We start from the raw sequence: 127,119 nt of genomic DNA, 5'->3' as shown, positions 1-127,119 counted from the left end.
GTACTTGCTCATAAATGTGTTTATTGTATTATTTATTGTGGTGTGTGGGTGGTGTGGTTTAAGCGGCCACGCCTGTTTTGGGTCCAGGTCATTGGGCCAGGGATCAGGGTGGCTGTACGCCTGTTGCTCATCAGAGCAATCAAAAAACAACAGGTAAACCCCCCCCCCCCCCCCACACACACACACACACACCCACAGGGAGAGCCTCTGTCATGACATGTTTCCATCTGCTCCCGGCTTGTTCCACCTTGCCATTCCCTACAATAAACTGGTGTGTTTACAACATCTATGCCTGGGTCTCTGTGTCGGAGGGCCCTGCAGACGTCATTCAGGTGGCTTGTGGCGGGCGGAACTGCCACGCTTATGTATCAAGTATTCAAAGTAAAAGTACTTGTCATATACAGTCCCTGATACCACAGAGCCTGTAAGTGCAGAACTTACAGGCTCTGTTATTTTCTGCAGATATACAACTACAAATATATACAAACAAATATAAATCCTGATTGAAAGGGGGGGGAAAAACTAAAGTAAAACACCACTGTTTTACTGTGTTAGAAATGTAGTTGAGTAAAAAAGTGTCGATTTTTGTTTTTAAATGTAGTGGAGTAAACAGTGAAAGTCTCAGAAGTTGAATATACTGAGGTTAGCACAGATACTTGAAAAATACACTTAAAAGTACAGTAAAGAGCTATTTTTACTTTGTTAGAAATATTTTGTTACTCCACTCCTGGCTCTATACCGGGGACCAATAGTACAACTACGTGTCCTTCCATGTGTTGAATATTCACGAATGCCAAAACTGTTTTGGTTGGACACTTTATAACGGCATCAACAACTCTGCATATTAAATAGAGGTTCAGTATTGCTGAATGGATGCAGGGAAAACACAAACCCTTTGTTTATCTTGACAATCTGGATTTCTAGGAAGAAGAAAAAGTCAGACTGAAACATGACCTCAAACAGAGAGGGGGGGACAGAGAGAGAGAGACGGTAGGTTGATCCATGTTTGGGATGAGAAAAACAAACAGACAAATTAGCCTTGTCTAAATAATGTGGCATAGAGTGGCAAGTGTGCGTGTGTGTGCGTGCATGTGCTTCAGACAGCTAAGCAGACAGACACGCAGTCAACAAGAACCAGACAGACAGGTCTTCATTTACAGGAAGTGTTTCCTCTTAGAGCAGGGTGTGTAACACAGGGAGTGCCTCACACACACACACACACCTACACACACACACACACACACACACACACACACACACACACACACACACACACGTACGTACCTACCAACCTACCTACGTACGTACGTACGTACGTATATACATACATACACAGACACACATACATACAGTACATACATACATACATACACACATACATACAGACAGACAGACAGACAGACAGACAGACAGACAGACATAGCTACGTAGGTACATACATACATACATACATACATACATACATACTGTACATACATACATACATACGTGGGAACGAGACTGAGAACAGTGATGAGATTAGATGTATACAGTGCATATAGTATTTATAGTATACATAGTATACAGTATATAGTATATATAGTATATATACTATATATAGTGTATGTATAGGGTGCATGCACGATGAGATGCTTGACGCTGAGACGCCACTACACATTGTAGGCAGCGCACAGACTGGTCATAGAGATGGTCGTAAGTCCGAACAGTCGTTAAAGGGGCAGGCCGTTAAGTGCGCGCTCGTCTTTTTACTTCACAGACATCAGTTATGCAGAGTGATGTTCCTGCATCTTCTAAACACTGAACACTTCCTCTGTGTGATTTGTCCATAATGTTGCTTGAAAAGATGACGATGGCTCAAAATGTCAATTGCAGCTGAGTTGGTTGGTTTAGAAGGGGTGAGGAATTAGCTGTGGCTGTGCATTTATCTTCAGTTGTTTTCCCATCACACTTGTACATTTAACTTAACGACATTTTACTAGTTTCTATTTTTCTGAGGAAAAGGACAGAAAGCATTGGTCTAATTTTGCCCTCTAGTGTTGGGTTTGAACACATGGCACTTTGTATCTTCTGTTGTGATGTGATGTATAATAACGTTATTATTATTATTATTATTATTATTATTATTATTATTATTTTATTCCACCCATTATGATCCATTACATCTATCCATCCATTAATTCATTATTTGGAACACATTTTTTAAATATATCAAAAATCAGACAGAGGAGAAGGATTCAACTGATAAAATGTTAGTTTTCAACAGGGTCTTCAGCAAAAAACACACTATCAGTGAATGTGTGTATTATCATGAGCTTTATATGATCAGAGGGGCCTCTTGGAATATTATGTGATCAAATCTGAAATCCCTTTTTTTTTGAGCGAGAGCAGTGAATTTTTTTTTTTTTTTTTGCTTTGTTTTGTTCACAACTGTGAAACACTCCAAGTGGGTGGAGGATTTTACAACAGATGTTCACGCCCGACCAGCAAACTGGAATCACTGGTGTTTGTGTGGTGCGTGCGTGCGTGTTGTCTGCAGCCCTCTGCTCCTGTAAACAGAGGCATGTTTCACTGCTCGGATGGCTTCCAAAAACCCCAAACCAAAAGCCCATCTCTCAAAGTTTCTATTCTTCCCACATTGATAGTTTCTCAAAGGGTTTCAGGCTATGTCGCTCCGCATGCAATGCTCTAAAGCACACAGAGAACGGAAAACTTTCACGCACACACACACACACACACACACACACACACACACACACACACACACACACACACACACACACACACACACACACACACACACACACATACGCACACACACGCATGGACACACACACAGACATACACACGCAAACATACACATATACACACACACACACAAACACACACACACACAAACAAACAGATGACCACAGACATACAAACATACTGTGTCCACGCAAGGCAAATGTCCTCCAACTGTTTCAGCTGACCAGCTGATCTCACCAATCAATTCTGGAGAAATACGCCATTAGACCGCTGTACTTACCAAGAAAGCCTCCTCCACACTTTTCACACCCAATAATGACAAAAGCGCAAAGAACGACATCAAATGAAATCGTCAAACGGGTTCTTCGACTCGTGAAATGAGGCAGGTTTCTTTGTAATTCAGCCACAGGTTGCCAAGACATCCATCCGTTTGTTTCAACTGTCTGATGTAGCGATGGTGTGTATCTGATCGCAGTCAACTGATTATTAGGGGAACTACAGTATTTACAAGGTATTTCGCAAACTGAAATAGCTTATGACTCATATTCAGATACTCAGACAAAGCGCCAGATAACATACACCGAGGAGTGCATAACATGCTTTGAGCCAGAGATCACAATCGTGGGTACAATCAGGACTTTTCTTGGTGAATACATGCGCTGCACTGGCACTCCAATAATAAAAAATAGTAATTAATGCACTTGCACTGCAGAAATGTGTGGCCTCAACTCAATTTCAAGAGTAATAATGTATGTAATGCATGATGCATATATGTACAATAATACACCAAACCACTTACCTATAGATAGCCAATAATGCAAAATGCAAAACTTGAAAGTAACATTAGTCACCCAAAACCCCTAGGTTGATGAATGTATTTAATTGATTGTTGTGGTAGTGTTTTGTGGGGATGGTTTTGTTTTTTTTTTGGTTGTTTTTTTTGCGCTTGCCTTATTATAATCCCCCGCCCCCCGCGACCGAGCGTCCAGTGGTGAATGTGCCCCGGTCAGCAGGATGCCATCTTTGACCGGAGCACTTAAGCCCACCTCGCCCACCTTTTGTGCTGTGTTGCACACAACAAAACCAGGGCCTCTGGTGCGGAAAAAGACCCAGAACCAGCACAGGGCCGCGGCAGGGAGACGGTGCAACGTGCCGCCGACGTGTTTGCAGCTTGTCGATCCGACTCGGTTTTGTCGTCGGCTTCGGTGAGCGATGGCCCACGAGAAGCAGCCTCCCCATGCTGTGATCGCCGCCGCCCAGGAGGTCGGTTCGTCCACGCGCCATCACTCCGTAATCGGCCAAGGTCAAATCATTCAACTGATTTTTTTGTTTTTCTTTCTTTTCCTCCAGGAAGCTCACGATAAAACGAGGGAAAGAGTGGAGCGGGAGGAGAACATCATCCTCACCGCCTGGCACAGCATGGTGAGCAGCAACAACCAATGCATTGGTTGGAACTTGTCCCACATCAGTCGAGGTACTGCCGCGTGTCCTGAATATTTGTCTCGGAAGGCTGCGAGTTGGTGCACTGTTCTGCAGACAGACAAGCACCATGGGAGAAATAATACAAAACATGAACATTCTATAAAACGAAAATATACAAAAATTAAAAATGAAATGAAATGTAAAAAAAAACCCCAAAAAACCCCAAAGAAGACATGGAGGAAGATAGGGAATTTTTTGCGTTTGAGCAAGCGTGACGGCCACATATTTGGGGAAATTACGCTTATCACGAGAGATAAGATAAGATAAGACTTTAAAATAATGCAGGTGTTACGGGAGCAGAGTTGGACAGAACAGTGGAAGTCAAAAAAGAGTGAACAAAATGAAATAAAATAAATGTACACACATACAAACAGAAGTTAGAGTCTGAGTACGGTAACTTGTGAGTCCTATATGGGCAGACGGTGGGTACAAATAGTAAAGTACAAATTTACAAATTTCTTGCGATAATATGCAAATAGAAGTCGAGCACTATGGCATAGTATCCAGAATCTGAATGACATGACAAGTGGCTGTATGATGTCAGCAGTGTTTTCGGTATTACTCTAGGGGTCGGGGAGGCAGTTGCACAAGTTGTGTTTGGTGTTGTGACTGACATGTTGTGGTTTCCGGCAGTCGGGATCTTTGCAGAGATCCAGTTTGTGTGGGGGCCCCGCGGCACCGGGGTCCACCCAGGCCCAGTCCTTCCTGGCCAGGCAGAGGCAGTCCACGCAGGCCAGGAGGTCCTGCAGGCTGCAGCCCCTCCAGCCGGCCCCCACCTGAAGGAGACGTGGACGGATGCATTCGGCAGAACTGCTACTACTAGTTTTTAGGGTTTTTTTCGACATCTCTTTTGGTTGAGAAGCACCCTCTGTGTTTTAGGGATTTTCTCATACTGCTCCCTGCTGGTCAAAGCTGGTATTAATGTGATAACGACGTGATATGTGACATGTCTTTTTGTTTTCTGTTCCTGGTTGTTTCCATTAGGATTAGGGACATCTTGAATAACAGATGGGTAAAAAAAATGAATAATAAATAAAATATGATGAACTGCTTTTTAATAGACCTTATACAGCTTGTGAAGACTTTGCAGACTTTTATCAGGCCAGTTATTGTCCCAGTCTCTGTACAAAGTCCAATATAGAGAAATCGTTAATGCCTACAGGTCTAATGTCTCTACGTCATTTCTTCTAAATTGTATTTCTCCCTCATAATATCTAAAATAAAATTGTGATAACAGAAAGGCGGGCTGGGCATAAATAGGTACGTTTTTAACCAATTTTCATATCAAAATTAAGATACTACTGGACAATGTATGCAAATTATATTGAATATTTTTTATTACATCTTTCTTAAATTGGCAATTATTTTCTGTACAATAGTGACCATGTTATAACTAGTGAGAGCCGTGGTTTTGGTTGTGACATGTTATTTTTGACCTTTAAGTAGCCCATGCTAGTCTATGGAGTTTACCAAAGCTTTTAATTGATCCTTATAGACCTGAAAAATACTGCTACTCTACTACTACTCTACTACTACTCTACTACTATCTTGTAGTAGAGATGGCAACCTGTCCACACAAAGTTGCACCTAAATTGTCTATATCCTATTTCATAGTTTTGGTGTAAATAGCTCTCCACATAATGTAATAAAACCGTAGTTATGGTAAGCATTTTACACTGCAAGATGATTTTTTTTTATCTGTAGAATGAATCATACATACAACATATTTTTGAATTCCATTCCAACGTATTCTTCTTCAGATGTCTACGAAAGAAACTTGATCATAGATATGAAAAATGTCTATTCCCGGGACAGGGGGACAGGACAGGGTTCTTGTTCAGGTCCTGCTTTAGTGATACAGCCAAATGTATGAATCTTAATCAGCGACAGGTGATATACTCAATCCATTCAATCCAAATGACTTACGAGGCCGAATATTATTCTACCTTTAACAATAGCAAATTCCATTACTACGAAAGTAGTGACTTTGATATGAACTTGGTTTAAGATCTAGGCCGTTTGTACTGCGCCTCCATTTACCACTGAAACTCTGCGCTCCAACAATCCACACATTTGAGTATGCTCTATGAGATCAAAATGTGTATAAAAGAGCTTAAAAAGTAAAAAACAAAAAGTGACAGTTCATGGTGGAATCCCATGATAGTTTTCATTTAGGACCCGGTGAACTCGCAGCCCATGCTCACGCTGCGAACGCGCTGCGGGACGCTGAACGACGGCACCGTGAGGAAGGACATCCCGGCTCCTCCGGTGTGAGGTTCGAGCAGGGCGGGTGTAGCCCGGCTCTGGCTGATAACGGGCTGCGAGCTGAACAGCTCATGGGCGGGGAAGGTGACGGTGGCGCCGGGCAGGAGGGCGGAGGGCTGGAGGGTAATGAAGGGCGTCACAAAGAGCTCTCTGGAAGGCTGGAGGGGCGCAGGAAGCTGCAACGGGGGCAACTGGATCTCTCCGCCGGGCCCCTCCAGTTTCCCGCCTTCCTCCACGTTGCCTCCTCCTCCTCCGCCTCTGCCTCCCCCACCGTTGCCCCCTGATCTTCGATCGCCCTTCGCCGCCCTCTCCTCCGCCGGCACGGGGCCTTCGCCTCCCCTCTCCGGCTCGGCTGTAAACCGGATGTCCAGCAGCGGGGTGCGGGCGCTCAGCTCTCCCCTGAAGCTGCACACGGTGCTCTGGGTGTCCTGGCCCAGCCCCGAGGGCAGGGACCCGCCTTTGCCGATCTTCCCGGCGTCGTCGTCGTTATCGTCGTCGTCCTCGCTGCTGGTGGGGTCGAGGCTGGGGAAGGGACGCAGCCTCTGGAGCTGAGCCGACGTGCGGCGGAGGGCGCCCCCCATGAGGCGGGGCGGCGAGGGGGCGGCGCCGAGGAGACGGTTGAAAAGAGCCATGTTGGGGTGGCGGCTGCCGGACTCCTCCAGATTCTCGGCGATGTCCTCCAGGGGCTGGAAATGCATCTCCTCCTTTGGGATCCTGAACAAAAAACGATTCAAATTCAAATGAAAACAAAAGACATTTGCTGTAGGTTCACAAAATCGGTAAAAGGAAAACGTTCACAAATTGATAGCGTGTGAGTGGACTTCACACTGGTTCATATGATGTTGCCACTTAATCCTTAGTTCACACATCAGAAAAAGGTATAGATGTACTATTGTATATTTTTCATATTTTTTAAGTATTTTACTATTTTCACTATATATTTTTACGTTTATTGGGTATTTCCATTCCTTCTATCTATCTATCTATCTATCTGTCTATCTATCTGTCTGTCTGTCTGTCTATCTATCTATCTGTCTGTCTGTCTGTCTATCTATCTATCTATCTGTCTGTCCGTCTGTCTGTCCATCGTTCTGTCTGTCCATCTACTTGCCTGCCTGCGAGTCCATCCATCCATCCATCCATCCATCTATCTTGCTCTCACAGCCTGCTCCAGTATACAGCAGGTTTTCAGTCGAGTGAAGCCTCCAGACTCACGCCATGTCGAAGGTGGATCCCTGGAAGGAGGGCTTGCGTAGAACGGACAGCGTGGCAGCGGTGTACGGGGGTCTGGGGTTGGAGTCGTTCCAGTAGCGGTCTCTCTCCATCACAGGCAGGTGGCCATACATTTCATCGACCGCCATCATGGACACCTAGCGTGGGAAACGTGACGGATAAAAACGGAGAGAGAGAGAGAGAGAGAGAGAGAGAGAGAGAGAGAGAGAGACAGAGACAGAGGGAGAGAGAGAGAGGGAGAGATTGACAGCTAAGTTTGGATGACTGAGGTTCGGGATCAATGGCGTTCCAGTGTGCTCTTCTGAGATTAACGTCAGAGACATTCCATTCTAACTCCAAACAAGAGGCATGTTGTCGACTAAATACAGGAGATTAGATGACCTCAAACAAAGATTGGAGGTCAGTTCTTATGGTGCATCTCACGCCTGCCGTGACATACTAATATATTTTTTGTATCTTTGGCCTCTGGGATGATATATGGACTAAGACGGTCGATGGCCATATTAAGCAGAAGCCATTGAGGAAAGCTAATCGAGATGACGTTTCTTTCTGCACGTTAGGGCTAACCGTGGTTTCTATCACGGACCTGAAAGTTCCTGTCTATCAGCCAGTTGGTCTCGAAGTCATCGTCATCTTCTCCAAAGGGGTTGATCAGTTGCTCCGCAACCTTCAGGACAAAACAGAACAAAGTGCTATTCACTGAAAATGACATCTGACAACGATTTTAAAAACAACAACAACAACAACAACAACAACAATCAGTTGTCTATCTGACCTTAAGCCACCCAGCATAAAAGAAGAACTGCAGCAGGGTGAAAATGGGAACATAGAGGTCCAGGTCATGACCCGGGTAGCCCTGGGCGGGGTCCAGGAACTGCCGACCGATGAGACACACCAGGAAGAAGCTATACACCGCGAGCGTCACCACCTGCGAGACGGAAACGGAGGAAAAGGGGAGGGGGCGTCGTCGGTGCAGACAGATGGATCAGTCCCCGCGAGGGTTTGAGAGAAGGACATTGGAGATTCCCAGGATTTACCTGGGTGTACACCAGCGGCACGCTGATCATGTCGTAGTGGAACAGCATGCTGCAGTTTCCTCTGAAGACATTCAGCTCCTGGTGGGAGATGGACGGAGAGAGACAGATTGCAAATGAGACATTTTCTGAGGTCATTGAATTAGTGCTGTGTGTGTGTGTGTGTGTGTGTGTGTGTGTGTGTGTGTGTGTGTGTGTGTGTGTGTGTGTGTGTGTGTGTGTGTGTGTGTGTGTGTGTGTGTGTGTGTGTGTGTGTGTGTGTGTGTGCACATATAAAACGCCGCACCTCCAACAGCAGTTTGAGCGTGCAGTCATCCTTGATCCGGCCCTCGCAGCGGGCCACGGCAGCCAGGTTGGTGAACCACACGCAGGGGATCCAGTATTTGTTGTACGGAGAGTGAAGACCCTCAAACTTCTTGCGCTCCTCTCGCGTCATGAACCCTGCCAAAATGGTTTGAGCGGGTCAAAAGCTCGGTCCACTTTGAAGACTTTAAGGAGGTCAAATGTTTCATCTCCCCCGTCATCACCACGCAAAAAAAGGGAGCTCTACTTTTTATTTATTATTATTATTATTATTATTATTATTATTATTATTATTCCTTATGGATTTAGAGTTCTGTGGGCAAAGAAACTTTTTGGAACATAGTTTTTTTTGTTTTTATTTCATTTCTTTCTTTCTTATCTTGTGTGTCCTTTAGTCTCGTATCAACGCGTCTTATCAACCGTTCATATCTAATAGAGATGAGTGGAACAAACAGACACAGAACCGATATAACTGACAAAAACAATAAAGCAGATATTTGTAGCTTCCCACGGGTCCGCTCCGCTATCCGCTATGCTTCTCTCGTCTTTTCTCAAGTTATCTTGTCGTTCATTGACCAACGCAGAGGGGACACAAGATTTCTACATGTCGGTGATAAAAAGTCATCGACCAACGTCATGACGTGCCTGTCCCTGTCATGTCCCTCGTCAGCGGGTTAGAAGATGTTCACTGAAGGGCACAGAACACACTGAAAGTGAAGCGGTGATTCAGAGGTGACTCAAAAACCGGGGGGAATCGCCGTTATAAATTTGGGAACCCCTAGTCTCGGGGGGGGGGGGAAACCCCACCTTACACCAACCTGCTTCCACCACGTGATCCATGGTGGGGAAACGCTTGAAGACGGCGGTGCTGACGGAGCGGAGGATGAGCAGGGCGGAGAGGCTGGTGTAGCGCATCATGGTGCGTCTCAGCAGCCGGCCCCTCTCGTCGCCCCCCTGCAGACCCCCGGACAGGGTGCACATCAGCCGGTCTGGGAGCGGGATGCAGGTATACTGGCTCCACCAGCGATTCACCACCAGAGTCACGTAGAAACCTGGCCCAGGGGGCAGATTTTCGGATGAATCATAGAGGGTGGCAAACTGCGTTTTTTTCTTTTTATCTTAGGTCATGGAAAGTTGACATTTGTCTTCATTTCCTTTGGCTTCCAGATGGCTGGTCTGATTTTTTTTAAGTATCCTGTGACTACGTATGACGATTCCTACCTGGTGCTTCAAACAAGCTAACAGTTTTTTTGGACAAAAATGCTTTGAAAATCACAAAAGAAAATTGATTATCATTGGATCAGCAGGTCAATTAGATGAAGCACTGTTATTATTATTATTATTATTATTATTATTATGATACATTCATTTGATAAGCAATAGGCCAAGAACCCCATTTTGTAAGACCACAGAATTAACAGTAAAACAAGTATCAACACAATCATTATTGTACATTCTCAAATGGTGCTAACATCTTGTAATTGGGAAAATGGTGACGTTTAAGGGGTATTTATCATTTTGCTTGGGGACCCCATTGAACCTCTTGAAGGTCCCCTGGGGGTTCCCGGCCCCTACGTTGAGAACCACTGCTATAGGTTAAAATCAATAAAAAACAAAAAACTTACCGAGTACAAAAGACATGGGAATGAGACTGGCATAGTGGTTGCAATAAATTGCAAGCTTTTCGAAATATCTCCTCTGATCATCATCGAGGAAAACTCTATTACAAAACAAAAGAGATGTTGAAGACATTGTTTTGCTTTTTTTTTTTTTTTTATATTTTGCTTGTGAGTATCAGGGGTCAAAGGATAGTTACAGAGACAGGACACAGACTTACCTGTAGGTGATGCTGATGGCAGTGTACATGGCAAAGAAGGCCAAGAACTCCTTGTATAACACTTTGTAAATGCTCCCCTTCCAAGCCCATAGCAGTTTGGAAAAGCCGCAAAAACGGGCATTGGCGACTCTGTCCGTGTAGGTAACGGTCATTGGTGGCAGGAAAGCTGGTCAACACTCGGAACCACTTCCTCAATTGCTCCAGATGTGCTCATGGACTGGAAACAGGTCATATTTTATGCAAAATTGAAAGTTTTTTTTATTTTTTTTTTTTACTGTTATAGTTACTGTACTGGACAAGGCATTTCCACAACAGCAACGAAAATAATAATAGTAATGTTAATAATAATAATAACAACAATGATAATAATAATAATAATAATGATAATAAAAAGAATAAAGTAATGATCATAATAATAGTTATAATAATAATAGTGATGACAATAATAACAGTAATAATAATAATAATAATAATAATAATAATAAAAGTAGTGATAATAATAATAGTAATAATAATGTAACTAATGATAATAAAAGTAGTGATAATAACAGCAATGATGACAATAACAATCATAATAATCGTAATGTAATAATATACAAAACAACAATAATAATTATAAACAATGATATCGGTTAATTTAGCATGTTAAATGTATTTTCCTTACCGTATCCTATTGAACTTGATCGTTGTGATGATCAGAGGGGCTCCGTGGGTGATTGGCCCCACTGGGGTGAAACTCATCCTCCACTAACGCAGCAGCTCCCGTCCTCGAAGTCCACGCTCGTGTCGTTAACGCATCGTCCACCGCCTCGGACCGGACGGAGGCTCGGGGTTACGTGGAGCGAGGCAGTGGCGGTCGGTGGCGGTCGGTAGCGGTCAGTGGTGGTCAGTGCGCCCCGGGGTAAATCCCCAAAGGGCGGGGGGGGAGGAGCTCGTTAGCGCGGCCCCCCCGCCGCGCGCTGCGCACCCTGATGGACCGGAAGTGACAGCGCGAGGGAACAAGGAGCCGGAGTGGAGGGGGCAGCACCGCGTTATGAAACAAGGTCAAAACAATTACAAATTAAAAAAACTTTTCCTTTCACAACAACAGCAACATTGTACTGATGGTTGTTTTTCCAAAAAAAAAAAACTAAAACAAACAAAAAAAAAAAAGTGAATTTCCAATCAGTGGTGGAATAAATACTCCCGTAAAAAGTACAAATAACCCGGCACCAAATGACGCCTGTGAAAGTTAAAGGACCACATTGCTATTTCTACTCAAGTCACTTTACTTAAAATGTGTTGATTGACGGAGGCCTATATTTAATCCATGATCAGATTGAAACAAATGAGCGTTGAGACCGGGCCACTTTGAAATGCTTTGACTAAACCAGTTTCAGATTCTAAACCATTTTCAAAACAAAAACCAGCAGGTTTATTCACTTTGCTGGGGGCTCCCTGGAACCTCTTGAAGGACCCCTGGGGGTTCACGGACCCCGCATTGAGAACCACTGAATTAGAGCCTACTCCCTCAATGCAAGATGTAGGCGCTTGATTGAAAATTGCTTTCATGTGCAATAAGTAGTAGTACTGGTAGTAGCAGTGGTGGTGATAGTGGCAGTAGTATCTTGTTAGTTTTGTTTCCCCAGTGCATCAATATCTCTTTTTAGATTTTACTTTAACTTGACTTTTTGCCTGCCTGATTACAGTGAGATAGTCACGTTTGATAATGTGTTTTCTATTTTACTTTGGAAAACAGCGTTGGTCCATTGCAAAACAGCCTGTGTGCAGAGTCCTAAGTTTGTCTTTTGGGGAGAATCGGTTATTTTTGAAACCCAATTGCTAGATGAAATGAACATATGACAACATGACATAAAGCTTGCTAACAAAGCAGGGGTTTTATTTTTTATCACTTGCAAAAAGGAAATTAAGATAATCGGTATAAAATGGATTTAAAACAAAACCAACGATTTGATTGCAAAATCGAAGAAACAGCTCTTTAGTAACGTTCCATCTATTATTTGATTAAGAAACAAAACTCACTTCAATCACAATGTGGTTTAGCAAATCCGGGAAATATTTAGATTCAGGAAAATGGCGAGCAAGTTTAAATCTAATGTTGACACAATGTACGACATCCATGTCTTTCCATGCCTTATCGAGCATTTTAAATAAGTTGTTCAATAATAAATCAAGAAAAGATAGTTTACGATACATTAAATAAGATAGACCTTCTTGTACCTTTCTTATATTTTCTTTACTTAATTCAAGCTATACCCAAAGGTAGATATAAATGATGACCAGAATTTTAATTACGTCGATTAACTCTAGGTATTTCTCAAAATAATTGCCGCCACATCGTCGTCTAGCAATTACTGTCAAGCTTTAGTTTTTCTCCCTGTGAGTACATTCTACGGCTTGGATCCTAAATCTTGCTGGAAATGTGAAATAGTAAATGTCATACCATCATACGGTGAAATCATGCATAGCGTTAAAGGTTGAGGCAAAACGATGAGACTACAATTGAAATCATCACGCTGCCTCGTTGTCGTTCCTGGAATTTGAGACGTTTAACGGGGGCACTTTACACCTCCACTGTGAGGTTTCATTCAGCTGGTCTCATGCGTGTGGACAGGTGGACATGGTCGGCAGATGAGGCCTCTTACCGGGACCTGCACCGTGACGCCAGACCCCTTGGAAAACAAAGGTGGTCTCAAGACAGCTCCCGAGCAAATAGAACCCCGGTTGAAATATTCAAATAAAAGGGGCACGAGACGCGCAAGAGGGTGAGGCGACCGGGGGGGATAAATAAATAAAATAAAATAAAAAACAGCCCCGACTCCTCGGCCCTCGCCGCGCTCGCGGGGGAAAAATAAGAATTAGTAACCTTTTCTTTATTGAGAACAAGCAGAGAAAAAACAAAAAGGCGTGACCGCCCACACGTGTCTTGCATCGTCGTCGCCGCGACGCGGGCGGAGGTCCGGTTTAAAGAACTAGAGAGTCACCAGACAGGACAAGCATGGACAATAGAAAGGGGTTTATCCTGGAACACACAGCACCACCTCCAGAACTACTTTTGCCATCACTACGCACATCAAAGGCTTTACATCAAATAGGGGGGGTTGGGGGTGGGACGGCATGGAGTTAAATGCCGTAAATGGGGGTGGTGGGGTGGGGGGGGTAGCACAATCCCCGGGTGACGGGTGACAGGGGTGACCGGAGAGACACATCAGCTATGTGACTTAAAAAGAGAGGACAATCCTGCGTCGCCTTGTCCCTCTGACTACAGCATAAATATGTTGCATATTTGTGCGCGCGCGTGTGTGTGTGTGTATGTGTGTTTCGAATGGACTTTGACCATTTTTCCTATGTTTAAACGCTTCTCCCGAGCGTGTGTTTTTTCCCCCTGTCTCGTCTCGTCTGGGCGGGTGATATCGTGATATTGAGGGCGTTACTGCCGGAGGGTGAGAGGTTGGGTGGGGGCGGGGGGCTGAACTGACTGTAGTAGAATGTTAAGGAGGGCTCGTTGTCCGAGGGGAGGGGGGGGACAATCACTTGTTGGGCGGTTTGTACGGTTCCAGAAGTTGCTGAGAGAACGTGTTGACCTTGTCGGCGCCTCGTACTTCGTGCGGAAGCAGCGGCAGCTTGACTATGTGGAAATCTTCATACAGGTCTTCCATCTGGAGGGAAAGAGGGGAGGAGAGCGTGAGTGGAGATCAGGGACGCAGCGCTTTCGGGGTATGTGACGGAACCTTTCGGTTACGCCCCCCCCCCCCCCCCCCCGCGCCGGACGGCTCAACACTGCCCGGTATTTCGGTTATCGCTGTAGAACACCACCGGACGCGTCGGCGCGCCGCGCATTAAGTGCCGCTTCCTATTAAATCCGCCGTTGCAGCTCCACCGGGCTCATCAGCCACAGAGCCCCGCGGCGGTTTTCTCTATTTCTGCGCGAGAGCCTTTACCATAGAAACACGAGATGAAACTACGCAGAAATGTTTTTGTTAAGAGTGCAATCAATCAAGGTGTCCAGTGGGAAAACAAACCCCCGGCGATGGCCGTGTCCCTCACGGACTTTTCAGACACTCGCTTCCACACCGTTCACTAACGATCCAGTCCTTTCGAGCGGCTCTTTCGTAGGAATGATTGTAACAGGGTCTCGCTGGGCGGTGAGCCATTTCTTTATTTGACAAGTTTTACAGTTTTATGACGCGTTGTTTGTTTCAGATGCCGTCTCCTGCCGCCGTATTATATATATATATATATATATATATATATATATATATATATATATATATATATATATATATATATAATTACCCACTATCCTGGACACCTTCCCACCAATCAGACAAACTTATGCCAGTTCAACCAACCAACAACCAACTTATGGACTTGAACCCCCGTCTCCCCCATCCTCCACAGTCATACACACAGAGCGTTAGACTAGTTATTTGTGGCAGACTATTATTATTATTAAAAAAACAAAAAAAAACAAAACAAAAAAACTTTTTTTGCACCTTTTAACTTTCACATTAAAAAATAAACCTTTTCTTAAATGTAAAGATTACGGTTAACGTGGTCTCAAAACCGTGAAACATACTGATCCGTGAGCCCACTGTACCGTTGCTTCCCTAGTGGAGATACACAAGGGGTGGGAATCACCACGTAACTCTCCAGGTTTCCAGGACACATGCATTGCAGGTTACTGAATAGTGCTACATCTTTATATTTGAGTCGATTACACTACCTAGTCCCAGATTTCCATTCAAAACACGGTGCTCCAGACTATTTTAAAACGGCAATAACCAAAGTGGGCCTTAATGTTTGATATGAATTTTGATATGAATTTTGGCTTAGGCGACATGCAATTTGGTGGAAAAATTCACAGATGGATAATTCACAACAATATGAATCGATACATTAATCCAGCACAAGCGGCCTAACGCATACCTGGTCTAAGTACTTGGACTGAATTTTGTGGCGGGCCTCGCACATCTTGCACGGCCTCTCGACGTCAGGGAAAACAAGTTGATTGACAATGATGTTGTGCGTGTCGATTCGGCACTTGGCCAGCTCCTGGATCAGGCGTTCTGTCTCATACAGTGACAGGAACTCAGCGATACATACACAGATGAAGGTGGTTTGCTCCTGACCAGAAGAAAGAGCGGAGGGGGAAAGAAGCACATTGTAAAACAAGCATGAATGTGCTGCCGTAGGCCAGCCATTTGCGTTAATGGCCGGGCACTAAAGAAATAAAGATTGGCGGTCACGTCACGGCTAAAATATGGATGGTGATATTATAAACAAACATTGGAATAACACCAGCAACACACCGGTTTGCATCAATTTGCAATCGTGAGGTTGTGATCCGGTGGAGATATTGAAAAATGGCCACAACTTACAGGGTCCTTGAACTGCTCACTGACTGAGCGGATGACCGGCAGGGTCTCCTCCAGCTTTGATGCCAACTGGTCTGCATTCATGTCGCCAAGACCCAGCATATTACACATCTACGCAGATACGGAAAGCGAGAGGATACAAGAGAGTCAGGTGCATCAGTTTGGGCCGCAAGATCTAAATAATTCATCAGCGTCAGCAAATAGACCGGATGTTTTTTTTTTGTTTTTATTTAAATACAGAAAATGGCTCAGGGCCATCTCTCCTCACCTGGGAGATGAACGGGCTTATCTGGTTCTTGATCTGCATGAGGCGGCCCAGACCCCGCTCTACGATGGTGGGGAAGTTCAGCAGGCGTAGGGTGTGTCCAGTTGGAGCCGTGTCAAACACCACCACCGAAAAGTTCATTCCTTTCACTAACCTGATGCAAAGAGACGAATAACACACAAAGGATAAAGGGACTACACGCACGTCACAACATTTTTAAGACAGTTGAAGACATGGATACCGGATGAATAAATCAAATTTCTGGCAAAAAAGGGTCCATTGAAATGAGTATTTGGCAAATGAGAAGCATCACATTACAAAAGCATCACATTCGCCCATCGCTACTACAAAAAGGGGCATTATTATTTGGACTAATCCAACAGACAGACTTAGAATTTTAAATACAAAACCATGTATAAGGATATTGCTTTATGGTTTAATCTTGTTATCCATGACAGCACACTGCCAGTATCGAATAAAGTTCTGCCTCATTCAAGTTGAAGTCAACAAAATCATTTCATGTCACTACTAACTGTGCCTCGTATGGAAAATTTTATATATGATAAATCAACTACTTTTCACTGTTGTTGTTTTTTTTTTTAATGTGTTTTATGTTGTATTGTATCCCTTACATCGTGATGGTGTCTTGATTTGCACTCCCTTGTCCAGGGACGACAGATGCAAAGTGGTTTGAAGCCAACTCTGGCGCAGTAAATAAACCATCCACCATGGAGTCAGGGCACCAACTGACCTCATGACCTCGGCATAACTCATCGCCTCGTCGATGCCCGGGAAGGCGCTCATGGCCTCCTGCATCATCTTCTTGCCCATGCTCAGCATATTGTCCTCCTCGAAGAACTCATCAGGTAGCTCCGCCACACCCAGGCTGGGGTCAATCTCCTGAAGCAGACAAGCAGACACACACAGCTTTGTATCAGGAGACCCCGGGGCCACATCGACAGTTAAATAACAAATTTGCCCTTACTCCCTAGATATGGCTGCGACGGCATCACAAGATTGAAGGTCGATTTGGTACATGTGACTCAAGTAATTTCGCACTCAGCTAACAGACGTTTTTTGTTAACAGCAACCTTGATGAGAATTCAAGTGTAGAAGCAGCGAGGATTAATAGGATTAAAGCAGCGAGGGTTTATTTAAACTGCGAGTGTCTATATGATCATGCGTGGAAGGTGTCCACATACGCGCCGTTTGACTCACCATCGCAAAGAGGTTATCGTAGCCCTTGACTTTGGTGGGAACTTTGGAAAACTTCTGGTCAAAGGCGTCAGAGATGTTGTGGGCCGGGTCCGTGGAGATGATGAGCACACTTTCCCTGACTGCCGCCAGCTGGACGGCCAAACTACAGCTTTAAAAGATTTGAATGATGAGAAGTTATAAGGAAAATCCCAGTCATCCACTTCTATATTCTAAAATGCATCACAGAGAAAATAAATCTGAGGTTGGCTGGTATGTTAGTGTAGATAGCAACAGGTGAGAGTAATAAAGTAATAAGAGTGAAAAATCGAATTAGCAATGAAGCAAACAATTGGAACTAACTATTCAACAATGAGCCTTTGTGCAAGTTTACATACATATAACCTTGAATCTGTGCATACAGTGTGTACCAGGGTAGGAAACGAGATGGTAATAACCATAAAATACATCGTTAGAAAAGATGAGTGTTTAAACATTTAGACCTCGATTCTCGATGGTTCTAGTTGTCGTACGAAACGAATAAGTATTTCCCCCGTGACACGAGCAAGTTCGTCGGAACTCGAGAAACAGGAATAATGAGGTTAAAAAAAACCCCCGATATTGGCTGACACCACTGGAACGCTGTCCCCATTGTAAGCAGAGGCAACATAATGAGCACAGTCATGTAGTATAGGCTAGCTGGCCAATATTAGCATCAATCCGCGCGCAATACAAGTGCCTAGTTAGCTGACTGATCAAGAGCCGGACACGTCTGAAAACAATCCCATTTTCACACGCGTTACCCGGGAACGACCGCGTACATTAACAGCCGGATCCACGTCAACATGACGGCTAATGAGCTAGCGGCGAAGCATGTGACAAAAGGAAGTATTTCCCTTCAACGTACCTACATGTCGTTTTACCAACACCACCCTTTCCCCCTACAAATATCCATTTCAACGATTTCTGCTCGATAATGTTCTTCAATGTCGGGTCTAATGGCTCTATGTCGGGCGCGTCTTCAAACTCATCTTCCAGCGAAGCCGCCATCTTGTCTGTGTACAGGTCGGATGGACCGTACCAAGTCTGCTGCGAAGAATGACGACGGCGGTGATGATAATCATAATAAAAAACAATAATAACAATAATAATAACAATAACAATAATAATAATAATAATGATGATGGTGATAATAATACTAATGATGATGGTGATAATAATACTAATGATAACAACAATATAACAATTTTTCAATAAACAAACACTTATAACACTACTAATAACAATGATAATAATAATAATAATAATAATGATGATGGTGATAATAATACTAATGATAACAACAATATAAAAAAATTTCAATAAACAAACACTTATAACACTACTATTAACAATGATAATGATAATAATAATAATAATAATAATAATAATAAACAACCCGACCATTCCTGTTGAAATTGTACAAACGTGTTTGCCCGTGTGTGTACGTGCATATACGTTTACTGTATAAAGCTCCAAAGCGCAGCTATATAGGATAGAGTTGTGACATCACAAGGCGTTACATGACGATGGGACGTCAGTAATATGTTTACATGTGTTTCCATGACGACAGCGAGTTGGTGACATTTCTATAATAATAATAATAATAATAATAATAATAATAATAAGACCGTATGTTTGAGAAATATTTAAGGAAAACAGCAACGTCAAAGTGTAGTGGAAGACGCATATGGCAAGTGTGCCGCAGGAAATACCATAGGCTAGTACAAAGATGAATTATCAATTATTAATTACAAGATTAATACGTAAAACAATCGAAAATCCAATAATTAAAATGCTTTTCAAATGGACCATTTAAGAAATCAGCTTGTGCAAATAACGACATGGACTATTAAACGGATCAGTTCATAATTCATTCTAATATTTTCTAATCGATAAACGACTCCATTTACAAATCAATTTCTAAAACACTCTCCGGACAGATCTAAAGCAATTGAAAAACAGGGGCTAAAATTGGGCGCGCCTGTCATTTAAATTCAGCCAAAGGAAGTTCCAAGCGATGAAAGCGAGGAGTCATGCGTAGATATAGAGCTTTATTTCAGACAGGTCCACAGATACTGGACAATCACTGATGAAATATTTATTGTGATCAGCATTTACTTTACATTTACTACATTTACACGACAAAACACTTCCATGCCGTCCCCATTACTCCATCCTTTTGTTTTTTGTTTCTTTTTGAAGCACCTCGATAACACTTCCCAACCCGTCACAGCTCCAACTTGACGAGTGACGTCTCACGTGTGAGAAGGACGTCAAACAACAGCACTGAAACGGGGTCCCCCTCGCGGCCCGCGCAGGAATTGCAGGCTGCCGGCAGACACCAGGGGTGCTGCAGGTAGGCCCGGGTCCACCGGTCCGAGGTCTTTACAGTCGGTCAACCTCTGGCTCTGGAGAGGCCTTGCCCTTAAAGGTTTGGGTGCCACGGGTCTACCCGTTGTACGGCCAAACGCAGAGAAATCATAATTACATTTTAAAACAGGTTCCAGCTGTTGAATATGACTTGTGCCCTCATTTGGTATGGGATGGGTATATCGGCACCTGTCACCGCCGGACCTGAGGGCAGGCGGTTTCACAGACATTACAAATTGGTGGGAACTCGTCCCGAATTTGTGTGAGGTGCCATGAAAGGGGCAAGTTCGTTATGATTGGAGAGGTCAAACCGTCCCGCCACTCGGTGAAATTATATTAAACATAACCATCGTTGTTTTCAGGTCCTCGTTCAAAATAAGGACTTCACATACAATTCCCACAAAAGCCCAGGGAAGAGGCAATTCCCACCACAACCGTTAAACCTGTCTTAACACAAATGAAGAAAAATAAATAAAAAATGCATGCCTTATTATTGTAATCCACAGCATGCTAAGAACAAGATTAGGTACAACTGAAGATTTTGCCCTTAATCACCAAACAGTAAACATATTATATTGGGGTAAGGTTTGAATAACACAGCGCAGCGATGAGCACTATGGCCTCACTTCCCAGACGGAGATCTAATGTTTTTCCGGAAGCTTTCCGTTGCCAAAATACATTACAGGACATTTATTTTTATGAAAAATCAAAAACGACGAAAGGAAAAAATATCATTGCCGTAGCCCAATGTTGTCAGCACTAAAGATTCAAGAACACTATGAAAATGTACTTTCACTTACTCTCACTAAACAGCTTTTATTAGTACCAAAAATACTTTCTTTAGCCATTTATTAAAGGCAATGAAAAATTACCCCTGTCATTGAGTAATACAAATACATGTTTTCAATACGTTTTTGTAAATACTTTAAACGTAATAGCTTTCATAAATACATTTGTTCATAACAAACTGCGAAAAGTACCTTGAAAATACTCCATTTAAGGATTTTGGATCTCTCTCTCTCTCTCTCTCTCTCTCTCTCTCTCTCTCTCTCTCTCTCTCTCTCTCTCTCTCTCTGATACACCTAATTCAATCTTGAGAACTCAAAGGCACCCGGGGCCAAGGCTGCGGGACGTCTAGTGTACGCTGTGCTGTAAATCAACTCTTCCTTTGAGGAGTTTGTGCTCAAAGTGAAAACAGCTGCTCGTGTGAGCTTTTCTGCTGCCTGCTGGATTGCGGCGGCGGTCTGGACGAGGAGGAGGGGGGTGTGCTGCGCGTCGCCTGGCCGCTCCCGTCCTTCCCTCTCTCCTCCAAAAACCGATCAAAATCTGTACGAGAGAGCGAGCTCGATTAGACGTGTGCGTTGAGGAGTCGGGTAGATTGACACGGCTAGTGGCAATTTTTCCCCCACCGAAATGAGTCAATACAAAGATATTCACCTTCACTAGACACTCCTTCGCAAACAGCAGTCTCATCTTGCTGCAATTTAAACCACAACAATTTATATGGGAAATATTTATATGGTTAAAACACAAAGTGTTCATCATACTTCATGAAGTGTATATTTCAAGTAAACAAGTCTTTTTACCATATCCGAAGATAACCATTTATCCATGTCATCTAGCCTGGAATTCTTTGTTGATGTAGTCTAAGAGAAATATTGTCAAAGATATAAATATTGTTTACTATATTTCTACGTATAGACTGTCATTCATGTTGCCGTAGAGCTCACCGGTCCTGTGACCTGCAACCTGGTGTCCAGAGCTCCGGCCAAGCCTTCTACCGCGCCCGGATCCTCATATCTAACACTGAAGAAGAAAGAAAATTTTATATATATATATACACATAAACGATTGGAAATCCTGACGAAATTCATATTTCATTTCGGCCATCGGTCGACCCCGCCCACCTTTTCCTCTGCTCGGCCAAGGAACAGCCTCTCGTTTGGGCGAACATGTCGAACTCTTCCTCGGCCGCACCTGATCGGGTTCGGTCGGTGAGAAGAAGTCGTTTGGTTGGTTTTATGTCACGCTTGTACACAAGCACGCATAGGGGTGATGCAGATGTCAAAGCAGAAGTCACTCACTGTGGTTTGCCACCTGCCTATTATTAGCCGCGGCGCCGCAGGCCGGTTGGCCGGACGCGTTGAGGGCTGACGGCTGGCTCTGACTCTGAGGCACGGGGCTGAGGTCGATCAGGGCGGGGCCGCTGAGGCCGTTCTGCTGGGGAGCGATGGAGAACCACGATCAACTATATTTACTATACATAAACATATACAGTACACTATCGTATACACACTGTTTGAACTGGATTAGTATTGGATTAACTCAATGTTGACATGTAAATTCGAAGCATTGAATACAAACTTTTAACGATATTAAAACAGGATTTAAAAGGTCTGCAAGAGTGATAACAAAGTAGGAAAAAACAGGTATCAAAATATCCAGTTTGCCAAAAGTAGATGGTCTATCTATAATTAAAAAGAACCATTTCCGAATACAAGACTTAAGATAAATACTAATCTGGATCGGCGTTGGGTCGGTACAAAATGAAACTCCTTCTCACCTGCTCAGTTGTGCTCTGTGCTTTATTAAGTCTCTCAAACCTTAAACACAAATATGACAATGTGAAAGAATCCACCAACACAATTAGAATGACAATCGAATCTGTGTAAATTATATATATATTAAAAAAAAAGGTGAAATTTAATTATAAATTTGAATTTTTAAATTGAAATCAATATTTATTTTACTGATTGCCGACAGACCGAACGTGGTCTTTATTCTAAATGGCTATAAGCGAAATGTCCATACAAATTAAAGCAAGAAAAGGGAAACGGCCTCAAAGGACGTTTAACGTGACGTGAGCCCACCTCTCGTAGCGGATGAAGGCGTTGTTGAGTTCGTCGTTCAGCACCAGCAGCTCTTCGATCAGAGCCTCGTCCGCCAGCCGCGGGATGAGCTCCACCACGCGGCGCTGCATGTCCCCGCACACCGAGTACAGCTGCTGCTCGGCCGGAGGAGAGGGAGAGACGGGGGCGGGGGGGGAATCACTGTCTGACGCACGCGAGTTCCGGGAACCGAACGGGGAAGGGCTGAGGGCGTGCGCGTCCTCCAACGCAGCCCGGCGTCACGCACCTGCAGCAGCTCCGAGTCATCCTGCCGGCTGTGCCCGGGGGTCAGCTCGTTCAGCATCTCCGACATCACCGTGAGGTTTCCTTTCACCAGAGACAGCTCGTTCCGCAGCTTCAGCTCCTGGGAGCGGGACACCAACCGCAAGCGGCGGTTCACAGCAAATAAGGAACATGCTGCGACGTGATACCCGTCGACATCAGCATTACGGTACGACGCAACGGGCCGATCCAAGTCTCACCCCACCGAGGGCAATGGGACAGCGCGCAATTTAGGCGAATACGCCCCACAGTACAAAGCCTTGCCAAACTAACAATTTAGAGAATCGCAGAGAGCTATCTTTCATTTGTACCATTTTCCATTATTTTTGACGGTTTAAAAGAGCCAGAAATGACTATCGACAATTATTTTGGCGAGTAACGGCATTCCCTCTGGCGCTGTATCCTGACGCCACCATCAATTTCACGTCATCACGCTCGCAGAAAATGTTCTCTCGACACACTGTATTCATCATACAGAAATTACATTTTCATATGATTCAAGATTCAAGAAGTTTATTCATCACATACATAAACATACTTTCATACATATATGCAGTGAAATGTCTTTGCAACGCACCCGGCGATTATGCACAATAGTTACTAAACCGAACATAATAGCTAACCTAATTCCTACCTAGTAACTAACTGAAGCTAACTGATTCCTAAAACGTAATGCAGTTAGTGAAAAGAATAATATAAAATAAATAAATAAATAAATAAAATTAAAATAAGACTCAATAAGGTAATACAAAGTGGGGGTACAAAATAGAAGGGAATATAGTTATGTATATGGGATAGGCTATTTGTATATACAGATATGTGCAGTAAAGTGCATGTGAATAATGTGAGTATGTAGATATGAATATGTTATGAATATGTTTATCTTGCAAAGTATGAGATATCGGGGTGAGACAGAGCGCAGCACAGGACGGACAAAGAGGACCGGCATTTTACTGCCACCGTCCAGAAAATAAAGAATAATAAAGAGAAGACCCCGACAGCCACATTCTAGAGCCCGATTTAAGAACCAAGCCACAGGTTGCCGTATTCAGAAGCATTCATTCATATCAACACACAACGCGCGCGCAGCGGATGTGGGGGAAACAAATGTGCGCCTTGTATGTATTATACCTGCTCGGGAGAGATTGAGACGGGTCCCTCACTCGGCTCCGCAGGGGACGGCGTATTCTGGGATGGCGCGGGGGAGCGCCGCTGCGACTGGCGCGGGGCGGCGGCGACCGGGGGCGTTTCAGGAGCATCGCCTTCCGGAATGCTCTGGAAGACCGAGACGGATATGTCAGCCGTGAAAAAAACAAAAACAAACGTGTTGACGGCCCTCCAACAAGACAAAGTGTCGTCCGCAGAATTTAAACCCCCCCCCCAACCCATAGTCGCTGACCCTGTTTGGAGTGTGGATGGGGGACAGAGCGTCCAGGTCCGTCATCGGGAACTCCAGACCTCGTCTCCTCAGGTCCTCGTACACGCACACCACGCCCGAGAGGGAAGGAGAGCTACGGAAAGCATCGGCCCAAGACTGAGCGTGGGGGGTATGGGAGTTAGAAGAATATGTAAATAAATTGGGAAACAATCAGTTCCTCCCAAAATCAGCATTTGATAACACCGCGCATCGACATAAACATAGCTTTTAAGGAGAAATGAAGGGGAGACCGTGCAAAGTGATGTTGACGTACACACCAGTAAACAAGGGCTGATTGTATGCATGTTATTTGGGCACAGAAGTTTGAGTTCATATAAGACCGTACACACAAAACTGAATCAGAACTGGATCCAGGGCTGGAGTTAAAAGGGGCCCAAAACGCACCAGCACTAAGAGGAGCGTGCGGCCGGTTCCCTTTGTCAATGTGTGACGCAGGCTCTCAGCAACGCACCTGAATGAGGCTGAGCACCGTGTCGTGGAGGGATGTCGGGGGGTTGTACTTGGGCAGGATGGATCGCACCAGAACCCCTTCCACAAACTCTTGGGAGGCCACCAGAACGTGGAACCGGTGGCCGCAGTTCTTCACGCAGGCCTCGAGAACCTGCAGAGAAACCAAGGAGTGGGAAGCTGCAACGCCGCGGTGGCGTCGTGGAGCCAGGTCACGTAGATCCAAACGTTTAAAAGCCTCGGTCGCCGGGGGCCGAATCATCATTGAATGAGCAAATACACGTGGGATTACATTTGGATGTGTGTGAACCGTAACTGTGCGATCAGGTGTGTAGAAGGAGTCACTCACTGTGAGAGTCAGCATGATTTCTCGGAAGTTCCTGTTTCCCACAATCCTCCGCTTTATTGCCTTCACTGCATCTCTGGGCCTGGGAAAGGGCAAGCATTCCATTATCCACTTTATTGTCTTTTTATTTTAATTTTTTTTTAATTATTATTTATAATCTTAACGCTACAAAAAACAGATGGATTGTCGAAAAATTAGAAAGCACTAACAGAGACGCTAGTCTTGGACGGAAGAGAAAAAACATCCGGAGCTTTTTCTGGATCGATCTGAGAAAGAAGCTTCCTGAACACGAAAACCCACAACCCACAAACCGAGAACACAGAGGCAGCAACCGAGCAATGGCAGCGCGCGCGCGAATAATTCATCTAGTCTCAGTCACTGATAATCAATTCACAATGCAGTAAAAGAATGATGCATAGAAATCTGAACGTTTTGACGTAACAGGTAATAAGTGTAGCTTTTCTAACCTGTTGTTATACACAAAGTGGCTGGGTAGTCAAGAGTCTCAGAAGCAATGCGAGACCAACCCAGTCTAATGCTGCAGTCATAAAAACAGGCCAAAGACATTGAGCCAAAGACATCCCTACCCGTCTTCCGTCTCATTGATGATGTCACATATCTCCATGTTGAGCCCCCAGTCCTCTGACTGCAGGACTCCACTGGTGGCTCGCTCTGTTGCAGGAAAAGCAAAGACCACAGTAAGGCTCTGAGAACTTGTGTCAGGGACCGAGGCGGTGTACATGTCCCAGGTCGGTCGATTCAGCATCCAAACCATAAACAGGACCTTGAAAAAAGGTGTTCAGCAATACTCAGATCTCGCCACGGATGTTTGATGGGGTTATGGTAAGGAGACTAAACTGGGCAATTCAAGGCCATCTGTTTCCTTCTTATTTAAGTCGCTCCAGCATAGTTCTGACCGTTTCCTTAGTTCATTTTTTCAGCTGAAAGACTGTATTGTGCACAATTCATCCTCCCATGGTGCATGGTACCGATACACATCTTACCATCAACCTTGAGCACATTGCCAGCCCGCCCCCAAAGCATCCCCATGACATGACGCTGCTACCACCACCACCACCACCACACGTCCCATTGCCGATGCTGAGGTTGTCTGGCTCATGTGCTTAGTGTTCAAGCCGAAAATGCCCATTGTGTTGTTTAGGAAATTCTTGCCACACTTCCATAAAGGCCCCTTTTGTGCAACGCCTTGGAGATTGTTGAGCACGATGTCAAATCGCAGCAGCAGTCGGCTTGACAAGTCTCTAGCAAGTGCCATTCTCATTTGGTGACTTAAGTGTAGCCAGTGTGGCTGCATGATGCACTGTACTGTTTATTCAGTGTAAATGAGCTGGAAATAAAAATAAAAAAAAATACGAAAAAATAAAAACTCCTGCTTTTTATATGAAATCCGGAAAGAAAAAAAAAAATGTAACGTGAAAACGGTTTGGGGGGCACTTTCAAGGCACTGGACATAGGCAGTTCAAACCAGCAAAGCATATCTCATCCTTATAACACCCATTATTATTTGTGTATGGACCTACACAGCTGGAGGTTCACTGCATTGAGTGATGTGACAATCTGGGCTTACGCGTCGATATACCTACATAACTAATGAAATATACTGTTAAATATGGTTAAGGGAGTTTGTTTTTTTCCCCCTCCGACCAAGCAAGGATTTCATAGTTTGAGTCGGTCCGTGAAAGTCTCCCAATTCCTTTCCCCTCCCTCGCCCTCTCACCCCTGCCTTTCGAAATCCCTGTTTTTCATGTGACAGTCAGCTGCTTCTGTTCATGTTTGGCTCAGAGGTATTCATGGCACTGGTGTGTGAGAGTATAGCGCCTTATTTCAACGGTCAGATTCAGAATTAAAAAAAAATAAATTAAAAAACAAAAACAAAAAAGGTTTGAACTGTATTTATGTCCAAACACCTTCACCCGAGAATACACAGCTCACTTTTTTTTTCTTCCTTTTTTCTCATGTTGAGTGGTTCACACTGAAACAATCAAAGGAGTGTGGTAGAAGATTAGACTGATGGTGGAGGTGCCCGGTTGGGTGGGAGGGGTGGGCGAGTTTCTTAAGATTGTTGCCTCCATTTCCTCTATTTGATCCAAGTTTCGAGGTTATTATTTGTCACTTTGCAGCCACACAAGTAGAGTGAAAAACTGTGCAAAACAAAGGAGGAAGGAAAAAACACAAACATATATCGGCAATTATATAATAATAATAATAATAATAATAATAATAATAATAATAATAATAAGTACGTATACGGTTCGCTCATTCCAGAGCAAGTGATTTTTGGAGCTTCCCTTGATGTGTCACGGGTTCAAACACGTCGAATTTGATCTCATTCGTATTGATTCCAAAGAAGAAGAAGAACAACAACAAGAATAACAACAACAACAAGAACAACAACAACAAGAACAACAACAACAACAACAACAAGAACAACAACAACAAGTTTTTATTTGGTCGCAGCGGGCTGGGAAGTTCGTTCGTGATCGTATCACCGGTGTGTTTATTCTACCGGATCAAACTACATTTGAAACTGGATATACTCGCGGTGTCCGGACTCACCGATTCGCTGACCGACGGGCGTCGAAAATGGGCTTCCCATGAGGAACTCCATCTTCTCCCCGAGCGAGAACATCTTCGGGGGCTATGGAAACGCGAAGCCGCCACCGCCGCAGGTTTCGACGAGGTGCCCGAGTTGTGAGATTTCCCACTCTGCCGCGGCACCGTGAACCGCTCGCCGCGGTCACGTGAAAGTGGGAGAAGCAGGAAGTAAGGGAGGGAAGCAGCGAGGGTGGAGTTTATTCGCAGTTCAGTGAATAATTCAACAACTGCTCTTTTTTTTTTTTAAGAAAACGCAAACATATGATTAAATTCGGTGTATTTTCATGTAGAAATGTCAATGGAATGTCAACTTTTGTAGTGCGTAACTCCATATAACATGTGCAAATAGATGCGTATTCACACTCGCACCAGAAGTAACCGATGGGAATGACACGTTTCGCCGCGCTTAACTTGAAAATAAATCTCGTTTTTTTTTTTTTTTACCTGCGTGTAAAAGCCGTTAGAAAACGATTTCAAGTTTATCGCCTCTTCTTTTTTTTTTTTTTTAATCTTTTAAATCTATAAAGCCGTATGGAAGAAATATCAGTCGTGTGTTGATGTTTCTGCCTGCGTTCGGCTGGGGGAAGTCGTGCGTAGATGTGAATCGCGGCCACTAGATGGCAGCACCGTACTCACGAACTGAAAATCTGTTGCTTTACCTATTTTAAAGCTATTTTTCATTATATATATATATATGTGTTATTTTAATGATATAAAAATGAATGTCTCTTTTGGAGATGCACAGCTACTGACAGATGAAGCAATGTCTGTAAATCTGGAGGTAGCGCCGCAGCCCAAACCCTCTCGCATTCGGCCACACTGTAATCGATGGCCAATCGGTGCGGTTAACGGCATTTGATGGTTCTCGATCGTTAGATGAATGAATTATGTGGATGCAAATCTAACCGCGATACCGATAGACTATCGGACCGTTAAGAAAAGAAAAAAAAAAAAAAAAAAAAAAAAGATCGGATAACCCTTCGACCAAACAGTTGCAAGAATAAAAAAAAAAAAAAAAAAATGAAAAGTAGAAATAAAACTGCATCGTGTGCGCGTCTGTGAACCCGAGTTAAAAGGCAGCAGCGTTTGAACAGCTGCTCTGCCCAAGTAAAGTATAGAGGCAGAAAAAGAAAAGAAAGAGAGAGAATACTATTTAACTGCATCTACATGTGCTGTGGTGTGGTCCACGGCGGCAAATCGGCCGAACGAGCGCCTTGGAGATTTTGAAAGTGTGCCGTGGAAGTGGTGAAACTTTGGGAATCCAAGTCTGACGAGATGCTGTTGGATCACACGGGCACACCCCACTGCGACATGTCCCCAGAGCTATATGCAATCACTTTCTATGACGTCTTTTCTTTTTTTTATTTTTATTTTTTTTTAAGACAAATTATAACTCAAATCGGCTCAACCGATATACGGTATTTCAGTAGTGGGGTTAGGTTTTGTTTTTTTTCTGACGTCGGTAATTCAGACTCTGATTTGACTAAGAATAAACAGAAGGAATACAATCATAATAAAATAGTGTGTGTGTGGTGAAAGGAAGGCCCCGTGAATTCAAATGGAAGTAACATTTAATTTAACGGCCGATTTAAGGGCTGATATTTGAATGGGGGGCGGGCGGGGGGGGGGTACTTTTTGAAGGACCCCGCAGCCCGAGGATGTGGACCGAAACGCACGCGCACGCACCCGCACACGCGTTTCCCTTCCCCGGTTGATGACGACGCTGCCGTTTCTTTCTTTCTTTCTTTTTTTTTTTTCCAGGCAGTTTGGATTAATTACTTCATGCGTGTGCGTGCGTGTGCGTATGCGACTCCACTGGTTGTAAGTTGATCCCTCCTACTCCTGCTCTTGCGTTGTGCAGATGAGGGGTGAGGAGGAGGAGGAAGAGGAGGAGGAGGAGGAGGAGGAGGAGGGTGCGATCCAGCCCAAGCAGGAAGGCAGGCGGGCAGGCAGGCGAGCAGGCAGGCGAGCAGGCGAGCAGGCGGAGGGAGGGAAGGGAAAGGGATCCAGGCTGTGCATGCGAACAGCTCCATCGGCAGGCTCCACTACCGACACCCACCTACCCAGCCACCCACCCGCCCGCCCAGCCATGGAGGAGGAGAGGAACCCGCAGCTCCGCCGTTAGAACCTTACTATGCTCCAGAGCCGAGATCGGGCAGCCCTCCCGCCGTTGGCTCCGTTCGATCCACCGTCTTTTCCGCGCGGGGACATGTCTGTGCGCTTCTGAGCATGGAGATAGAAAACATCGTGGCCAACACGGTTCTGCTCAAGGCGAGAGAAGGTAAGAGCAGCCCGGGTAGAGAGAGGGTCGGGGGGTAGAGAGAGGGTCGGGGGGGGGGGATTAGGCGAAATCGAATAAAACCTGATCGTCTTTCGCGCACCGTGAGGACGCAGTGTGTGTGTGTGCGTGCGTGAGTGTGTGTGTTTTCTCTCTTCCCACAGCCGCTTGTTGACTGGTCACACGTCCAGCGGCTCCACTGACACAAGGCCCCGGATCTCTGGTGAAGCGTTTAGCGGTCCGGCTTATATCACCGGGCGCTTATTATCTTCGTAACGAAGGGGGCGCGTTGTCGTTGTGGGGGTGTTTACAATGCGACGGCGGGGGAAGGAAAACAACACCAGAAAAAAATAATTTTCCTTAATAATCCACCCAAATGCCGCACAGTGATGCTGAGCTGCGGCACCATAATACTGTCTTACCTGGTTACAGCATAATGAGACGTGTGTGCGTGCGTCTGTGCGCGCCCGTGCGTGCGTGTGTGTGTGTGTGTGTTCCTGCCGTTCAGCGGGAACCCACCGTGTCACATTATTTGACGCAGAAATATTAATTCCACTGCATTGGCATCTGGTCAACGGAGGGGAGGCAAGCCCGTGTGAACGGACATTCTGGGTGTTATTCTCGCGTATGGCGGCGTCGGGGCGGTTGGTGAGACGTGAGAGGCCCCCGGAGCCCGGAGCGGGAGGGCGTCCTCTACCTGGAGACGGGCGGGGGGGGCAATGTCCTCACAGGCGGGGGGGGGGTTGATCGTCCGCAAATGTCTCCCTATGCCCCTCGTCGAGTGACGCGTCAAGCCCACATAAGAAGGCGACGCAGGCTGAACAGGGAGCGGGCGCGGGGCTCCGCCGGCAGGGCCCGGGGCGGGGGGCATGGAGGTAGAAGCCCCGATGCATTACCTGACTCGGATTTCGGCTAATCTTGAAACATTTGCACGCATCCAGCCCACCGACATTTCGCCTTACACGCTGTCCGGTAGTTTCCACTGTAATTTTCAGCGAAGCGTTTCAATGATCCGCATGGCAGAAACCCTGCTCAACTGGGGGAGGAGGAAGAAGAGGGGGGGCCCTCCATGGAAGCAGAGGCCCTTCCTCGCTCCCGGTTCCCTTGATTTGAACGGGACAGAGCCGGGGTCAGTCCAGGGTTATAAAGGCCTTCTATTCTCTGGGAATTCTTCGCTTGACACCTTCGCACCAGAGCCATCTGCTATGGATTTTACTTGTATTTTTTATTATTTAGTCTGTTGTATTTGTAAAACAGAAGGAGCAGTATCTCAATATCCTGTCCCTTCCATAATAACCAGTCCCCAAAGGCCCCTTCGACAAAACTACAAAGGCTATTTACTTAAGATTGTATCTGTCAACAAAGGATATATGTCTCTGCTGAATGTAAATATATTATAAAGCTTCAAACGTTGTCAGCTAAAATTCATGCAATTGTTAACCAAACACCGGTGGTGGGAACATTTCGGTCCCATAAGATGGTTAGTTAATGACCAAATATATATATATATATATATATATTTAACTCCACATAGATGAAAGGGACTGGTTTTATCGTAACATGCCTTTCTATTAGCGCTGGTTGAAATTGGGAAAATATTATATATTTTATTACAAACACCTCGATATCGATAATTTGATGATCTTTTTTAGGGGGCGGATCCCAGGGGGGGGGTTTCGCTGCTTCCGTTAAAGGTAAACCGTTGTTGAGCTGGCGGTGTCAGAGGACGAGGGCCGAGCTCCGCTTCTCACCGCTTCAGATATTCCGGTGAACGACGTCTCCGTGTCGCTCGTGCTTTGCCCGGTCGCCTTCAGGAAACAGCAAAAGCATCCAGGGGCTTTTGCAAAAGCCGGGGGTGATGCGCTGTGGCATGGGTGGAGGAGCCTGACCTCCACCCAGGTACACCCCGTGTTCAAAACATCCGCTGTTCCAAAGCGTCTTAAAACCTGACAGAGGAAACCCCGGCGTCCTCTGGGACACTTTTATGTATGCGACCACGTGCTCTGAGCTACACGGTAGGTTGCCTGGCAAAAAAAATAAAAAAATAAAATAAAATAAAAAGAAGTATGACATTTAAATCTGGAACAATTTCTCTCGTCTTTCTGCCCCGCGCGTGCCCCCGATCTTGTTTTTGTTATTTGCATTTTTTTTTTTTTTTTTTTCTCCACGTGCCGCTTTCGAGAAAAAGGCTCCCCGGCCGCCGACGCGGCGCAGTTTGATCCGAGGTTGATGAGGTTAGGCCGCATTGATTAACGCTAGCGTATGGGGGGGGGGTGAGGGTAAACGTTGCGTCGGGGTGTGCCCCGGCCGGCGACATCCGAAGGGGTGAGCGAAAAAGGGGAAGTGGGTTTTTGTTTTTCTACAAATGACGCACTCAGCCCTTCCCCAGCCCTGGCTGCTTGGCGTGTTTTTACACCTTAATCTGATGGTCGTGTATTAAATAGAAAATAAAAAAAAAAAAGGTTGACTTGGTTTTACATCCGGTTGCATAAGGCGCTCCGTCGTCGATTGCCAGAACCAAGTAAAATGGTTATTTCCAGTGATATGGAGATTGCTCTCAGCACCTCACGTATCGTCTGTATATACTGCAGGTCTCGCTATTGTAAATCCAGGATGAGTTACGATAAATAAAACATTCCGCTACGCTTAAAGTGCCACGCGTGTTTATTGTGGTTGGAGCAGCGGGAATCACAGGGAGATGGTTGGACCCTCTTGCGTTTCCGCCGCCACTTTTTTTTTTTTTTTCCCCCCTTCGATATTCTTGCCGCGTCGATGAAACTCAGGCTGATCCGAAATTTCGACTTTCCGGCTGATGTATAGGGTGGCGCTTAAGTCCCGCTGCCGTCCGTCGCTTCAGCGTCAACACGGGAGGCTTTTACTCAGGGGCTTCGTCGCACAGGGGGGCGGATCCGTGTCCCGCGTCGTCGCCATCGCCGCCGCCCCCCGTTCAACGGCCCTCAAAATTGGAGGCTCCACGGCCTTCTCCGACCACTTGTGAGAGTAGCTTTATTAGTCCTGCGGTCAAAGCTCAATCTGACTCTTGTTGTCGTCACTCTGGGGTGTTTCCTTGAGCGCAGGCTCGTAAAAATCCGCCGCTCCGCGCCCGCGCCTTGAAGTGGTTTGCCGCTTTACAGCCGTTGCGGCCGCGGGCGGGCGGCAGCCCGGGGGAGGAGACGCAGCGTTTTTTTTTTACGTACACGCTGCGGGTGTGAGCGGCGGCGAAAGTGGCAGCTGGGATGTCGGCGGCTTAACCCCTCGGCGTGGCGATCCGGCGTAAAGCTGTGTGTGAATGTTAGAGAAACCTGGATGTGGAAGCTGTTACAACTGCCTGGTTTAAAATTTGAAAACCGCTTAATTTTTTGAACAAGTGTGTTCGTACATTACCTACACCCATTTGCTTTTTTAGTTGCATACTCTGACTCATTGTTTTGATGTCCGTGTCGTGTTAAGAACTTATTGGAAATTAATGTCACTGCTGAATTGAATATAATATACCAAAATGGCGATGTAATATAATGCTTACATAACGAAAAGCACGTTATACAGGCATTACATTATATTGACACGGAGGCCAGCGTAACTTTTGTAAACATTCAACGCGGAATTGTCCTCACTTATTGCAAAGACGGTCATTTAGCCAGGTTGTTAACTAGTTTGAACAGCTGTGACAGGGGAGAACGTCCCCGGAGGTTTGCCTGGTCCTCCCCCGCATGCATTGCGACGTCGGGTGCTTTACAACACCGTCCTACCGGTCCACCCATCCTAAATCGCCTGTATGTTTTGTTTTCCAGGATCTAGTACGCACCGCGTGCGTTTAGGACTTTGTGATAGAAGAAGCAAAGGCGACGTGTTCCCCTCCCTTTCTTGAATTGATATGGAAATGTAGGTGTACGGGTCTCGGAAAGTCAAGATCCCATTCTGTTTTGCCTCGGACAACGGCGTTTGAACGGCCGTTTGGGTGTTTCCGAGCCTTGGAGGGTCGTAAAACTCTACCAAATATACAGCGTCATCAGTGCATACGATTAAAATAAGCATTGAAACACTTTGTGTAAAAAAATTTAATTAAAATAAAATACCTCCGTTTTATGTGCCAGTATAGCTGGTGTTGTTCCTCATGTTTCAAAACAGATTTTTAAACTCTGTTATACATCTGAAATGAATCAAGCGTCATGAACTGTCTCAGATATTCTCAGAAACTCCGTCCAGAACCAAATGGCGCGATGCGCGTAAGAAAGATCTGATCCCTCTCTGTTGGGGTTGGTGCATCACTATGGCAACGGCCAAAGAAGCCCGTGGACACTATAGTATTTCAATGTATTTTCAGACGCCCCGACCGATGGAAAAACATGGCTTTGTAGAAATTAAGTCCCAAAACATTGGTTGCCAAGGGCCGGCGCAGCGTCCCACGGTATGGCGTCGTCGTGCAGGAGATGGCCCCGGTTCAGGATACGCGCCATTTGGAAAGTTATCACTCGAAACGAAGTCTCCTACGGGGGAGGGGGGTGGATGAGGCAGGACAAGGTTTCCAGAACCAGCGGCCTCGCCTGCATTTCTAGATCACTAGAACCGACTGTACAGGTTTGTCCCATTCAACACGTTCGTCCCGTCGCTCGTGTTTGGTCTGACAAAGTCTTTCTTGCCGTTGTCTCATCCTGTCTGTTTCTCGTCCCGTCCGACTCTCCCTCTTCTCCTGGGTCTCCGCCGCTTATTCTCACTTTCCCTCTCTCACCCGGCGCCTTTTCATCGTTTTGCCTCGGAAGACGCCGTAAAAACAAAGGGTCACTTTTCAGAGCTAGTCTTTGTTCAATTCAACGGAATATCTTGAGAATAAAGATAGTGGTGGTGGTGGTGGTGGTGGTGGTGGTGGTGGTGGTGGTGGGGGGGGGCAGGGGGGTTGAGAAGTAAAGGGCTTGCGAAACGCCAGGGCAGTCTGCAGGAATATGCGTGAGCGCACGCGGATGTGCACCCGTGTGTGCACCCGTGGGTGACTGTCCGTCCCTCGCACGGGTTTTTATTATTGCGTCGTGTGTATGTATTGTGGCAATGTCGTAACGTTCGCATTTCGCACACAACACATGCTTTTCTTGGAACTTTTTTTTTATTTTTTGGGGGGTGGGGGGGGGTGGGGGGGTGGATGAGAGAACAGCGGCAGCGGAGGATAGAGAGAGAGAGAGAGAGGGGTGGTCGGGGGGTGGCAGGGAGACGCTGGAGGAAGCGGAGATTGGGGAGGGAGTTGGGGGCATGAGAAAGAAGTCGGCCCTCTTGTCATTTACACGTGTTATTCTTCTCCCTCGCCTGATGTGTGTCTTTCAGTGTGAGTATACAGATGGATTACCTTGTGCAAACACTGCGCCGCTGCTTTGAATAGCCTACACAGATACTAGGGACTAATGTTCTCCTTATCGGGAACTACTCCAGCCGACCATACTGTACTGGGGGGCGGGGGCTGGGGTGGGGGTTAACCGTAGTCCGCCGATTCGTCATGGCCGAACTCCATTGTGCCTATGTGCATGCGCATGCTCCTATTACAATGGGCCTAAACTGTGCGTGACCCCTCTCTCATTTCCTACCATTAAAGTCGTGCTTCATTGTTGCCGGGCGGTTTCGGGAACCTTCACATAATATGTTTCTCGCCGCCCTTGTGCGGCGCGGATCCGACGAGGCCGCCCTCGAGCTTTGATCGCGCCAAAATAAATCCCGGGTAAACCGGCGTTATCGTCGGAACGTGAGGCCTTCAGAATTAACTTTAAAGAAATCCCCGCCTTGGGTCTTCACGGCCAAGCACATTGGTACCGGAATGCACATTACGGCTTTGAATCAAATTCTTTACTTCTATGTGACAACCAGTTATTTACTTTATATTTTTTATTTTTTATTTTTTCTCCTTGCATTTCTTCTGTTGTGTTCTATGGTCAGTATTGTCGGGAAAGGGCTGTTACACTCTGTTTTCTATGTTTTTCAACCGCAGGATTTGAACCTTACTATTATTCGACATCTTAACATGTGCGATGTTTCCGGCACTGCCTCTCTGGGTTTTGTGGCCTTGTCGCCGCTGGACTTCCACGTTTCAGAGCTTCTCTGCGTCCCGCGCGGCGTTCATGTCGTCGGGCACCACTTGTGCTCTCCCCCTTGGCCTCGTTTTCATCGACGATTAATGGTCGTGTGAATGATTTGCTCGTCAAATAATTACGATCAGGCGACTGTATTAATAATCATAAAAATTCATTAGAACATTTGGTTTTCTAATATGTAACTCGCCAGAACTTTGATGAAGACTTTTTATATTAAGACCGGGTGACCCACGCTGATACCCTGCCAGAATCGACCCCCCCCGGCTCCTTCTCTTCCTTTTGACTGAAAGGAGAGGGAGGTCGGATAAAACGAGGAGCACAACCCCAAATACCGTAATGCGACGGTTAGCACCGCCGGCAGGTTGATGAAATGGTTTCGTTGTCACAGTAAACAATTAAAATGTAGATTTTTTTTTTTGAACACTAAGTTTCACTCCCTCCGCTACCAAGACCTTTTAAAATTTCCTTTTAATTTGAGGGTGTTTGTGTATTCAGGCACTTCCGCACGTGCGGGAATTCGCATTGTCCCGAACATTTATTTACATACCTATCGTAGGTGTGTGTGTTTTTTCACACGGCTTACAAGACTGAAACCGTCTCAGGTGATTTGGGGACTTTTTTTTCTTTTAGGAAGCCGCCGCCGTTCCAGACGACAGGATCTGTTCTGGGTGCAGTCTTTGTAATGGGTTCAGTGTGGATTTTAGCACAGCTGTGAATAAGCAAATCTGCTGTGTGCGGCGGGGCGGTTGTCGAGGGCCCCGCTCTCCCTCTCTCTCGCTCGCTCTCTCTCTCTACCTCTCACTCTCCCTCTCACTCTCCCTCTCACTCTCCCCCTCTCTCTCTCTCTCTCTCTCTCTTTCTCTCTCTCTCTTTCGCTCAGAGCCGACCAAAGTTAAATAAATAGTTTCAACCTCCTGTCTGCATAAAGGGCCGGCGCACATGGCTTTGACGTCAGAGTGACATTAAACAGGGTGGGGCCCGCTCAGCCAGCTCTGACAGACGCACGTACTCTTGAACATGCAAATCTCTCGCAGGCACGCACACACACACACACACACACACAAACACACACAAACACACGCGCGCACACACCTACAGCGTGTGATTATAACGATCTTTTCCACCAAAGGCAGACTTTCTACGTCCCGTCAACAACTTTGTGTATCCCCCCGCGGCGTCCTTCTCGAGCCGGTCTCGGCATAACAGCGGTGATGTTGTATCGACTGTGACACAGTGTGAATGAGCGCTTTAAGCACTTGCGACAGCCCCAATCTCCGGTGCGCCGGGCCCCGTTCACGCCGAAATGGGTGGATGACACCGCCCGCAAACAACCGCGCACGGTTGCGGCTGCTTGAACGCGCGCACTTGTAGCCGCCTCTCCGCACCCGGTGTGGACTGTGTAGTGACACGCTGATGTTTTCGCTCGTGCACTGTGTGTGTGGTGTGCATGCTCGGGTGAAGTCAAGTTTATTTCTATAGGCCCTAATAGCCTTACAGCATCATATTTCACGCAGAAACCAACAGCATCCTGTTGGTTTCCTTTATTAACTACATATATATATATATCTATATATATATATATATATATAGATATATATATATATATATATATGTGTGTGTGTATTTTAATTTTTTTTGTCTTATTGTGTTGGTCTACATAGAGGGAGGTAATGATGTGTCAGGCCAGACAGGAAGAAGCCTTGTCTGGAAGTTGCTCTCGCTGTGGCCCCCTGCTGCCCGATTGCAGAACATTTTCAAAGCGCTCCTTTGTATGTGGAAGTGCGTGGAGCCGGTCTCTCTGTTTATATCTGCCTCCCCTCGTATTCACACCACTCCTCTAGATTATTACGGGAGTACCGTATTCCCAGGTGCAGCGGAACCTGGGGAGTCTTCCTCTAATCGTTTATTTTAAAAAAAAAAGGAAAAAAAATTGAAGTTGTTTGACGACATTTGTCAAACAGTTTTATTTTCTGGGAGAAGAGTTCTTGTAAGAGATTTACTTGACGAGATAAGAGCAAGTGGCTGTTATCGTATTTTGGAGAAAATGTCTTCTCAACACTTCAATTTGAGCATTGCCATTTGCAAATGATATTTTCATCGTGTGTGTGACTATGTGTGTGACTGTGTGTGTGTGTGTGACAGTGTGTGTGACTATGTGTGTGACTATGTGTGTGACTGTGTGTGACTGTGTGTGTGTGTGTGTGTGTGTGTGTGTGAGACTGTGTGTGTCCTCCTTGTGATACCCATTCTAGAACTGGACCATCAACGTGTTTCAGTTTTTTTTCTGAGAGCTATGTGAACTTTAACCTTTATAAAGTTCACATGGCCTAAATCCGCTAATTGCTCTTATGGTCGGAGTCGGCCGCATAAATCCAGCTCTCGACTGGAAGGGAAACATTTCGCATGACCTGACACGGTGCGGATCCTCGGGCTTCTAATACTGAGTGGCAGTGAACCGGCTGACGCACCGAAGAGAAATGGTATTGTTAGATGGCATGTGATGCCGTTGACAATGCCAGGAACTACGTTACAATGGATCAGCTACAGGTAGTGTTGCAACTTTGATGGGTGTGGTCGTAGCTGTTCGCCATCATGTGGAAAATTACTAGACCACATCAGAAATAACTTTATCATCATTTACCCAATAGCCATTTTTGGCATCAGCCGTTTTTTCAACCCAGGCCTTTTTAAACTGTTGCTTACCATGTTGGCTTTATTCATTGTTCAGAGCACAACCTGGCCGAGCACTTTCCGATGGACAAACCCTGCGTTTTACCAGACTTTTGTCGACTCGGCAAAAATCCACCTCTTTCGGCTGCGTCCACGCCGATGTGTGAGACTAGAAACGGTATGTCGCGTGGCTTCCTTACTGGGAAACCAACTGTCACAAACGTTAGGCTCTGGATGTACCGCAGCGGTGGTTTATGGCTTCAGACTTTGCACCGCTGGATCCAAGCGCGGCGAGAAGCTGCAACAGAGTGGTAAGTTTCTCATATGGTTAGAAAACGGAATAGGAACAGTTGTAAATGATGGGAACCAACACTTTGAGGCCTGGGTATAATAATAGTGAACCTACAGTATCCTTCAAATGTTGTGGCTAAGCTAAGGGGGTTGCAAGTGTGTTGTGTGCGTGTTGTGTGCATCTGCTCGTATGGGCGTCGCCGTGCGCATGTGGTCGAGGTGTTTTGCTGGTCTTTCACCACACTGACACTTTTGTCGCGCTGCCGTCACACGTCGGTGCTCGCCCGCCACCACCAACTGGCGAGTGCTGGAGCTTCAGAACGGAGGATGCTCTTTTTTTAAACTCCGCCCCTTTTTTAAACGCTCCGCCGGTACGTCAAACAGTCATAAGCCCCAGCGGTCCCATCTAGATCCCATCTAGAGCCGTCACAATTATTACATCATTGCCCGATCGTGATTGTTTGGTACAAACCTTGGATCCCACAGTTTTGACTCCAACCAAATTAAAGGAGATTTTAAATCAATGTTATATCAATGTTATGTTAAATGTTAAATAGAATGTAAATATTCTGATGTTTATTAACAATATATAGCCCTTCTGCAAAGTGTAGTTACACTATTACAGATTTTTTTTACTATGATAGTGGCATGAAATGAGCAGCAAAGACAATAACTTGTGATCTCATGGGTGGAAGTACATGGCTTTCTGCAGCATGTTGTTTGTTTTTTTTGCTTCTTCTATTTCCCTTTTTAAAACCAGCTGGTTAAATTGAGTGTGAAAGAACTCAAAGTAAGTAGGCAGACATTTTAAAATGATTATAAAAAAAAAAATGATCAAGTGAAGGAGGTAAGTTGTTAACGTGCACAGCTTTAATGAGATGAAGATTGTCGACTTACTAGCCAGGATCGATTCACTTCGATCGAAATTGTCATTTTCCCACCAGATAAAGGAACACATTGATACTGAGCGCCACGGTTAAAACCACAGGAAACGTGCACACTCATACACAAATGTATTTTACCATCTGCCTACACCGACATTTATGCTCAAGAAAAAAAAAACAAAAAAAAAAACATCACATAATTAGGGCTATGAAGTCTTGATCCAAGAATTTCCCAACATTTATCCCAATTGTGCCAGCTGGCAAAAGTGCACGGGATCACACCAGCGCCAGCTCTGCCAGTACAGAACTTTTCAGCAGTTGCAGAGTTCCGTGCAGCATCACCGCAAAGAGAGATGGCGAGGAAATGACTTTGTTATGCTACGTAAGCATTATTATTATTATTTTTTTTTGTATTCAGTATGTTGCAAAAAAAACCAACCCACCGATTCCTAATGATCACGGTTTTAATGAATCAGGTTAGGAAAAAGGAAAAAAAAAAAAAAAAAGTCAGTAAAACTACTCTGTCGTGTCACACATTAAAAGTCGACAAACCTCACTCACGTGTGGGCTGATTTATTTTGCAAGATCATCAATAGTTTCCATTCCAAATTCTGAGGTTGTTATATGGGCTATGATATCTACACATCAACATGTGTTAAATGTGTCTTATTTGCATTGAAAATGATGCAGATTTGGCAGAGACGTACGACAAGCCACGCTGGCCGCTGGTTTTTCCTGGTGTGTGTGTGTATCTATTCACAGATGGTATCTTATTACCCCCCTGTCTCTGTAAATGTCTCCTTTATTTGGCTCCGTTCTGTGGATTCATAACCGCTAGTGGGCATAGGACAACAGTGCTATCTTTGGCTTTGATTATCTCCACTTCTGTGTATCAAAGAATAAAGAACTCTGTTCAATCTCAGCGTTGGATACGGCCACACACGCATGCACGCACGCACGCACACACACACACACACACACACACATCTACTCTTCACGTTTGCATCTCTCATCCGGATCATCTGCTCATGGCACCTTATGTTTGACTGAGTTTGGGAGAGAGAGTGAGAGAGAGAGAGAGAGTGTGTGTGTGTGTGTGTGTTTCCTTGTGTATTATCTAGCATTCTTGGTCACATGCTCTGTCATGAAGCATGGAGGCAACTGTGGAGATGAACCAGCTGTCCCTGCCTCAGGCCAAGGCAGGGTCACAGTGTTCACTCACTCACTCTCACACACACACACACACACACACACACACACACACACACACACACACACACACACACACACACACACACACATACACACAGTTGACTGGCTGTCTCATCCTCGTGTTGAAAATGCCACCGCGTGGAAAGGGTTCGAGAGCCGAAGTAAAATGACAAAACAATGACTTGATTGATCGTCTGATCTCTGCCTCTGTTCCCTCTCTGTCTCTCTCAGGTGGAGGAGGGAAGAGAAATGGCCGCAGCAAGAAATGGAAGGAGATGTTGAAGCTTCCCCACATCAGCCTTTGTGAAGACCTACGTCGCACCATCGGTAAGACCGAGGAGATTCACGGGGAGAGAGAGAGAGAGAGAGAGAGAGAGAGAGAGAGAGAGAGAGAGGGAGAGAGGGTGGATGTGCCATGCTTTGTCGTCAGGGTGGGTCGGACTTTTGGAGGAAGTTCAGATTGGTCCTTCTTCCTGTTTCTACCCTTCTCCACCCACAGTTACAGGAAGGGGACAGGAAACGTGTGTTTGTGTGTGTGTGTGTGTGTGTGTGTGTGTGTGTGTGTCCCTGTCTGACACAGAGTCTGTCCACGCACACCTCAATTTACAAGGCCGGTGTGTGTCCACGGGGTTGGAACAAGGTCTCGGTCGACTCGGTCAGGCTCCTTTATAAAAAAAATCGTAGAATGTCTTTAAATTAATATTATTTTCAAAATATAGCTGTTAAAAGTCATTAAATTGTCTGAAAATTAGAATTTTTTTGATTTTAACACGCTTTCTGATATTTATTTCCGTCGAAGCAGATTAGTCATACTGAACTAACCCTTTAGTTAAGCACTCTGATACCTGCAGACACCCTCGGCGTCGTGGTGGAGTTTTTCCACCCGTTTGATCGAAACAGTCTCGTCTGACACACTCATCCTGTTTGACGGCGTCTTCAGGTCTTTACTCCTTACGACGGCCATCTCCCTCCGAGGCTGGTTGGAGAAGTGTGGCTGACGGGCCGCACCGGGCCCTTAATCTCCCCTCCTCTCCCTCCCCTGGTTCTCTGAATACCACAGACCTATGGAGGCCTTATATCATCAGCCTGTGCGCGTGTGTGCGTGTGCGTGTGTGTGTGTGTCAGTGCGTCACGCCTGGGTCTGCCAGATATTGCAGTACTAGCCTCCCCCACACACTCTCCCATTACCTCCCTCCCGCCCTCCCTTTGTCTATCTGCATCTCTCTCTCTCTCTCTCTCTCTCTCTCTCTCTCTCCCTCCCTCACCCCCTCTCTCTTCGACTCCCTCTCCTCAGTTTCTGCGCTACGTGAGAGGTAATGAACAGGAGAATGATGGAATGAGGGATTGAACAAAAGGGATGAAAATGAGGAAGCACTTTAAGTTTGTAGGGGAGGACATTTAAGGTTAGCCATGTGAGCGACTGAGTGAGCGTATGAGTAAGTGTGTGTGTGTGTGTGTGTGTGTGTGTGTGTGGGTCTGTGTGTGTGTGTTTACATGTTTGCGAGAGAAGGAAGGAAGGAGAGAGAGGCGGTCGTGGAGAAGGAAGTAGACGTAGTGCCTGAGATGTGGATGCCAGAGCTGACGCCTCGCAGTGGCATTTCCTCCTGAAAGTAGTTTGACCTCCTGGATGTTTTCATACGAAAATATTTTAAACGGCCGCTGGCAGAGCAAAATATCGGTTTATTTATTTTCCACAATGTATACAGTGGAATATATATATTTTTTATTTTTCAGTAGTATAATTACAATAAGTATACTTATTATCATCCTCCATCCTCCAGATTCTTTTGGGAGTGGACTCCTGTAGCTTTTTCTAAACATTGCGTATGCACAGTCGGTGTAAAGTAGATGTTGGCGGCTGTCTACGTCATTATTACACGGAGTGATTGCGTAATCTTCCTGTGGCGCGGGTCCCCTGCGCTCGCACAAACCCTTGCGCACCCTAACCCACAGGGGGGCGGTTCGCACCCCGCACCCTAACCCACAGGGGGCGGTTCACACCCCGCACACCAACCCCAACCCCAACGCACGGGGGCGGGGGTCTCCGTCCGGTCTCGGCGTCCGGCCTCCACCGCGTCCCGTCCTTCTAGGAATCCATTACATTATTGAGGCTGCAGGTCACACAGTGATCTTTCTCTCTCTCTCTCTCTCTCTCTCTCTCTCTCTCTCTCTCTCTTTTTCGAACTCTCCATCACCCCTTTCTCTATTCCCCCGTCCTCTTGTCCCTCCCCCTTCTCACTTGTTCTCGCCCCCTCACGCTCTCTGTCACTCTCTGTTTCTCACACTCTCCCCCTCCGTCTCTCTCGCTCTTTCTCTCACTCTCTATCACTATCTTTCTTTGTCTCTTTCTCTTTAGCCCTCTCCCTCACATACTCTTTTCTTTCTCCCTCCCCTTCTCTCCCCGCTCTCTCACTGTCTCTCCTCTCACACTTTGTCCTCACGCTATACCGCTCTGTCTCTCGCCCCTCCCTCCACCCTTTCCCCTTGTATCTCTCTCTCTCTCTCTCTCTCTCTCTCTCTCTCTCTCCCTCCCATACACAATTTTCCTCCTTTCCCTCTTCTCTCTCTGCCCTCTCACTCTTTCCTGCTCTCACTCTTTCTCACTCTCCCACTCCCCCCTCTCTCACCCATGCTGTTTATCCCTCTTTCTCTTTCACATCTACTCTCTCTCTCTCTCTCTCTCTCTCTCTCTCTCTCTCTCGTTCTCTCTCTCTCTCTCTCTCTCCCATACACGATTTGTCCCCTATTTCTCCCTCTTTCCCTCTTCTCTCCCTGCCCTCCCACTCTTTCCCACTCTTACTCTTTTGCTCACTCTGTCTCACTCTCTTACTCCCTTCTCTCTCACATACACTGTTTATCCCTCTCTTTCACATACTCTCTCTCTCTCTCTCTCCCTCCCATACACAATTTTTCCCTCTTTCCCTCTTCTCTCCCTGCCCTCTCACTCCTTCCCGCTCTCACTCTTTTGCTCACTCTCTCACTCCCCCCTCTCTCACCCATGCTGTTTATCCCTCTCTCTCTTTCACATCTACTCTCTCTCTCTCTCTCTTTCTCTCTCTCTCTCTCTCTCTGTCTCTCCGTCACGCAGCTCACTCTTCCGGTGTTCATTAAGTGTGTGAATTTACAGTATTACCTTTGCAAGCTGTTGATGCGGCGTGAGGCGGTATTTTGTTCGGCATTCTGCTGAAACCAGAGGTATTTGGTTTGAGACTGAGAGCTCTTGTTGCATAGCAGCAGAGAGCATTGGCCAATACTCATATCTCTCTCCCTCAAAGGCACTCATGCCTTTCAAGTGCTTATTCACAAGAACACACAAATGCACACCGCATACTCTCATGCACCCATTTTGCACACTCACAGTGAGGCACATCAGTGGGCTATTCACTCGCTCACTCGCCACCTAATGGGATCTTGGTCTAAATTGCAGTTTTAATTAAGTTGTGATTGCGGTGCGGCCTTCCAGTCAGCTTTAATTTATGTTTTTGCCTCAACTTTTCCCTTCATTATTTTTCACGTTGCTCTCTCTCTCTCTCTCTCTCTCTCTCTCTCTCTCTCTCTCTCTCTCTCTCTCTCTCTCTCTCTCTCACTCCCCCCCTCTCTCTCGCTCTTCGTTTGTTCACCCCCTCCCCCGCCCTTCTCCCTCGCCGTGTTGCTCTTTCTCCCTCTCACACTTCTCTCTCCTTTTTTTTTTTTTTTTTTTTCCTTTTCTCTTCTTGAAGGGATGTTGTTCCCCGGGAGTCAGGACCGGGAGAATGTTCTCTGAGGCAAACGCAACGAGGAAGTCTTTCATTGGTGGAATGATTGCCTCCGCACTCGTATTCAAATGATTTTGAATCACGCATGCCCTCTCTCTCTCTCTCTCTCTCTCTCTCTCTAGGTAGACATAGTGCATTTTGATGCATTACAGAGTGCAGCTGTTAACATAGGCAGCATCCCTGACAGGCCAATAAAAACACGTGGGCGTACGGTTTCCTCTTTACGTGGAAGAGAACGCACATGTTAACATGGAAACTACGACGAGTGAGGAAACGTCGTCGGGCAACGCTGGTGTTGACGCCTTCGCCCGTAGTTTGGACCCCATGTTTGGTTGCCAGAGGCCTTAATACAAACAGGCTCCTCCAGATAAAATAGGTGCAGGGTTTTCTCTGGCTGCCAGTTCCTTGTCCTTGTCTTCCTTTCTTGGTTGTTTTTTCCCCCCCCTGCTTTTACTTTACAGCAGGGTGCCAGTATAGTCTGTTTGGGCGGGCGTCTCTTTCTGTCCTAGGGGGCACCAAACAAATGGATATAGTGGGAACTCTGTGCTTGTCATAGCAGTTTGTTTTTGCATCTGCAGCATTGGGTTTAATTGTACTGGAGCCTTAAGGGACAGGCCGCGTTCTATTGAAAGAGACATTATTTGAATACAGATTGGGCGTTCCGCTGGTCAGAAACAGGATGTTGCCATGCAACAAGTACAGTGAGCATTTTTTCTTCGTAGTTCATGTTTTTGATCGGGCATGAAATGCTGGACGTTTAGCGGAAAAGTTAACTTTGCATTCTTCTCCGCTGATTTTTGCCGTATTGGTCACTTCCTGTTTTTTTTTTTTTTTGTTTATTAGTATTTTTTTTTTTCATTGCCAAATGGGTTCAATGAATGAATGTGGTACATTCAGAATAGCGGAACGCAGCGGATGGGAGGTTTGTGTCTGTGTTTGTGTTTGTGTGAGTAATCATGAGTTGCTTATATGTTTCCGAGGGGTGTGTGTGTGTGTGTGTGTGTGTGTGTGTGTGTGTGTGGTTGGGTGGGTGGGTGGGTGCGTGTGCGTGCGTGTGTGCATACGTGCGTGTCTTCTTACTGACATTTGGCAATGGAATGTGCCCTGAGTAGTTGTCTTCATTGAGGACACTATCACTTTAATTAGGATGCAGAAAATATACATAGTAATGACGGTGTCATACTGTGCCTGCAAATATTGTCTGCACTGAGACTGAAAGATGGCGGATCTCTATCACTGGCTAAACTGTTGGGAATGTGTTTAAACATTGTGTTGAATTATCTACATGAAGCATAGTCTGTTTAGAATTATAAATGCCTGTATGCCATCATCGATACAAAATACAACCCACAGTCTGTTGTAATGTGCATGTATTGATTTGGATGTAGATTAACATATGTATGGGTGAAGGCAAATGTACGTGCACATACAAATGTCCTTCGCGGAAATTCATTTTTTTTCCCATAACAATATCAGAAAAAAATTGTTTACAAGGTCAGAAACGTCATGTTGTTTTTTCTGTTTTTCCTCTCCTTTCCGCTCCCAGAGAGGGACTACACCAGTCTATGTGAACGGCAGCCCATCGGCCGACTGCTGTTTCGTCAGTACTGTGACACCAGACCGGAGCTAAAGCGATGCATCGAGTTTATGGATGCTGTGGTAAGATTAGAATGAGTCATATCATTATTGCCAGCATTCCGCTTCTGCTGTAATTTCTTCGTATGCATTTTGTTCACATCAATCTTGTCGTTCACACTTAACTCATTGCAGCTGTGGTAAGATTAGAACGAGTCTATCATTATCGTTAGCCTTCTGCTTCAGCCCTTTTTCTCTCTCTCTCTCCTTGGAACCATCTGTCTATCACACTTAAGTTATTGCTGTCGCCCATCGCTGTATTTTTTTTTTTCAAAATGTGGTTTGGTTTCTGTCTCTCTCTATCTCCCTCCCTCTCTCTCTCTCTCTTTCTCCGTACCTCGCTCCCTTACGCGGCTGGCTCGTACGGGACGGGTCTGATTCTGGGCCCGTAGTTTAATGAGGGAGAAGAGGGGGCGAGAGTTTTGTCCTTTGCCGGACGGCGGCGCTGGGGCGAGGGCGGGGGGCGGGGGCGGAGGGGGGTTGGTGGTGGAAGGAATAGGGTGATTAGGGCCTGGATGGGCTGTCGGAGCCGACGAGCCGACCCCTCCTTTTTCTCCATGCACTCCTTCCATGAGGTCAAGCCCACGTCAGAAGCAGGTCCCCTGGGTGAGCTGTCAAACACAGGCCTGGGCTTGTGTCTCGGCCCTGGGAGGAATGTGAGAAAGGTGGGGGGGGGGGGTCTTGCTTATTTAATAAAAACCTACATTAGTTTCTCTTAAGACAGGCTTAAGACACCACACACACACACACACACACACACACACACACACACACACACACACACACACACACACACACACCCACACACACACACACACACTGCACATAAGTCTGCAGTGACGCAAAATTACAATAACCATAACGTTGTATTGGATCGCCGAGGGAATTATTTTGGCATTGGTAAGCTCTTTTGTCGATGTAGATCATCCCTATCAAACAATTCTCATTTAGATTTCCACTTTGGAAACTGCGCGCCGTTGGTTCCACGCTCGGCCCGATCTTGTTTTCCACCGATATGCCGCCATACAGCAAATTGATTCAGAAACATCCCTTTGGATTCCAGTCTTACGCCCATGACGATTACCCAAGAAACTCTTAACCAAAAGATTTCCAGCAAATGGAGAAACTAGAAGCTTGCATAATTCCAAGGTGGATGACGTCAAACCACATGCTTAAACAGATATTAATCTGTGCCCCAAAACAGCCTTGACTTGGTTACGTTGACCGAACACCACAATTTGACGCCTGGTTAGTAATCTGAAAGAAAAAAAACCCCCAAAAAATCCAAAACCATGTTTAGTTGAGACCTTTCATTTGAAAAGTATATTAATAACATTAAAAAAAAACCAGCCTGCTTTTACCTATTTGTTATTTTTTCACATCAGACACTGGGAGTTACTCTTTTCAGGTTTATCATTGGTATGTTAATCTTTGTTCTGGTATTGGGCGTGGCGTCGGTTGGCAAACTGTCGTCGTTCGATATGTTGAGTTCTTAACGGTCAGCACCGCGTCTCAACGGAGGTAGGACCTAGGACGACGGGAGCAGATCCAATGTCCCCGCGTGAAGCGCCTCGTCCGCCCCGCCGTCGGTCCAAACATCTGGGCGTTTGCGGCGACCCGGTGCGTCGTACACCCTGCGCCGGCTGACTTCCCTTGGTTTTTCTTTCCGACACTTGGACCCGCTGCCTGGCAACCGGGCCGCGTTGATAAGAGTGGACGAGGGGACGAAGGCGGCTCGGGGCGCGATCATGGGAGCCGATGAGCTTTGCAGGTGCCCGTAAACCTGGGCTTCCACAGGGCCCTTGACATCCCGGGAGCAGCGGGTCCCAGCTGGGGGGGCCCCGGATGTCATTTTATTCGGGTTGTTTACCGCCGGGGCGGTAGTGGGCGGCGGTGGTCGTTCGCACGGCACAGATCGCTGCACAAAATGTGGTCGACAGAGATTATTCATTTATTGGCTGCCCACGCTGCTCATTATAGTTATGACAAAGCGTACATTGAATCCGCCCACTCCACGGAGTAGACTCGATTCTTCTGGTTGGGCGTCATGACTTGAAACGGCGGTTTCTTGGTTGAAGAAAGAACGACCGGTCCAATGGTCGCCGCGGGGGGGGCACTAACGATGAGCCAATCGGCGCCACGGGCGGGACCAACGCCGTTGTCAAGCTGTGTGCCGCCCCGGAAGTAAAGGAGGAGTGAATCGATTGAAAGTACAAATGACTTGAAATCCAAACAGCACCCTGCTTTACCCTTTTTTTAAATGTATCTTTTACTCCGCTCCGCTCCGCTCTCCGAACCCCTGGCATGTCGGCACGGCTACGCATCGGCGTCGACGTAAAAACGACGTTAGATTCAGGCGGATACGTCGGCCTCCGGTGATAAGCGGTCAGGGAAAATGGGATCCCCCTCCCCCACGGAGAGCGGAGGATACGTCAGACTGAAGGTGGAAACGGAGTGCAACGACTGGACAGTTCCGTCTGGAAACACCAATAGGAACAACATTCTGTCAGCAAGTTTCAATCGACCGCAGCCCTTTTCACGTGAACCCCTTGTTGTGGTAGTGATCGTCACGGCTAGATTAAATCACATTTTTTTAATCATTATTCTAGATCTCCTAACCCCGCCCTCCCTTCATTCTCTCTGCCGTCCGTTTTGCTTGACATTATTCAAGGTGTTTTTCTTGGTGCTCGACAGGCCGTGTACCAGCTGGCTCCCGATGAGAAGAGGAGGGACTATGGACTGAATGTTTTAGACACATACTTCAACAACGGGGTAAGGCAGATGCAGGCGCCGGCGGAGCTCGGACAAACCCTTTGCAAAAAATACAACGTTATAACAGGCACTTGATCGTTACAAAACCCTGTGGACTCGAAAATCAGTGAGCCGTGCTCGGGGTACGTAGCCCCCGTACGCTTGTGATGTTAGTGCCACGCATCACTCAATCTAACTCCATAACACTCGGCGTGTGTGAGTTGGCGCGCTCCGCCAATAAGGTTTTCTGGCAACGCGGGGCTTCTGCCGCTGTGACTGTTGGCATCAGACTTATATACTCTGTCTCCCTCTCCCTGTTTGTCTGTCTGTGCCCTCCCCAAACGCACGCACACACACACACACGCACACACACACGCGTGCACACACGCACGCACGCACACACACACACACACACACACACACACACACACACACACACATGCGCGCACACACACACGCACGCACACGCACACACATGCATGTGCGCACATACGCACCAAGTCGGCAGCCCATCTGCCAGACATACCTCAAGATGTAGTGGCCGGGTGCCGGGAGAGGCTGGAGCAGAGTCCCTGCAAGGAGCTCTTCAACGACTGCACCAAGTAGGTTCTCAGCCGGTCGCCTCCACGTCGCCGCTCTGGGTCCTTCTCCAAATACACGCACGCCGCCTTTTGGCCTGTGCTACTGTACGTTAGTGCTGTGCGATATGGCCAAAAAATATTATCCCGATGAAATATTTTGCGCCATCCGATAACGATATTTATCACGATATGGAAAGATCGCAATTTCCGTTAAGAGAGTTGTGTGGGTGGGGGGGCTTCTTTCCATACCGACAAACGTGATTGGCCAGAAGCAAAAGGTCAGCTTTAGATCGTCCAAACCGATTGTCTTTTCGTTGCCACTGGCCTCACGCTTCTAGAAATGAACAAATCTGCGGAAGAGATTTTCCGGCATATTTTGTTTCGACATCGAGGAAAGAAAATATTGCGATAATTATCATTATCGTTTTATCGGCCAGCACTACTTTAAATGTGTATTACTCCGTGAAGTTGTGTGTTGCAGTTTCTATTCTGAGCTTTGGTGTTGATTTGTATCTTGATTTAATCCATCAATAATAGCATGTGGAATAGTTTTTCTACTGTGTGTGTGCGTGTGTGTGTGTGTGTGTGTGTGTGTGTGTGTGTGTTTGTGTGAGAGAGAGAGAGTGATGGAGCGGGCAAAAGACAAAATGTGTCTTTGCCTTGGACAGAGCACAGCCTTAACACTTATGATGATGAGGCAGCTGGCACCTGGAGCGCAGACACACACACACACACACACACACACACACACACACACACACACACACACACACACACACACACACACACACACACACACACACACACACACACATGGTTGGGTGAATGAAATAGAGCAGTGGGCAGAGAGGGTATCCGGATGGCTGGCATGAGAACAACAGCCACCTCAGTGTTCCCGGGCACACACACTCTCTCTCACACACTCTCACACACACACACACACACACACACACACACACACACACACACACACACACACACACACACACACACACACAAACAGATACACAAACACACTCCTGCAGGTGTTTCTGCTTCCTGCTCTGGGAGCCAGGAGAAACAAACAGTCCGGGGATTATTACCCATAATGCATTTCTTGTTGCACACACAAACTGACACCCATGCCTAAACTGAGAGACACATACAGTATATGCATACACATACCAGTGTTTTCGCTTAAAGATGAATTACCTCTGATTTATTTTATTTATTTATTTTTTAATGTAGAATGGCGTGAAAACATACTGTACCAGGTATAGTGAGACTTTTCTTTCCAGCATGTATCCCCTGTATCCCCATGTATAATTTCCCCGATGTTGATCTCCCTGTTGATCTCAATGTCTTACTGGAAAATTCCATATTTGATGGACGGGGGAGAGGTCAAGCAACATGGAGGTTGAATTGTTTATTTGGAACTTTAAAAAGAACGTGCCGTATGTTGTAGAACTTCATTGCTACTGGCTCAGACCGGGTTTTTGAACAATGGAACTTTAAATACGTCATCCGTAAGATTATTTTAGTTCAATAATCCCACGTTTGATACTTTTATTTAGCTGGCACTTAATACAACATAATACATATACATAATACATAATCAATATGGATCGCCATTCACAAAAAAAGAACAGCGCAGCACCCTCGATTGGGGAAAAAAAAATATCCTCACCACCTGAAGTGACCAAGAAAACATATACAAATCAACCAACCAGACAAGAGCATACTTTTAAGAAGAGAAACTGACTTATAATAAAGACGAGGGTAAACCCCTCAATGTGAAGTTGCGAATGGAATACTGAGACTTGCAGGGTGATCCACCCAACACCGAGGTTCCGATGGATTTCCACTTATTGACTTATTGTGTCGTTCATTCCAGCTGACCGACACCACCTGTGGCCCACCACCGTATTGTCTCGCTGAAACATGAGCATTGTTGTTAACTGACGACCTTTGGTGTCAGATTTATCGACGTTCACGGCCCCAACGACGAAGGGGAAATATTGCAGCTATTTCTGCGACTGTTTTTCCGCTGTCTTTCTTGGCACCAAAAGTTGGTGACAAATGGATTCATCGGTAGCCACTCTGAGCATCCGGTCCTCACTTCCGAACGTATCGAGTGTACTGTATATACGGTGTTGGGCAGAGTTATTGAACATACCGTTACATATCTCATATATACCGTTGTAAACCGACTGACAGAAATTCTCGAGACAACTCAGATTCGTGCTTAAGCGAGTCCAGGACGAGCGGTCGAGGCGATTCTCCGGGGGCTGTGGTCGTCGGTCACGAGGCGGCGAAGGTTTACCCTGCGAGCGTGGCCCAAACTGCGCGCGTTGCCGCATACGGTACCAACATGTGCAGCCGGACAAAAACCTCTCGTGTGAGACCCCCCCGTGGTCGAACGCGCAGAGTAAATGAAGGGTTCGACCGGGATCACCGACAGGACAAGATCATGCTTCATCTACGGATTACGTAGATCTGCTACTTCCCTACGCAGGCTCTTCATCTCGGAAATCCACTGGTACAGTGTCCTCAGTCCCGTCCGTCAGAATGCAGGTTGGCCACCACCACTCTAAGTACGGTCTGGGGGGAGCACGGTTGCCTCATGTTTGTGTATCGAGAAATGCTTTTATAGATTGTCCCGTTTTTTTTTTTTTGTTTTTTTTTTTACCAGATTCCCAGATCGCAGGATCTGTCAGCCCCTCACCTTACTACTGAATGAGGGAATGAGGCCCCGTGTAAATGGAATGCTCTGTCGTAGTACTAGTACTACTAGGAAACACTGCTTTGAGGTTGTATAACAACTCATTCTGATTGATGATTTTCCAACCGGGACCAGATGACACGTTATCAGCGGACACGTTGTTTTATGTCGCTCGACCTAAAATCGCCTCCGTGTGTGTGTGTGTGTGTGTGTGTGTGTGTGTGTGTGTGCGCGTGTGTGTGTGTGTGTGTGTGTGTGTGTGTGTGTTTCGTGAAAGTGTAAATGTTTTTTATTAAGTCAGCGCCTGAGTCAAGGTTAACTAAATACGTGGTTCTCTTTACTTTATAAAGGTCTCGGATGGCTAAGGAAAGCCACCGTGATCACCAACGGTTATGCCACAGCTTTTAGTTATCAACCGTCGTCCCAAATCAGTAACTATACAATTATTACCAACTCAAGTGTGTTCATCGCCCTTCAATAAAAAACAAGTCTGCAAGGTGAGAGTTTTTCCACTTTACACACTCTACCCTTCGTGCATGCTGAGCCGCGGACACAATCGCGTATTGTGGTTTCAGTTTTAACTGTGACGCCCGAACGTCACTTTCCGCACGCATCGGCGTCCGGCCCGTCTGTTTGGTCAGCGTCTCAAGTCACGCTCTGTTTGGTCCATTTCCTCCTCCTGTCTGCCTGCGTTCCTATTTTAACACCTTGGAACCCGTGGTGAAAGGGGGCACAGGGTGCGGCGGCGGCCGAGAGAGAGGGGGGGGGGGAAGTAACGGAGGGCGGCCAGTTGGAGGAACGGCGTTCAGCCCATCGGCGTAGTCGAAAAGGAGTGACGGATTTTGGGGTGGGGGGGTTGAATGAGTGCGAGAGATGCAGAGTGCAGAGAAAACAGAAAAAAAAGAGAGGGAAATGGAAAGTGAGTGTCAAGGAGAGTGAAAAAGGAAATGGCAAAATGTACAAACTCAGAACGGTGCAGGTACGTGTTTGTGGAGCCAGCAGCCGAGCTGGAGAAATGTACACGTTCCCGAACGGAATTCCCTTCCCGATATTTGTTCTTATTCCATTTTAATTTATTTATTTATTTTTGTTTTTTTTTTGTTTGTTTGTTGGTTTCCGAGGTTGGATCTTGATAGTTGTCGTTCTGTGACAACGTTCTGACCAGGGGCTACCCCCATTTTTTAAATTTATTTTTATTTATTTTTTTAAGTGGGGAAAGTATGGTGCTGTGTATGGAAAACTGACCACTGGCGAGAGAGAGCACACACACACACACACACACACACACACACACACACACACACACGCGCACACACACACGCACACACACACACACACACTCACACACACACACACACACACACACACGCACACAGGCACGCGCACACCAGCAAAAATGTCTGGGCTTTCTTATTGACTTTCTCCCGCGATGGTTGAAGATAGTTATGTCATACCGCGAGCAGTGTGCGGTACATGTGTATCACGGTGGGTTCGGCAGGTCTTCAGTCACCAACCAAGTCCTCTGAGCGTACTTTCCCCCCAGGTTTTCGCCTCCCCGTCGTCCCCACCAACAAACACCATATTGTAGCCGTGTCTGGGACAGACGGGCAGGCTGTAGGCGTCCCCCCCGCCCCCCCCCCCTACTATACACCACCCGTTTGTAATTCCAAGGTGGTGATGTTTAACCTTTTTCATGCCACGGACCGTCAATTTGATCGGCTTGGACCACATTTTATAAGATCCGTCTCTGGAGGCCCGACCTGAGAAGATTTGTGAAATAAGATTGAGCCCCGAACCTCCATACCTGTCTGTGCTATAGTTGGGGACGTAGCGGTGGGACTTTTATGTCATCATGGGCATTATTGTACACTGTAACGGTGCAAATGTTTTATAGATGAAATGATCTTGAGGATGCCTTCATTATAAAGTAACTATCGCTCGTTTCGCTGTCGACTCCCTGAAACCCCTTGAAGGACCTCTGGCGGGCCCCGGGCTCCACATTGAGAACCACCGTTCTTCCTGTCAATGCATCTTGCCCCTGGTTGTTGTCGTTAGCGCGGCTACTCCATAAACAGTGGGTGGGGGTGTGGGGGGAGGGGGGGGGAGGGGGGGGGGGGGGCATGAGGGTGGGGGTGGTGGTGGGGGGGGGGGGTAGCATGAGGGTGGGGTTTACCTTTGGGAGTCATTTGGGAAGGTGGAGTAATAAGAATGAATTTCATTCATGCTCTGTTAAATAAGTCTGGATTTTCTTTTTAAGACTTTTAAGAGTTTTTTCTCCAGATAAATAAACTCCTGTCCAGAGTTGCCTGGTCAAGAATGGTCATTTCAAACAAGCCCTTCCTTTATTTTGACGTACAAAGCGTTCCCAAAGGCAGAGCATTCGGGAGGAACCAAAAAGATGTGCATGTTAGCACGCGGCGAGCCTGTGTGTCAGTATGTGTTGCACGAGAGCTCGGTCCATGTTCCCCGCAATGAATACCTGAGACGCCGCGCTGCGTGTAAGACGGTTACAAATCCGTCCCTCTTGCAGTCTGACTGCAGTACAGACGACCCAACCACCAACGCCTTTTGTAGAGTAGGGCAGGGTCGGGGGTAATACCCTCATTATAGAGGGATTTAAAATGACCAAACCACGACACCGTGTTGAACACACACACATCAAGCATGCACTAACACAAGAACACCATCAAGCACCGACACTTGTATTTAGTATGCATCTATACAACTATACTAACTATACTGCATCTATACAACTATACTACCTATACTGCATCTATATAACTATACTAACTATACTGCATCTATACAACTATACTAACTATACTGCCCTTATATAACTATACTAACTATACTGTGTATATATAACTATACTAACTATACTTCCCTTATATAACTATACTAACAATACTGCCCTTATATAACTAGACTAACTATACTGCATCTATATAACTATACTAACTATACTGCATCTATACAACTATACTAACTATACTCCATCTATATAACTATACTAACTATACTGCCTCTATATAACTATACTTACTACACTGCATCTATATAACTATACTAACTATTCTGCATCTATATAACTATACTAACTACACTGCATCTATATAACTATACTAACTATACTGCATCTATATAACTATACTAACTATACTGCATCTATATAACTATACTAACTACACTGCATCTATATAACTATATAACTATACTGCATCTATATAACTATACTAACTATACTGCCCTTATATAACTATACTAACAATACTGCCCTTATATAACTAGACTAACTATACTGCATCTATATAACTATACTAACTATACTGCATCTATACTAACTATACTCCATCTATATAACTATACTAACTATACTGCCTCTATATAACTATACTAAGTATACTGCATCTATATAACTATACTAACTATACTGCATCTATATAACTATACTTACTACACTGCATCTATATAACTATACTTACTATTCTGCATCTATATAACTATACTAACTACACTGCATCTATATAACTATACTAACTATACTGCATCTATATAACTATACTAACTATACTGCATCTATATAACTATACTAACTACACTGCATCTATATAATTATATAACTATACTGCATCTATATAACTATACTAACTATACTGCATCTATATAACTACACTAACTATACTGCATCTATATAACTATACTAACTAACTGCATCTGTATTACTATACTAACTGTACTGCATCTATATAACTATACCAACTATACTGCATCTATATAACTATACTAACTAACTGCATCTGTATTACTATACTAACTGTACTGCATCTATATAACTATACTAACTATACTGCATCTATATAACTATACTAACTATACTGCATCTATATAACTATACTAACTACACTGCATCTATATAACTATACAACTATACTGCATCTATATAACTATACTAACTATACTGCATCTATATAACTATACTAACTATACTGAATCTATATAACTACACTAACTATACTGCATCTATATAACTATATAACTAACTGCATCTGTATTACTATACTAACTGTACTGCATCTATATAACTATACTAACTATACTGCATCTATATAACTATACTAACTATACTGCATCTATATAACTATACTAACTACACTGCATCTATATAACTATACAACTATACTGCATCTATATAACTATACTAACTATACTGCATCTATATAACTATACTAACTATACTGAATCTATATAACTACACTAACTATACTGCATCTATATAACTATATAACTAACTGCATCTGTATTACTATACTAACTGTACTGCATCTATATTACTATACTAACTACACTGCATCTATATAACTATACTAACTATACTGCATCTATACAACTATACTTACTATACTGCATCTATATTACTATACTAACTACACTGCATCTATAAAACTATATTAACTATACTGCATCTATATTACTATACTAACTATACTGCCCTTATATAACTATACTAACAATACTGCCCTTATATAACTAGACTAACTATACTGCATCTATATAACTATACTAACTATACTGCATCTATACTAACTATACTCCATCTATATAACTATACTAACTATACTGCCTCTATATAACTATACTAAGTATACTGCATCTATATAACTATACTAACTATACTGCATCTATATAACTATACTTACTACACTGCATCTATATAACTATACTTACTATTCTGCATCTATATAACTATACTAACTACACTGCATCTATATAACTATACTAACTATACTGCATCTATATAACTATACTAACTATACTGCATCTATATAACTATACTAACTACACTGCATCTATATAATTATATAACTATACTGCATCTATATAACTATACTAACTATACTGCATCTATATAACTACACTAACTATACTGCATCTATATAACTATACTAACTAACTGCATCTGTATTACTATACTAACTGTACTGCATCTATATAACTATACCAACTATACTGCATCTATATAACTATACTAACTAACTGCATCTGTATTACTATACTAACTGTACTGCATCTATATAACTATACTAACTATACTGCATCTATATAACTATACTAACTATACTGCATCTATATAACTATACTAACTACACTGCATCTATATAACTATACAACTATACTGCATCTATATAACTATACTAACTATACTGCATCTATATAACTATACTAACTATACTGAATCTATATAACTACACTAACTATACTGCATCTATATAACTATATAACTAACTGCATCTGTATTACTATACTAACTGTACTGCATCTATATAACTATACTAACTATACTGCATCTATATAACTATACTAACTATACTGCATCTATATAACTATACTAACTACACTGCATCTATATAACTATACAACTATACTGCATCTATATAACTATACTAACTATACTGCATCTATATAACTATACTAACTATACTGAATCTATATAACTACACTAACTATACTGCATCTATATAACTATATAACTAACTGCATCTGTATTACTATACTAACTGTACTGCATCTATATTACTATACTAACTACACTGCATCTATATAACTATACTAACTATACTGCATCTATACAACTATACTTACTATACTGCATCTATATTACTATACTAACTACACTGCATCTATAAAACTATATTAACTATACTGCATCTATATTACTATACTAACTATACTGCATCTATACAACTATACTAACTATACTGCATCTATATAACTATACTAACTATACTGCATCTATATAACTATACTAACTATACTGCCCTCATTCTGTTATGTGTATGTGTTTCTGTAAATGAAAACACCCGAAAAATATCAATAACCTTGACTATAAAGGAAGCAATCTCTGTGTCCGTCTGTCTGTCTGTCCGTCTGTCCTTCCGTCCGTCCATCTGTCCGTCTGTCCGCCTGTCCGTCCGTCTGTTTGTTTACTTCGCACTTGGCGGGTGTATTGCCGGGGCCCCGAGGACGACGTGCAGTGTAGAATTTAGTGCAATTTGGACGCGCCACACGTGTGATATTAATAAGCTTTCGATAAACAGCGGGGGCCGGGCTTCAGGGCTCCGGGACAAAGAGCGTCTTTCCCCCAACCTGTTGCATGACTTTAACCGGCAGCCAAAGGACTGAATCGTTGACATTTTGATAAACTTGTGCCATTAAAATGTCTTGAGAAAGTCTTAAATGTTGAACGGGGGCGGGCACTCGTATAAAAAAACAATTATTTAGGGGCACATAAAATTCTTTGAAAAAATGTGGTTTTAATGTTCAGCAAAATTGTCTGGTTGTGTCATTGAAGAGGTTCTCAGTGCAAACATCAAGCTGTGCGTTGTAGTTTTTATTTTTATTTTCGTTTCTTTCCTCGTCCTATATCGGGGGTATATGGTATATGCCACTACAACATGTGAAAATGGAACAATAATCTTTGCGAGAGGAATCCGTTTTTTTTATTTTAATGTTGGAGGGTCCCTGTCCCTCCCCCACCCAACTGACGTGCTTCTGGTGTCAGCGGGAAAAGCTTGGTTTCGCCGGCCAATGACAAGACAGACAAAATTAGAAAGTACTGTCAACGCTACAGACACGCCTGCTCACGCGACCAAATAAATGTATGGAAGCACGATTGGAAAATAGCGCTCCCTAAAGACCTTCTCGTACTGAATTTCAACAGTGATTTTTTTCCACTGAGCTAAATCACTCAATTTGTCTCCCTCTTAACGTTCACCTAATAATTTACTTCCAGCGGAGGCGGCTTGGGCCCATCGGAGTCAATAATTTAAACGGCTCCTTCACAAACCTTGTTAGTCAAGGACCCATATCGAGGAAGACGCCCCGACCCAGCGCTGAGGTGTGACTTTGGTTGTGTCCGAGCTATAAAGAGCAATTAAAAAAGCCCGGATCGACAATATTCTCACAGCACAATCGTCTACGGACCCTACGTGGCGGGTCCATTTCCCGTCTTGGGTTTATTTCCATCTCGACTTGTTCCCGGGCGTTTAACATAAATAAATAAATAAATAAATAAATTCCCAAACATGCCGTAGAAAGTTCAACGGTTACTTGGCCTTTGGGTTCATTCCCAGCTTAGCACAGCAGCGTTAAAAGTGTGCATGCCGCGAAGTCGATCAACGTCCGCGGCCGGAGGAATGAGAGAAGACACTAATAGGGAGCCCGGCGGGGTCGGGTCAGAGAGGCAGGTTCTAACAACCCTCAGCGGAGTGACCGTTGACCCCTAGTCCGGAGGAGATGGAGCCATGAACTTTCGTCAGCCTTTCTTCCTTGCGGCGGGGCCTTTTGATGTCGTCCCGACTGGCGGTCTGGGGGCCACCGCTCCTCTGGGGGGTGGGGGCGGTTGCGGGGTCTGGGGGTTGGGGGTCAAGAATGTTTTTTTTTTCACGGGATGGGCTGACAGCTGATGAGGTACGGTGTGTGCCTGTGCCTGTGGGTGTGTTTACGTAAGAGACTCAAGATTAAAACTTTCAGTGGTTATTAGGATGGACTAATGAGGCGATGCATGTATAGATACAGACACACACACACACACACACACACACACACACACACACAGTACATATATCCAGTTTTAGCGGGGTGGGATTAGGTCTTCCATTGAAGGCCATGTTCAGGGAAGTCTTTCTTCTCAGAATCCCCCCGTTTTCCCCCGGTGGAGGCAAGCAGAATGTTCTCATTCAAAGACATATTTGATATTTCATGGTGGTGTATCGACACAAATTCTTTCCATCTTTCGATTAGGAATGTGCTTTGAACCGTACACATGGCGGTACCCACACACGCACACACACACACACACACACACACACACACACACGCCCACACACACGCACGCAGGCAGTCAGAAGAAGGAGTATACGTGTCTGCTTCTAATGATAGAAGCCGCTGGAACGGTTACAACGAGATTTCCATTTTGGAGGAGAAACATTTGACGGTTTTCGGAGGATTTAGAAAGTCGGCAAATATGTGCAAAAGAACTAAAGGCACGTAGTCTTACTCAATTAGACTCTCGCTGGGGGGGTCGAAGTGTCTCAGGAAAGCATATGCAGAGTCAGACGCCTCAGTTATCTCATTAAAAGGCGTCTCTCCCCCACCCCTCCCCCTGTCTCCTCCCCCTCCCTCTGCCTCCCCAGGATCGTTCGTGAGTATCTGAGCGGCGCTCCCTTCTCCTCCTACCAGGAGACCATGTACTTCTCTCGATTTCTGCAGTGGAAGTGGCTGGAGAGGTGGGTACTCGCACGCCTCCGACGGCGTGAGATGCCGGACGGCTTGTTGTTAGAGACCCGGCGCAAGCGGCCGCGCCCCTGGTCAACGGCGTTTTTCCGGGGCCGAGTTGCGGTGGATTTCCGACCGCCGTCTCGCCGGAATAAATCAATCCGCGCGTCACTTTGGACCATCGCGACAAGCGCGGTGTCTCGAAGGCACTTCGCCGGAGTGTATTTGTGGAGATTTAAATTGAACAAACTCGTCTTTCGAGTCCGTCGGACCAGAAGTAGTGGGAACATTGGCGCCGTTAAAAAAAAAAAGCAGCAGCAGCAGCGCTACCAATCAATGTTTCTGTTTTCGAGCGGCTTAATAATTAATGATGTTTTGCATAAAGGCTGCTAACTGAAGCAGGGTGGAAAACAGCAGCCATCAATATGGATTAATAATATATTAGATCATTATTCTGTCTCCAGCATCCCATGTTCTAAGTGAATGACGCACTTCTGTTGTGTTTTTGTTTTGTTTTTTTCATCCCTTCCTCTTGCTCTTTCACAAACACTTTCCCTCCTCCTGTCGCCCTCCTCTCCTCCGTTCTCTCTCCCTCAATCCAGGCAACCAGTAACCAAAAATACCTTCAGACATTATAGAGTACTAGGAAAAGGTGGATTTGGCGAGGTGAGTGGAAGGGCGATGGCGCCGGCTTATAGCCCCCCCTTTTTTTGGGGGGGGGGGGGGGGGGGGTGGCACTGACAGAGAAAATACTGAATCCATAGCAGATCAATGACTTGTCTTCTGTTCGCCCATCACCCTGAAGTCGATCATGAAAATGTTGTGTGTGTAAAGTGTTAATGTTGGTTGCCATCCATTAGAACCGCTCATAGCAGCTTCTCACCGCGCTTCAACGACGTCCAATGTCTGAAAAGTCTGACGGTGTGAAGCCAGCCATTAAATCTCCTTTTCAAAAACGTTTATTTTGTATTTATAGTCCACTTTTTTGCGTATATGATCCAAAGTGTATATTTGAAGATTTTTTTTAACTTAATGGAAATATCACATTTATTCAAAACCTCTTTTTGCAGCGGCCGCGGTGCGTTGCCTAAAGTTGGCTGCAGCGGGTGGTCGGGAGGAAGCGGCGCGACTTCCTGTTTCTAGTCTCTTGCGTTCGCACAGAGCTCATTTGCGGACGTGCAAAAGACTTCTTTTAAAACCCAGAGAAAAACAAGTCAAATATAGGTTTTGCGTCCATTGTTTTCAGTCTAACCGTATATTTGAATATATTACGAGCTTGTTTTTTCGAAAAAGGAGCTGTTGATGATGACATGTTATTTTGTTTTTCGCGGCCCGAGCCTTTTCCCCATTGGGCTGCATTCATGCACAGTGAGAAGCTGACGCAGGGCGGTGTACGTTTCTCAACAGCCAAGTGTTTTAATGAGTCTGCGCCGTTAATAATAATAATAATAACGGCAACCAACATTTTGTCCAGGCCTGGGTTGAAAAATGGGCGAACCCATCCTTTAATGATTCCACTCATGCTGGCATGCTGTCACGGTGTTTAGACGGTGTTTCCAACAATACCGTCTTCCAAGTAGTGGAGGAATGCAGTTTGTTGTCTTTCATTTGGCGAAGCTCTAAAGTGTGTGTTTGTGTGCGTGCGTGCGTGCGTGCGTGCGTGCGTGTATGCCTGATCACGTTCCTCACATGCTTCTTGTTTTCCAGGTTTGTGCCTGCCAAGTACGTGCCACCGGTAAGATGTACGCCTGTAAAAAGCTGGAAAAGAAACGAGTGAAGAAGAGAAAAGGTGAAGCAATGGCACTAAACGAAAAACGCATTTTAGAAAAAGTTAACAGTAGTTTTGTAGTAAGTACTACCTTTTTCTTATTCAACCCTTTGAACAGAGTTCATTGTTTATGTGGGCTGGTGTGTTGTGTCAGCATGCCTGTTTCCATGTGTCTGTTTACGATTGGTGATAAGTGTATTTGGCCTTGTGCGGTTTGTTTCTTCTTCCAAATGTTCCCCCCGATGCAGAGACGTATGGGGACCGGCATACATTTCCCGCGGTCAAAATTTACAAAACATGCCTGTGGAATACCCTCTTCTGCCCGAATTGCGTCCGTCGCGATTTTCAAGCTGGTATCTGGTGTCCTCGCTGAGATCGTGAACCGCGGCTTTTTTATTTTTTTATTTTTTTATTATTATTATTTTTTCACAATTTGTGGAGAGTTCCCTTCTCTATCTAATGCTTTTGAACACCCCGACCTGAAGCACTCTAAGATACATCATGTCTGACCTCTGTCCTCAACGTATTCTTTATCAATATTCCAAGTTTTCCTTCTCATAGACAACCCCCGCCCCCCAAACCAAAAACCAAACAATTTCCACCATTTTTCAACGGTGATACCTCATCCCCACGGTTCCGTGTCTGTCTCCCAATTGCTCTCAAATATGTAGCCGTCTGGAACTTTAATCCCGCCTGTGTGTGAATGTTGTAACTCCGAAGCCCGCTTCAAAGCCGCTGCAGCCGCCCTGCGTGCGGTCATTGCGCCGGGCGCCTCCCAATCTGCAGCGACCCCCCCCCCCCCCTCCGGCGCCGCAATCCGCCTGAGGAGGCGTTCGGAGGGGAAGGGCCGGAGAGCGATCTGCGCCGCCCGTCCGTGCCCGCCGACGCCGTAAATAAGCCGTCCCCGTCCAAAGATTTGCGCTGTTCTATTACCGCGGGGGCGTCGTATTTGCGCAAAATCAAGACTATACATTAAAAAAATGTATCGATGAAAAAAACTGCGTTGATTACAAATATACAGACATTTAACACTTTCTAATTTAATTTTACTGCTCTTTTCTAGTTGTTTAGATCCTTCCCTCAGGACTTCTATGTAATGTTTACAGCAGTTCTTTCACCCCCTCCCCCGGTGGTTTGTGCACAGCGCCCCCTGTCTTTCAGGAGAACATCGCCACGGCAACGCGCAGCCCTCCGCTTGCGGCGGCTGCAAAGCAGTCTTAATGCTGCGCAGCTGGAAAACATGTGCGGCCCCCGCCACTTGTTTCCATTTGGTGCCGGCCGCACTTGCGCAAACCTCTCAGGTGTTTGGGGCAGGAAAGGGGATATCTAGCCGTGGCCCGGGTCCACGTTCGTCAGAAACGACGGTGCGAGATCCAATCACACCCTGTTTAACATTCTTGGGAAATGTGAAGGAGCCACTGTTTGGGTTAACAGCGTCGGGGATCGGCGTTGAAAAACCCGGGCGCAGTGATATTCTGTTCTCTTCCAAGCCGGGGAATGACGGAACGGGCCAGACCGCAGAACTGGGAGCTCTTTATCCTGAGGTAGTAGAATAGTTTTTGTTTTTTTCTCTTCCTGACAGTGTGAGCCGTGCTGCGTGTCCTTGTTTTCAGTGACTCACGACTAAAACATGCATATAGGCATACAGTATGTGTGCGCCAACACTTACACAGAAGAGGAGTGGGTTTGTTATACGGCCTCAGATTTGCAGCTCTTGTCATCTGGGATTGGCGTGTGTGTGTGTGTGTGTGTGTGTGTGTGTGTGCGTGCGTGCGTGCGTGTGTGTGTTTGTGTGCGTGTGTGTGTGTGTGTGTGTGTGTGTGTGGCTGCAGGCACAGGCAGTGGCTCTTCATGTTTCTCTACCTGCGAGAGCCGCTCTGTTGCCTAGCATTTGCTGACCAAACAGCAGCAGCAAGGAGAAGAGTCAAGTACTCTCATACCCCTCGTCTCTCTCCATCACTCTCACTTTTCCTCTCTCTCTCTCTCTCCCTCTCTCTCTCTCTCTCTCTCTCTCTCTCTCTCTCTCTCTCTCTCTCTCTCTGTCATGCTCTACCATTTGTCTTTCTCTGGATTTGTTTTTTTTATTATTATTATTATTATTTTTTTACTTTGGTCCCCCCTATTGGGCGCGTGCGGTCGGTCAATACACACGTTATGTTGATTATTATTACGTTCGATTGGAATGAACATTTGTTTTGTCCGTATCTGTTCCTCACGGAAGGCCAGAGGGGTAATGCGTAAAACTCAGCCTTGAGGGGTGTGTGTGTGTGTGTGTGTGTGTGTGTGTGTGTGTGTGTGTGTGTGTGTGTGTGTGTGTGTGTGTGTGTGTGTGTGTGTGTGTGTGTGTGTGTGAGAGACAGGGCAGGGTGACCCCGTTCCCGGGTCTCAAGCAGCTGGTGACTCGGGTAGGAGCCACCTAACCTTGCTCCATTTCACAGAGACCCAGCTGCTCTGTGCCTACTCTCAATATGGCCTGGTACTGACATGTCCTCCTATTATATAACTAGAAGTATACTAAAATATTCAAACGCCAGCTTGAGATGTGCATTTAAATGTTTTTTAAATGGCCCATATTCGTCGACTCAAGTTTTTGCTCACACGTGCCACATTAACCCTGAATATTTACATTTACTCTTTTTTTTTAATATTGTCTCTATTTTTGACGTTTGGACAATTTGAATATTATGGGGAGAAACCCGCCTTAAAACGAACCTCCTGGACCTGATGACAAAATATTTTTGTCAAAGGTACTCAATTTTAACATTTGTTCAATTAAATTAATGAATACATTAATAATTCCACGTTCAATCTCCTATACTAAATAGATTCAATTATTCCTGCAAAATAAAGTACATCAAGATAAGGTTTTATTTGTGCTTGGTGAAAACACGGTCCACATTCCAAATTATTTTCGTGCTCTTTGATTTCATAATGATATCTTTATAGATAGATATACAGTACGTCATTATTTACAATATCAATATGTTGTCACAATGCCCTGGCTTTTCACGAGGAATATTTCTAATGGATAGTAAACTTTATCCTGACCCATGTTTAACTGTTTTTTTTTGGGGGGGGGGTGGCTTTCAGAAGGATGTTTGCGCGCGCGTGTGTGTGTGTGTGTTTGTCTTTGTCCTTTTCTTGGCCCGTAAGAATTTTCCCATCCCGTCCTTTGTGAACATATCGCGAAGAGCAGATGGGAGTCCTCCTGATGGCAGCAACATCCTGCTAATACACACAGACACACAGACACACACACACACACACACACACACACACACACACACACATGCACACAGACACACACAGATGTTACACACCCCTATGTGCCATTGACCCGCAGCAAACTGGAAGGGAGAGTTGGTGGTGAGGAATGGGTAAGAAGGGGGAAAGACAGCGATGTATGTTTGAGAAGTTAAAAAACAAGCTGCCCGGTGCCGCCCCGCACACCCCCCCCCCCCCCCCCCCCCGCTTGCATCTCTCGACAAAAATGTGCGTGCTCCTGGCCGAGCTGTCTCTCGCCGGGCGCGGTGTGCTTCTGTTGTCCGTTTTGTTTGTCACTGTTTACAATTCTGCATATTCCAGTTTTTACCCCCCCGAGTGTCCCCCCTCCCCCTACTTCCCTCAAAATGTGCTTCCTTCCTCTCTCCCCCCCTCCCCCCTCACCAGGTTAGTCTAGCTTATGCCTATGAGACCAAGGACGCGCTGTGCCTAGTGTTGACCATTATGAACGGTGGCGACCTCAAGTTTCATATCTATAACATGGGCAACTCGGGCTTCGACGAACAGAGGGCCATCTTCTACGCCGCCGAGATCTGCTGCGGCCTCGAGGACCTGCACCGCGAGAGGATCGTCTACAGGTCGGGCCGCACGGGGGGGTTGCATGGGGGGGGGCCGCACGGGGGGGCCGGGGCGGGGGGGATCGTGCATTGCCTCTTTTCTTTTGCCTCCGGTATGGAAAACGGTTGAGCCCCCGCCCCCCCTTTTTTTTTTTCGCGGTAAGAATTCTCGCGGCGCCGAAGTCATTTTACTGTACGCGCGGCGTGGAGGGATGATGGGAGCCAGAGTGGGGAATAAGTAACGCGCACGCACGCACACACACACACACACACACACACACACATATTTAAAGTCAACTAAACCAAACCACGAAAAAAAACATTCACACCAGGACAAGTGTGGCACCGGCCGCGCAATTAAGTGATCTGGTATTTATGTCTGTTATTTGGGTCTTTGTAGTCCAATGTCGGGAATTGGAATTAACAGATTATTTAAAAAAACAAAACAAAAAAATATATAAAATAAATAAAAGGCTTACCCCGGCCGACTCAACAATTTAATTGTCGTTTTGATTTTTGTGTCTTTTACGCACGGTTTCTTATTCATATTCTTTTTGTGGAGTGACACGGCCACGAAAGTAAATATGGCCCATATTTAGGCCTAAATCTGAGAATGTTAAAACAAACCCCCAAAACGATGTCTAAAAATGTATTGTTTCGGCTCTCGTGTTGTGGAACGGGATGTATACCTCAATGGTGCACCTTGTCTTCCAGCTATGATGACATGTTATAAGACTTGTGTTTGTTTCTGGTCTGATTTGTCTGCCAACCCGAAATAAAAAAATAGGGCCCAAAATCTTTTTCTCGGTGCATTGACCGCATTTCTCACAAGATCTTTATTTATAAAAACTTAAATAAAAAATCGGATCCCCTAGAATGTTGTTTAAAGGTTTGTGGGCACAACTGATAATTGCAGTTCTCGTAAAACAGCAGATATCCTTTTTATTGTCCTTACGGAAGAATCGGCGCTCGCTCTGAGGGTAGGGAAGACATAGGGTCAGATTGTGTGAGTTTAACTTCGCCGCCGGGGTTAGTGGGCCCTGGAAAATGACGAGGATTTAGTTTGGAATTGGCCCATGGCAGTGTCATGGCATGTTGCACAAAGAATGTGGCTAGATTGTGGTTTTGAGTTGCTTTTTAGCCTTTTTTTTTTTTTTTTTTTAGAAAAGGGACGGGTGTGGAAGAGCATTCTATACCAGATCTCAGTCCGTGAAAGAGTTATCCGAGCACGGAACAATCTGCAAGTCAGCAAATAAAATTTTAAATAATGAAATAAAGTTGGGCATTCATTCCTTATATCCGTCAAGAAAGCGTTCATAAACTGTGACTCTTTGCCACATTCAAACTTCAAATGAATAATGCAGTGTTCGTTATGATTTTTCTTTTTTTTTTTTTTTTTTTTTTTTCTCTCCAGGGATTTGAAACCAGAGAACATCCTTCTCGATGACCGCGGTGAGTCCCAATTCACTTATCTTTGCTATTCAAGCCAGGCACAAGACCGACATACTGGCAGACATTTGAGTCGGCGAACACTGATTGTATTGTCCCGCGCTTCCTTTAACATTTGATTTGGCCTTGAGAACACATTTTGACTTTCCCCCGTGGAGCAGCGGAGAGATTCCGCTGCGTGCATAATACCCCCCTCGACAATTTGTTTGAATTCCTTTTTTGTATTACGGTCGTTCTAAGTGGCACCGCAATTATTTGAGGGCGGGGGGGGTGCAGTATCAACCGCTGCTACTCCTACTGGTTAAAGTTCGCCGGTTGCGGAACCGCGGCTTCCTGTGGTGTTTGAAGAGCCTCGATTGTTCATGCGAGGAGGTGAATGTTCGCTTTGCGAGTTGACGTATTCATTCGCTGGGTCACGTTCAGGCCACATTCGGATCTCGGACCTGGGCCTGGCCGTCCAGATCCCGGACGCGGAGACGATACGAGGGAGAGTGGGGACCGTCGGATACATGGGTGAGTGAGAGCACCGAGTAGAAATAATAACCTTTTTCACTGATACCCTACCACTTCCCTCCCTCTCTCCCTCCCTCGCTCTCTCATATTTCGTCCTCATTCACACCTGAACACATCTCCCACATCCTCCTCCCGGCATATTTCTCACCTCTTCCCCCTCTTCGCCGACTTAATCCCCCACCTCCATCTGTCTTTCCGGCCGGAAAAAAGTGTGACTCGTCTCGCCGCGTCCCTTCCTGTCTGTTGTCTCAGCAAACTTTCCTTTTGTTTCCCCTCTCCCTCCCCTCCCCTCCCCTCCCGCGACTCCGCTGCATCCGTCCCCGCAGCCCCCGAGGTGATCCAGAACGAGAGCTACACCTTCAGCCCGGACTGGTGGGGGCTGGGCTGCCTGGTCTTTGAGATGATCCAGGGCCAGTCGCCCTTTCGCAAGCGCAAGGAGCGCGTCAAGCGCGAGGAGGTGGACAGACGGGTGCGCGAGGACCAGGAGGAGTACTCCGAGAAGTTCGCCGAAGAGGCCAAGGACATCTGCAGACAGGTGAAGGCGGGCGCGCGTCTCTCGACTCTACTGTTTTTTTCCTTCCCCCGAACGGTTCGTCGCTGCTCCTCCGCCACCGTGACTGCTGTGGTGAGGGGGTTTTGTTGTTTCCTCGGGAAGGAGATCAAATGCGTTTGTTGACTTGGCCTGTGAAAGCCCCGTCTCTCTCTCTCGCTCTCTCTCTCGTGCCTCCTCTTCTCCTCTCAACAATCCCTCCATTCTCTCTCTCTCTCTCTCTCTCTCTCTCTCTGTCTCTCCCCTCTTTCTTTTTCGCCCTCCATCCCTCGGCGGGAATGCGGCGAGCACAGAGAGCGGCACAGAGCAGAGCCACCGCGCCGCTCTGGTTGTGAGCCGGGCGGGGCGGGGGGTGGTGGGTGGGGGTTGGGGTGGAGTCGTTTATTTGTGTGACGTGGTGGAACATTCTGACCCCCGGTTCAGCAGAGTCAAGATTCCCCAAGGGGATGGTGGGAGGGAGGGAGGGAGGGAGGGAGGGAGGGAGGAAAGAAAGAAAGAGGGGGGTAAAAGGTGGAAAATGAAGTGAAAAGGGAAGGGGAAAGAGCGTCTTTATCAGAAAGATGGATATCACTCCAGACCAAAATAGCCGAGAGATTTGGAGTTGTCAAGAGGGGAAAGTGAGAGATAAAGACATTGCTTTGGGTGCATTCTTAACGTCGGGGGATTCGGTGGACAGGGAGGGAGGGATAAACAACCGGCAGACATGAGGAAGCAACCAGAGGAGATCAATAAGTTGCTTGTGTAAGCAATCAACCAGCATTTGGGCGACAATAGATCCAGATTGCGTGCCCACTGATCACCACACCACCAGCAACACTCATCCACTTCACGGGCCCTGCCGTAGGTGGTGGTGCTGCCGGTGGCGGTGGTGGTGGTGGTGGAGGTTTCTAGGGGGTCCCACAGTGCGGCTCTGTTTTTCTTACCGTGACGGTTTTATGATCTAACATATGTGTGTGTGTGTGTGTGTGTGTGTGTGTGTGTGTGTGTGTGTGTGTGTGTGTGTGTGTGTGCGTGTCTCTCCGGGTTTGTGCGCTTACAATGATTTGTATCCCTCTTCGGAGATAATTTTTGGTCGGGTGGACGCAAAAAGGACGAACCGTGCATTTCATTGTGTGTGTGTTTGTTGGCGTGTGTTGCATCCTCTGAACCGGAGGGATTAGAAAACTTATAAAACTGTCAGGCGTTAACCAATATCACATTATCCTCTGTCCTCCCCTTGGCCCCCCTCGCTTACGCTGCAACCGTGTGTGTGTGTGTGCGCGTGTGTGTGTGTGTGCGTGCACGCGCGCGCGTGCGCGTTTCGACTTCTTTCCTAAAAAGGAAACTGCCCACATTTATTGGTAATGGGATTGTGTCTGTGAACTTGTGATAACAATAGAAATAGAAATTCATTAAGGGGAATCAACATTTCCAAATAACTTTTTAGGCCAAGTGCTAAATGATTCAGATCCCCTTAATTCCTGAGTTGCGTGTCTCACTTTGTTGTGCTTGGGTCGCTCCCACTTACTCTTTTGCTTTTTTTTTTGGCAGCTTCTGGCCAAGGACCCCAAGGAGCGGCTGGGGTGTCAGGGCCGCGGGGCGGTGGAGGTGAAACAGCACCCCATCTTCAGAAACATCAACTTCAAGCGTCTGGAGGCCAACATGCTGGACCCGCCCTTCAGCCCCGATGTAAGAACCGTGTGCACACGCGCGATCAGTCACGCAAAGCAGAGACGGGCTCGAGCCTTGAACATCACCAAGCTCCTCATCAGAACACTGGAAACATAATTATACTGCTAGTGTATTAATTAGGGGTCCAACCCAAAGGGCGGGAACCCTATTGTTTTCATTTGGATTTTTTCTTATTATTATTCTCCTGGCCATTATCACATGTATCACATGTCAAAGTGTCTTGCACTCAGAAACCGTCACACCCACGGACACGAATGAATACGATTTGCATTCGGGGGAGTCCAGACACACCGCGGTCCAAGTTCGAACCGTATCGGACTATATTTGTGGGAGAAGTTAGTAGTAAACATTTTTCTTCCGAGTCGATGTAATGGAAGTAGACGAGCGAAGGCACCGGGGAGGGGTGGAGTGGGGCTCTCTTCCAATTTGACAAAGCAAGTCTGAATTAAGGAAGTGGGTCACATGGAAGGAAGTCGGGAGCAAGCGATGCGTTTCATGGGAACTCGGAAAACTGTAATTTGTGTCGGTAGTTCTAAGGTCTGTTATCTTGGCGCTTTTCTACCGCATGATGGCATCTCAACTCCGGCAGGAGAACGAATTGCTGCAACTAAACTGGACCCCGTGCATTGTTGCCTGCAGCTATATTTAGCTGTTTTGATATTGTTCCGATTATTATTATAGTTTTTCTCCTTAGCACTTTTTCGGGGTAAAAATGTCTGGAACAGGACAACCACTGGAGTTACGGACACGGTTGCGGTGTCGCTGGAACCGGGACGTTGCAGACATCTCGTGGATCAGGTTTCATCCAAATAGATCCACATACGGAGAAGGAATTGTCCGGAAAACATGTCCAGAGGTAGCCGAAAGTTTGTGCATCGCCGACACGCCAAGGTTTAAAAACTTGCGGTCGGGCTGGGGACGAGTTTGTGGAGTAAGACGCTTTGTGACATCATCATCCAATTTGATATATCTGTGCAAGTTGCACTATTCAAACCGTGCGAGCCACCTATTGTGGACTCCATAACTCCGTAGTGGTTACAAACTGCGCGTGTGTATATGTGTGTATTGTCTGCCCTGCTTGACGTCGGCATGGCGTTTAGTTTGATATTTTATTCTTTTGCCCTTTTTTTTTTAAATATAAATGCGTTCACTTCCATCTAACCCGGTGTCGTGTACCTCCTGCAGCATTTCAAGCCAGGCGTAACAGACAAACTGTAGGAGTCTAAAACAGTGAAAAACATTCTGTGTTTGTGTCCTCACACATGGAGTTTTATTTTAGTCCCAAAAGTTGAAAAAGTTGATTAAATGTCTCTGAGTGAAGTGCCGTGTTTAATCCGTCTGAATTGAACCGTGCTGTTGGGAACGTCCGCACGGAGTGATTTCCTTCCACAGAGACACCGTGAGGCAGGTCTCTGTGCACTACTGGTAGTCGACAGCCACCTTCTCATTTTTAGGGTAAAGTCATAACCCGCAACAAGTGTATCAGCTTGTATTAATAATTCTGCGTGTGATCAGGACTCATATCATTACGTGAGTCGATGCAACGTTGCATGGGAACTCGAAAATTTGTATTTGGTGTCGATACTGGTCCCCGTGTATTGCTGTCTGCAGCTATATTTATACTTGCTGTTGGTATGGGGAAAGCATTGTTGCAACTTGGATGTTTCATGTTTTCAGAGTTACATTAATATAGATTGCAGATAGTAATTATTGTCTGTAAAACTCTCTCCTCAACTACAAATTCTTTAAGATGCCATCCAGGTGCCACCTGTCGCCAGTAAAACAGTGAAATACTGTGCATGTGCGGGGAGGATCCCAAAAGGTGGATTTATGAAACTAAATGTGAGACAGGGTGTTGCTGGATAATTTCTGCATCAACATTTCCTGGTGCATTGAAGGTTATAAAAATCCTTAGGGTTCCCCACCCTGTTATGTGCTTTCTACATACAATACACACCCAGTCTCAAAGAACAGGCCTTTCTTTGCCTTTATTATTATCATTTAAAAACAAAATATTTTTTATCTGATAGCTTCACCGAGTGGTGGAAAATAAAACGGCACTTTCCAGTTATTCGAGTGGGAAAGGTTCATCAGAATTGCAACAACTTCTGTTTATGAGGTTATTTTGTCCACGCTTGGCTTTAGGAACATTTCCGTTCCAAAAATTGTCCAAAAAAGTATTTTTCTTCATTATGTTTTTCCCTCCTCTCCTCTCCTATAAATCCTCTCTCTCTCTCTCTCTCTCTCTCTCTCGCTCTCTCCCTCTCTCTCTCTCTATCAGCCTCGGGCGGTGTACTGCAAAGACGTCTTGGACATCGAGCAGTTCTCCACCGTCAAAGGCGTGAACCTCGACCCCACCGACGACGACTTCTACCACAAGTTTGTGACGGGGAGCGTCTCCATCCCCTGGCAGAACGAGGTACTGCGGGCCGTGGCGCGATGATGTCATCTGTTGTGCAGCACCAGAAAACGCACATTGTGCCCCGACGTCGCCGAACGTAGCGGCGGGCGCTTAGATGATGCAGGCTTTGCGAAACGCGAGGTTAACGCCGGGAAAAAAAGACCCCTCCCCGCCCTTGACCGTCGACCAGCGGGCGTTTTGGGAACGGGCGCTTTGGCGTTGACGATGTGGCTTTTGTGACGTGGCCCCGCTCTGTGTGCCCAGATGATTGAGATGGAGTGTTTCAAGGAGATCAACGTCTACGAAACGGACGGGACGCTGTGCTCCGACCTGGACGTGAACCGGCCCAACCCCCCACCAAAGAGAGGCTTCTTCTACCGCGTCTTCAGGAGAGAGGCAAGTGCTAGGGCTCCGCCCGCTGTCCGCTCCCTCCCTTCCTTCCTTCCTAACTTCCCTTCGTTCCCCCACTCCTCCTTCCTCCACCCCTCCCTTCCTTCCTTCCTTCATCCCTTCCCCCTTCCTTCCTTCCTTCCTTCCTCTCCTCCTTCCTTCCTCCCTCTCTTCCTTCCTTCCTTCCTTCCTTCCTAACTTCCCCCCCTTCCCCCACTCCTCCTTCCTCCCTCCCTCCCTTCCTTCCTTCCTCCCTCCACCGCTCCCTTCCTTCCTTCCCCCACTCCTTCCTTCCTTCATCCCTTCCCCCTTCCTTCCTTCCTTCCTTCCTCTCTTCCTCCCTTCCTCCCTCTCCTCCTTCCTTCCCCCACTCCTTCCTTCCTTCCTTCCTTCCTACCTTCCCTTCCTTCTTTCCTTGCTCCCTCCCTCCCTCCCTCCCTCTCTTCCTGCCTTTCTTCCTCTCCTCCTCCCTCCCTCCCTCCATTCTGTCCTTCCTTCCTCCCTTCCCGCCTTCCTTCCTCCCTCCCTTCCTTCCTTCCTTCCTTCCTTCCTTTCTTCCTTCCTTCCTTCTTTCCAGCCTCCCTTCCCCCTTCACCTCCCTTCCTTCCTTCCTCCATCCCTCCCTTCCTTCTTTCCTTCCTCCCCCCTCCCTTCCTTCCTTCCTCCCTTCCTTTTGTCTTTGAGTCCTGGTCCAAAGTCCAAACCCGACCACTTAAATCTCAGTGTTTTGGATGAACCATCCTGTGATACGGGCAGAAAAGCAAACCAGCGGAGTGTACGTTTTTCTTTTCCCTTCGTCAGGGAACTAAGGAATCAGTTGATGAACCTTGGTTACCTCAATAAATAAGGAACGTAACTTAATAAGGAACGTAACTAAATAAGGAACTTAAATAAATAAGGAACCTAACTAAATAAGGAAATGTATAATAAATCAGTTCTCCCTCTGGCCCATTTTAAGTTTGTTGGCGTGTGTTCACTTAGGGTTTATTCAGAGCTTTAACTGATCTGATTACTTTTGAATGGTGGATGTTTCTGATGGAGTATGATGATTTCATGCTTTTGTGGTCAACTAAATCAACCCATGGACATGAAGGAAAGACACCGGCGCTCTGCTGCTGTCACTGCCGTTTAAAAACATGCTATTATAATAAAGTGAAAATCACAATGCTAAATGTGAGTAACCAGTCCCGGTTATCTTTTTCAAAAGCAGCGTGTTGTGGCCGGTCTTTTGCCGGGCTTTTGGTTTCAGCCCAGGTGCTTCTTCCTCTTTGGTTCATTGGCCCAAAGTGCAATCGCTCGCTCCTTACATTTTCTCTCCGTCAGTCATTCCAGCGTCGGTGTATATCACCGTTTATCAATATCCGCCTTTGCGTCCCCCCTGTGAACTCGCTCGACATCGTCCGCGGAGGCCCAAATCCAAGAATACCGAGCCGGGCGTCCCGAATGTGCTCCCGCTCCGCCCAAAAATATCAAGGGCTGATCGGGTGCCGACATTGATAACTGGATTGACCCAGATGTCTCGCGTGAGTTGATTTCGGCGGTGACGCCGCGACCAAGGGATCCCGATGGAGTTCGGTCTTCAGTCAAACTCCGGAGACTCGAGCTTGAGGCTTGAGTTCCCTCAGCGTTGGTAAAACAGCAGTTAAACGGTGGTAACAGTTCATTCTAAGCTTTGACGAGCCCGTTTGTAAAGGCGTGTGGGTCATCTTTATTTATAGGCTACAGTCACTATTTAACTTCCAGGTGCAAGCTGTCTCAACTTCATGTTTATTGAATCTTAAGTACGCTCATTCTGCACTCAATGAACATTATTTTTATTATTTTATTTATTTTAATTTTTATTATTATTATTTTTATTTTTATTTTATTATCTACGTTATTTATGGTTTTTTTTTCCTTCCAATATTAACCCACGACATTGTTGTGATCGTAACTGCGCCGTATCGCGGTGTTGTCATTTTCGATTTGAATTGTGAGAATTGCAGGCGTAATAACCCCCACCCTCCTCTTGGTTCCCCCCCTCAGGTCTGTTTTAAGAACAGTTACAGTGACGATGAGAACGAGGAGCCGTCGCGACTATAAACCACTCCCTCCGCCCCCCCCTCAATTCCCAAGCCCCGCCCCGCCGCCACCGACCTCCACCACCGACTTCACCCGAGCGCAAATCTTAGGAACTCAGTGAATGTTGACCTGTATTTATGAGCTGTATTAAAAGTGTATTATAACTAAAAAAAAACGAAAAAAGTATGAGTTTAAAGATTTTGTACATTTGTACTTGAATTTATGTCTAGATGTATATTTTCACTAAAGGGTTGTATTGTACAAAAAGCCATAAAAGTACCACTTGAATGCATACATAACATTTTTATTTTTGTTTTCTTTTTTTCTGTTGGAACGAGTATGGAAAATGTGTATTGAGGAGTTTTTTAAGAAGCACAGTACCAGTAGTCTTTTATTTTTTATTTTTTTTCTCAATGTAGCATTCGGCCTTTTTTAATTTTTTAATTTTTTATTTTTATATGTGCTGTACGTTTGTTGTTATTCATTTGGCAAATCTGACGTGTTGTTAGCGCATCAAGTTCCCCCTGTCCCAAAACGCCCCCTCAGCCATTACAACCCAAGGCCGTTAAGTCGATCGAAACAACATAAATGGATGATCCGGATGATCTAGAGGGAGAAATTCTGTATCTAACCTAAGGTTGCCGTATTGATGCCGTCATCCATTACTTTTTCCAGATTTGCACCTCAACCTCCTCCTCCGTAGATGAAGAGTGCAGCTGATTGACTCGGAGCCGTGTCCATACCCTCGACTCTGTTTTCGGGGGTTGGGACGGACTGGTATGTACTTGTATGGACAGCTGCCGCCATTAGCAAATGGCTTTAACCCCTACTGTAAGATCGCGGTTTCCGACACGAAATAACGCCAGTTTTCTGTGTGACCGTCTTTTAGTCGACTCAAAAGATATCCCCGATAAACAAGACAACGCTTCAAATAAAGTCCCAGTGAACCCATTTAACGATGCACAAGTCGTGGGGAGTTTTCATTCCCGGGCCTCCACTAGTCATTGTTAAGCTCTTAGTCACCAGGGAACCGGTCCCTATTTGAAGCCAGATTCAGCCGCCCACCTACGGGAATACTGTTGTTTAGATGTCTGTTACAATTATGACTCAGGAGGAAATAGTTCTTTTTTTTTTTTTTTTTTTTTGTCATATTCATTCCCAAGCTCCTCTGGTCAGGTTTTTTTTTTTTTTTTTTTTTTGTGTATGCGCGCTTACTGGCCTTTTGCTGGCTTTTGTTCCCTCGTCTTCAAGACATTTTAATGCTTTCGCATGTTTATTCCGGAAGGCCTTCCCGCCGAAATAACTAGTTGCTTGTGATAGATTGTAGACACGGAGTTAGATTGTGACGGAACGCCTCAGACTGACTTCGCCGAGACAACGAGTTCTGTTTTCCCTTTTTTTTTTTTTTTTTCTTGGTGCTTTTTGCTTGTCACTCACAGATTGCAAGATTGCCCGTCAACCAGACACTCTGCCAGTAGACCCCAAATCGATCACGTGGCATTAGCTCAGTTCGTAGAAAAGGAAATTAAGTGCATAAAAGAGAATTCTTAACCATGACCCATTTCATTGAAGTCCCTTATGTTTTTCTTCCATAGCAAAGACTTTGAGACAACTGTTTGTATGTTGACGGACGGGGCGGGGTCGGGGAATACCATATCAACTCATGCCTTTTATAGATAATTGATACATATGTACAGGAAAAGTAAAAATGGGCAGAATCCCCCTTTTTTTTTTTTTTTTTTTTCTTGGGTGCACTTTTACCAATGGAACATTCTTCTTCCAGGTCAGCTACTCAGTCACGATGATGCTCTGTGTGTTTCCTCATCATGGATTATATCAGGATATATTTTGATTCGCGTGTGTGTCTTCATTTGGAGTTCAGAGACATTTGAAGCCAGACCTACATTGCCACCCCCCCCCACACACACACACACACACCTCCGTTTTAATGCTGTGAATATCTGATCTTGAGTTATTGGCTTTGTGTGAATTTATTATACTGTAACTATATACAACTTTTGTTATATTTGTCAAACTATTAACGATATGACGTGCCCAAATACTAAAACTGAATTGGACAACCCGTTGTGATTATCAGCTGGGGTTCAATTCCCTGAAAAAAAAAAGTTGATTCTACAGATGTTTTAAATTTTTTTTTTTTTTTTTAATGTTATCTTGAAGACTACAGGCTAATTATTGCATTTGATCATGCAGCAGCTTGGCGTTGCAAAGGCACTTGACATTGCCTCCTCGGAGACAACAGTACGTTTCATCTGTAGAAAATGAAAAATACCATGTGTTACTATACCTACTGTTGAAATTGTACAGCTATAGATTTTTCAATCCTTTAATCCACTTCAAGAGATGGCTTGGCTTGTTCGAAGAGGCTTGGTTCTAAACAGCACATTCCATTATCAGATCAGGAATAACAGACATGCATCTAGGTCTTGTCGTTGGTTTGTCGTCACTTGAGTTCGGAGTGTCTTGCTGATTCTTTTTTTTTTTTTTTTTTTGGGGGGGGGGCGGGTTGTTGTTGTTGTTCTCAGGCACATTTTGGAGCCAATTTCTCTTGCAAATGTAGACTTTAGCCTTTTAGGTCTTAGCCTCAAAAACCTTGTAAATGATGTATTTCTAACATGTAACTTAAGCTTTCACGCCCACACGCACGGGGAAAGGTTTTCCATCCATACAGGGGTTAAAATGTTCAGTTTCATTGCACTATGGTGTGTTCTGACAATGACTATAGGAAGTGTCTTAACTTGTTGCCAATGATACCAAAAGCATCATTAATTCCATAATTTTTGGTTGTCTGATGAACTTACGGAAGAAAGACTGATCCCCTTTATTGACCATTTTTTTCCCCTTAAGTTCTGACTTTATCCTTTATTCGACTCCTGTATTCTTCCATCTTTTCTGAGAGATCTACACATGAAAGGAACTTTGAACAGCTCAACAGTTTTGAATGTCCGCACTAAGTGCATTGTAATGCCTGTTTAACAAAAAAAATAATACATATGTTTTATTACTCAAGCATGTATCAGTTTGTAATACTAAAGGCTCCTTGTATATGTAAATGATGACCTTTTAGTGCCAACATATCACACTGGTATCTAAGGACAAGTTTATATTAAGCAAGGTGACCGGCTGAGTTGACCCTGTTTGAATACATTTCAAGTATTCCTCCTATCCCGGCAGAAAGAAAAAAAACAAAAAAACAAAAAAAACTTTTCGGAGGGAGGTGTCTGTAATTACTTCATTTTATTTTGTAGGGTCCGCTTTTATGATGACCACCAAAATGTGCTTTGAGGCATTTTTCCCCAGTGCTCGGCCCCGTCTGGACGCGTCAGATCTGATGGCCTACATTTCCAGGGGAGAGGAGGAAGGACTAATGCAGCGATGCTATTCATACAAGGTCTCTGACTTGTTTTCCTCTTTTTGTATTTGTACAGTCATGTCGTTCAACCACTGCAGTCATTGTAATTCTTGTACAAGTTGTATCACTGGTTGTTGTACCATATCTGACATTTGTAATTATGAAATAATACACTGCCGTTTGTATAAAACAAAAAGAAAATACTGGTGTGCCTGGCTTATTTTTGTCCCTTGTTAAAATCATTTGTGGGGTTTTTTTGTGAACTGGGAATTGCAGGAGAAAAATCCAAACACCTTATCTTGTTCAAACAACACATAACTCTTGATGGCAGGGCACATACCGAGTTATTGTATAGGGTGGATACAGTCAGAATCTGCTCATTGAACCAGGTACATTTTTCCAGATACAATGAATTTGTCTTGGTAAGGGTTGCTTCATTGATGTACAGGCAATAAGCATAAAATGGCTTATTGAAAGAAAATAAAATACACAAAATATACAGAATGTGGAATAAGAATGTGTTCTATACATAGGTTCATTTAAAAAAAAAGCTATGGCAGGGGCTGAGTGGCAGTGTGGTTTCTAATATTGCCTGTCGGTATGAATTCAAATAGTGTATATATGGAATATTCTACACAGGATGAATAGCCAATAGCCCAAACTTCACGTTTCACTGTTTCAAATGGTTGTTTCACCACCCCAAATGTATTTAGCAGACTAGTTCAATTGCTTGTAATTTACGGAAAGCAGATTATATGCACATTTTTTACCGCACCCACCTCAGTATTATTACACAGGTGGAACACACACACCGTGAACCAATCCCATCCAGTCCCTCCTTGGCCCCGCCCCCTCCGCCCGCTATTGGTTTCTTATTGGCCCACGCTAATGTCAGTCCGAGAGACGGCGCCCGTTCATTGGCCGCCTCCGTCTCCCGGCCTCCACTCCCTGTCAAGCTGTCACGGCTCCACTTCCGTGTCGAGATTTGCCAGGGAAACGCGCATCAAATATGGCTTTTTATCGCAATGCCTCCCATTCATTTATGGAGAGCACCCTGAAGAAATAAGGACGTACAGGAGACGAGGGTTTTGTCGCGCTATCGGGCGCCAAAATGGCCACCATGGAGAAGCTGATGAAGGCCTTCGAGTCGCTCAAATCATTCCAACAACAACAAGGGCCGCCGACGGCCGAGGAGCTCGTCCAGAAACAGTGAGTTGGGCTGGGGGAGCCTGCTCGACTCACCCGCCTCCGCTAGCCCGCTAGCCCGTTAGCCCGCTAGCCCGCTAGCTCTGAGGGCGTCTGGCTTCCTAGCTTGAAGGATAACGCTCCCGAGGCCGGCTGGTGCAGCTACTCGTCGTTTACGGGGCACTCGGAGAGGCTGCCGGATATTTCACCAACGTGTTCCTTCACCCGCGACCCGACATATTTACTATTGAGGGAGACGCACAGCTAGGCTAACTGGGAGCTAACGGCTCATGTTTTGCGAGTGCGCACCTGCCAAGGGGGGAGAGGGGACGCAGGACGTTGAAAGGTTTATTTTATAATCTCGGCATACAAGGGTGGAGCTTGTATTGGCCCACATTGCGTGTTACACGGTTGCTAAACTGTCATGTGTCTTCCACGGTGATTGTAGCATGGGAGAGCGGTGAATGCCACCGCGCTCATGACGTATTCTGGTCTTCGTTTCAAATTCCTTGTACCCTACTTTGGTGTGAATTGGCAAGAGACTGCAGGGACATTCCCGTGACACTGTGCATGGTTAGAGATTAGGTAGGAATGTTAGCGTGTGCGTGCCAGTAAACCCTTAAATTGGGGAGCCTTTAAAAGGCTGTCGTCTTTATTATGTTGGTGTTTCGTGGACAGTAGACACAGATTAAACCCTCACCCTGTTGTATTCCATACACATCTGATCTGACCGAATGGTCAGGTAAATAAACGGAATGTGAACAAACTTGACTTGTGGTTACATACGAAGTCTGTCTTTGTTTACATCCTCTGAAATGGAAGTCTACATTCAAGTGCAAGGGAGTGTGGGATGGATTTGGGAAGATCGAATCCCAAAATGCTTGCTTTATGGTGGGAATGGATCAGCTCAGATTTGCTGCGCAATGTTGTGTCGCCTTTGGCCTTCATCTGCAGTTGTTGACCTTCTGTCAGCTTCTCCAACTCTAGCAAAAGTGGCATAGGTGTTCATTTTACGACTGCACATATAAAGTGATTGGACTATAGTCTATTATTAACCCAAACAGAATAATTGATCAGCACGTTAGGGGTCTAGCTAGGAACCACGCTGAGCCATTCTTTGTGGTTCTACAATACATATTCCTTCTACTCCCCTTGTACAGTAAGCCTCAGGTGTAATTCAGATTTGTTTCTAATTTCTCTCGATGTCCCATTTCCAATTTCCCACCTCCCTCTGCTTCCCCACTTCTCATCCTTTTCAGGAAAAAGGAGCAGGCTGCCACAAAGAAGGACCGGGTCACCCACTGCCTGACAATATGCGAGAACATCATAGCTCAGTCTTTAAGGTAGGCTCTACCTTAAGTTTAGTTCACCACAATGTTTTCCTTTCAAACGGGTTACAAATCTACATTTGTTTTGGTGAAATCACCATTTCACTTCTATATTATCTTGTCATCTGAATAGGAATGTATTTCAACTGCTCGCATTGTGCGTATTCATTCCATGCATTGTCACACATTGTCGACTTGAATAGATCAACTCTGTCAAACGTGAAACTTGTTTCTTAATGATACATTTTGTTTGTGTAGACATCTACCTAGGACTGTCAGTTGTTCAGTGTGTGTACAATGACCGTGCTTACCTTGTGTTTGACGCTATGGTTCTGGGATCAGAACGTCTCCAGAGTTCCAGAAGCTCCTGGGCATCGCCATGGAAATGTTCCTACTCTGCAGCGATGACAGCGAGTCAGATGTTCGGATGGTCGCTGATGAGTGCCTCAATAAGATCATCAAAGTGAGTAATTGGTTTGTACAAGTCCAAAATCCCTGAATTTATTCTTAACACTTTTCTGAAAGAGTTCTTCCCAGTCTAAATTCTTCTAAACCTTTAGACATTCTGGTATATGACACTGGAATAGAGCACCCTACTTGTCCAAGTGTTCAATACAATACTATTTATTACAACAAAGTAAAGACATGCAATGATCTACTCCACCCATTATGACGCCTGATAGAAGGAGTTCATAATTATTAGAGAAATCCCCCTTCTGTATTTTCTATACTCTTCCTGTCGGGGGAGCGATATACAAAGATATTCTATGAAGGGTGAAAAATATGCTTTTCTTGAGTGGCAGAACAAATAGAATAGATAAGACAATATTTGCAGACTGAAAGCATTGTTTTAAGTTTGTTCTGCAAATCAATTGTTCACTTTATCACCAGGCGTTGATGGATTCTAACCTGCCGAGACTGCAGCTGGAGCTGTACAAAGAGATTAAAAAGGTAAAAATACCAAAATCCTAATATTTGTGATATTCTAAATGTATCATTCAGAGTGATACGGTGTTAAAAGTTTGAAAATGGGGTAGGGTGTTGTGTGTTTTTGGGTCATTATGATGAAAACATTTATATATTTATTGTGATGGTGTTGATGATTTGTGTGTTTCTCTCCAGAATGGTGCCTCAAGGAGCCTGAGGGCGGCGCTCTGGAGGTTCGCTGAGCTCGCCCACCTCATCAGACCGCAGAAGTGCAGGTACGGACCCACATCCGCTGCCCTGACAACCGCTCTTTTCTGGCTTTTTGGAAACTCTATTAGAAAAAAAAAAGGTCAACACACCTCTCTTACCTCTCCTCACATCTTTCTAATCTCCTCTATATTAAGTTTGCCTTCGCTGTATCTTCCCTCCTCTGCTCTCCAGGCCCTACCTGGTTAACCTGTTGCCGTGCCTGACCAGAATAACAAAGCGTCAGGAGGAGACTGTGCAGGAGACACTAGCTGCAGCCATGCCCAAAATCATGGCTTCCCTTGGACACTTTGCCAATGATGGCGAAATCAAGGTACGCAGGCAAGAGCATGTGCTGTAGGACTGGCGAGTGCCTTTTATCCAGAGGACCAGAGTACAATCACTTGTGTTTGTATAATTTGTCTCAATTTATTTACCCCTAGATTATTTTTACTTATACATTTATACATACTTAAGTATTTTTTGCTTATATTTTTGCTTTTTTTGTGATTTACATTATATATTTGTTTCTTCCTCCTTAGTTTCGCACAACCTTGGGAGTTTGCCCTTTTATAACTACATTTAAAAATATAAGTCTTGAATCAAGTGGCCTCAACGAAATGCTTAAATCTCACCACTAGAGGACGCCAGTGCTGAGCTGATTTTTCTCTCTGGAAAAGATCACCAAGCCAAAAAGAGATTTTCTCCCCCTGACTAGTGTTCTGTCATCAACTGCTTGCAGGTGCTGCTAAAAGCCTTTGTGGCCAACCTGAAATCCTCCTCACCTACCATCAGACGTACCGCCGCCAGCTCAGCCGTCAGCGTGTGTCAACACTCCAGACGCACCAGCTACTTCTACACCTGGCTGCTCAACGTGCTGCTGGGTACGACACGGAAACTCAGACAAACACATTCGATTTAAATATTACATGTACCACATGTTCTGTTAGCTGAAGTCAAGAGCAGCATATTATTATCTGATGAAAGACTAAATTTCCTTAACATGACGACTTCCTCGCCTAGGTTTGGTGATTCCGGTTGATGAGGAACACACCAGCCACCTGATCCTGGGGGTGCTGTTAACCCTTCGCTACCTGATGCCTCTGCTGCAGCAGCAGGTCAACAGCAGCAGCCTCAAAGGCAGCTTTGGAGTCATGAGGAAGGAAGCGGACGTGCAGCCCACACCTGAACAACTGCTGCAGGTGTGTGTGTGTGTGTGTGTGTGTGTGTGTGTGTGTGTGTGTGTGTGTGTGTGTGTGTGTGTGTGTGTGTGTGTGTGTGTGTGTGTGTGTGTGTGTGTGTGTGTGTGTGTGTGTGTGTGGATATCTCACTCTTGGACCGTAGGATGAAATTATGCAAGTTGGATCACAAATAATGTTACTACTCTTGGTGTATACTCATTATTGACTACCTTCTAACCGCATTGGATTGGGATGCTGATATTTTAAAAATCGTTAAAGTGGAATGGAGTTATTAAAATGTCTTTTGCTCTAAGACAGCCAAATTCTTATTCCGATTTTTGTTTGAACTTTTTTTATTTATTTTTGAAAAATAATCGTATTGTTTAGCACTTTAACTAAAAGCTAAAAAAAAGTGAATCGCTGTTGCACAAATTATTCTGTGGCATTACTGCATTTAATACAAGATTATGATAAACCTAATATTGAGCTTGTCTGTCTGTCCGTGCCTGTGTCTGTGCACGTGCGTGCATGCATAGGTGTACGAGTTGACTCTCCACTACACGCAGCACCGGGATCACAACGTGGTCACAGCATCCCTGGAGCTCCTGCAGCAGCTGTTCAGAACTCCTCCACCAGTGCTCCTGCACATGCTCATCACAGCGGGCAGCATCCCGCACGCCTCCGTGTTCCGCCAGGACACCGAGAGCCGTGCGCGATCTGGCAGCATCCTCGAGCTCATCGGTAAACACCACTTTTGGGGTCATCGGTAGGGTTTGCCTTCAGAGGACCCTTTGGTTTGAGCGGCCAATTAATAGTATTCACCATGCATGCATAATATTTAAATAAATTGCGTTGCTCTATATATTCAATGGCATAGCTTCCTGAAGACCTTGTGGAAATTGAGAGAAAAGTTTAGGAGTGCAAAAACCATAGAAGTACTTAATAATAACTGGCAGTGCCCACTCGCTTAATAATTCAAACTATTTTTTCATTTTTTTTTCAAAAGTATAGATAACAGAACAGTCAAAGTTGAAGCCAAAATAACGTATAAAGCTCTGTAAACACACACCTGTCACAGCGGCAGTTTAAATGCTGTGACAGCAATAGAAGGCTGACATTTTTATTAACAGATACAAACCAAAACTATACCTTTTGAGTCTGATACAAGTTCTTAATTTCCTATCGTTGACTGATTTCAATGGTATATACTAATGAAATGTCCAATTGCAATACTTCACACTTCTAACAAGTTGTTCTCACAAGAAAATGACCGTAATGACAGTATGTGCAGATGGTCCCCACTATAGATCTCTACTTGAGGGAGTTTGTACCGGTTAATCCATGCTGATTTGGTGACCATATTGGAAGACCTAAGCTGTTAATCGGTGTGGCTGCTCTGCAGGGTTTTGTGTTTTCTGGGCCTTTCCTTGCTTATTAACCCCCGCCCCGCCCCCTAAAGTTCTGCATGATTATTTCTAATTCTTAATGGTGTTTTTGAGCTTCTGTGGCTTTTCTTTTCTTCTCTGCCTGTTTTCTGCTCGTTTCCTAATGCTTGCAGCTGGGGGAGGGTCTTCCTGCAGTCCACTCCTCCTCAGGAAACAGAAAGGTGACTAGTTCATTTCTGTAGTCTTTGCTTTCAGCCTGGTCAGTCATTACAGGAACAGGATTCTGCTTTTTATTCCAGAACTTAAAAAGGCCCAGACAAAAAAATCTCATCCAACTCTTTAATGTTCTTCACCTCCTGGTTATTTGAAATTGAATTGCCCCTCCATCTATACCATCAGCACGTCTCTCCTAATTTGGACACTCACCTCCAATGGCGTTATGGCTGATGTGTTGGTCTAAGTGTGTTGAGCTCTGTGCCTTGTGTTGTTGCTAGGTAAAATGCTGTCGGGGGAGGAGGACGGGCTTGAGGATGATCCTGAGCGAGCAGAGGTCACTACTGGGGCCTTCACAGGTAGGGCCCACTCCCCACCAACTATTAAAATATGTCCCACATCACCTAGATCTGCAAGTGTGTTTGTATACTGTATAATGTGTAAAACAGTAACTGGCGGCCTGTGGGAAAATGTGGCCTATTAATTAGGGGTGTCAAGATTCAGATTCAAAATCGGAAATCGATTGAAATTAGCGTTTGACCTCGAACTTGGAAATCACAAGCAGGTTCGTGATTCTACCCAGGTAATATTGTAGGACATGGTCGCCATGTTGGGGTGGTCAAGATCCCCCGGTAAACAAATGCAGTGTGCGCTGGGGGGTGCGGGCCCCTACGCAGAGCCGACTGTGGCTCGCCTGGCTCCTAACCGACTTTCATCGTCTGGTTTGTAGTTGGGCGAGCTGCGGTCAGCTCCGCAGAGGGGTCCGCTGCGCCACACCTAGCAGACTGTACCCGCGGACCTGTCACTAGGGCTGCAGGTACGAAATTCCAATATAACTTTAATATTACAATAATAACACCATTCGAATGCTGATATTGCCATTCGATTGTGTATTTTTTAAAATAAATAAATAATTGATTATAAATGTTTCGGCTAACCTTAGCCAATCAATTCACATGTGATGAGCAATAAAGTTCAATATAAGTTCATCCAGAATGCACATTAGAGAGAAATATTCCCGGTGTTGGGGCCAAGACCGCGTCAGCAGAGACGCACGGCCGCACCAGCGCGTTTCCCTTTCCTCCGGCGTGTCACTGTGCGTACAAGGGAGAGTGCAGCTTTGACCAGAATGATCAGTAATTCCACAGATGTGGCGATGAAAGTGGAAAATAAACCTTCACCGACGGAATGTCCTATAGTGAAGAGGTTCTCAACCACCGGCTAGCGGACTGTGTCGGGCCGCAGGGAATTTGCCACTGGACCGTGAAAACGTGGGCAGAAAACAGAGTAAATAAAGTACATCTAGAGTTTTTATTTACTTTATTTGGAGAAAAGATCTCTCTGATCGGAGCTGCCCAACCGTACCTAATGCGCCCCCCCACCCCCCCGTACTAAATTCGAGCATTAAAAATGTTTATATATTAGAACATTAAAAATAAAAAAGCATACAAATTCGAATGGGATTATGGAGTAATATCTGCAGCCCTACCTGGCGCCAGCGGATCTCCACCGCTCCAATATGGCGGACGCGTAAACGCATAAGGTGAGAGTTGACAACCGAGCCAATCTCATTTCAGTACATGTAGAAAACAGGACACAGGTAGTAATTTTCCTTTTTCTACCAGCATTCACCTCCGGCAAAAATGGCATTATTTTTGTGAGTAAAATAAAAGTAGTGTAATAAGTAACTTATTGTTTATTATTCCAAAGTCTAGTTTTGATAAAGCTCTTAACTGTTTAGGGGTGTTGTTTAAATATTCTCAAATTTCTATTATTTATAATTTATTCAAATAAAAGTTACTTATTGAGAACCAAATGTTTTTCTTTACAAATCAACAATAGTTATCTAACAATAGTTAGAATAGTCTAACAATGGCGTAGCCATCATTGCTGGAAAAAATACATGTTTAAATCGAATCATGACCTTAAAATCCGATTGAATCGTGGATTTGGAGAATCATGTCACCCTTAGTATTAAGGCAGACTGGCCCTTGGAATACATTTAAAGGTTAGTATTGAACTCTAATTAGAATATGGTGCTTTTGTATTTTCTTTTTCCTTGTTTTTTACAAGTGTAGCTACACTCCTACCTTGATAATAGACATTGCGTTTGGGTTTTTCCTCCCCCCTAAGCGTCGGTGGTGGGAGCAGACGGCTCCTCCGCTACTGCTCAGGTCGATATCATCACGGAGCAGCCGCGCTCCTCCCAGCACACCTTGCAGCCCGGGGACTCGGTGGACCTCAGCGCCTCTTCGGAACAGGGCGGCGGCGGGGGCACGTCGACCTCGGGCACCCCCGAGTCGCCCAACGACAACGAGGACGACATGCTGAGCCGGAGCTCGAGTGGCGGCGCCAACGTCACCCCGGAGACGGCGGACTACACCACGCCGGAGAACGCCACGCCGGAGGGGGGGCCGCTCGGTGAGTCGGGGACGCTGCTGTGCACTAACGACCACTCCCGGCCGCCCAGCGACTCCTCGCAGACCACCACCGAGGGACCCGACTCGGCCGTGACGCCCTCAGACGTGGCAGAGCTGGTAAGTTGGAGTCGACTCACTTTTTGGATACACCTTTATCGAATTAAATTAGTTGACTTGAGTGCGCTTGCGTGTGAAACCGCAAACGTCATTGATCCAGGGCCACCGCACAGAGTTTTTAAATGAAAATTTGCGACACGGTGGAGCACCTTTAGCTTTTTGATGTGTCCGTTCTGCTAATGTAAACTTCTGTGGTGTTGCACCCTGTCCTCTCTCCCCCCGCCCCCCGTCCGTCACAGTCGCGCTCTCAGTTGCCACTGGTGATTGACCCGCCCCCGCACTCGCCGACTTCTACGGAGGGTCCTGATGTCACAGACGACACTTCTGTCTGCACTTCCTCCTCTCCTTCCTCTGCTTTCTCTCTCTCCTCCTCTTCCTCCTTCTCTGCCACCTCTTCCTCTAGCACTAGTGATCAGGTTAGCTAATTGGACACTTTTAACTTAGTGGGGAGGGGCTTGCCTGTCTGTAAAGCATCCAGATTTTTATTATTATTATTTTTTCCCCCCACTCGTACGTCAAACCTGTGCACGGACTCTTGCCCTTGCTTATTTCCCCGTCTTGCAGACTTTCTGCTACTTTGTCCGTCAACCTCAGTGTGTGCTGAGGTTTCTTTCCCCCCCAAATGAGATGCTCAACGCATGATGGCCTTTCATACCTTTTTATATTTTTCCTTCAGAGAACCCGACACCGGTTCTCATGTTCTTGAACTCAGCGACGGGCTTTTGTTCCAGTTTGAAATTGGCAAAATCTTAATGTCAGCCTTTTCATATCTTATCTGGAGAAAAACAGCAGTCTTTTTTGCTGGAAAATGTTCTGTTGATCCTATTTCATCCTGCTTGGAGTGAACTTCTCGTAATGCTTAAAAAAAATAGTTTGAACTGCATTGATACTAATAAAAAACATTTCAAGGTTTTAAATTAAATTTCATCATGCAACACGCGTCTTTGGATCAAAAGCTTGCTCTTTCTCTGAATTTTAACCAAAATGTGTAATTTCGCCAGCTCTGCTTTTCCCTGTACAAAATTGATTTGTTTCATGTTGTGTTAATCCGAGCATGATTCAGAAAATTCAATTCCAGTCATTGTTCAGTAGGCCATGTGCCCGTGTTCAATTTGGCGATTCTCATTTCAACAGTGAACAACTAGACTACAACGGTGCCTAGTCTCCTATCAGCATGCGGGGGAAGTTTTGTGTAGGCAATATTGACTAAATCAGATATCACAATTTTTTTTTTTTTTTTGACAAATTGCTTGATGTCGATAATTCAGAAATTTTTTCATAATAAATTTACACACAAATCACTGAGAAACAATTAGTAATGTAATGCAGTAATGTGGATATTATGATAGTAGAGGCATCAATGAGAGTAGTGTCAAAAGTTCATAAAATTGCATTATTTTACTGTTATGCAGCCTTTAAGACAACAAATCATTAACTAAATCATGGTATTTCGGTAACCAAGACGATACCGTATCTAGTCTTGTATCGCTATTCCAATTAAACACTCAGCCCTATGTTTATGATAATGTTTACTTATTTTTACATATTAATATTGCATCTAATTATGTATTTTTCCAAGTGTATTATTTTCCTCTAAGTGTGTGTGTGTGTGTGTGTGTGTGTGTGTGTGTGTGTGTGTGTGTGTGTGTGTGTGTGTGTGTGTGTGTGTGTGTGTGTGTGTGTGTGTGTGTGTGTGTGTGTGTGTGTGTGTGTGTGTAAGGTGCTTGATGGCAGTGAGAGCCAGTATTCAGGGATGCAGATCGGAACGCTGCAGGATGAGGAAGAGGATGCAGCGCCACCTTCATCCCTCGACGAATGCCCAGAGCCCTTCTCACAGTCAATGTTGGGTATGTTGCACCCACAGGCACGTGCAAACACATCATATATAGTGTATGTACTGTATGTGTGTACTGTATATTTCTGTATTGCTTAGAAGGTGTGTGTGTGTGTGTGTGTGTGTGTGTGTATAGCACTGAGCAAGCCTCACCTCCTGGAGGGCAGAGGTCATAACAGACAGGCTTCAGACAGCAGCGTAGACCGCTTCTTACCAAAGGATGAACCCACTGAGCCTGAACCTGACAATAAGGTACACACCCACAGTAACCTATGCTGATGTTCCTCTGTGAAGAAACCTTCTGACATCCTGATCACGTGCCTTCGTCGCCTGTCTCCTAGCCCTCAAGGATTAAAGGTCCAATCGGCCATTACACAGACCAGGGGGCCGAGCCGCTAGTGCACTGCATTCGACTTCTGGCAGCTTCCTTCCTGCTGACGGGGCAGAAAAAGGGTGAGTGTATGCAGGGGAATTAGAAGGAAATAATAAACCCAAAACACATCCCTGTTCTTTTGAACAGCTCTTAAACCTTAACCAAATGGAATATCTCAGCAAATCCTATTGAGCTTGATTTACGAGTGAGAGGCTGGTTCTGGTCTGACTGCTGACTGCTAAAACGGATATGTTGAGAACCACTACTCCAGACAAGCAGCGTTTCTTCTTCAAGTGGGAGTTGCCCTGCTCATTGTGCTCTCCAGTTGACTTGGTACTATGGCATTTCAGCCGCGGATGCCAGTCTGGTGGTGACCCTATGATATTTTGAAATCATTTGCAGGTCTGGTCCCGGACAAGGAGGTGCGGGTCAGTGTCAAAGCGCTGGCAGTTAGCTGCGTTGGAGCGGCTGCAGCGCTGCACCCGGAGGCGTTCTTCAACTCTCTCTACCTGGAGCCGCTGGACGGCATGCCAGCAGAGGGTATTGAGAGAACAATATACACACACACACACACACACACACACACACACACACTACGCTCACGGTTTGGCACGATGCACAGTATGGGATTCGTGATTTGAATGGATGGATGACTGTGGAAGATTCCGGCAGCATTAAATCACCTCTAAAATCACTTTTAAAGCTGATGTATGTCGAAATAAAATAACGTCAAATAATGTTGAATTCAATGCATGGGGTATATCTTATCTATAAAAAATAGTATTTAAGTGTAAAATATCTTCTGAAAAATAAATAAATGCTGACTTTAGTTTGATTTGTGATTCTAGCCTCTGGTGTATTTAAATGAAAAGCTATTGCCATCCTGTTCCGTTTTTCAGTATGGTTATTTATTTATTTATATTGCAACATATCGTTACACCCATATCACACACATGACCTTCTGAACATCAGCACACATCTTTTATGAGAACTCTCTCTCTCTCTCTCTCTCTCTCTCTCTTGCCCCCTGCAGAGCAGCAGTATGTCAGCGACGTGTTGGGCCTCATCGACCACGCAGACCCCCAGATCAGAGGAGCCACCGCCATCCTCTGTGGAGCCATCATCCATGCAGCACTCAACAAAACACGCTACAACATTCACACCTGGCTGGCCGGTGTGCAGAGCGCAACAGGTGAGGAATGTGTTGTCGTGTGTGTGATCTGACTTCCTATGCAGTATGGAAAAGTCTTGAATGTGATTTACGTCATTTCTAGGTCTGCATAAGTACGGAAAAAGAAAAAATGTGGGGGAAATATGATCATATTCGATCTACAAGATGTAATTTGAAAGTTTGTTCTGACTTTCGTGAAAAACAGGCTTGCATCGGGACGCCACACAGAGATTGAGGAGCGCATGTTAATTGATTCAATTAACATTAAAATAAAATAAATGAAATATATACATCTACAATAAAAATACAATTTTTTTTTGGCTGCTCCACACCCACTTGGACTTGGGTCTGGACCAATCACCGTGCACTCCGTCAATGATTGTTCCTCTTGTGCTGGTTAGTCTCTGCCCTGGAGTAAGAGCTAGAAAAGTTCCTCAAAACTGAGTTCTAAGAACTACAAACGTTCCTAGTTCCTGCAGTGCGGACACAAAAAATGAGGTTCCTCCAAAAAGTTCCTAGAACTATGAAAAGGTTCCTGTGGTGCAAAAACGCACATTGATTCATATAAGCTGCAGTCTTCTGGCATGTAATGGTTGGATTTCAAAATAATTTATTTGCATAATAAACATCTAGCTATTAGTCTTCTGAGATGTCAAATATGGTGTGAAAAGTCTATGACCTTTGTATTTCCTATCTTTCCTCTTCCAGGTAACCCTCTGTCCCTGGTGGACTTGGTGCCTTTGCTCCAGAAGACTCTCAAAGACGAATCCTCTGTGACCTGCAAGATGGCCTGCTCTGCAGTCAGGGTAAGACCAAAAGCGTGCGTGTGTGCGTGTGTGCGTGTGTGTGTGTGTGTGTGTGTGTGTGTGTGTGTGTGTGTGTGTGTGTGTGTGTGTGTGTGTGTGTGTGTGTGTGTGTGTGTGTGTGTGTGCGCGCGCGCACCAGGCACATGTACAGTATCTGCAACTGAGGCCTGAGGTCTTGTATGTTTATGCAGCACTGCATCATGACCGTGTGTAGCAGCACCATGAGTGAGTTCGGCCTTCAGCTGCTGATCGACCTGCTTGCCCTCAGAGACTGCTCCTATTGGCTGGTCAGGACTGAGCTGCTGGAGACCCTCGCTGAGATGGACTTCCGGTGAGACGAGACCACATGTGAACACATTGCTTGTGAACATTCTATCATATCGTTTTTCTCAGACTGGTGATAATCCCTGTGCCCGGTAGATGAATGCCTAACCTTAAATATTCCTCCCCTCAGGTTAGTGAATTTCCTGGAGAGGAACACAGAAACATTGCACAAAGGAGAACATCACTACACGGGGGTAAGCACTCCGACTGTCTGGTGGCATCAATGCTCTAGTTGTAGTTTTGAGCTTGACAAATTTTGTGTCAAGCTCAAAACTATCTACCACTATCGATCTTCAGAATTTTGACTCAACCCTCCCTTCTTTCTCCTATCCAGCTTCTACGTCTGCAGGACCGGATGCTGAATAACGTGGTCATCCGTTTGCTGGGAGATGACGACCCCAGGGTCCGGCACGTGGCAGCCTCCACAGTCAGCAGGTACACCAAAAAGCTCTCTGTCCTGACTGCAAATATTTTTGCAGAATGGACAGACTCCACAGTAATATATTTTTCATCAAAATGTCAAAGAAGTTTTAAAGCAATGTTATGCTATGGTCACACCCCCGCAACGGGGCTGCGGCACAAAGCCAAACAGCTGTTGCCGGCGGTGTGATCGTACGGCGATGAGGCTTCTGTGCCCCATGGCTGTTGTGGGCGTGCCGGCTCAAAATCAACTGGCTGTTGTGTGCGCGCCAAACATTTTGCTTTGCGGTCTGGCACTACCGTTAAACATGTTGCATAAATGGAAAGTAAATAAGCTGCATTTTCATCTGACAAAAGATAGCTGTAGATGTATTATTACATAATTATAAACTTTTTATTAAAGTGAGACTAGAAATGAACAAAAGAGACAATTCAATTGTAATGGCTGTGTAACTCATCATGAGACGTCCAACATGCTCTAATGATTATAATAATAATAATAATAATAACCTTTATCAGTATAGCATCTTTGATGAAAGATACTATACAGATAAAGGTTATTATTACTAAAGGTTATCATAATCATTACTCACAATGCATCACAATAATAGAAAGGGTTTTTTATTTTATTTTTTTTATTCTCCACTTTATTTGCCCCTCTTTTCCACCTTTCCCTCAGGTTGGTCTCGAGGTTGTTCTTCGACTGCGACCCAGGCCAGGCTGAGCCAGTGGTGGCCATTGCCAGGGACCAGAGCTCCGTGTACCTGCAGCTGCTCATGCACGAAACACAGCCGCCCTCCCAGTTCACCGTCAGCACCATCACAAGGTACCTGCGCAAAGTCGCCACAAGCTTTTAGGCTTTTAAAGAAAGATTGTTTGGGTTTGCCAAAGGAACTGAGATTGAAACCTCAATCACCAGGACATATCGAGGCTACAACCTGTCCAACGGGGTGTCTGATGTCACCATGGAAAACAACCTGTCCAGAGTCATCACCACCGTCTCCCATGCCCTCACCTCCTCTACCTCCAGAGCCCTGACTGTGAGCGTCTCAAACACAAGCGCTGTTGAATACCATGCTGCGAACATTTTAAGATATCACGGCATAATTAATCAAGATGCCACCGAAACTCATCAGCCGCCTGTAACTCATGGCAGATTCGTGTAAGTTCCCAGCATAACGTGCGTTTCTGTGTGTCCGCAGTTTGGCTGCTGTGAGGCTCTGTGCCTCCTGACCTCCACCTTCCCAGCATGCAGCTGGAGCACAGGCTGGCACTGTGGCTACGTCAGCTCCAGCGCCAACCACGCCTCTCGCTCCAGTCTGAAGATCAGGGGCCGGGCCCTCAGGTAAGTTTAGACACAAGCACACACACGGATGAGACATTTGATGTAAATACTGTATGTGTACGTTCACTCAGAGAAAGATATTTCACGATCTTCACATTTCTCTTGTTTCATTTTTCTTGCAATATATTATAAGCAGTCAACGTGTTCAATATACCATTTCATTACAAATGTGCAAATGTAATATAACACAAAAGCTGTTGGATATAAAAATAAAAGCCAATGATAAAACAACAACAAATTAAATAATATTATTTATGATGAAATAACAACCCTCCTACCAGCTATATGCACATGTGTATTATACCGCCTCCCAAAGCAAATAAACCTAGAATTAGGTATCCTATTTTCATCATTATATTTCTTAAGTTTATCATATTTCTTTAAAGTGTTTTATATGTTCACTTGCTCTCTCCTTCTTCTAGCCTGTCTCAGCCTGGCAGCGCTCCTCCTGCTTCGTCCTCTTCCTCCTCAGCGTCGGAGCCCGAACGGAGGACTCTGACGGTGGGGATGGCCAACATGGTTCTCTCCCTTCTCTCTTCCGCCTGGTTCCCTCTGGATCTCTCTGCTCATCAGGACGCCCTGATGCTGGCTGGCAACCTGCTTGCTGGTAGGAAACTGATAATGCAGCAAACTGTCTCGCATGACGCAGATATGTTTTTTTCCCTTGATGTTCAACGTGGTTTCCTAGGAGAAGACAACCGGCCAGTGTCCCCTCCCCCAGGTCGTTTGAGTTTGAGACCCCGGATGAAAATCATGTTACTTTGTGTGCGGCTATATTATTTCCATCCTGATCCAGTACACTGATCTTCTGAATCAGTCTCACTGTGTTGCGTTAGGTCAGTGGTTTCATGTAGGCTTGTGAAGACAGTTCCAATACTATTAGCCATTAATCCTTTAACAACCCAGCCCAATGACGTCTTCCCAGCTGCAGCTCCTAAGTGCATGCGGAGTCCCTGGCCTGGAGAGGAGGAGAGCAGCAGCAATACCGGTGGTGCTGCCAACAAAACAGAGGAGCCCTGGGCAGCCCTGTCTGAGCGTCCCCTGGTGGCCATGGTGGAGCAGCTCTTCTCCCATCTCCTCAAGATCCTCAACATTTGTGCACATGTGCTGGACGACACACCGCCTGGACCAGCAGTGAAGGTAACTGATGGGGATGGACCAATGTCATCAATCTTCAAGCATTTGTTTATAGAGAGATAGGGTCGCACAGTTTTATCGGCTGTACATTGGTATCGGCCAATATTCGCCTTGGTGCCATCTGCCTATCTGCCATCAGCCTATCAGCAAATAAGATAACATTCTTCCATGGCAGTGGCTGATGTTTATCTGTTGTCTGTTGTAATTTTGCGCTGGCTAAATGTTGTGTTGGAAGGCTCTTGGCGGCCATAGGTGGCTGCCTAGGTGGCCGTGTGAGGTTCTCTGTTATGCATGGGCGGTAATTACTCATGGAGATTACGCATGGAGGGAGAAAGGTCCCAATCTAAGGTCTTCTATAGGCTTCTTTCTCGCCTCTGCTCCCGTGATAAGGGCAATGTGCCAGTCACCGTGACTGTGCTGTGCATGCACGAAGACACTTTCACTTTTGTAGCATCCGATTGATAACACACTTAGTATTTTAGAAATAAGAGGTTTTTTTATTTGATTACGACGGCGCTGATATGCAAAAATGAACTAATTAGTTTTATTTCTATAAAGAAAAAAGGCAAAAAGACAGTGGGGTCGGTGGGTAAGTAATGTAGTGGGTGTATGCCTGAGTACCATTTAACACCGTTAACCCTATTTCCCAAAGATACATTTTGTTGGGCTATGTAAGTACTAAAAATTCTTCTCAATGAGTAGGTATGGACTATCGGCCAAATTGTTATTTTAAACATCGGTATCGTAACATTGGATCATCCCATAATTACACAATCTGTGCATCCCTATAGAGAGATTTGATCCCCTACTTTTCTTGTATAGCATAGACTTTAAAAATTAATTTGTGCCATTTAAACATAATCATATTGCCCCCCCCCCGCTCCCATATCCCTTCACCTTGTAAGTTGGAAGTGGAGGTTTCCTTGAAATGCAACACGGGTTAAATCCAAGTAAAACTGTCTCGTGTTTTTGTCCATTTACCCCATGTAGGCAACCCTGCCGTCCTTGGGCAACACCACCTCGCTCAGCCCCATCCGCAGGAAAGGCAAGGAGAAGGAGGCCGCTGAGCCCAGCGCTGCTCCCATGAGCCCAAAGAAAAGCAATGAACCCAACACAGGTGCATTCCGGCCGGAAACCGATGCCGTCAGAAAATGTAGCTGTTGTCTGAAACTGTTTGGTCAGCGGGTTCCTTTACTGTTGTTTTGTGCAGGCCGACCAGGAGAGAGTACCAGCTCCGCGGGGGTCAGTAAGTCTACCAGTCTTGGCAGCTTCTACCACCTTCCCCCCTACCTCAAGCTCTACGATGTCCTCAAAGCCACCCACGCTAACTACAAGGTTAGAACGCCTTCCCAAAACCCTTCACATTTGCATTTCTACCGTTTCATTGTCAATGTTGGAGGTCATGCGTTATAGCAGCAACTTTTTGGCAGTAACGCAGTAGTATAACAAGTTACTAATTAGGGATGTCAATTTAAAGGAATTTCTTAATCGATAGTAGTTTACCTTAACAAACAATCATCGATTAATTGATAGCAAAAGCTAATGACGTCACCAGGGGGTTGGCGGGAAGGCCGTTTCTCCTCATTTCATTTCAAAATGGAGAGGTTTGAGGCAAGACTCTCTGAGCTTACACATACAGGAATATTTAGGACTCGTCTTTGCGCGAGTTGAGTGTTAGTTGTTGAGCAACAATAAACATATAGTTTCCTCCTTGGCTTCAAGAAGCTTCCGTTTTCTACGTGCAGCCATGTTTATTGTTCTCCTATGCCTACTTCTACGACTACTGCCTGCTCTACTGAGTATTTTTTTGTTTTTCTCGTCTTCCCCTATTGTTATCGTGAGGGACTGCAACGGAAAATGGGTCAGATTTTTAAACGCACCGCACTCTCTGCACGGGCCGAAAACTCCTGTTGAAACAATTACAACAAGACAGCAGATTGTTTCATTAATTGTTTAATTTGAAATCGAATCGATTCAATTCTTATTAGCAATTAATTCAAGATTCAAGATTCAAGATTTTTATTTGTCACATACATATACATACTTCCATACATATATGCAGTGAAATGTAATGCAACGCACCCGGTGATAGCACACAATAAGTCCTAGGAAAAAGTACAAAAATAAAATAAAATAAAAAGTAGAAAATTCCTTTCTAATAGACCGACTAACTGACTCCTAAAACGTAATACAGTAAGTGGAATACTTATAGAATAAGATAAAAAATATATAGAATAAAATACAATAAAAAATAAATTGAAATAAAATGGAATAGGTTGAAGGAATATGGCTATGTATATACAGATATGTGCATTTAAAGTGGCATGTGAATTAAAGTGGCATGTGAATGTGAATAGTGTGAGGTAATGTTTGGGATAATACAGCACAGTATACAACAGTACGGCGCAGCAATACGGCATCACGAACAACCCTGAACAGTGATACAGTATGCGGTACAGTATGCTACATACAGTACAGTAGGTAGTGGAGCCTAGTGCATGGCTCAGTTAGGACCCCTGGTGAGGTCAGCGTTGACAGTTCTGATGGCTTGAGGGAAGAAACTCCGTCTCAGTCTCTCTGTTCTCGCTGCGTGACTGCGGAGGCGCTTGCCTGACCGCAGCAGCTGAAACAGTCCGTTGTTGGGGTGATGAGGATCCTTCATGATCCTACGGGCTCTGCTACTACACCTCCTGGTGTATAACTCCTGCAAGGGGGGGAGGGTGGTTCCAGTGGTACGTTCAGCTGAACGCACCACCCTCTGCAGGGCCCGCCTGTCCTGGGCAGTACAGTTCCCAAACCAGGCAGTGATGTTGCCTGTCAGGATGCTCTCCACTGCTCCAGAGTAGAAGGACTTGAGGATCCTCACCGAGACCCGGAATTTCCTCAGCTGCCTGAGGTGGTAGAGACGCTGCCTCGCCTTTCTCACCAGAGTGTCTGTATGAACAGTCCATGTTAAGTCCTCTGTGATGTGGACTCCCAGATATCTGAAGCTGCTCACCCTATCGACAGAAGTCCCATTAATCCACAAGGGCGCGTGCGTCCTCGATTGTGATCCACGCCTAAAGTCCACAATCAGCTCCTTGGTTTTGCTGACGTTCAGGTGGAGGCTGTTGTCCTGGCACCAGAGTGACAGGTCAGCCACCTCCTCGCGGTAGGCCTTCTCATCGCAGTCGGTGATCAGGCCCACGACCACGGTGTCGTCAGCAAACTTGATGATGGTGTTGGAGCTGGACCTGGCCACACAGTCATGTGTGTACAGGGAGTACAGTAGGGGGCTGAGGACGCAGCCCTGGGGGGATCCTGTATTCAGGGTGAGGGAGCTTGACATGTACTTCCCCACCTTGACCACCTGGGGGCGGCCTGTGAGGAAGTCCAGGATCCAGGTGCACAGCGGAGCATTCAATCCTAGCTCCAACAATTTATAGTCGATTAATTGTTGACATCCCGATTACTAATACAATGTGGGTAATATTCTTACAGTTACCATGTCAGTTAACATGCATTACCATCCATAATTTTAATAGATACAATTATAATTGTAAAGGTATTCTTGGTGTGGGTAGCAGTGGTATTGGTTAACGTTATGGTATGATTTGTTTAGGTGACCCTTGACCTCCACAGCAGCCAGGAGAAGTTTGGAGGTTTTCTTCGGGCTGCACTGGATGTGCTGTCTCAGCTGTTGGAGCTGGCCACACTCCATGACATTGGCAAGGTAATAACCATCTGATCCAGGTAATAACAGCCTTATCAAACCTGTTGGTGCTGTCGTCAAATGACTCAGTAAACAGACTTCAATGATTAAAAAAAAAAAAAAAAAAAAAAAAAGCAGTAAGGAGGACGATGGAGATATGAGGTGTGATGATGCCTATGAGCTTATGTAAATACATATCAATCACAGTCGCAGTCATATTCAGCAGAATTAGGTTATATGAAATGCTTTATGGTCTGTCTCAGTGTGTGGAGGAGATACTGGGCTACCTCAAATCCTGCTTCTTGAGAGAACCAACTATGTCCACCATCTGCGTACAACAGGTCAGTACTTCATGTGTCTTAATACCTTCCTCTTGCCTGCGTTGGCTGCACTGTAGCTGTAGTGTTTGTGTGGCAGTCTTTCCAATGGCTGCAGCACCACGCCGTGTGCTGCAGCCGACATGACTCCACGCAGAGTGATTCTGGTTCCTGCCGACAGGGCCTGTAAAGGCATCGGTTCCCCTGTGCGATGGTTCCATACATATAGATTACATTAATAAATTATTAAAAAAAAACAAAAAACTTTTGTTTGTTTTTCCTTGGGGTGTAGAGAGATAGGTGTCGTTAAAAACTATGGAGCAATTTCTAATTTGCTCATTATGATGGAATCCTAATATTATTAAAATATGATATTATGCAAGATTAAACTAAATCAAACCATGATGTGAAACCCAATTTAGCTTTTATAACAAGCTGTCTGTTCTGGCTGTGAAAGATAATTTTCCTATCGTTGCTTCCCGACTTCAGTTGTTAAAGACACTGTTCGGCACCAACCTGGCTTCCCAGTACGATGTGGCCCTGAGCGGCCCCAGCCGCTCTCAGGGCAAGGCCCTCCGTCTGGGCTCCTCCAGCCTCCGCCCGGGCCTGTATCACTACTGCTTCATGGCCCCCTACACGCACTTCACCCAGGCCCTGGCCGATGCCAGTCTCCGTAACATGGTGCAGGCTGAGCACGAGCAGGACGCCTCTGGGTGGGTGATGGGGTCACAAATACTTTTTCTATCATGTTTGTTTGTTTGTTTGTTTGTGTGTGCAAATACTTTTACTGACATCTCTCTTTCTCTTCTCCCAGATGGTTTGATGTGATGCAGAAAGTGTCCAATCAGATAAGATCCAGCATCACAAACGTAACGCGTCAAAGAGGCGACAAGGTGCTGCACAATATTCCTCGATTAAGGATTTAACTGAGAAATAAATATTGTGAATTGGATCCATTTCCTACTTTGAACAATTTTGTATTCCGCTGCACTGATAAACGTACATCCTTTTTTTTCAATTTTGTTGTTTCCAGAACGCCATCCACAACCACATCCGTCTTTTTGAGCCACTGGTGATCAAGGCTCTGAAGCAGTACACCACCAGCACCTCTGTGGCCCTGCAGAGACAAGTGCTAGACCTGCTGGCCCAGCTGGTGCAGCTCCGGGTCAACTACTGCCTGCTGGACTCAGACCAGGTGAGATATGCACTAAAAACACCTGGTTAAACTAATTTTTGTTCTCATGTTCACTTGCTGAAACGTTCCTTACAATTTTTTAGGTGTTCATCGGCTTCGTTCTGAAGCAGTTTGAGTACATTGAAGTGGGCCAGTTCAGGTAAGTTGCTTTTGCTAAATATAACAGAGGTGTAAGGTTTATGAACCCCTCCCTCCATGAAATCTTTGCAACAATCACAAAACAAATCTTCAACGATTGTGAGAAATGTTTGAACTGATTGCAACTGATTCTCAATGTTTCAAGTTTCTCAAACTTGTACCCAAGATTTGGAAAATAAGTAAAGGAAGTGCTTTTCTGCCAGGGATTCGGAGGCCATCATTCCCAACATCTTCTTCTTCCTGGTTCTGCTGTCATATGAGCGCTACCACTCCAAGCAGATTATCAGCATTCCCAAGATTATCCAGCTCTGTGACGGCATCATGGCCAGCGGCAGGAAGGCCGTCACACACGGTTAGAGGCACACAAATGGCCTGCTGGACCCACAAAGTATCTATACTATACTATAATATATTATATACAGAAGATGAATAGAAATGTTCCCTCGTCCCTCCACAGCCATCCCAGCCTTGCAGCCGATAGTCCATGACCTGTTTGTGTTGAGGGGGTCCAACAAAGCTGACGCAGGCAAAGAGCTGGACACGCAGAAGGAGGTGGTGGTCTCCATGCTCCTCAGACTCATCCAGTACCACCAGGTGTGTAATAAAGCTTCATAAAGACGTATATCTACTCCTGATTAGAGGGACTCAGGCATGGTGTTGGAGCATTTTCTTTTCTTATGTCTCACTTGTACATGTTCTAGGTGCTGGAGATGTTCATCATGGTTCTGCAGCAGTGTCACAAGGAGAACGAGGACAAGTGGAAGAGATTGTCCAGACAGATTGCTGATGTCATCCTGCCTATGATCGCCAAACAGCAGGTAGGTTTTGCACCCGGTTTTATGATTTGCTTGTAAGCTCTAGCGCAGTGGTTCTCAACCTGGCCTCCAGGGATCCCAAGGGATGTGGGATGGTAGCTCAGGAGGTAGAGCCGGTGGTCTAGTGATCTAAAGGTTGCTGGTTCGATCCCAGGCTCCTCCTGCTAGCATGCTGTAGTGTCCTTGAGCAAGACACTTAACCCCTAATTGCTCCTGATGCCTGCGTCCGTCGGTGTTTGAACAATTCCAAGGCGCTTTGGATAAAAGCGTCTGCTAAATGAAATGTAATGTAATGTAATGACCGTGCTCTAATGTTTGAGGGTCCTTGCTATGAAATAGGTAAGGAATCACTGCTCAAGTAAATGAAAAGTATATAAGTAACTTACAGCATGTATAATTTTATACTTTATCTTGTACAGTATCTTATTTTACTCGGTTTTATCTTGACAGATGCACTTGGATTCTCCGGAGGCACTGGGAGTGTTGAATACACTGTTTGAGACTGTTGCACCCTCCTCACTCCGGCCTGTCGACATGCTGCTCAAAAGCATGTTCACCACGCCAGCCACCATGGTGAGATGTAAACACATTCACTTTATTTGTTTTGAACCCTTCTTGCTCATTATTTCACTATTTACTCTCACCTGTATCTGCTCCTGCTTGATGAAGACCCCTTACATCTGCTCCCCAGGCTTCAGTAGCTACAGTCCAGCTGTGGGTGTCTGGTATTTTGGCAGTCCTCAGGGTGCTCATATCCCAGTCCACGGAGGACATAGTCTTGTCCCGTGTCCATGAGCTCTCGCTCTCCCCACACCTCCTCTCCTGCCAAACCATCCGCTGCCTCCAGCAGAACAGCCCTGGTCCCCAGGATCCCCCCGTTGTCCCCCTCAGCACCCAAGATTCCAGCGGGGAGACATCCAGAGCTCTCCCTGAGGAGACCTTTGCCAGGTCAGTGACCAGAGGGGTGCTGGAAAACAGGGCTGTTGTCTTCAAAGAGCATGTCCTCATAAGCTCATACAGTTATACATATTATAATGTAACAAAAGGACATTTTCGCATCTTCAAAAAAATCGTGTTATGATTCCTTTTAAATTGTTCTGTAGCAATTCAGTTTGGCCTCCTGTCTCTCTGTTGTGGAACTACAAATGAGGCGTATTATAACATAGTCTAGCATTTGATAACATACTATATATATATATATATATATATATATATATATATATATATATATATATATATATATATATATATATATATATATATATATAAAAAATCAACCCTGCAGGTTCTTGCTCCAGCTGGTGGGGGTGTTGTTGGATGACATCTCCTCTAAACAGATGAAAGTGGACATGACAGAGCAACAGCACACCTTCTACTGCCAGCAACTGGGCACTCTGCTCATGTGTCTCATACACATCTTCAAGAGCGGTGAGACAGTATATTCACTTTTATCAGTATTCCCAAATTTTGTTTGTCTCTTACGTTTACTAATACATTTACAATGTTCTAAGTTTTGTGTATATTTCTCACATGCCTTATAGCCAATTGGAATTATTTTAAATGTCACATTTATTAACCCCTCCCCCCCCTTTACCATTTGAGCTCCCAGCTGCCCTTTACAACCTCAATGCCACTCCATTGAGAAACTCCACAATAGATAACTTGAGTTTAGGTTGAAGATCCACATCCACAGAGAAAATTTGTCATTTGGCTGATAAATCATGACATTAAATCAAGTTTCCTTCTTCAGGAATGTTCCGCAGGATCACCGCTGCAGCCAGCCGCCTCTTAAAGGGCGACGGCGCCATTGGGCCGTCCGGCCTAGAGCCCAGCTCCTTCTACCCCCTAGAGAGCTTGAACGGTATGGTGCAGTGCCTCACCACCACCCACCCCTCCCTGGTGCTGCTGTGGTGCCAGGTCCTCCTAATAATCAACTACACAAACTACTCCTGGTGGGCCGAGGTGCACCAGACCCCCAGGTGGGTGGAGACTCTAAGAACACACATCAGCTTCCCCTTCTTCCTTTGTCTTCCTACTTCTATTCAGGGCTGGATTTAAAAAAAAAAATAAAAAAAAAAAAAATAAAATAAAAAAACTCATACTCAGATATGATTCAATACCATTATTTCAGTTTCTGAATCGATTTTCGCAAATTGTTTTATCAAATCTTAAGATCCTGCCCAATACTTAGCCTTGCTTCTCATGTGGTGTAGACCTTAAGTTACAGTCTCTCTTGGTATGATCTCCCTGAAAAATGCCACATGCTACCCAACTTTTCCTCTTTTTCTGCAGGCGTCACAGCTTGTCGTGCACTAAGCTGCTGAGTCCTCACTCCTCAGATGAGGAGGAGGAGGAGAAGCCGGAGTCCCGCCTGGCCATGGTCAACAGAGAGATCGTCCGCAGGGGAGCCCTCATCCTCTTTTGCGACTACGTGGTGAGATTTTTTGAATCTGCATGTATTCGCAACACAAATATGCCTTTATATCTGGGGTGTCAAACACGTGGCCCCCCTTGCGATGGGATTATTTTGCAAAAAATGTAAGCCAAAATTTCATGTAATTTTGTTGCTAAAAGGGGAGATAAGCCTGATGTGCATGTACCATCAGGATTTGATTTGTTCAAAAGATCCTGTACTGTAAATAGGCTGCATTTGACTTGTATGCACAGACCTTGAATTATGGCTTAAAGGGAGACCTTAAGGGGGGACCAAAACAGCCCCCAAAGTGCTTATTGAGTGGCTCTCCCAAGTAATTACAAAAATATAATCATAATTTAACCATGAAGCACTTATATTAACTTAAAAAGAAAAGACAGTTAAATGGGACACGGAGGGGAGGTAGGTGGTAGTTATGCTGGAATTTCCCTGTTGAGTTCCAATGTTCTTCACATCACACTGATTCGTCTCTGCGTCCGCAGTGTCAGAACCTCCATGATTCAGAGCATCTGACCTGGCTCATCGTGAACCATGTGAGGGACCTGATTATTCTGTCCCATGAGCCTCCGGTGCAGGACTTCATCAGTGCCGTGCACCGCAACTCGGCAGCCAGTGGCCTCTTCATCCAGGCCATCCAGTCCCGCTGTGACAACCTCGCCACTGTAAGAGAAAACCCTCTTTCTGCAAGATCTGTTATTTTCAATTAATTGTCCCTGTTTCCCTTTCTCTACTCAAACCTGATTTCGTCATCCTGTTCTTCCACATTTGATGGAATTGAGTAAATAACCTATTTAAGCTTAAAAGTAAATCAAAAAAAGATTCTCTCAATGAAAATTACTATCACTTAAACTAGGGAAATTTCTTGAGCCTTTATGACGACCCCACAAATTTTCCATTGACTCAAAGCTGCAACAGCAGCTGACACAATATTTGCGCTTCCTCCCGTCCTAATGTCCCCCACCCCCCCCCCCCCCCCCCCTTGTGCTGTAGGCCACCATGCTGAAGAAGACCCTGCAGTGTCTGGAAGGTATCCACCTGAGTCAGTCTGGCTCCCTGCTGATGCTCTATGTGGACAAGCTGCTCTGCACACCCTTTAGGGTTCTGGCCCGCATGGTGGATACGCTGGCCTGCCGCCGGGTGGAGATGCTCCTGGCCGAGACACTTCAGGTGTGTGTGTGTGTGTGTGTGTGTGTGTGTGTGTGTGTGTGTGTGTGTGTGTGTGTGTGTGTGTGTGTGTGTGTGTGTGTGTGTGTGTGTGTGTGTGTGTGTGTGTGTGTGTGTGTGTGTGTGTGTATTCACTCACAGGTAAACCCCACGTATTGATTGGTTGCTTTGGCTTGAGTTCTATCTCAGGCCTGTGTTTTTTGCAGTATAAATGGCACTTTTTTTCAAGCTTCCATCCCTCCTACAGAACAGCATCGCCCAGCTGCCAGTGGAGGAACTGGACCGGATCCAGGAGTACCTCCAGACCAGCGGCCTGGCTCAGAGGTAACATTCACGATAACTCTCAGCATCATGACTACTCCTTTTGATTAAGCCTGTTGCAGCTTGTTTCAGAAGCATTCTACACCTAGTTAAAGGCATCTGAGCATTCTTGCAATAGCATGCTAAATAAGCAAAGTGTCAAACCTTATACTACAGCAGTTTCTGTCTATCCCTAACTTTAAAAGGGATACTCCGTTTTGGGGGCAAATTCACGATCAAAAGATCTTGTTTTTTTCTCATAGACATACATGATGTGTCGCTGAACTCACTAAACCTTTGCGGTCTGGAAGGTGTTTTTTCTCGGAGCTAGGCTAGTTGTTTCCCTCTGAAGCCTTTCATTGAGCATTGTATAAGTTGGCTGAAGCCTGTCGCTGTCTGTGTACGGAAATTTACCCAGTTTACCTAGATTTGGATGAGGAGGTCGTTACCGGACCTCCTCATCCCAATCTGGATAAACTGGCGTATCTCTTTTAAAGAATGATCAAAGTGCTGCACGGCTCAAGACGGTAAATGTTGTTTGATTCTCCGTCCTCTTTCAGGCATCAGAGGTTCTACTCCCTGCTGGACAGGTTCAGAGCCACCGTTGCTGAAGAAACCAATAGCCCAGTTCCCCCAGTGTCATCACATCCTCTCGATGGGGACCCGCCCCCCGCCCCTGAACTAGTCATCACTGACAAGGTGAGCGGAGCAAGAAGCACAAGCATTTTCCAAATATTTTGAGGGTTTTCACAATGAGTGATGGTCAATAGTGACATCTTTCTGGCTGAGAATTTTGATTTTAGCATATACTATCTGTTAGGATCACGTGGTGTTCAGATTTTGACGGGGGTGGGGTTATTGAAGAACAAAATAGACAAAAGCAAAGTATGAAACGTCTCGATATATATGTGCTTCTCCAGGAGTGGTATGTGGCTCTGGTGAAGTCTCAGTGCTGTGTCCGTGGCGACGGGTCGCTTCTGGAGACGACAGAACTGCTGACTAAGCTGCCGCCCTCTGACCTCTCCAGCATCATGAGCTGCAAGGTGAAACGCATGTGACTTCAATTCATGCAATTTATTGCGTTATAAAACCAAACCCTCTCTTCTAGTCCTCATTTTTCTTTTTTTCTTTTTTTTACGTTCAACAGGATTTCAACCTTAGCCTCCTCTGTCCGTGCTTGAGCGTGGGAATGCAGAGGCTGGCAAGGGGTCAGGGGTCACTGCTTTTCGAGACGGCTCTCCAGGTGACCTTGGAGAAACTCACTGGCGTCACAGAGTCACTTCCTGCCCCGCATCAGTCCTTCCTGCCTCCGCCCCAAACTGAGCCCTACTGGGAGCAACTGGCCACTATATATGGTACGAGGCAAAACCTTATCAAAAAGGGGACCGTGGCCTAATGTGTATCAAACTGGGTGTCCTTGATGTGGAGACAGGTTGAGAATCACTGACTTAGAGAGCGGTCATATATTTCAGTTTGTTTTCTTGCGCGGTACCCCTTAAAGCCGTGGATGTGTGAGAGAACGTTTGTGCTGAGAAAATAGACACGTCTGCTCCTCTTGTTTCTTCCCTGGTTTCAACCACCCGGTTCTCCACGCTGCAGGGGAGCCATGTTTCTTCCCCAGGGTGCTGTCTCTGTGCAGAGCTCTTTCCCAGTATCTGCTGAGTGTCAGCCAGCTGCCCCCCGCCCTCCACATCCCCCCCGACAAGGAACACCTCATCACCGCCTTCACCTGCACCGCCACCGAGGCAAGGACGCTGCGGATGTCGCAGGGATTCGCAGAGAATATTTCTCTTTCTTCCACCTTCAGCCCCGTACCAATTTTTCCCCCCGTCCTTGTCCCTATCGTCCAGGTGATTGTGTGGCGTCTGCTCCGGGACACGCTGCCCCTCAGCGTGGACCTCCAGTGGGCGCTCGCCTGCCTCTGCCTGGCCCTGCAGCAGCCCTGCGTCTGGAACAAGCTCTCTACCCCTCAGTACACCACCTACACCTGCTCCCTGGTTCACTGCCTGCGCCTCATCGTCGTCGCAGGTAGGGCAGCCGCAAGTGTGTCGGCCGAAAAACCAAACGAGTGATGGTCCCCGGAATTTATCTGGAAGATAACTTACGGCTGGCTCTATGCATCGCAGTCGCTGTGAGTCCAGGAGATGAGCTGCTGCATGCAGAGAAGAAGAAGAGCAAGGCAGACACAGACTCGGAGGAGGACCGAGTGGATTCGCCCCAAAATGACAGTAAGTACCATCTTCTTACCTCCAACAGAGTGATCCAGCTCAACAGTTGTTGCAAACTTGAGCGTCGTACAGGAATCATCTGCAGGTCTCTCAGAAGTCTTAAAATGTAGTTTTATGAATATTAGTCCTTAAAAGGCACTTAACAGTCTTGCATTTGAATTCATGGCCCTATGAACCCCGGACATGACCATGACAATATCAATGTATTTATTTTTGTCATAATTGGCCAATGTCTTTCCATCGGAGTCATTCCAGTTATAAAAACCCCAAGCCGACCACTGAACCTAATACTTGCCTTCAAACTAGACTGTAGAGAGAAATCTGTCTTAAATTTGGTTAAAGTGTCTTAAATGGGTCCCTTTCCTGATCTTCAAATTCCTTACAATCCATAAAGTCAAATTGTTTCAATTTTTAATGGGTAGTACGATTTTTCTTCTTTTTAAATTTTTTAAAAATTTGGATTAATTTCCTCTCCAGATGTGTGTGAGCGGCGGGCATGTGAGATCATGGCAGAGATGGTGGAGGGCCTGCAGAGCGTCTTGGCACTCGGTCACCATAGCAATGGCGTCATCCCTGCCTTTCTCACGCCGACCCTGCGGAACATCGTCATCAGCCTGTCCCGGCTGCCTCTAGTCAACAGCTACACCCGAGTCCCACCGCTGGTCAGTCAGCCCGAGTGTGTTGCTCTGCAGCCTGTTGTTTTCCCCGCACGCTCAGCCCTTCTTATGTACTTCTACGAAAACTGTTTGTTCTGTGTAGGTTTGGAAGCTGGGATGGTCCCCTCGGCCAGGAGGAGAGTTCGGGACGACATTGCCCGAGATCCCTGTGGACTTCCTCCAGGAGAAGGACGTCTTCAGAGAGTTTCTGTATCGCATCAACACACTGGGTAAACTAAAATCAGGCCATTTTGGCGATATAAGCTGCGTAAGAGGGGTCGAGTGCGGACTGCCTGTTTCCCTTGGAGCCGAGGTCACAGTGCCTGACTGACATCAAGGTCAATTTTCTACCAACATCTTCTTATTTATTTATTTATTTATTTATTTTAAACTGATTGTCCCCTAGGCAAAGCCAGATATTACTAGCTTGTTTGAACTGCCTCAAATCCTTTTTTTTTTGTGTATTCAGGCTGGAGCAGCAGAACTCAGTTCGAAGAGACCTGGGCCACTCTGCTTGGAGTGCTGGTCACCCAACCCATCACCATGGACCAGGAGGAGGAAACGCAGCAGGAGGTAACTTAAAAATTACTCCTAAATTGTTAAATAGTAAAAGACTTGCTGTATGTCCAATTTCACTTAATTAAATTATACTTCCTGTATTTCCATTACCCCTCTCTTAATTTTACCCTTACACCCCCTAGGAGGACTTAGAGCGGACCCAGTTGAATGTGCTGGCGGTGCAGGCCATCACCAGCCTGGTGCTGAGTGCCATGACGCTGCCCGCCGCCGGAAACCCTGCCGTCAGCTGTCTGGAACAGCAGCCCCGCAATAAGAGCCTCAAGGCCTTGGACACACGGTGCGCGCGCACACACACACACACACACACACACACACACACACACACACACACACACACACACACACACACACACACACACACACACACACACAAATACATGCATATAAGCTTTCCACCCATGCAAAATGGGGAACGACTTACTGTACGTACACATTATCATTTAAAACGCTTGTTGAACTCTGGTACTTGAACTCGAAACTTGAAATTGTCTTTTTATCTTAAAAAAAAAGGTCTTTAACTATAATAAAAGTGAAATCGTGACACAAGCAAGTCTTCCATGTTTTGTTTTTGTCCAGATTTGGCAGGAAACTGGCTGTGATTAGGGGAGAGGTGGAGAGAGAGATTCAGGCCCTTGTTTCCAAGAGGGACAACGTGCACACACATCACCCCTACCATGCCTGGGACCCTGTTCCCTCCCTGTCTGCAGCCTCTGCTGGTAACACACACACACACACACACACACACACACACACACACGTAGGCACCTGCTCTAGCACATGAATGATTTGCTAGAACAAGATTCAGCTTGCATTCTATTACAGCGGGAACTCTGATCAGCCATGAAAAGCTGCTGCTTCAGATCAACACTGAGAGAGAGATGGGCAACATGGACTACAAACTGGGACAGGTAACTGAAAACCTTGTTACTCCTCCTTTGCATTTGACGTCTTAGCCACTTTTTCCCCCAAGGCACAGGAACTCAATGAGGAACCACTTGGGCCTGGAACCCTTTGAAACGGTAATCTTGGCAAACCCTGAAAGCCTTCTTGAGGAGGTGATGCGAAACATGCAACCATGTTGGGATTGAGACGTCATTTCAAAACTTTGTGATTTAAGCAACGCCGCTTAAACTAACAGGTTCTTGTTTTCCATTTTCTTTTATAAATCAAAAGAAGTGAGAGGGCAGCTTTATTATCAGCTTATTATTGGTATAGTCAAAATGGCGGTTGGTGAGCTTGACTATTCTTGCGTTTGACCAAACAGCGCTTTTCGTTACTACAAACTCCACACCACCTTGCTGGCAGGGATTTTTTTTTTTTTGGGGACCAATAACTATCCAAATGGATTAAATACATTTTGGAATTAAGTTCTTCCTGTAGAAAAAGCCAGTTCCTCCTTTCTTTTGTTTTTCATCGTGCTCTTCTCGTCCTGTGCCAGGTGTCCATCCATTCCGTGTGGCTCGGCAACAACATCACCCCTCTGAGGGAAGAAGAGTGGGGCGAAGATGAGGAAGATGAGACTGACACTCCTGCCCCTGCCTCTCCACCCATTTCACCCATCAACTCCAGGTCGGACACACACACACACACGCACACGCACACGCACACACACGCACGCACACACACGCACACACAGTTACCATTCCTACAGTCTTACCGACTGTTCCTTTCAGGAAGCACCGTGCCGGAGTGGACATCCACTCGTGTTCCCAGTTCCTGTTGGACCTCTACAGCCAGTGGCTGATTCCTGGTTCCCCTAGCAACAGGCGGACCCCAGTGGTGCTCGTCAGTGAGGTGGTTCGTTCGGTGAGCTCTGAAGGTCTCAATCAGTGTCAGGATGTGCAGAAGTTTTTTTATTTTTATTTTTATTTTTTTTATGATAACTGACTATGTTGGTGGGCTGAGTGACAAATGGACTAGTTGGAGGCAAAAATCAAATATAAGCTTGTTTTGTCTATAGGTGAATTAATACAACCCTAGTCTGATCATTTTTGACCAAGTAAAAAATGTTTTTGTTTTTTTTTGTTTTTTTTTACAAGTTTGTCTGTTATCTAATAGATTTTTTTTATTAAACAAATTGAGAAACAATGAGTTCACATAATTTAAAAAAAGCACCTTAATTAAGAAGTTCCCAGAATTTCATAAGATTTAAAATGTTTATGCTTGAAAGATAAATAAAGAAAACAATCATTCTGGTCATTTTGGACCCGTCATATGAATGTTATGGTTAATAAATTAACTAGTCACATAAAATAATCCAACAAGAATAAAGTGCTTATGTAACTTCTTAGATTTATTATTATTATTTTTTTTTAATAATCTAAATGGGCTTAAACTATAAGACTGAAATGCCTCTTTATGAAAGTGTTTTGATCATACGTACATTTTGTTTTATAGTCCAAATGAGTCACATGATTTAGTGGTGTGGTTTGGCCACTTATCTCACCACTTTTTTTTTTCTTTTTCTTCTACTCCTCCCTCTCCCACGGGCTGCAGCTGCTGGCGGTGTCGGACCTCTTCACAGAGAGGAACCAGTTTGACATGATGTTCTCCACCCTGATGGAGCTGCAGAAGCTCCACCCCCCCGAGGACGAGATCCTCAACCAGTACTTGGTGCCTGCCATCTGCAAGGCTGCGGCCGTGCTGGGCATGGTGAGGAGGCCGGGGGAGAAGGGGGGATGTTGGGGTCGGGGATGGGTATCCAGCTGTGTGTCGCTCAGCCTTAACACTTTTTCTTCTGTGTTAAAAAAAAGGCAGTGATTCTCAACCTTTTTCTGACCCAGAACCCTCAATTTGATACGCATTAGTCGACAGACTTTATTTCACACGATTTTGCCTCTGGGACCCTTATCTAAAATTTTTGCGATTTTTATTGTTAGCTATGATATAGTCCAAACGTCCATATCTGTCTATACGATTAGTTAGAGAGACAAGCGGAACTGAGATGAGATGAGTGGAACTGTGATCAAAAGTCATTATTGAACATTCTCTGATGATGCTAGCATCCTGTAAATGAAATAAGGCTGAAGGTGAACTATCAATAATTTTGCCTGGGACCCCCTGGAACCTCCTTAAAGGACACCTGAGGGTCCCCACGTTGTGAACCACTGATCAAAAAAAACAACAAAAAAACAACAACAATCATCTTTAAAAATGTTCTTATTTACTTTCTGTCTGCAGGACAAAGCGATAGCGGAGCCTGTGTGCCGCCTGCTGGAGACCACGCTGCGCAGCACCCACCTGCCCAGCCGCATGGGCGCCCTGCACGGGGTCCTGTACGTGTTGGAGTGCGACCTGCTGGATGACACGGCCAAGCAGCTCATCCCCACTGTGTCCGAGTACCTATTGTCCAACCTCCGAGCCATCGCACAGTGAGTGGAGCTCTCACGCCTTTTTGTTTCTTTTCCTTTTCCTCTTCTTCTTTTATTTTTACCGCTACTTTTTTTGCCATCTACTAAACCAATCCGATTAAGTCTGGAGCGCAAGTGTGGAAAATCTCAGTGTCTGGCCCTTTGCTCCAAGGGTGTGTTGCTAGATCAACAAAATCAATGACCTTTTTTTTCCTTTTTAATGGAGAGATGGGGAAAAAGTGTTATTCAAGTGTATCTGCTCCTACTTGCTTGTAATTATTTTTTTGTGTGTGTTTTTCTGTAGCTGTGTGAACCTTCATAACCAGCAGCATGTGTTGGTGATGTGCGCGGTGGCTTTCTACATGATGGAGAATTACCCTCTCGATGTAGGAGCGGAGTTCACCGCTGGAGTCATACAGGTGAGCATCGAGTGCGTGTGTCTAATGGTAGAAGTCCACCGGGCGCGGGGCGTGGTTTTTTACCGGCTCCACCGGCTTCCGGGTGAAGTGTCCCAGATGCGTTGATGTTGTCGTGGAGAAAGGAGGAGGAATTGGAAACAATAGCGATTTTTATTAGTTATTGTGTGAAAAATACAGTCTTTGTGATTTCTGCTTATTACTCATTTAAAAATGAGTGGCGTTTTCAGGGCCCTCTGACACAGAAGACGATGGGTTGTAGACATCAGTTTATTGGAGAGAGGAGGCTAGGTGGAGTTAGCCAGAAGCAGATAGACACATGTCATGACATGGGCCTCTCTCCTCAGTGTGTGTGTGGATGGGGGTTTTAACCCAACCAATGAGCAACAGGTATGCAGCCCCCCTGACCCAATCGCCTAGATCCAGGTCAGGTGTGGCTGCTCAAACCATCCCATCCACACCACATACTTTAAAGTGAAAATCCAAAACAACATCTCTATTTCTTGGATTTTACTACACAAGTCCCAGAATTAATTGAAAAACCGCAATATTTATTCTTGGACTTGGTCACTTGTGGTTGTTGGGCGTATATTTTTCATCCGAGGGTGTCGTTTTTCTGTCGAGGTTCATCCGTATTGACAGTTAGACAACAACTAGCTACGCTGGTTCATCCAATTCACCAAGAATGCCTTTCCCTTCATGCGTATGCCTGAAACCCGCCACCAACAATGGAAACCGCATACAGAGGAGGACATACATGACGCAAACACATTGAATGTCTGTTTCTCAGGAAAGAACGCCAGCAAAAAAAGCTTAGAATATGGAAATTTGTAACAAAACAAACTCATAGATTACCACTTTTAAATAATAATAAAAAAAAACTGACTATAACGGCAATAGCTCAATATTCAGTTTTTGTGTTTGATGTGATTTGACCATGTGTAAGTTCCTCCTGTACTGTCCATGGCACGTCCTACCCACGTCTTCCCTGCGCCCTGTCCAGATGTGTGGTGTCATGGTGTCGGCCAGTGAGGACTCCACCCCCTCGGTCATCTACCACTGTGTGCTGCGCGGCCTAGAGCGCCTCCTGCTGTCAGAGCAGCTGTCCCGCGTGGACGGAGAAGCCCTGGTGAAGCTCAGCGTCGACCGCGTCAACATGCCCTCTCCGCACAGAGCCATGGCCGCCCTGGGACTCATGCTCACCTGCATGTACACTGGTGAGACTGGCACTACTGGTCCTGCTCCTGGCTCTCCCAGTCTCTCCTGGCTTTCAGTTAACGGTAGCATTGCAGCTCACAGCTAACTGCATGTTTAGAAGAACGGTTTATTTTTCTTGTGCGGTCGTGCAGTGATGAACAGTGCTATTTACGACCGCATAATTCACTTGTATATGCAGCTATAAAATGTCCATTTCTGGTATTTCTCAAGTTTTTACTGATCAGCTTATAGATGGCTGTGCACGCGATTCACATCGCATGTGATTCACATCCATGTTGGAGCACATTTTACTTAAAATTTGCATAATATGCATCTGTTTTTCCAAATAGCATATTTAGTATAAAGTACATGGTAAGATAGGTTAGATAAGATGTAAGATAACCGAACAATTAAATATATATAAACCTAAGTTGCAGTTATGCTAATGTTAAGCTAAGTTAGGAATATTAAACTGAGTTAGGAATATTAAGCTAAGTGAGGAATATGAACTTAGAAAAAGTTTTACATCGAAAAAAAAAAAGTATATGAAGTCTTAGCAACCCCGCCCCCCACCCCGTCCTCAATTCTCACGGCATCATTGAGTTCTGTAATTGCTTCCATAAGTGGTTCTCAGCTCCAAAAATAGAGGCTTATTGTGTGCTTGCCCTGACTGATGTCAACCAACCCGAGAAACGACCCTCTTTCCATGTACTTTATAAGAAATTAACTTCTAAAACATTTATTTTCTCTTTCCAAAACCATTTTATGAGATGAATGCCTGCATGCAGCCCATGTGAACTATTTCATGGCTTGGTTCTGACTTGCTTTCAACGCCCATCTAGATTCCGACCTTTCTTTTTTAAAGTGTACGATTAACATTGTGAATGACACTGTGCACTCTGCATGTGCGACCTGCAGTACAGTAGCTCTGATATAACGTGCGTCACCCCCAACCCTCTAGCGACTGTTAGCATGGTCCTTGTCACTCGCCAAGCTGCTAACAAACATGTTCGTGCTCCCTCAAACTGCTAGCTCCCGGACCGGATCTAGCAAAAAAAACGGGCCTTGGCACATGTGAACCCACAACCCTCTGACTCAGCCTCCCATCAGAACCTTCTGTTCGGGTCCTAATACCCGCGGCACATTCAGCTACGAGGGGGCCGCTCTCCTTTGCGCCCGCCTCAAACCCTCATTCGAAATTCTCGCAACTGCTCTGCAGTGTCGGGTCAGGAATTCCAAATACTGACTCGGCTGAGGTGGCTGCCTTCTGTTCTCAAACCAATCAAGCTGTCGATGACCAACTGTTCACCATTTTGAATTAAATGATATATTTTGACATCAACTCCTCCCTCCCCGCCTCCACTGGTTTAACCGCCCCCCCCCTCCCCCACACTCGTCTCTCTCTCCCCCTCTCGCCCTACCAGCCGTGGTTGCGTCGGGTTCAGAAGTGACAGGGCTTAGAGGTCAGGTTGGCTCTGGCTCTTCCGGAGCGGACATGGTGGGCGTCACAGCCGGTCCTGTTGGTTTCTCCTCAGGCAAGGAGAAGGCCAGCCCCGCCGGTCGCCCCCCGCACTCTGACCCGCAGGTCCCCGACAGCGAGTCCATCATTGTGGCCATGGAGAGGGTCTCCGTGCTCTTTGACCGGTACGATCGTCCGCTGCGCAACGACACGCGAGGGCTGTCGCCGTCATGGCGTTTTAGTCCACAATTCATTGTTTTATTGTTGTGCAAATAATTGTGATTCACCATTCAATTTTCTGTTTAATCATATTATATGAGATTTTGTCACTATCATATGAGTTTTGAATCGTTTATAAATTGATCACTAATCTCAAATAACTGTGAGGCTTATGTATAAATGTGTGGCGGCTCTAGGATACACACATGCGTACAGTACATACACACTTCAACCACTTCTCTGACTTATGTTATTCACCTCTTAATTTCTGCTCGCCCGTATGGGTTTGTAGTCCATCTGGGAATCAGCTGATTGAAGTGATGACAAAGCTCTGCACCCGCTGTTTATTCTATGTGTTTTTGGGATATCCCCCGCTCGTTCCCCAGGATCCGGAAGGGCTTGCCCAGTGAGGCACGGGTGGTGTCCCGGATCCTGCCCCAGTTTCTGGACGACTTCTTCCCTCCGCAGGATGTCATGAACAAGGTCATTGGGGAGTTCCTGTCCAATCAGCAGCCCTACCCACAGTTCATGGCCACGGTCGTCTATAAGGTCAGCGGCAGGATGTCGGCAGATGAAGAACGGATTTGGAATTGTTCTTAGTAGAGATGTTCTCCTGTTGCGTCGTCGTTCTTTTATTGGGTTCTTGTTGGCCTCAAAATGGATTGTTTTATTTTGATTGTTAATCTTGACTGTTTAAAGCTAATTGTTTGACCCTGTGAAGTATTTCGTCCCCTCCACATGAGCATTTAATACGCATGCTGCTTTGTTTATTTATATCTTCATAAATGGAGGCGGCCGTTTGTCTGCACAGGCCTTGGAATATCAATGACGGCCTATCTCGGTGCCGGTGCCGTGTTTTCTCCTTTGTTTTTCTAAACCCACAAATTGTCGTCAAGACAACGTGAGGCTGGAAGACAAACACTCGTCTCTCTAAGGACACTGAGGACAAAAATGATTTAGATTCTCACGGAAATGGGCCTTGAAGGTGACATGCCTAAACAAGTGTCCCTGAAGCACCGCCGCCCCACTGCCTTACTTGCTTTAAATTCTCGAGCTGGAATCTAATTTAATTCGGTCTTTCACTCCTGCCCCGCCCTCCTTCACGGACGTCTTCCTTTCCCCTCTCCTCTCGGGCTCTCAGGTTTTCCAGACACTCCATGCAACTGGCCAGTCCTCTATGGTGCGAGACTGGGTGCTGCTATCTTTGTCCAACTTCACCCAAAGGACGCCGGTGGCGATGGCCATGTGGAGCCTCTCCTGCTTCTTTGTCTCGGCTTCCACCTCCCAGTGGATCTCCGCCCTGTATCCTACGTAACATTAACAGATGTGTGTGTGTGTATGTGTGTGTGTGTGTGTGTTTGTGTGTGTGTGTGTGTGTGTGTGGATAGCTGATGTTTGGGGGGAAAAAAGTAATAGTAATTATTTCAGAAAAAGTCAGTGCCTTTTAAATTGTATTAAAATGGAACTTCATCCTTTTATATATATTTTTTTTTAAATAATTTTGAATAGAAACATTATTGAAGTTGTCTTTAGGAACAAAATAAACTGTAATAAACGAATTGTATAGGAACAGTAAATTAGTGGGATGAAGTGGCGGCCAGCTTCATGATGTTGGTCCAAGCCTTATTCCTAGAACATGAGATACATTCAACACGCTGGTGTATTTCTACAGTCATTGGATATTTCCCATATCCTGCTGGGTCCATGGTCCTTGACGCCCCCCGCTTGTTCCCAGCCTGCCGCACGTGATCAGCAGGATGGGCCGCAGCGAGGTGGTGGACGTCAACCTGTTCTGCCTGGTAGCCATGGACTTCTACCGGTACCAGATCGACGAGGAGCTGGACCGCCGGGCCTTCCAGTCCGTCTTTGAGACCGTGGCGTCTCCGGGCAGCCCCTACTACCAGCTGCTGGGCTGCCTGCAGTCCATCCACCAGGACACCTCGCTCTGACGAGGGTGGAGCGGGGTGGACGGAGGAGGAGAATGAAAGAGCTGGATGGGAGGGAGGTGGATGGTAGGCACCCACCCGTGCACCCCTCCCGCCTGGCGGTGAAGCGGAGGTGAAGACCAGAATGTTAAGTCAGTGTCGTCTTCAAGACCCAAATACCCTTTATTTCCTTAACTATCTGAAATTATGTAAAGCTACTAAAGAGGCCGTGTATGCGGTAGTGATGATGGGATGTAGTAATTAATGTAAAGGAGGGTGTGTGAGAAGAAGGGGGGGAAAAAAAAAAAAAAAAAAAAAAAAAAAAAAAAAAAAAGAGGTAACATTTGAGAAACCCAGAATAACACTCACGCAAATCCATGACATGCACTGGCGTCTCGTAGTTCAAACTGTGACTCTACCTGCACCCACATTTTCGTTAGGAGTTGCCAAGGACGACGGCCACCCCGGCACTACCCGGCTTCTTTCATGAGAATAGATCATGTTTAAACGACAGACGGAACTTGTAGATCTTCCTGTGAGGACTTGCGTGAAAATTGTGATGTCAAATGAAGTAAAATATACATAAAGAAAATTCTAAAAATGCTAAGTATTTACTATATATGAAATTAGAAAATGTCTATTTTTTGGTGTGTTTTGTTAAAGAGGGAGACAGAGCTGACGGGGTAGGGGAGGGGGAGGGGGAGGGTGGCAGAGGTTAATATAAGTGAGGTGGGGTCAAACGCCTGCTTGATATTGTCCAAAAGTAGTTATCTATCATGAGTTAAATCCTTTATGTTGTTTGCACGCACTGACAATACGATAGGGCAGAGTAACAGACGCTTTTTGTATTCTACCGAGTCATGGATCACTTTTAGCCATTGTGGGTTTTTTTTTTTGGTTTTTTTTTTTTTAATGTTAAGTTTATTTAAATGCATTTATGTCACTTCACGGTGTCTCCACTCATTCTTGGCACGCTGTCATGATTATTATATCTCTGTATGCGGTGGACTGGATTTTTTTTTTTTTTTTTAGGTGCTCCGGTAAGAAAATGGGCTCGATGGAAGACCATTGAAGCTTAAGGTTGACTTAAAATTATAGTGGGTTATAATCGGGCACAAAAGGCAAATAAAGTACATGTGACACGCACGCATATATTAACAGTTGTATGTTTCGAGGTCAGGAGGTTTGCTCACGCATGCAGAAATTGAAGCTCTAAGAAGAAGCCAACATCGACGGGTCATATTTTTATTTATTTTTAATTTTTTTGCCGCCGTCCTCTTCGGTTTTACGACGGCTCCACATCTGTCCGGTCCTTGTTGCTTTTGCAGCCAAGCCCGGCGAGATCCAAAACACATCTCGTATCCCACCGTTCCGTCGTTGTAAATCTTTTTCTTTTTTTTTTTTAATTCTCAGGATGTGCAATTTTTTTTGTACGATGTTGATCTCACGACGCTGGAAATAATTGCGATCTTTTAACGGTGTGACGGCGTGTATGGGAAGCCACGGTGCGTGACAGAAAACGGTGTCAAGATGACAGGGCGTCAATAAGACGGGGAGGTGATGTGAAGCTATTTTTTCTTTTTCTTTTTCTCGTCCTCTCTGTCCATTTTCCACACACTGAAATCAGCAGACCCCGGAAACGCAAAGAGGGATGTGTAGGTCGTTCCTCGCTCGAGACCAGACCTTGAGTTGCCTAGGAGTGTGATCGGGGGTTGTTAATGTGTACATAGCCGCCTTAGATAATGACTGAATATATATATTCTGTCCTGTACAGTGAAGCTTGCTGAAGCATGCGGGAATTACTTCTTTCTGTCGTCGTGCTCAATGTGTTCCGTCGGTGGTTGCCATGGAAATGATGCGACACAATCCAAAAGGATCCCCTATAACTGTGGTGGACAAACTGCAGCTTTGACAAATCAGTGAGTGGGAGGTTGTAGCTCGACAGTCATGTAACAGGATTTTTTTTTTTGTATTATTATTATTATTATCATTATTGTTATGGTTATGGTAAAGCTTTAAGAATTTTTTTTTCTTTTTTTTTTTTAGGTCTACAATTTTTTTTTTTTATCTATAAATGTCATTCATTGTGTTACTGTGGAATATTAAGTATACCAGGCACTTAATTCCTCTCACGTTCAAACTAGTTTACTTTTTTGGGGGGGGTGGGGGGTCTGAAAAGCAATGTGTCCTACTTGTCCTGCACAGAAAGCAGTTTGTGTGCTTTATACATAACTTCTCTAAAACATAAATGAATTGGGCCGTTATAAAAAAGAAAAATGTATTCACACAATAAATGACTACATCCATCTGTGCTTGGTAGTTTGTAGTTACTCAAATTCTAATATAACTAAACCTGATGATATTGTCCTGTCCTATACCCCCCAGGGATGTTTGGGGAAAAAAGGGTTTTGTTTCTATGATTTGCTTGGTGCATTTTTTATTTTTTTTTGCATTTTTCCAATCTATTGACTAACAGCGGCTCCCGACACCAGAGAGAGCTGCAATTTACCATCTGGGAAACCTCTGTTGTGATAAAAGATAACCCGGTAGTCTTTTGATTTTGGGAGACAGGAGGTGAAGGTCATGATTAAGGTTAATGATTTTTAACAATGTCACCGGCAATGTGTGTAGATGTGAAAAGTGTCATCTGACTCAGCCAGTCACCATTTGTTTGTCTGGGGGGAAAAAAAAGTGAAGAAGGGAACGCAGGGATTTGTCAGCAGCAACTTAAGATGCTTGATAAGCTGAGCTCCCTAAGCAGCGCCGGGCCGTGGTGTGCACGTCTGTCTTTTTCTCAGCAACAAGCAGAATGCATCAATACTACTTATTGAAATAGCCAATGACCCTGCTCCTGAGGATAAGTTATAACATCTTGAAGCAATTAAAATAGGGTTAGGGGTATTTTATATTTTAATTAAATATATCTGATATAGAAACAGGTAAATATGTGGATTTCCTTCAGTGTTTGGTCATTGCTTGACCAAGCGGGTGACGTTCAACTGGGACAGAATGGACTAAGTGGGTGAATGTTTTAGCTGTGTGTGTTTAAGATGCTTCCACTCATCACTCCAATGCAATGCAAGCACGGGCAATACGGTGCGTCACAAAAAAACCCATCATCCTCCTGATTACCTGGTGAGATTTTGTCTGTTAAAACATGTTGGTATTTGGTCCAATAAATCCTGAGGCAACAACATAGCTCAGAGAATGTTCCAAACTTCAGATACAGATATGGTTTAGCAACATACTTTGAGAAACCTTTATTTGATATGGGGGGAGCAAGATGAACAATTTGATTGGAGTGATACCATTTAAAATGTACAAATTCCTAGATATTTTAAATAGGGGCCCACACTTTAAAACACTTAACATACTTAGGTGCAGCATTATCCCTGGTGTTGGTTTTACACTTCTCATTAAGGGTAGTGGCTACATGATTACCGCTTATTAAAGGGATTACCTGACCGCTGCCATATGGCTCGAGAAGTAGCCGAAACTTGTGTTTCTCAAAATAAATCTACCTGAAAGGGGACAAAGAAGCAACTAACCATACAAATCATCGTTTAATCATTGTGCTGCATTGTGACAATGCGAATCATTTCAAACCATTAAAAAAAACTACTGTATAGTGATGAAACTTAATTGCATTTTATATTTGCAATTAATGCATTTGGAGTATTTCAAGACAGTATCAATCAAAGCTTTACTTCAGTGACCTGAAGCAATATTTCAATACTTTTCTCAATCTCCAACAGGTCTTAGTGTGTGTGTGTGTGTGTGTGTGTGTGTGTGTGTATATATATATATATATATATATATATATATATATATATATATATATACACACACACACACACACACACACGGTATATGTACTGTGTAACCTAAATGTAGTTAGTTGTGTGTGTGTATATGTATACTGTACGTATATGTGTATATATGTACTGTGCATCGTAAATCTAGTTTGAGTGTGTATTAGTGTACACTGTATGTATGTGTGTATATGTATATATGTATGTGTATACATAGATATAAAAATGTGTGTGTATTAGTGTCGTATATATATACTGTATGTGAATATGTATATAAGTATGTGTATATATTATGTATGTGTATATACTGTATATATAACCATATATATATGTGTGTGTATGTATTAGTGTACAGTGTATATATATATATATATATATATATATATATATATATATATATATATATATACTGTATGTGAATATGTATATAGGTATGTGTATATATTATGTATGTGTATATACTGTATATATAACCATATATATATGTGTGTGTATGTATTAGTGTACAGTGTATATATATATATATATATATATATATATATATATATATATATATATATACTGTACGTGTATATGTATATATATGTGTATATATAGATATATATGTGTGTATTAGTGTAGGGTATATGTATGTGAATTAGTGTATAGTATATATATATATATATATATATATATATATATGTGTGTGTGCGTATTAGTGTACATTTTTCCTCTTTCTACTGTGTTCATCGCAGTGATCCCCGGCCGCGCTGACCCCCTCCCAGCCTCCTCTAAGCACCTCTAAACACACCTCCTCCCTCCTTCTCCTCCGGTCCAGATGGTGCAGCCTTTTTCTTTTGTTTACCCCCGGACCCTGAGTGCACCCAGCGAGCCCCCCGCTCCCCGGATACCGAGCTATGGAGTCCGCCTGAGCGGCGCCGTCGCGGGTGATCGGGAGGTAGGTCGCCGCGGGAGCCGCCGAACGCGCCGCGACGGCAAAGCAAACAGGTCGGAGCGTGAAGAGCCGCGGAGTCACGTCCCGTTAGCAGCTGTTCGCCCGAGCCGCCGGAGCCGTCGCCCGGAGGCTGCGGCCGCACGGGGGCCCACGCCAGCCCCGCGCGTAAAGTGCAGATCTGCCGACGACGTTTACGGTGTTTAATGTCACGTCCGGTCGGGACGCGCGGGGGCTTCGTGCGGCGAACTGCAAACTTTTATTTGTGATTTCTCGACCGAACTTTTTTTTTTTTTTTTTTGTCAGTCCCTCGACAGAACGTCCAGCGTTTGACTGGCGCGTAGACGGACCAATGGGCGCACGTGGCGGTGTGTGTACACCGCGGTTGCCGTGGTTACGGGCTGACATTCCAGCGCTGGGAATGGCGGGGGGGGCGGGGCTTGGTGTCAGCACGGGTGGCTGCGCAGCGGCGCAGGAAAAAGTTAAAAAGTCTGATGGAAGTTCAGTGACGAACAGAAGGAACACGTTCGCCGCGGGGAGGATGGAGGCATGGAAGGCCGCCTGTTATGAAGACAGCACCAGCTACATGAACAATCCTAGCGGATGGATGGATGGATGGATGATGGATTGATAGATGGTTGGATTGATAGATAGATGGATGGATGGATGGATGGATGGATGGATTAATAGATGGATGGATGGCTAGATAGATGGTTGGATTGATAGATATATGGAGGCATTGATAAATGGTTGGATTTATAGATGGGTGGATGGATTAATAGATGGATGGATGGCTAGATAGATGGTTGGATTGATAGAAAGATGGATGGATGATGTATGGATGGATAGATAGATAGATGGATAGATGGTTGGATTTATAGATGGTAGATTGATGGGTGGATAGATGGATGGATGGATAAATAGATAGATGGGTGGATTTACAGATGGTAGATGGATGGATGGATGGATAGATAGATAGATGATAGATGGTTGGATTTATAGATGGTAGATGGATGGATGGATAAATAGATAGATGGGTGGATGGATGGATTGATAGATGGATAGATAGATGTTGGATTGATAGATGTATGGATGTATTAATACATGGATGGATGGATAGATGGTTGGCTAGATAGATAGATAGATGGATTTAGATGGATACGGTACATACTTCATCCCCGTAGAGAGGTTGCCGCGTTACAGCAGCTCACATCAAAACAACAGTCAATAATAGTCATATGTTTAACAAAGAAATTGAAAATGTGCAATAAACCTTAAAACTATTTTAGGGATTAAAAAAAAGTAAATATTAAATAAACCTAAAATGTTTCAGAAAAAACCCCCAAAATAATTGGCAAAATAAATTCTGAACCTCTGCATCCACAGTTCACACCCTGTCAAAAATAGTAAATTGTGGAAGTTTTCATATGTATATATATATAAAATAAATCTGCACCAGTTAATCCTATTATCAGTTATTATTATTTAAGAGCTGCCGTGCCAGTCAGGCTATTCATGCAGAGAACTACAACAGCATCACATTCATTTGGCAATATTACAAAACATTTAGTGAAGCCTTTAGGTCGACTTAAACTCCTACTTCGGCTCCAACCGACTCGCCAACGAGGTGCGATGAGTGGCTTGAAACGTGACTTCCCATTGGATGAGAGGTGTCATGTCCAGGTGGATGTGCGGTCCACGTGTGTGGACACCGCCCTGAAATATAAAACAACCGCGTTGCCTTTGCGTGCATCCTCTTCCGTATATGAATAAGCTCTACCTATAGGATCAGGTGGATGTGAGGTGGTGCAGTGTTTGACCTTGTGCTGTGTTCTTCTGCCAGTACCTCCAGCTGGTCAACTGCGAGCGCCTGACGCCGGGATGGGAGCACGGGCAGGATCCCGCCAGAGCTGAAGCCGTGCTCTCACCCAAGTGCGACATCTCGACCTGCCGCTCCGTTTTCTTTTCCCGCCGCGGCTCGACGGCAGAAGAGCTCGGCGAGCAGCGACGCGTCTAACCCAACATGCCCGCGTCCCCTCGCCCTGGCAGCGGCAGCTGATCCATGAAGAACACAGGGTGAAACTTTGTGGTTTTTAACGGAGAAGAGAAGCTATTTCGGAACAATGTTCAGGCAATTCGACACGTCGTCCAAGAGACGGCCCATCGGCGGAAGCGGGTTAAACTTATCCCAACCTCCGCCGCCCTCGTCCTCCTCCGCCCAGCAGGGTCGCATCAGGGTGGTGGAGGTGGCGCGGGGCCGAGCAGGTTACGGCTTCACGCTGTCGGGCCAGGGCCCGTGCATCCTCAGCTGCATCCTGAAAGGGAGCCCCGCGGACTACGTGGGGCTGCGCTCGGGCGACCACATCCTCTCCGTCAACGACATCAACGTCTCCAAGGCGTCTCACGAGGACGTGGTCAAGCTGATCGGGCGCTGCTCCGGCGTCCTTAGACTCGTCATCGCCGAGGGCGAGCGCTACCGGAGGCACCATCACCACCAGCGCTCCGGCGGCAACCGTCATCATAGCAGCGCTGCCATGACAGCGTCCTACATGGATTCGTGCTCCAGCGATGAGGAGTTTGACGGCTTTCACGACGGTGGTGTGAGCAACAACAATAGTAAATCGGGGGCCGGTTCCCGCGGGGGCTGGTATAAACCCAAACTGGATTCTAAGCAGCTGGGCATCAACCGGGCGGAGAAGGTGGTGGCGGAGCTGCAGTCCGGAGGCATCTTCAACATGATCTTTGAGAATTCCAGCCAGTCTTCCAGCAGCTCGGACAAAGACCGGGCTGTGGTGACCTCCCCGTCCAAGGCCCGCCCGCAGTCCGAGCCGGAGTTCCCCCCGCGTCGGCCATCCTCCCGCTCCAGGAGCAACCCCAACCTGCTCTCGGAAGAGGAGATGGCCCGGTTTCTGAACGATGACTCGGTGTTCCTAGAGCCGGACTTCCACCACTTGAGCCTCCACCATCACGACGAGCAAGATGTGGAGGTGGGAGACGTGGCCGAGCTCAGCCTGGAGCCCGCCGACGGCATCCTGAACGTGGGCATGATGGTGGGCTACCTGGGCTCCATTGAGCTGGCCTCCACGGGGTCCAGCCTGGAGAGCGACAGTCTGCAGGCCATCAGAGGCAGCATGAGGCGCCTACGGGCCGAACAAAAGATCCACTCACTGGTCCTGATGAAGGTTCGTCACCTATTCCCCCATTTGACCAATACCATAAGAATATTTTATTGCTTCGAAGGATGGGCCGACACATGTGTTACCAGCCTAAAATAGGGTATTGCTCCAGAGAATGTCACCGATACGAAAATGTTATTGGTAGAAAACTCAAACATGTTAGATATTATAGAAAAAGCCCGTTGATTGTCTGCTTTTTTTTGTCACAGAAAATCATGCTGGATATCATTAACGAGAAATATGAATTCCATGAGAACCACTATGTTCAATGGATCTCAGAATAATACTCAAATTAATGCTAAAATATTTTCACTATAACAACAGTGAATCCACACTGAAGTCAGTTTTCCCATCACGTTTTTCTGCCGTGGATTCGTGCGCGCACGTCCCCAGGTGATGCACGACAGCGTCCGGCTGTGCAACGACCGGGGTCAGGTGCTTGCTACCTACCCCGCCGAGAAACTGGCCTTCAGCGCCTGTTGCCCCGACGACCGGCGCTTTTTCGGATTGGTCACGATGCAGGCCACCGACGACCACAACAACCTGCACTACGGCAACGGAAGCGAGGACGAGGGCGGCTTGAGGACTTCCTGTCACGTGTTCATCGTGGATCCAGACCTCTGCCACCACCAGGTATGACTAGGTGACTTGGGAGCATTATGGGATGTTGTTACGGTTTATACAGTCACATTTGTGAGAGAATATATTTCCAGTAGATGGCTAGATAGAAAGTATGAAGGTTGGTATGGATGACATTTTCATGTTAAGATACACATAAGAGCATAACAAAAGCATTTGCCGTTTTGTCTTGTAGCCTATAATATTTAAATGTCACCTCCAAAGTTGCAGTAACAGAAATGGAAAATGCAGGTGTCGTAACGATAATATCACACAGTAATCACACATTTCTTACTGGTAATTGTAATTAATTGTTTTAATTTATTGATACTATCGTCCACCCAGGTCCATCTGGGTGTGGCGATGAGGTTTGGCTTCGAGTGCACGCCCGACCCGGACACGGGGGGTTGTCTGGAGTTCCCTCCCACATCGCAGCCCCTGCTCCAGTTCGTCTCCGTCCTCTACCGCGACATGGGGGAAAACATCGAAGGCGTCCGGGCCCGAGCGTTCCACGACCCCGACAACGACGCCCAGCAGAACCACAGCACCAGCAGCAACAGCGACAGCGGCATCGGCAACTTCCTGCCGGAGGAGAAGAGCAACCGGGTGCTGCTGGTGGACCTCGGGGGGCCTCTGAGCCACAATCCCGGGCCCCGGCACTGGGACAGCACCCCGCCTCCTTCGACGCCTGGGCCCTGGAGCTCGAGCCAGCCCCCGCTCCCGCCTCCGCCTCCCCCGCCTCTGAGGAACGGCCACTATCGCCACGATCCCCACCTGGCCGACCTCCCCCACCCCCGAGTTCTG

The 127,119-nt window shown here is 45.5% G+C and overlaps 6 protein-coding genes across 7 annotated transcripts in view; 3 read left to right on the top strand and 3 right to left on the bottom strand.

Moving 5' to 3' along the window:
- Positions 1–6,398: 6,398 nt before the first annotated feature.
- On the bottom strand, positions 6,399–11,612 carry best2 (bestrophin 2; the record flags this gene model as incomplete). The annotated part of the gene is made up of 10 exons (XM_079998936.1): positions 11,564–11,612; positions 10,900–11,116; positions 10,688–10,782; positions 9,881–10,114; positions 9,046–9,200; positions 8,763–8,840; positions 8,501–8,653; positions 8,312–8,392; positions 7,708–7,862; positions 6,399–7,206 (listed from the first exon to the last, which is right to left on the bottom strand). Exons 2-10 carry the CDS (start codon positions 11,049–11,051, stop codon positions 6,399–6,401), a joined length of 1,911 nt encoding a protein of 636 aa, XP_079855062.1. The 5' UTR covers positions 11,052–11,116; positions 11,564–11,612.
- Positions 11,613–12,757: 1,145 nt separating this feature from the next.
- Positions 12,758–18,786, bottom strand: get3 (guided entry of tail-anchored proteins factor 3, ATPase; the record flags this gene model as incomplete). Its single annotated transcript, XM_079999691.1, has 7 exons — positions 12,758–14,558; positions 15,829–16,026; positions 16,281–16,388; positions 16,546–16,696; positions 17,294–17,442; positions 17,761–17,908; positions 18,644–18,786. The coding sequence occupies 7 exons, from the start codon at positions 18,784–18,786 to the stop codon at positions 14,430–14,432; spliced, it is 1,026 nt and encodes a 341-aa protein (XP_079855817.1). The 3' UTR covers positions 12,758–14,429.
- A 2,417-nt stretch (positions 18,787–21,203) lies between these two features.
- Positions 21,204–28,266, bottom strand: LOC307229835 (target of Myb1 membrane trafficking protein). 2 transcript variants are annotated; one of them, XM_079999927.1, is made up of 15 exons: positions 28,127–28,266; positions 26,137–26,221; positions 25,553–25,631; positions 25,208–25,357; positions 24,718–24,852; positions 24,450–24,593; positions 23,284–23,400; positions 23,019–23,152; positions 22,712–22,751; positions 22,233–22,368; positions 22,056–22,125; positions 21,879–21,954; positions 21,735–21,794; positions 21,586–21,625; positions 21,204–21,474 (listed from the first exon to the last, which is right to left on the bottom strand). In XM_079999927.1, the coding sequence occupies exons 1-15, from the start codon at positions 28,197–28,199 to the stop codon at positions 21,332–21,334; spliced, it is 1,482 nt and encodes a 493-aa protein (XP_079856053.1). In that variant the 5' UTR covers positions 28,200–28,266; the 3' UTR covers positions 21,204–21,331. The 2 variants fall into 2 exon arrangements, with proteins under 2 accessions (XP_079856053.1, XP_079856054.1); XM_079999928.1 differs by having other exon boundaries at positions 22,233–22,365.
- A 2,128-nt stretch (positions 28,267–30,394) lies between these two features.
- Positions 30,395–75,931, top strand: grk4 (G protein-coupled receptor kinase 4; the record flags this gene model as incomplete). Its single annotated transcript, XM_079998935.1, has 16 exons — positions 30,395–30,446; positions 41,803–41,898; positions 46,873–46,985; positions 49,656–49,733; positions 50,214–50,314; positions 61,187–61,279; positions 61,871–61,934; positions 62,976–63,116; positions 66,706–66,896; positions 68,290–68,327; positions 68,748–68,837; positions 69,164–69,372; positions 70,918–71,055; positions 73,340–73,477; positions 73,724–73,879; positions 75,875–75,931. 16 exons carry the CDS (start codon positions 30,395–30,397, stop codon positions 75,929–75,931), a joined length of 1,755 nt encoding a protein of 584 aa, XP_079855061.1.
- Positions 75,932–80,375: 4,444 nt separating this feature from the next.
- On the top strand, positions 80,376–118,441 carry htt (huntingtin). The gene is made up of 67 exons (XM_079999663.1): positions 80,376–80,492; positions 81,728–81,811; positions 82,139–82,259; positions 82,688–82,747; positions 82,919–82,998; positions 83,165–83,303; positions 83,712–83,853; positions 83,993–84,171; positions 84,687–84,891; positions 85,709–85,756; positions 86,030–86,107; positions 87,882–88,285; positions 90,006–90,132; positions 90,256–90,371; positions 90,461–90,572; positions 90,895–91,032; positions 91,526–91,684; positions 92,372–92,469; positions 92,661–92,800; positions 92,924–92,987; positions 93,128–93,228; positions 93,893–94,039; positions 94,133–94,253; positions 94,416–94,558; positions 94,981–95,165; positions 95,484–95,698; positions 96,686–96,812; positions 96,906–97,030; positions 99,297–99,407; positions 99,650–99,727; positions 100,193–100,416; positions 100,518–100,596; positions 100,737–100,898; positions 100,982–101,037; positions 101,240–101,388; positions 101,494–101,630; positions 101,738–101,854; positions 102,302–102,424; positions 102,543–102,799; positions 103,137–103,279; positions 103,602–103,830; positions 104,144–104,285; positions 104,768–104,947; positions 105,276–105,452; positions 105,697–105,773; positions 106,310–106,448; positions 106,670–106,792; positions 106,897–107,104; positions 107,349–107,494; positions 107,600–107,777; positions 107,876–107,977; positions 108,455–108,639; positions 108,737–108,863; positions 109,103–109,206; positions 109,335–109,489; positions 109,789–109,928; positions 110,035–110,120; positions 110,651–110,781; positions 110,886–111,018; positions 111,709–111,864; positions 112,393–112,583; positions 112,867–112,981; positions 113,982–114,195; positions 115,600–115,819; positions 116,240–116,402; positions 116,995–117,155; positions 117,589–118,441. Exons 1-67 carry the CDS (start codon positions 80,395–80,397, stop codon positions 117,800–117,802), a joined length of 9,588 nt encoding a protein of 3,195 aa, XP_079855789.1. The 5' UTR covers positions 80,376–80,394; the 3' UTR covers positions 117,803–118,441.
- A 6,203-nt stretch (positions 118,442–124,644) lies between these two features.
- rgs12b (regulator of G protein signaling 12b) overlaps positions 124,645–127,119 on the top strand; it is a gene marked incomplete at its 5' end in the record, with an annotated part of 48,992 nt that continues 46,517 nt past the window's right edge. Inside the window, 3 exons of the mRNA XM_079998395.1 lie at positions 124,645–125,703; positions 126,091–126,330; positions 126,661–127,119. The exon at positions 126,661–127,119 is cut by the window's right edge and continues 507 nt beyond it. Of these exons, the coding sequence (XP_079854521.1) occupies positions 124,645–125,703; positions 126,091–126,330; positions 126,661–127,119 (1,758 nt within the window). The remainder of the gene's footprint in view (positions 125,704–126,090; positions 126,331–126,660) is intronic.

The sequence above is a fragment of the Zeus faber genome, assembly GCF_960531495.2.
Source record: "Zeus faber genome assembly, chromosome: 4".
NCBI classification, from domain to species: Eukaryota; Metazoa; Chordata; class Actinopteri; order Zeiformes; family Zeidae; genus Zeus; species Zeus faber.
This window is presented reverse-complemented; position numbering and strand designations above follow the sequence as displayed.

Coding starts and splice junctions, on each gene's coding strand:
- LOC307229835 (XM_079999927.1), bottom strand. CDS start 28,199: ATGTTCTCGCTCGGGGAGAAGATGGAGTTCCTCATGGGAAGCCCATTT. Junction 23,401..24,449: donor TCTCAATCTCTCCCGAGCAG/GTATAATACATA, acceptor TCCCGCTCCCAG/GAGCTGAAGCTGCGGAACGA. Junction 22,126..22,232: donor TAGGCAGGTGGCAAACCACA/GTGAGTGACTTC, acceptor GAACCCGATCAG/GTGCGGCCGAGGAAGAGTTC.
- htt (XM_079999663.1), top strand. CDS start 80,395: ATGGCCACCATGGAGAAGCTGATGAAGGCCTTCGAGTCGCTCAAATCA. Junction 101,631..101,737: donor GACTCATCCAGTACCACCAG/GTGTGTAATAAA, acceptor TACATGTTCTAG/GTGCTGGAGATGTTCATCAT. Junction 117,156..117,588: donor TCCCAGTGGATCTCCGCCCT/GTATCCTACGTA, acceptor GCTTGTTCCCAG/CCTGCCGCACGTGATCAGCA.